The sequence below is a fragment of the Spermophilus citellus genome (genome assembly GCF_964194105.1).
Source record: "Spermophilus citellus genome assembly, chromosome: 6".
In the NCBI taxonomy this organism is placed as follows: Eukaryota; Metazoa; Chordata; class Mammalia; order Rodentia; family Sciuridae; genus Spermophilus; species Spermophilus citellus.
The window spans coordinates 30,849,297-30,993,475 of NC_138187.1; the positions used below are offsets into that span (position 1 = coordinate 30,849,297).

The 144,179-nt window shown below is 41.4% G+C and overlaps 2 protein-coding genes, 1 long non-coding RNA gene and 2 pseudogenes across 6 annotated transcripts; 2 read left to right on the forward strand and 3 right to left on the reverse strand.

Annotated features, from left to right (window-relative positions):
- Positions 1 to 27,643: 27,643 nt before the first annotated feature.
- On the reverse strand, positions 27,644 to 34,706 carry AZGP1 (alpha-2-glycoprotein 1, zinc-binding; the record flags this gene model as incomplete). Its single annotated transcript, XM_081296832.1, has 4 exons — positions 27,644 to 29,236; positions 30,109 to 30,384; positions 31,836 to 32,096; positions 34,631 to 34,706. The coding sequence occupies 4 exons, from the start codon at positions 34,704 to 34,706 to the stop codon at positions 28,914 to 28,916; spliced, it is 936 nt and encodes a 311-aa protein (XP_081152958.1). The 3' UTR covers positions 27,644 to 28,913.
- LOC308650659 lies at positions 31,952 to 33,677 on the forward strand. Its single transcript, XR_014022376.1, has 3 exons — positions 31,952 to 32,080; positions 32,451 to 32,537; positions 33,529 to 33,677. It is a non-coding gene; the product is annotated as an uncharacterized lncRNA (long non-coding RNA).
- A 13,145-nt stretch (positions 34,707 to 47,851) lies between the features above and the next one.
- GJC3 (gap junction protein gamma 3) lies at positions 47,852 to 86,574 on the forward strand. Of its 2 annotated transcripts, XM_081299890.1 has the most exons (3): positions 47,855 to 47,929; positions 78,684 to 78,722; positions 85,241 to 86,574. In XM_081299890.1, exon 3 carries the CDS (start codon positions 85,242 to 85,244, stop codon positions 86,052 to 86,054), a length of 813 nt encoding a protein of 270 aa, XP_081156016.1. In that variant the 5' UTR covers positions 47,855 to 47,929; positions 78,684 to 78,722; position 85,241; the 3' UTR covers positions 86,055 to 86,574. The 2 variants fall into 2 exon arrangements, with proteins under 2 accessions (XP_081156017.1, XP_081156016.1); XM_081299891.1 differs by lacking the exon at positions 78,684 to 78,722 and having other exon boundaries at positions 47,852 to 47,929.
- On the reverse strand, positions 58,929 to 59,520 carry LOC308652067 (coiled-coil-helix-coiled-coil-helix domain-containing protein 2-like; annotated as a pseudogene). Its single transcript has one exon. The product of its transcript is annotated as a coiled-coil-helix-coiled-coil-helix domain-containing protein 2-like (transcript).
- A 1,481-nt stretch (positions 86,575 to 88,055) lies between the features above and the next one.
- LOC308652218 (serine/threonine-protein kinase 24-like) lies at positions 88,056 to 89,692 on the reverse strand (annotated as a pseudogene). The gene has a single exon. The product of its transcript is annotated as a serine/threonine-protein kinase 24-like (transcript).
- Positions 89,693 to 144,179: the final 54,487 nt, after the last annotated feature.

The window sequence follows — 144,179 nt, forward strand, 5'->3', positions numbered from 1 at the left end:
AGACAGCTTCCAAGAGCCCCACATTGACCTGTGAATGGATTGAAAGACCCCAGCCCCATAACCTGAGGCCTTGTTGCAAAAGTAAAAGTATGCAATAAACAGGCACAAGTACCGGATGAGCTTACCATATAACCGGTTGAGAGAGAGCACTGCACCCGTATCTCAGGACATGCTTGAGCTAACAGGAACAGATAAGCAGGAACAGAAAGAATGGAATGTAGCCCTGTAGGTTTTCCGAGAACATATAGTGAAAAGCAAGTTTACCCTAATGCTGGATTCAAAAGAACCAATGAGATACCTGTTAGTGTGCTAGGCGGGAAACAGCTCCCCTCACCCTATAAAAGAACTGTACCCCAAAGCCCGGTGTGCCAGTACACCAAAGCTTCGGCTGAGGTTTTGCTGTGCACCTGCAGGCGCCTGTGTATTAATAAACTTGCCTCTTGCTTTTGCAGCCAGTGTGACCCGTAGTTCTCTTTTGGACGGGGGATTTGAGGGTCTGAGGGTCTTTCAGGATAGCCCAGACATTTGAGGAAAACCCACATTTCTTGGGTGGATGTGGTGAGTTCGAGGATTTGGGGCTCACCAGGGAAAATGACAGGGTCATGGTCACAATGTGGCAGTATCACACAATGAGATTTTTTGTTTTGGGTGCTAAGGATTGAACTCAGGGGAGCCACATCCTCAGCCCTTTTTATTTTTAGACAAGTTTTTGCTTAGTTGCTTAGGGCCTTGCTAAGTTGCTGAGGCTGGCTTTGAGCCTCCTGCCTCAGCCTCCGGAGCCCCTGGGATTACAGGTGTTTGCCACCATCCTGGCACACAAACTTTATGGGGCAAGGTTCTGACAGGAGCACAAAGAAGAAGACATCATCTCAGCAGGAGACCTTACAGGGACCCTGAAGGGGAGGAGGACACGGAAATACTCAGGGTAGAAGGGATCAGAGAGGGTGCTTAGGTGTAGGGGACATCACTCAGCAGCAAGGCAGGGAGGGGAGGCTCTGGGTCAGACAGTTCTGCAGCACAATAGGTGGGGGTTTTATAGCCCTGGGGGTTTATCTTATCTATGGCTGGCAGATGTTGGATGTATTTTTGCAGGGTATGCAAAGCTGGCAGGCTCTAAATGTCTAAACATATGCTTATTCAGGATATATTTAAGGCAACTGAATGTGTAAGAAGTTGAGCTCAGCACCGGGTGGTGGGCTTTGGGCTAAGTTTGCAACACACTGTGAAAAAAAAACCACAACAACTGGGGGGGGGGGGCATAGTTGGGTGGTTTACATAACACTGGCCACAAGGGGAGGAAGGCAGGGAAACCAGGACTGTGCAAGGAGCAGAAGAAAACACTTAGCAAAACCCATTGCAGTTAGTGAATGTCCTTTGAGATCGGAGAAGAAACTGCAGAATTATCCATAGAAGGAACATTTAGAAAACAAAATGAATGTATTGGAAATAGAAAAATACGAGAGCAAAAGTAAAAAAAAAAAAAATAGAGGAAAGGGTTAAGGAAACATCATAGCAAATAGAAGAAAAAGGTAAAGAGATTAACATTGTGAATGAAAACCATAAGGAAATGAGAGCATCAACTCAGGAGAGGACATTAGAACTGAAGGAATTTCAGAGAAAACTCAGAAAATGATGTAGTAGTAGGGGTGGGGCTGGAAGTGTAGCTCAGTGGTAGTGTTTGGTGTTTGCCTGATTAGCATTGTTACTGTGGGAGTAGGATAGTTATCACCACAGTGATAACTGATATGTGTGAAATTAGGGGTTCAATCTCCAACACCCCAAACTGAAAATTTCTCAAAAATAAAAGATACCTAAAGTCCACTGAATGCCCTCCTAAAATAAATGGGAAAGAAACAACAAATAAACAACAAAAAAAGAACTCAGTCAATATGAAAGTTTAGAACGCAAAGATTTCCAGGAATAACAAAGAGGTCTCACATAAAAGGCTAAGCATCAGAGAGCTGTTGGACTTCTTAATAGCAATATTGGAAGTCTGGAGGCAAAATTCCACATGACGATAATTTCCAAACTCCAATTTTATACCAAATGAAAAACACAGTTGTGAGGGAAGCAAAGAAGATATTTTCAGATATGCTCAGTTTCAAAATATTGGCTCCACAGGCACTGTTTCAGGAAGCTTATCGAAAATTATGTTCCACCAAAAGAGGTGTACTCAAGGCAAGCACAGAGATGAGATTCAGAAGCAAAAGGTCAACAGTGGGCAGGATCAAGAAACTTCCCTGGATGTTGTATGATACTGCTAGAATATTATTTGAGTGTGTTACTGACGGATCATGTATTGGAAACTTAATCTCCAGATGCAGTAGGGTTGAGAGGTGGGGCCTAATAAGAGGTGAACAAATTAGCATTGTTACTGTGGGAGTAGGATAGTTATCACCACAGTGGCTTTGTCTTGTTCTCACTCTCTCTTGCCCTTCTGCCTTCTGCCACGTAATGATGCAGCACAAAGGCCCTAGTCAGATGGAAGCATCATGCTCATGGACTTCCAAGCCTCCAGAACCAAATAAATCTCTCCTTTTTAAATATATTACTCAGTCTCAGGTATTTTGTTATAGCAGCAGAAAATGTAAGACAGTTCCCCACATTTCAGCTGCAGAACCATGTAGTTAGGACCAGACTGTAATTATAGGTTTGCTCCCATGAAAAGGACCTTTTACTGATGTGAGTGAGATGGAGGTAAAAGTGATGACTGTGGACAGAGCATATTCATAAACTGAATGTTTTATAACTTTTGGCCAAAAGGAAATTGGAAAACAAGTGTGTATGAATCACTTCATTCTTGTAAATTAATTTGCCACGTAAATGGAGTAAAAACTATCAGGGTAGTCTGAAATAAGGTTTGAGAAATAAAGGCTAAGCCCCAAGGACAGGATAGAGTTTGTTTTTATTTTTAAACAGGCTTTGAACATTTCAAAGTAAACATTTGTTTTAAACCATGTTTTTTAAAAAACGGGGTTGTGGCTCAGCGGTAGAGCGCTTGCCTCACACATGTGAGACCCTGGGTTTGATCCTCAGCGCCACATAAAAATAAATAAGTGAAATAAAGGTGTTGTGTCCAACTACAACTAAAAAAATAAAATATTAAAAAAAGTTGTTTTTTAAAAAAATGACTTAGTGTTTTCCAAGGATAGCATTTTATCAAGTTCAGACTTCTTGAGTTGGAAATTACTATAAATTTTAAAATTCACAGATTATTACAATGAGTGACATGAAAGAAGGATTTTTTTCCCCCTGAGGCACTAGAGAAGGAACCCAGGGCCTTGTGCATGCTCAACACTCACTCTATCACTAAGCTACATCCCTAGCCCCAGGATTCACTTTTTTTTTTTTTTTTTTGAGAGAGAGAGAGAGAGAGAGAGAGAATTTTTTAATATTTATTTATTTTTCAGTTTTTCAGTAGACACAACAACTTTATTTTTATTTTATGTGGTGTTGAGGATTGAACCCAGCGCCCCGCGCATGCCAGGTGAGCGCGTTACCGCTTGAGCCACATCCCCAGCCCCAGGATTCACTTTTATTTGGGCAAATTATCTGAGTATATGAGGATTCTGTTTACTTTTTCTTTAGAAAGTAATGTACAGGGCTGGGATTGTGGCTCAGTGGGTTTGATCCTCAGCACCCCATAAAAAAAATAAAATAAAGGTATTGTGTCCATCTACAACTAAAAAAAAATATTAAACAAAAAAGAAATGTATGGTGAGAACATTTGTGTTATGAGGTTGCGGGGGCACATTGTATGTAGGATGTCTGTATTGTTGATGGGGTCAGTAAAAAGGCGTTAACCATACACCTGCAGGAAGATGGCATACATTTTAGAAAAATTTCTATGCAAAATGGAGAAAAGCATTATGTTTCAAAACATTAGCAATGGCCGATAAATACAGGATGGAAGAAAAATTGTTTTACAACCATAGAACACAAGGAGACTAAAATGCAAACATGTATGGTTATCTCTGATTTACAATAGTATTAAGCACAGAAGAAAAGAGTAAAACCAAAGTCTGGAAACACTTTTTTTATTTTTTATTTTTTTTTTTTAATTTTGGATCTAGGATTTGAAGAGCAGAAGATCACTGAGGAGACTGTGCAGTGGGGATTCCATGTGAGGCATTGTTTCAAGTGATCAAGATCACTTGATCACTTGAAACAATGGGTAGCACCCATGTAATTTCCTCTTTTCTTTTCTTTTTTTGTAAAAAATATTTATTTTTTAGTTTTCGGTGGGCACAACATCTTTATTTTATTTTTATGTGGTGCTAAGAATCGAACCCAGTGCCTACGCATGCTAGGCGAGTGCGCTACCACTTGAGCCACATCCCCAGCCCCTTTCTCTTTTATTGATGCATTTATATTCCTGGATTATTGTTGCTCCAATCTACCACATGACTATTGTGATTTTCCTCCTCCTTTTTATTTACTTACTTATTTATTTTTATGGGTGCATCGTAATCATACATAATAGTTGGGTTCATTGTGACAGATTCATACATGCACATAATTTAATCAATTCCATTTCCCAGTGCCTCCCCTTGCCCTCCAATCCTCCCTCTCTCTGATTACCTCCTTCAACTATACTGGTTTTCCCTCTCTTTCAGGAGATCCATTTTTTTTTTTCTTAAACTTTTCCTCCCTAGCTCTCACATATGAAAGAGAACACTGGAAAACAAGTGTGTATGAATCACACTTGACTCTCTGAATCTGGTTTATTATGCTTAAAATGATGTTCTCCATCATTTTGTGATATATATATATATATAATATATATATATATATATATATTATAAATATATATTCTCCATTTGTTTATCCATTTTGTGATATATATTCACTTGTTATACACACACACACACACACACACACACGCACATATTACAATTTCTTTATCCATTGATAAGTTGATGAACACCTAGGCTGGTTCTATAACTTGTCTATTGTGAATTGTGATGCAAGAAATAGTAGGGGTATGCATGCATCACTATCGTATGCTGGCTTTAGTTCTTTTTGAAAAATACTGAGGAATGGTATAGCTGGGTCACATGATGATTCCATTTCTAGTCTTTTGAGGATACTTCCTACTGATTTCCAGATTATTGTCATTTTAAAATTCATAAATACGGGGGATGAGAGGGAAAGGGAGAGTCAGATTCCTAAGACAAGTGATGAAAGAGACTTGTGGCAGGGATATAAAGCGGGTTATACATACCTGTGTGGAAGGGAACCTGGGATGGATTAACAGAATAGTGAGCAGTATGGGAAACAAGTACACGATTTCTTTGATGGATGTAGGAAAAAAATGGTAATGAAGAGATGCCAGGCCAGGCATTCCTACAGGTCTCAACTTCTGGTTGCCAGTCAGAACCTTCAGGAGTGGTAAATTGTGAGGTGGTCAGGGAAAATGGAGAGAGAAGGTGGCAGGGAGCAGCTGGCCATTATACTTACAGAATGTTTGTAAATTGGTACCAGTAACTTGAGGACCACTGCAGTGCATATAATTAAATCTCACTCACACTATCCCATCCCCATCCCCTGGGCCTTTTCTTTTTTCTTTTTTCTTTTCTTTTTTTTTTTTTTTTGTACCAGGGATCAAACCCAGGCCTTGCACATGCCAGGCAAGTGTTCTACCATTGGGCTACATCCCCAGCCTTTTAATATTTTATTTTGACATAGAGTCTCACTAGGTTACCAATGCTGAATTCAAACTTGTGATCCTCTTGCCTTAGCCCCTTGAGTCACAGGTGTGCACCACACTACCCAGTTCCCTTCAGTTTTTGATAACTGCGTTTCTGCTACAGGAACAAGATTTTTTATGGACATATCCTCTCTTGAGAAATTAAGAAAACAAAAGGTAGCTTGAGGGGTGATAAAAGGACCCAAAGAAAACAATCCTAGATATGATTTATTTAGCCAGAATATCTGTTTGTGGAGTGTGAATGAGCTTGTGTACACCTGGTCAACAGGTAAAGTCCTGTTGTTTCATGGAGAGGTTTTCTCAACATGTTCATGTTTTGTGCCACTAACAGCACCTTGAAAACAAAGGTCATGGGCGAAGAAGAATCCAGCAAGCTTTGGGGCAATTCAGCACTGTACAGTTTTACCTTTCCTCATGTTAATTCAGATGGCCATGTGCATTACCTTGGAAAGGTTTATTGCACAACTACCCAAAATTGCAATAAACAATTTTGTGTATTTGCTCATGTCTCCTGAGTAGATGCAACCTTTCCACACAGTCCTACCACCAAGCTCCTTCCTCCTATTTTTCTCTTTATGGTAGATTTCATTATATTGAGTATTCCTTTATTTATTAGGAATTCAGTGTCTTTGTAACTGCTAACATTTTAATCATAATTATTGTTGTTTTTCTTGAAGTTCTGGTTACAAAAATTTTGAGTAGTTGGTGCCAACCCTATCAGTCTTAGTATTATTTTGAGTGCTGGGGCAGAGAAAAGCACTACCCAGGGAAGATGAGTTAAATACTTGTTTATAAGGGGGAAGAAAAAAAAAAGAAAAGACCTATGGGATCCTCTCTTGCATCTCTTCCTCCAGAAGAATCCAATGACACAAAAGAAAGGAAGAAAGAGAAAATAATTTCTTTCGAAGAAGGGGAAAACATGGTAGAGGTTCTATAAATGGAGATGATTTTGGTTGTCTCAGTGATTCTCAGAACATTTTCTTTAGGCCTTGAGCTCATAATATGAGTCTTGGGTCTGTGGGTGGGCATAAATTCCAAAATCACAGAAAAATATGTCACCAACAGCAACTTTGCATAGAGGATTACAAAAGCATATTTTTCTTTAACAAGTACATAATTATCATGCTTGATTGCACCCCACTAAAAATGCTACATGCTACAAATATAGTAAGAGAAGGTACATAGATACCCCATTCAAATTTTGGGTAGACTGAATGGGTTAATGTTTCCATACACATCTTTCCTATAACCTAGAATTCTTCTCTTCCTCTTCCCACATTGCCCACTGGACACAAAAAAGAGGCTTTATGGTAGGAGGGGAGTCTGCCTCAATGTTATTAATAGTCAAAGCCATGATAGTTATCACTAGTAGTACTTGTCATGCACTGTGGCGGCCGCTTTCAAGTATTAACTTCATTCATTCCTATTAAAGGAACTATTATCCTTTTCCCTTTAGAAACAAGGAATTTGAGGGCCAGAAAGTTAAATAAATCGGCCAACAAATGGCACTTAGTTCTCATTCTGCTTGTTTTCTATCTCTACAAAACCCAGAGATATTTTTATTTAGCGGCTTGGTTATTTTTTGCAGAAGGGATTTAATAGTCTCTAGCGCAGGGATTTGCGGTCACACATGCTTTAATCTTTACTGTTCTTGGACGGCAGAGCATTTCTGCAGATCCACTCTTGCCGCTCCTTGAAATCTATCTCCGAGCGTATTAAGAACACGCCTCAGAACTTTCACTGGAGTGTCTCCTGGGAAAGGGAGGAACCCTGGCACTTCATTTCCTCTCTGCCTAGCTCGATGCTGGGGTTATAAGGTGCACACTGAAGAATGAAAAGCACACAAAGCCGAGGATCCAGGGTGCGGTTTCCACTTCCACAACCCAGACGTTTTGCAAGGTCGTTTTCAAACGGAGCTTCCACGGACAGCAGCGGGGATGGCCTGAATTCCGCAGCCACGCTGGCTCCAAGGACGTTGGAAAGGAGGGGTTGAACAGTTGACCCTCCATGCCTTTAATCTTCCCCGCCGGCTGGGGAAACAAAGGAAGGGCGAGGCAAGAAATATGGGGCTGAAGGAAATATGGCGCCCGGGCCCCACAGGGAGAAGTGCGCTGGGTGTTTGCGGGTGGACTCCCAAAGTTGGGAGCCGCGCAGCGGGATCGAGAACCTGTCTGACCCCCTCAGGCCGCCGTAGCCGCTGACAAACAAAGACCGGAAGTAGGGTCGGCGGCCTCAGCTGAGGAGTCTTTTCTAGGACCTCGGAGGTTCTGCATCTCGATGGTTCCCTAGGTTCAAGGACTCCAACTCCCCAGGTGTGTGTGTCCCACCCCAGGAGCAGAAAAATGGATCAAAAGAAAACGGAATTAAACAGCTCACGTGTGTATAAAGAACGCCACTTAAAATGTATCTAGGTCTAAGTTTCAGTTAACTGGTTGGAGCACGAGTGATTATCATGCTGCTCCTGGAAGAAGACAAGGAAACAGGCTTGGAGCAATTTCTCCCTTGCTCAGGGTCTCTCAGTGACACAGCTGGGCCAGAATCTAGGACTGTGCCACATGGCCTGTACCTTTCCATTGCCCAGGCTGTCTGTCATCAGAAATGAACACTAATAAAAATCTAAGCTAATGCTTTCAAAATGTTCAAAGCTGACAAAATGGATTGTGAAAGAATTCAGAGACCTCGAACACAGGTCCAGTAGGGTGGTTAGTATAACAAAGCAAAACGAAGCAACAAAAATGACAGGTGTTGGTGAGGATATGTGCTGGCTCGGATCCCCCCTGGCCCCCGGGGCTTGGTGCCGGCCCTGGTTTCTTGTTGTGCACGTCAAAGAGGCCAGCTCCCAAGGCCTTGAAAGATTTGTGGTGTCTGTTTTCATATTCAGCCTATAACAGTCATGTGGGAACGTCCTGACCTGCTTGGGTCTGATAAGGTTCCTGGTTGAAGGCTTAGTATGAGTCGACAAGGACCACCTGCCCCCCTCCGTCCTTGCTTCTGCCTACCAGTAACTTTCCATTCTGTCTGAAAGAAATATATAAGTATGAGCTGAGATAATAAAGTCAGAGATTCCCCCTGGATGAAGAACCTTGGTGCCTGTGAATTCTTTTAACCCCGACGACTCCCGCCGGACTCGGTCCATTTTTTCCGGACGCGGCATATTGGAGGTTCCTACCGAGAAAGCGGAGGTAAGTGGTCGGGGCTCCCTCCACGAAGAGGGAGGATTAATAGCCTTCGTAAAGAGAAGGGGAAAAATAGCCTTCGTAAAGAGAAGGGGAAAAATAGCCTTCGTAAAGAGAAGGGGAAAAATAGCCTTCGTAAAGAGAAGGGGAAAAATAGCCTTCGTAAAGAGAAGGGGAAAAATAGCCTTCGTAAAGAGAAGGGGAAAAATAGCCTTCGTAAAGAGAAGGGGAAAAATAGCCTTCGTAAAGAGAAGGGGAAAATAGCCTTCGTAAAGAGAAGGGGAAAAGAAGCCTTCGTAAAGAGAAGGGGGAAAAATTGAAACTTAAACTAGGAACAGGTAGCTACCATGGGTAACTCAGCAGCCAAAGTTCGTCTGGCCAACGAACTCAGAGAGCTGTTGAACACACAGGGAACCAAAATAAAAACAAAAACTGTAACCAAATTTGTTGAAGTTATTGCCCAGGCATGTCCTTGGTTTCTGACAGGGGGATTTCTTAATAACAATGATTGGGATCAGGTCAGATGTGATTTACAAAGATTGTTGAGGGATCAAGGTCCGGAAAGTATTCCAATCGCCACTTTCTCTTTATGGAGACTGGTTAAAGATGCTTTGTTAATAGATAAAATAAAGATTAAGGAACAGCTTGCAGAATGTGAACAGGTCCTTGACCAGGTCCAGGAAGAGCAAATGGCAGAGTCCTTACCCCTTTCCCATTATTCTTTCATATCTCCTTCTTCATTCTTAGATCCACCCTAGCTGCTCTCAACCCTGCCTTCTCATCTTCCCCCTCCCTAATAGGCCCACAGAAAAGTCTTAACTGACCTTCTCCAGAATATTCACCATGGCTTATTTTAGGATTTTCAACAAAAGAATCTCTACAAAAAAGTTCAATGTGGATAAATTTCCTATTTTCATATTGCCCTGTTTTATTTGGCTACTGTCTGAAAAATTAGCACTCCAGGCGCTGGACACTCCCTTACTAGTTTTTCACAAAAATATGTAAACAAGGCCTCTGGCCTTGAGCTGGGCTTCACAGTGCTGAGTACATTTCTAAGATAAGGGAGTTACTAACTGGGCTCCATGGTAACAGCTGGCAGGAGGAGAAACTAGAAAGGGAGATAGAGGAACTGGAGGGTCGAATGAAGAAGCCAAGATTTAAAGCACCTATGGCCCCAATCCCTGTTGCGCTCCCTCCTTACAACCCCAATTGAGACAAGGACAACCCCAGAAGGCGGGGGGCAAGGGTATTCAGTGGCAGCCTAAGACGGCCCAAACTTTTCCAGTAATTGAAAACCTGGATGCCTATGGACAGCCGGCCAGAGTGTATGTTTCTTTAGCCTTTAAGGATATTAAACAACTAAAGGAGGCAGTTACTAATTACAGACTCCATGCCCCCTTCACATTGACTCTCTTCAAGTCTTTCTCTGCCAATCAGCTGACACCTAGTGACTGGCAACAGCTTTGTAGGGCTGTATTGTTCGGAGGGGATTTTTTTTGTTGTGGGAAAGTGAAAATCAAGAGAGGTGTCGCGAGCTAGCCCGAGTCAATCAGGACGCCGGCTTCCCACGGCGTAACCTTGAAATGTTAACAGGCTCGGGACAATATGCTATCATAAATCAACAAATTAATTATGATCCTGGGGTCTATGCTCAGATAGCTACAGCAGCCGTTCGGGCTTGGAAGGCTCTACCTATTTCAAATGCTGACACAAAAATTTCAAAAATTGTTCAAAGACCCTCTGAGCCTTATTCTGACTTCATAGCCCGATTGATGCAGATAGAAAGAAATGAAATTGTCCCGAGGGGGATAGGCGGGGTCGGGAAGGCATGCCTGGCCCCTGTCCCCAATGTGACAAGGGAAATCATTGGAGCAGCGAGTGTCCTTCCAAGTTTGTTGCTCAGGGACGCCCATTGCAGCCGGGAAACGGGAACAGGGGCCCACCCCGGGCCCCGAAAGCCAGAGTGTACGGGGCGATACAGAGACAAAACAAGCTGCTACCGCAGTAAGATCTTGGCCAGGCAGGGAAAAATGCAGACAAAATCAAACAAAATGTAATCGGCTAGGAAAACTTGGGGAACTTTTGCCTCCAAAATGAACAGCGGACTCCATGTTGTTTGCATCACCATGGTAACCATGGGCTGCCTGGCTGGAAGAGCGGCTTCCTGGTCCCACCTCCCACACTTTTGGGGCTACCGATTGGTTCTTCCACAGTCACTCAGACAGGACTTCTAGTCCCACCTTCCAGCCACTAACCTGTACTGCTGTGTTTCAGATTTCTACCGGAGCTGCTCAGAGCCTGTATTTTTAAAAGATGCCTACCTGTAAATGCTAACGAAAGATATCTTTTTCAGACAAAATTTAATTCTACAGGTTTCTATGTTACAGTCCTAAATTTAAGCTAGTTCTAAGTTAAATAACCTGACTTTTTCTTTATAGTTGTGTTACTAAATAATGTTCTATTGATGAGAGATATCAAATATGCTTCTTTATATTTTACCTTTAATTTTGGAGGTTATGAGGATGCATTTGCTTGCCACAGGAACAAGCCGGCAAAGTTCCTGTGATGACCAAAAAATCCTTATTTTCATTGCTAACTATAAAAATAAAAATGTATACTCAAGGATCTTATTTCAGTTACATCAAGTGACGTCACATAAAAGAGTGCACTCCTAGTTAAAAATAAATTAAAATGGATCCAAATATTTTAAGACCACGTGGTTACATAAAGTTAATACAATTATAAGTTAAGTTCTTATTCTTAATATATATTTTTTAGATATTTAAATAACCTATATTTGTTAATCCATAAATTAATTAACACATGCCTAATTGATTAGTTAATATATATTTGCCTAATTGTTTTTCTTCAACAGGAAACCCATAATTTATGTTTTATATCTACATTTATCAGATACTCTGCCTTTTCAGTTACAGATATTTGAGATAAATGTGTTTACTATAAATTTGCTTTTAAGTGAAAATACAATCAAGTAGTTTCTAATTCTCAAGGTTACTGTTTAAACTTATAAGATGATAAATTATTATAATTATTTCTACAAAATATCTAAGGGTTTTAACCATACTTTCATTGATATTCCTTATCAAAGTATAATAATTTGTTTATAGATTCTAAGGTTTTCAGAAATTGTTCCTAAGTATATTTTTTTTTAAGAAAAAGGTGCTTCAACAAAGAAAAAGCACACATGGATCCTAAAAAGAAGAAAGAAATCATCTTTGGGTAAAACAAGGTCTTTATATTCATTTTCCTAAGGGAAAAAAAAAAAAAAAAAAAAAAAAAAAAAAAAAAAAGAGAGAGAGAGATTTTTATATTGTTATCTAAACAGATGATGTAAAAAGTTAGAACAATTAAAAAAGAGATTTATATATACTAAACTGACTATAATTAATTTAAGGGTATTTCAGGTTATTTTCCTAATTTAACTATACTAATGTGAACAAAAATTTTGTCCATATTTTGACATGACAAACACCTATTAAAATGTAAGTTTATTTCTTTAAAGAAAGATCCTTATTGCCTAATAATTCTTACTGTTTAAGATAAAGATTAATTTTGGTAAATAAATTCACATTGTTGATTAAATATTAAGTATATTGAACTACTAACTTAAACCCCTGTATGACCTTTTGAGAGGAGACCCCTCACCCACCTCCCTGTAAAAACCTACTCCAAAAGCCTTGAAGGCACTCAGGTTAATAAAAACAGCCCCACAAAAGATACAGGTTACCCAGATAGATTATTCTATACCCCTATCATTTATAATCCTGCCATCAAAATTAACTCCTACTGGAGTGTTTTGGCAAACAGGTCCCATCTATTGGGTCCATCTACCCACTTCTAACTCTCGGGTGACAACTCCCTTTTATGAACTAGTGATAAATCTGATCTGGAAAGCCAAATATTTGGGTGATGCACTGTTTGGAAAAACTTCTGACATTCTCATTCAGCCTTATACCCAGGATATGACTTTAAAATTACAACAAGAACATGATCTTTGGTGTCTTTTTCTCTGTAATTTCAAAGGTCAAATTGATAATCACTTTCCCCGACATAAACTTCTAGAAGGCCTTAAAAAATGTCCTATTATTTTTCCTAGAATTATTAAAGGAGAGCCTATCCCGGGAGCTCAAACTGTTTATACAGACGGAGCAAAAGGGGGATTTGCTGTTGTTTTTGATGGATCTCAAGTAATTCGACACCCTGTTCCTAAACTGTCTGCCCAAAGATCAAAAGTTGAGGCTCTAATTATGGCCCTTAAACTTTACAATTCCACCCCACTTAATATGTATACTGATAGTCTCTATGTTGCCAATTTAGCCTTAGTTATTGAAACAGCCCCTTATATTGGCAGGCAATCTACTATCATGGAACAATTACAAACGGTTCAGCTTCTTGTTTGGGCTAGACGAGATCCTTTATTCATTGGACATATCCGAGGACATTCAGAGCTTCCTGGGCCTCTGGCGGAAGGCAATGCTAAAGCAGATGCCGCCACTCACAATATGGGACCGCTTTTCGGTCTCCTCCTTATAGTTGCTGTAGGCCCCTGCCTTGTCAAGAGAATGACACAATTTATTAAAGATCAAATTAACATTCTGACTTCTAAGCCAATACAGGTTCATTATCAACGCCTACAAACCAAGGATGATCTTGCTGAAGTTTGTCTCCGACCGATTCGAAGATGATTTTTCTACAATGATCCTGCTTCATGCCTTCCTCCTTTTACCCCCTTTTCCTTCTTTATTTTTGTTATTCCTCTCCTCTGACTCTATGCCTTGTCGAACCGGAACCAATTAGAGACCCAATAATGACTGGCTGGATCGCTACCACTAAATGCCTTGGTAATAACGAGCTGATCTTGTAGTACCCAGAGACGGGCAACTTTCACGCTTGCACTGCAACCTAAGACAGGGGAATGGGGCCTCCCCAGAGACGGGTAAGCACTGTAAGGGCAGTGAACGACCTAAGACAGGGGCTACTTGATTCCCTTTGGCGTGCAACAAACAAAAGAGGGGGAACTGCTGGCTCGGATCCCCCCTGGCCCCCGGGGCTTGGTGCCGGCCCTGGTTTCTTGTTGTGCACGTCAAAGAGGCCAGCTCCCAAGGCCTTGAAAGATTTGTGGTGTCTGTTTTCATATTCAGCCTATAACAGTCATGTGGGAACGTCCTGACCTGCTTGGGTCTGATAAGGTTCCTGGTTGAAGGCTTAGTATGAGTCGACAAGGACCACCTGCCCCCCTCCGTCCTTGCTTCTGCCTACCAGTAACTTTCCATTCTGTCTGAAAGAAATATATAAGTATGAGCTGAGATAATAAAGTCAGAGATTCCCCCTGGATGAAGAACCTTGGTGCCTGTGAATTCTTTTAACCCCGACGACTCCCGCCGGACTCGGTCCATTTTTTCCGGACGCGGCAGATATGGACTATTTGGAACCCTCGTATATTGCTATGAAATCCCTGTGTAAATCAGTATGGTGCTTCAAAAAAAAAAAAAAGTTGAAAATAGAGTTACCTCGTGATTCTCTAGTTCCACTTCTGGGCATAAGCATCAAAGAATTGAAAATGAGGACTTGAACAGATATTTATATACCCTTATTTATAGCAGCACTCTTCACAATAGTCAAAGATGGAAGCAAACCAAGTGTTCACCAACTGAGAATGGATAAACAAAATGTGGTCTATATATTTAGCCTTAAAAGGAAGGTCACCTGCCCCGAGCTGCAACATGGATGAACTTGGAGGACCTTATGCTGACTGAAACAAGCCACTTGTAAAAAGACAGACTGAATGATTTCACTTACATGTGTACCTAGAATAGACAAATTCTCTGGACAAAGTAAAATGGTGGTTACCGGAGGCTGGGGAGAGTAAGGAGTGGAGAGTTAATGTCACAATCAGGGCAATGGCTCTTTCTAGGAGGGAATATAATTGCTAGGGGAAGAAGGATTAGATATGACTCCCTGACTTGGTGAACACAGCCTTCATTATGGAAAAGCAGTGGTGAACACTTAGGTAATGCTCACAATGTACATCTATGGAGATGCAGCAATAATTCTGAGGTCCAGAATTTGGTTTTACTCTAAGAGTCATATTTAGTTTAAAATTTTAATCCTGCTCTTTCCAACAGGGTGTTAGCCAGTTGATGGCACCTGAAGTATGCAATTCAAGTGGAGATGTGTCTTAATGTAAAACATACCCTGTATTTTGAAGACTTAGTGCTTAAAAAGTATAATATATCATTAATAATTTAAAAATATTGATTATGGTTGCAGAGCAAGGCCATTTGTGGACCAAAGCAACTGTGGGTGTCCTTGAGTCACAAATTATAATAGCAGACATGAGTTTATTAGAAGAGATAGGAAAGGGGAAAAATGGAAAAAGGGAACACTCTCAAGGGAGAAAGTGGGTCCTCTCAGTGAAGAGAGGGATGGCACATCCCTTCTGCCCTCCTGTTTTATTGGGAGTCCCAGTGAATTTTCTAGAGCTCTGCCCAGGTCCACCTCTTGATTTTTGACTGCTAGCAGGATTGCATCAAACTTCCAACTCCCTATGGGGGAAGATTTTGCCTCTGTAATGACATGCTAAAGATCTAAGGCAACTCTGAGTCAGCTTGTCCCAATCTGACCAGTTCTAATTGGAACTTGTTCTTACAGATTTTATAGTTGAGGGGTTTTGCTTCTGATTATCCTGTCTCCTTGAGTCCTGGAATCTAGTCTGTGTAAAGGTCACAAAAGTCCCCTCTCTTCAGGGTAATGCGTGTTCTTTTAGTGTGTAGGGCAGAGTCTTTTGGGGCTTGCATTCCTGCAGATAACAGGTTGTTTGCTGAGGAATGTAGCATATCCTACTGACTTAAGTCAGGCAGAACCAGAGTGGCCTCAGGCAAATTGCTCTTGAAGTTAAATAAAACATGAAAGTTAATTTCACTTGTTTCTACTCTTTAAAATATGGCTACTAGAAAATTTAAAAAATCATGTATTTGCATTCTATTTCTTTGAGATCACATCATCTTAGTTGTTTTGGTTCTTATCATGGGCTAATCAGACTGACAATCAGCAGACACAAGGAACCCTGCACACTTATTGATGCCAGACAGTATATGTACAGTATCATTTTTGACTTATAAAACATCCTTAGGGCTGGGGTTGTGGCTTAGTGGTAGCGCACTTGCCTAGCATGCGTGACGCACTGGGTTTGATTCTCAGCACCACATACAAATAAATTAAAAAAAATAAAGGTCCATCAACAACTACAAAATATTAAAAAAATCCTTAGAAGGTAAATAGTAATATGACTACCCAGTTTTACATGTGAGGAAACCGAGGCACATGAGCTTGATAAATAACTTGCCTATGTTCACACAGGGACAGGAAAAGCCAGGTGCAGCTCTGGAGTTGACTAATTATAGACTAGTTTGGGCTTTTAGTCACTACATCAAAACTTTCAGACAGGTTTTCAGGAATCAAAGCCACAGAGCCTTGTTTGGAAACTAGAACACCAGTTTCATTACTTTTGCAGTTCTGGGGCTTAAACCCAGGGGCTTGTGTCTGTTAGACAATGGATCTACCACTGAGCTAAAACCCCAGTCCCTGGTTTTATTAGATATTCCCTAGAGAATGTTTCCTAGCAAATGAAGGTCCTTTGTTAAATTGGGAGTTCTAGTCAGAAAACTAAATTCAAGCTGGAAATTTTGCTTAGTTAGAAATGGACTTTTGAGACTGAGGAAGTAGCTGACTTAAAGGTTTATTTTATACCAGAGTACTTTAGAAGTTGATCCCTCATGTTCCCACATGTTGGGACTTTGTAAAGCTGCGTTAGTTTGTAAAAGTATTTGGGTCTTGTAGCCAACTCTGGACTAATCCATGTGCTGTTGTCATATAGATTTGGCTGTTAACATTTTTCCTCATCCCAATAAAGGCACTGTATTACTTTGAGTCCTATGAGAAGGAGAGAGCAGTGCAAGAGATGTATTGGGGGAAATGTCTGTGAAGGGAGCCAGGGTAAGTATAGTAGGAGCCAGAGGCTGACTTGCAGCTCTTCTGGGTGCAGAAGAGAGCAAGAGCCTGAGGATTCAGTTAGGGGCAGTCAATGTGGGACCCAGGCCAAGACTGCCCATGCAGGGTCCTGTAGAAAGGAAGGGGCCCTGGTCCCCACCATGCTCAGTCATGCTGGGGGCAACTGAGACAGGGAGGTGTAGGTCCCCCAGATGCTGCAGGGGAGGCTTTCTCTCACCAGGTCCTTACCACAAACCAAGGAGAGAGGTCTCTGATGGAACCAACCTTGTAAATACCTTCATCTTAGACTTGGAGTCTCCAAAATTGTGAGAAAGTAAATTTCTGATGTTAGAGCTTTTAAGTCTGTTTAATGTGGCAGTGCTTTGCTTTGGCAGCCCTAGAAAACTAGTACAAATGTGCAGAACATCTTCTTTTATTCCTTTAGCTACCCTAAAGAACAGAAATTGAGAAGGAGGCTCCAGCTGACACCTGTATCCTCTGGCCCTGGGTTGGGGGGAGGAGGTTGTGGAAGGGACCTCTGGAACCCAGAAGCCTCCTTTATAAGAGGTTCCTAATGTAGTGGCATTCTTCCCCTCAAAATATGAGTCTGTGGTGAGGACCTGGTTCCTGATGTAGTGGAATTTAACAAATACTAGAAGAGTTTCCAAAGACTTTTTTTTGGGGGCAAGTAGACAAGAGTTCCTTGTCTGGCAGTAGCAACACTGTACATTTTCTGGAAGAATATATCAACATCACCAACCCAAATAGGTGGCACTTGAGGCATGTGCAGTAATTTTGACTTTTCCCTCCATATAATAGACAAGCCATCTATCGGCCTGGCCTGGCCTCTCCCAGATCTCATTCATTCATCATTAGTTCTTTAATCTGAGAAGATGTTAGTCAAAGGGTATGAAGTTTTATTTAGATGGGATAAATAAATTCTGGAGATTCATTGCACAGCATGGTAGCTATAGTTAATAAATTGTATACTTGAAAATTGCTAAGAGAGTAGATTTTACATGTTCTCCTCACAGGTTATTAAAGCATCTAGAAGCTCCAGGAATCCTCTGGCAGGATACATAGTTCCATCTTGTGGCAATGATATGCAAGTGCACCCGAGCCTACCCTCAAGGTAGAAATCTGTTATCTGAATCCTGAAAGAGTCTGAGAAGGAAATCTGACATTGACCTGCACTGAGTGGTTTAAGATCTGCTCAGAAAGGTTGGATGCTAAAGGACTCAGAGAAATCGACTGCTCCCAGAGCAGGTGCTGTGAGTCTAGGGGGTACCTTACAGACAGCTTGGGAGAAATAGCTTGTGGACAGATGGATTTTAAAGCCTTAGCTTAAGAGGCAGCTCAGATTGGGATCTATACTGAGGAGTCATCTGCAGGAATGTGGAGATAGAAGCTCAGGGAGAGAAAGGGGGAAGGAGGGGAAGAGGGGGAGAAGAGAGTGTGAAACAGTTGGAGGAACACCAGCATTTAGGGAGTGGGAACAGGAAAATAATGGGATGCTGATTAAGGTGCAGACCTGGGGGAAGAGCAATAAATATCCTGAAACCCAAGAGAGGAGGGTTTCATCAGTGGAGTGATCAGGGATCTGTCAAATGCCAGCGTGCCTTTGGTAGAGCAATTTGGGTAGTGGGCTTAGGGAGCTGAGAAGTGGGTAGGGGAAAGAAAGGAGATCAAATAAATGAGTGAGGATGGTGCTTGAAGCCGGCATGGTGGTGCATGCCTGTAATCCCAGTGGCTCAGGAGGATTGTGAGTTCAAAGCCAGCCTCAGCCACTTAGTGAGGACCTACGCAACTCAATGAAACCCTGTCTCAATATAAAATATGAAAAAACAAGGGCTGAGGGGGCTGTAGCTGTGACTCAGTGGTAGCGCATTTGCCTGGCATGTCTGAGGCACTGGGTTTGATTCTCAGCACTGCATATAAATGGATACAATAAAGGTCTATCAACAACTAAAAAAATATTTAAAATATTTTTTTAAAAGAAGTGAGGATGTAGATCAGTTGTTAAGTGTCCCTACATGTAATTCCCAATACAAAAAAAAAAAAAGAGGCTTATTTGCAGGCTGTTAATGGAAGAGGTGTGAGATAGGACACCTCTCTTAGGATGGGAGGAACAAGCACATTGACATGAGGGGACCAGGGCTGAAGAAACTGAGATGAGAACAAGTGTGGCAGAGTAGCAAAAAGATGAGCAAACTTTGGGCACTTACTATATGCCAGGCACTGTTCTAAGATATATCTATATCTATCTGTGTAGTTTATTTGATATCAGTGTTGGGGATTGAACCCAGGGCCTTGTGAATGCCAGATAATACCATTGAGCTACCTTAGCTCTCTGAAATGCACTTTGTTATTATTTTTTTCCTTTTTATTAGTGCATGAAGTAAACATAAAAGTGGGATTCATTGCTACATATTCATACATGCACACAATCTAACTGTATAATTTCGTCAGTTTCATTCCTGGTCACCTACGGAATATTAACTCATTGAATCACATGATAATTCTATGAAGGAGGAAGTTTCACAGATGAGGAAACTGAGGAAAAGGGATCTTAACTCACTTGTTAAGATCAAAACTGGAAGCCCTGAAACTATGGTTCAAATCCAGCCCATCCCACTTGAGAACCCTCAGCCTAAATTAGCTATCAGAGGCTTCCAGAGTCCCTTTTTAACAGTTGTGTGATTTCTCTGCAGCAGAGCTCAGCAGGCACCACAGGACATCAGGGCTATCATGCAACTGAAGGAGAGGGCCAGGGGATGAGTGCATTATAAGAATGAGAAGTTCAATGCAAAGTGCACTCAATTCCTCAGTCACAGTACACTTGGCCCTCAGCGTATGGCCGAGGTCATGTTATCCTGATCTGGCTGGGGAGCTTCCCCGACCTTTGTTGCTACTGTAATTCACTCTTCTGTGAATTGCCTGTTCATAATACATGCCTGTTTCCCTTTGCTTTTCTTATTAACTTGTAGGAATTTTGAAATACATATGGGTAGCAAATCTTTTATTAGTTGTATGTATCACAAAATTTCCAAATTCTTCTTGGATCTCTACCCTCCAGGGCTGCTGGTGTTCCACTACTCAGCCTCCTGACACCTCTGCAGTCTTAACCTGGTCTCTTTAACTTATGTCTTACCCTTTCCCATCACTTCACCCTGATCCTGGAGCCTGGCCCCAAGCTCTCTTCTTTCAGCTAACATCTCCCTCTATTCTTTCTCTGATCCTAGCTGATGTGAGCTGACCTTGCTGTATATCCCAGCCACCTGTATTCCCCTTATCAAGTGAATTATCTCATCTTGCAGCCTTTTACAGCAATAGATTCTTTCTTTCATTGTGTCCCCTCTTAGTACTTTTTTTGGTTACCTGGACCCTTATTCTTTTCTTGTTTATTTTCTGGAGAATTACTCTCTTTGTGAGAGGTTTTAGTTGGACCATCAGCCCCTTTGGCAGCCACAGAGAGAATGATGCAAATAAGGCTGATTGATCAGTCTCTCTTCCAGGACTTTGAATCCTGAGTTCAGTGACTGTTAGGAACAGCAAACAAACATGGTTGGAGCTGATTTATCTGAATGTCCTCCTTGGTGATGAGGCTACTTCATGATTCCTGGTGGCTGGATACTCACTGTCGCCCCTTCCAAGATGCGTTCTTTTCGGGGGTCAAGGAGTGGGGAGCTGGGATTAAGTTAGCCAGTGACGGTCTGCTTCTTGCTACTAAAGAATGTCACTGGACATAGCTCTGCAAGATCACAAGTGTTGCATACACAGGACTGTGTCCTTCTCACTGACCATTGTCTTCTTAGCCTGGGCCTCATACCAGGTAAGTTTGAAGTACCATGAAAGTCTTATTCAGGAAGAAATAAAAAAAGAAATGAAAGTGAGCAATTATGATCACAATGCGTTTATATAGGCTGATCTGCAATATCAAAATACAGATATTCAGAACTTAATTCTCCATTCCTCAGGATCCTTAAGAAAACACACTTTCATCCTGAAAATCTTAATGTTAAGTTCGGGACCTCCAAAAGACCACCAGAGATCGATGTAAGCAGCAAAGAGACGTTTATTGAGAGCTAGCTCTGTCCTCCACTCACAGAGCAACTGGTGATGCTGAGAGGCCCCGAGCCCATGGTTTGCAGAAGTTTTATACACTCATTGGGGAAGGCAGGGACTTCACATACATCATAGCATCTCTTAGCAAATCATCACACACCATGGGAAAATCATAAAACAACTCTAAAATATGATTAGCACATTCACTGGCGGGAACAAGTTGGGTAGGGGTGATTGGTTAGTATAAGAGGGGGATTCATTTGGACTGATTGGTTTAAGCCACGAGGAGTGTACGGGCAAAACTACATGGTTTCCCGACATGTTTTCAGCCACCATAAACTACTGGGAGGGTCATCTGGCATCCCAGGTATTTTCCCTGTCTCATGGTGATTGGTGGTTGCTAGGGGGTTGCTATGGGTCCTCACCTAGCCTAACTGAGTCAGGGACACCTGGCTCCACAGATCTCTCCTGTTATTTGTAGATAAACAACTCAGCAGAGTGGGTATGTGCCTAGGAGTGCTCTGTGGGTTTTTCCAAGGACAAGGGTCACACCCCCTTCCTTGGACAGGCTTTGCTCTGAGGTAGAGGCTGGTTTCTCAAAAATGGAGTCACATCAAGTTTCTTATTTTCTTATGGCAGCCTGAGCAATCTACTATAGGATGTAAGAGAACAACAGGAGCTGAAAGTTAAACCAGAGTTTGAGATGAAGCTAGATTCTCTACTTCACCAACTTCTTTCTGGGTTCTGCAAATTTGAAGAATAAAATCCATGGACAATAGTGGAAGGGAGGAGCAATGGAGTAGGATTGATTTAAGCCAGAAGAAAAGCAAGAACTCCTGCAAGGTGAGAGGGGGAGTGATAGCAAGTTTTGCACCTAAATGTACTAGTCTAAGGGCTTATATAGCTTCTAGGTAGGGGCACTGATCAAAATCCATGCTAAATAGGTACTGGAAAAGTTTTAAGACTACTGGTTAAAATCCATGTTAAACAGGTATTGAAATGTACCAAGCGTCTTGGCTTGGCCCACCTGTGAACTTCTAACTGGCTGTGTCACTTTGCCCTTGAGTTTGAACTTTCCCATAATTTTCATTTGAGTCTACACTCACTTCCATCTCCCCACACCAGGACAAAGGAGTTGGCTGGTATGTTGGAATGTTTCTACAGGTTAACCTCATGATCTTTAAATTTTGAAAAAACCTTAACTAGGGATCCATTACATTAAAAAAGCCTTAATTGGGACCCATTAACTATACCATCTTATTCAAAAGGATATGAACAAGTTATCAAAACCTCCGAAGATCACTGATCCTCCAAAGCCTGAGAGTCACAGTTTGGAGGTTTTATAACTCATAGTGAAGCCAGAGAGAAGGGTAGTGATAGGCACCTTCATCATCACAGTCTCTGAGGCTGCTCACCCAGATCCACTCACCCAGCAGGAAGAGCATCTACTAGAAGGTGATATATGGAGCAGAGCCTGATCTTCTCCTATAAACAGCCAGGAGTGCAACATGAAGATATGAATGACGTGGGAGAATAATTGTAAAAAGGAAAACCAGAGGGTTTTTGAGTTGTCCTGCTTGCCAGTGGGGCCCAGGGCTCAGAATGGGAGGAGGAACCGCTATCTATAGAGCTCTCCTGCTGAGGGGCCTAGTAATCCAGTATGTAATCTGGTCCAGTATGGTCTCTGAATATTTCAGTGAAACACCAGCTGCAAGGGTGCTGAGGTCTGAGAAATGATTCAAGGAAAGGGAGAAGCCATCGTGATTTCACCAGGAGTCAGACGCCTTACCTGGAAAAGTCCCAACCCAGGTGAGAGGAGTCAGCCTGCATTTTTTGCTTTCCGGCCACAAGAGGGCGCCTTGGGAGCTGCCACACCGTGTCTAGAGGGCTCCCCCACCCCCACCCAGGCCTGGCTAATGAGATGGGTATGAACAGAGGATCTGTAGGTGGGTCAGGCGGACTAAGTAGAGGAAGTGAAACATGGGGCCTAACTGGAAATTTAGCATACGACCGTGGATACAGGGCAAGAAGTAGATCTGAGCTGTAAGAGAGCAAAGAAGGGTATGGAGAAAGGAATATCACTGATTGGATTGCAGGCTGGTCCTGGGCCTGGCTACTCTGGGAATCCAGGCAGTGATTGACAGCACTGAAAGTACCCTCTGACCTTTGTATTTGCAGTTATGCATCTGTCAATTCAACCTATTGTGGATCGGAAATACTTGGAACCAAAACTGTCTTTACTGAACACATACAGATCTTTCCCCCTTATCCTTATCCCCCAAACAATGTAGTATAACAATTACTTTGATAGCATTTGTAACTCTTCCTCAGGTGAGACACAGGGAGTTGCTTTTTCTTATAGCAGACTGAGGATTCAGAATGTTCCAGTCTATCTGAAGCCACTTGGACCTTGGGTCCCCATTGACTGGGTGATGGCTGTAGAAGGCGAGTGCTGCGACCAGCGAGGCCAATCAAGCAGGTTCCAAGAAGGGCTATGGGGGATTAGAAAAATAAAGACTCACCGATGCAGGTTTTGAAGATAAAATAGCTGGGATCAGGTGGAGTGCTGATGGAGAAGCAGATCTAAAGAGTTACTCCAGCAATCTTTATTTATATGTGTCTCATTATCAGGTTAAAGACTATGCAGGCATTATTTTTCATACTCAGAAAGTTAGAGGGCTAGAAACATTTATGTAGCTTTTCCACAGTTGTATTTTACAGTAGCAATGTGTAATGTTAGGAGCTTTGTGTAGCTCTCGAGAAAGTCCATTGTTTAAAGTTACCGTTAAGCAGCAGCTTTGGAAATAGTGGAGCTGGTGAAACTTTGTGGTTGCCTAACAGGAGAGTTCCTCTATTCCCAGGAACTATGTGCCTGAGATCAAGGTCCAGGTTGATAAGACTCTGCCTCAGAGCCTCCTCATGAAGGGCATTGCCATAGCAGCTAGGCATCCTGCATCCTTGCATAGGAACATTCCCAGGCGCTAGGCTTGCCACAGCCATGAGGTCATCCGAGACCCCAGTCTCAGACACTGCTCTCCCATCCTCTGTCACCACTCTCCCCAGCGAGGACAGGGATGATGGTGGAAGTAGATTGGATGGGACTCCTGATGGAGTGGGCATGGTGGGTAAGGAAAAAGAGAGCTGAGAAATTAGTTCTGGTTCCCAGGAGAAGTGTGGACTGAAGATCTAACTTTGGGACTCTTCAGCAGATTGATGGGTTTTAAATTCATGAGAATGGATGAAAATCCTAGGAGAGGGTATATACAGAAGCAGGGAGAAGGTCCATGCATTACCCAGGAAAGGCCAACCTGTTACCAAAACCAACACTCCCTATTTCAGAGGCTTAATAATTTGAATTCCTTACCAAGACCTACAAGGCCCTGCATGATCTGGCTTCTGCTGGCCCTTTCAGAACCATCTCTGTTTGCTCTCCTCTTGTTCATGATGTTCCAGCCTGACTGGTCTCTACAGTGTTTCTCAAACACTCCAAGATTTTTTATATCCTAGGGCCTTGACATTTGCTGTGCTCTCTGCCCAGGATGCTCACCCCAGATCTTCCCATGACTTCTTCCTGTTCATCTCTTAGATGTGAATTCAATATCATCTCCTTAGAAAGGCCACTTCCTCCCTCCATTCCCAATCACCTTTTGCCTTGCCACCTAGTTTTATGTTTCCATAGCATTTTATTTATTGGCTTGCATACTGATGGCCAGGACCTCTCCTCTTGAATATAAATTCCATGAAATCAGGCACATGTTAAGTCTCATTCGCTAGTCATATTACTAGAACAGAGATGAGGCACATGATAAATACTCACTAAATACTTATTGAATCTATGAAAAGAAGAAGAACGGAGGGGTCCAACTGTGAGATGCTGCAAAGAGCTTGAACAAGATTAGAGTAGAAATGGGTAAATGACTTTGGCAGTGAGAGTATGGAGTGCCTAGGTGACCTTGGAAAGGACAATTTCTCTCTTATATTTTTAAGACATGGAGTCTCTCTGGGAGAGAAAAGGGAAATACTCGGGAATCATATTGGCTAAATTAGATTTTAATATAGTATGTATGTATGAATATGTAACAACAAATTCCACCATCTTGGAAAACTGTCATGCACCAATTAAAATAATGGGGGGAAAAGGACATGGAGTCTCTTTATGTTGTACAGGCTGATCCCAAATTCCTGGGCTCAAGGGATCCTCCTGCCTCACACTCTTGAATAGCTGAGATTACAGACATGCTGAAAGAGCAATTTTAGTGGAAATAATGATTGCTTTACTGGTGTGGTTGGAGAATGGATGGGAAGTGATGACATGGAGGCAGTGGGCATGGTCAGCTCTTTTGATGAATTTTTCTGTGAAGCAAAAAAAGAAATGGAGGGAAAACTGGAGGGAAGGTGCTGCTATGGGAAGTTTTGCTTTATTTAAAATGGGAGAGACTATAACATGGTTATATTCTAGCAATGTTGGAGAGAGACAGGAGAACCAGGTCAATAAGGTCTTTGAGTAGGAGAAAGAGGATGAGGTCCAGAGCACATGGGGAAGGATAGTTCTTCTATAGGAGGAAAGACATTTCCCCTGGTGAAATAAGTGCAGGGAAGAGAAGATGGGTACCTATACCATTGGGATCTTGGTTTCAGTGATGGGAATGGGGGTGTTTAGTTTGATGTCCATTTTTTTCTCAATGAAGTGCTAGAGTCTCTTCTTTCTTCTGTATTTGGGTTCAAAACTTTGCTCTACTATAAGGGGCTTGTCGACACAGATTTGCCCTGAACCAGTGCTTTTCCTAGAACATATTCTTGTGGGAACAGTTTATTCCCTCTGTGTGAATGTGTAATCTTATTAATAAACACCAAATCATTTATGAGAAAATTCTACTGGCACAGTGAGCTTTGCGAGCGGTTTTACACTTGGGGGTGGCTTCGGGTGTACCCAGTGGGAATTCTAGTCCTTTTACCCACTCTGTCCAAAGACCAGTGATTCTGAGCTCTTATTTTATGGCTAGTTTTATGTTCAGGATGAAATCAGTTACATCAAGGGCAATTGCTGAATTTTCAAAATAAATTAATTTTAAATCATCTTCCTTTAGAAAGAAAATTGGGCCACACATCTCCTTAAAAAGGTTGGTGGAAACAATGAGATGTTTGTTGAGTGGTGTGAGGATGGCCTTAGGCCTGAACCTAAGCAACTCCATTTTAAAAACTCCAGTTTGAAACCTGCAGTCTCACCAGGCGTGCCTAACGGAGCCCTCCAATGTGGCCCTCGGGCACAAACAAGTCACTTCTCCCCACTCTGATAAACTCATAGTGAAGCCTCTGGCAGGCTGTCCTCCAAGATAAGAGGGAAAAGTACCTGATAAGAGAGAGAGAGGTGAAAAGATCAGGGTGGGGACCATCAGACCAGATGCTTTAACCCCAGAGTAAATGATGTCACTGAGAAATCTGGTGGCAGCTGATAAGGATTGAAAGGTGCGGGGTGTGTGTGTGTGTGTGTGTGTGTGTGTGTGTGTGTGTGTGTGTGAACCCCCCCCCCCCCCCGAATTTGGTATAAGTAATAGAGCAAATGAATTGACATTAGCCAGCCCACACTGATGCTCTCACGCTGGAGAGCCTGATGAGGACCTGGACTGACATCCCAACTCTTCTCATCGTTTGCCTGATCCTCTGCATCTTCCTCACCTCTCTCAAACTCTACAGCCACATCTTGACCCTGGTGAGAGCTGCAACTTCTCCCTACCACCCTCTCCTTAACATCAGCTCCACCCCAGGAGAAGCCTGCCTGGGTTTCTAATCTGATCACTGTGGTCTGAGTGTGCATCTGCTGGACTCAGAGCCTAAGGCTTGAGATGTTTGATTTGACACTTTTTAAAAAATACTTATTTTTTAGTTTTTTAGGTGAACACAATATCTTTATTTTACGTTTATGTGGTGCTGAGGATCGAACCCAGTGCCTCGTGCATGCTAGGCAAGCGCTCTACCACTGAGCCACAATCCCAGCCCCTTGATTTGACACTTGAGCTTAACATGCAGGGGGAATGTCTATCATGAGCCTGTCATGCTTAAGTGTGTTGGCAGTGCTTAGAATTAATCTAGAATTGTTTGCTGTGAATTGATTCTATCACAGTGCCTAGCATTAAGGGTTGTCAGTTTCTTGATTAAGAACCTATAGAGTGAAATTGTATTGAGCGATTTCAGTGAATAAAACATTGACTAGAGGAGAAGCATGTAGAAATTATTTCTCCCCCTGGACTGCATAAGTCACACCCGTTGCCCATCATGACAAGTGGGCACACAGTGACCCGTGTTTGGTTTCCAGGACTCCTCTCTCCTCTTGGTGTGCCCAGTCCATGCCCATGGACTGCTCCCAGGTCATTTTCCTTGGCAGGCCCTGTGACCCTCCCCTCTCAGCAGTCTCACATCCAACTGGTTAGGAGCATTCTTTTGATACCTATGAAATCTGACTCCCTCCAGGAAGTTTTCCCTGAGTTTCTGAATGTCTCTGTGTCCCTCTCCCCCTCCACCTGGATGCTTGGCCAAGACTTGTTTATTGAGGCTTCCTTCTCCTTGTCCACCCCTTCATCTCTTCCTGTCATAGGTTGGATCAGATCCTACATTCCAGTCTTCCTTAGCCCCTCCTACTTATGTTGATTTTGGTTTCCTCTTTGATTCACAATGTTTATCCTATTACTTTTTATTTGTACAAAGTCTTATCATATTTTGAAGGATCAATGGCTGTATTTTTCTCTCTATTTTGATTTTCTTCCATGCAACTCTCTACTGTTCAAATGGGGCTCTTTCTTTCCTCTGGTTTCTTGTAGACTAAGGAAATAATTTCTCAGGGTTTTTTTTTTTTTTTTTTGGCTATGCTGGGGATTGAACCCAGGGCCTGTGCGTGGGAGGCAAGCACTCTACCAGCTGAGCTATGTCCCCAGCCCAATTTCTCAGTTTTTGATATTCAAATTGAACCCAAAGTATTAAAACAAAAACAAAAACAAAACCGGAAATGTAATCTTTAAATTCAGATTTTCAAGAAAGAGAAGCCTCTTGACTCAGAATTTGGAAGGCCGCTTCTGACTACTTTATAGCTGGGAGGACTGAATTTGGAGTAATCCAGAGTGGGAGGCTGAGGGCATGTTATAAAGAGAGTTAGTTCTTTCCATGTAGGAAAGAAGAACACAACCATGGTAGGTAAGGCTTAGTAGAAAGGTCAGCTGTGAGGGTTCTGCTCTACCCTTGGGCATTAATCCTGCGGATGGCAGAGGTGACTCAATTGAAAAAACACACTCAGATGGACTTGGAGGGAGTCCAAGAACATCAAGGCTGATTCCTGCTTCCTTGGGAGTGCGCCTGGAGAGGGGAAGCCTCTTAAATAAGCTCTGGCTGCGTGTGGTTCAGGGCCAACGTATATGGGAAAGGTTTTGTTGCTGAAGTGGAGGACCATGTCTCACAGGGAGCAAGGAAAACAGGTACAGAAGTGTTGGGTTTTACAGATTTCAAGGCTTGACAGCCAATGAGGTCATGGCCTCATCTGTGGATGTCAGCAGTGGATGCTAGAACAAGGTCCACAGGACTGGGTGGTCTAAGCCATGCTGGAGACATCCCAAGATCCATATGCCCAAGGGTGAACCATTATTTCAGTTGGGTACCAAGAATTTCAGATGAATCAAATGCTTGGGGAAAGGGAAGAATGAATGATTCAGTCAACTCACATTTTTATAGCCAGTTTACAGTTTGAAAACATCTTTCTCTGCTGGGCCAGGCAAGGCGAGTATTGTGGGTGAGGTTTTAAAGACTGGACCATGGATTGTTTAGGAGGTGACAGTCAGAGTGAGCTCAGTGGCAAGTCTCCTGTCTCCAAATCCACTATCTGGATTTGCACTGCCTTTTGCACTGTTTTCCTGGGACCTTGTTGGTGACATTGACGATGATTTCTAAAGTTCAACTCTCTTATGTGACTACTGAGGAGTCCCCAATTTACCTTCAGCCCTGGCTTTCTGCCTTCCATTCCATGGCACTGTGAGGGGCTGAGCCAGCCCACTGTGCTCCACAAGGCAGAGGTAAGGGGCTCTGTCCTCAGGGGGGACTCCCACCACCACCCAGGACTGGTAAGTACCATTTCCACTGGGAAGAATCTCTCCCCCTGCTTTAGTTTCCTGCACCTTGCCGGCCCGAGTCCAGCGCAAACCGATTCTTTGTGGGTAGAAGTCATAAGCCAGGCACTTGAGTGTTCTGTTTCTTCCCGGGGCCACATGGCTGGTGACTGACACAGAGGGAGGATCTGTGGAGGGACAGGAGATGGACACTGAGGGCTTGAGGTAGACTTTTCCCTTGTCATGTCCCTTCCATCCCCAAACCCTCAGATGTCGCTATCAGCAGATCTTTAAGCTGTGCGCCCACCTCCCCTAAGAAATCTTTAAGAAGATCAGGGAAGATTGAGGCTCTCTTTTGGGTCATGGAATGTCTACTCTGTTACCCTTCTTCCCACCCGACTGTGTATTGACTTATGATAGCAGCAATTTGTGAATTCCCTATATGTTTCCCTGGTGTGCCCAAATCTCAGTGGGGTTTGTAGCTCCTTTCTTCTCTAGTCTCGACCTAGCTCCTTGGCTCTTCCTGTGTCTCTGTCTATCAGACTCCTCTCTGCTCTGTTGCGCTCTTCTCTCTCCCTACCTCTCCAATCAAAGCCTCAGTTTGTGGCACTTAGTTCTGTTCACACTTGCTTGTCCTTCCAAGCTGGACATCTCTCCACAAACAAGAGGCATCAGGAGTAGAAAAAAAATGTTTATGGGATTTGAACTCTGAAATATGGAATTTGAAACCTGATTCTGTCTGTTATGGCTAGTATTAACTTAGCCTCTTTGAACCCCAATTTCTTCATCTGTGAAATAGGGGGTTATTTAGAGAAGGTTACCATCAAGACAGTGGTTTTCCTGGCTCCTCCAACTTGAAATTTGGATAAATGTTGGTTTTGGATCTCACCTCTTCTCTTCCCAGGGAAGGAATGAATTCTAGGAAGTGAAAAGTGGGGGACCAAAGGATTCCCAGGGGTGGATGGAAGCAGCCTGAGATGACCCCTGAGCTCACAGCCTGAGATCATCTTGGTCTTTCTCAGCTCATTACTGGGAGTACGTCCCAGGAAGTTCCGAGTACCTTGTTGGTCCAGGTGAGTCCTGCTGTGGTTCAGGTACCTCTGCAGTATCTCAGGGCACTCCTGCTCCAGGTATGCCTTGGCCCGCTGCACATAGACCTTTTCTGCTTCCCACTTCTTCTTGGTGTTCAGGGCTGCTGGGTCCAAGGGGACCCAGGCTGGGATTTCTTTGTTGAATTCAATGAAGTCCTGTCCATCATAGGCATACCTCCAGAACGCCCCACTGCTTCTATTATTCTGGATCTCACAGCCGAACATTCCCTGAAAGGTGTGAGACCCTGAAGCCTCCCCCAAACCCACAGGGAGCCAATCAGCCTGGTATGAAATCCAGCTGAATGACTCTCATTCCTGCACACTTTGCAACCAAATAGGAAGAAAACTTTTGGATCTCTCCTTTCCTCTCAGTTCTAGGTGGAGTTCATCTGCCCAAATAAGAAAACATAATTTGATCCCTTTTCCCCTCTTTTCCAGTGGTTGGCATCTCTTTTTCTGAGTTTTTAAAGCCTCAACCCCTTTGTGCACAATGACTCTCAGAAACTGACCTTCTTAGGGAACGTTCAGTCTGAATAGCTCTGAGAGTGCAAATCCCAGATCTCTCCTCACCACACTGGCCTGTTCATGAGATTGAGCCTTATCTCTCTATGCTTTTCATATCTCTGAAATGGCAATGACAGCAGTGCTATTTTAGGAGGTTATTGAAAGTGAGATGTATTGATATCTGGGCCTGGCACATAATAAGTGCCCAATAAAAAGTTAGCCACCATCACCTTCTAATATTGTGCTCATATTTTTCTCTTTTCTTATAATTACTTACTTCAACATTTCTATTACAGTCTTCCGGTGTCCTTCCTGCTCCTATTTGGGACACACCAGCCCAGGTCATTTTCCTTACCAAGACTTTCCATGCTAAATCCTTCAGATTTATACTTAACTCTTGCCTCCTTTTGAAAACCTTCAGATTTCAGGTGGCTTCTTGGAGATTTTTTTTTAAACTCAGAAGCCCAGTCTTGATATCCTGTCTTATATAATTATCTGACATCTGCAGTTTATCAAGTCTGATTGATTGCCTTGGTGGGTAGACTGTGTGGTTTTTATCCTGACCCTATCACGTAACTCATGAAACTCAACATTCATGAAACTCTAACAGTCTGTGGTTTTGAACCCAGCACTTTCTGAGCTTTCAGTATGGATGATGAGTTTGTTGTGCTCGGTATTTTCTCTCTTTTCATTTAACATACTTCAGTTGAGCAAATAGTATTGGCTACACCTCGTCCTAGGCCCTGGGGCTGCAGGGGAGAGCAAAACACATGCTGCCTCCTTCATGGAATTGATGTAGGTAAGTTTTCCAGAACCTCATGGAGGCAGGTCTCAATTCTCCAGATAATTAAAAAGCTTGCTCACTGTCAAGCAGTGACTGATGGAAGAATGTACCACGTGAACTCAGCTCAGACTGACTCCAAGGTTACTCACCATCCACTCAACATCCCTGAACAGGGGTGAACCTCACTTCCTGTGTGAGCTGAGGCCTGGAGTAAGGATGGGAGGCCATATGGAAGGAGGACACTATGGGAGGGGGCATTAGGTCCAGATGTGTCTATGTATTTCAATTTGTGCCTCCTGCTCCACCTTTGGGGGAGGGACTATCTTCAACCTGTTGGCCCCTTTCCACTCACACTTATAGGGCTGCCTCTTGAGCTAAGACCCTCCCCGTGGTCTGCATTTCACTGACCTCTGCTGTCCTTGTGGTAGTCCATGATGTCTTTCAGGGTCACCAGGAAGATTTCCTCCCGGGCCTTCTGAAGTTGGCTCTCCTTCTCCCAGTCCTCCATTCCTTCTACTTGGCTCCATGGTCCCAGGGGCTCTGCTTTCCTGCCCTCACTATCGTAGTGGAAGAAGGCCTGGTCATTGAGGAAGGCAGTGGCCTGAAACCTTGGGAGGCCTTTACTAGGCCTGGACACCCCAGTGTAGAGAAAGGTCAGAGAATAAGGACCTGAAAAAGATGAGAAGACTCAGAGGGGTGGGGTCCATGCATGGGGAGACCTACTGTGCACCAGAAGAGAAGACCTGTCCCTGAGGCCTCTGTCCCTGAGGCCTCTTCCCAGCTCTCTCGGCCCTGCTGTCAGCCTCACACTACTGGAAGTTTGAGCAAGCTCAGCTCTCATTCTGGGACTGACTTTTCATATGTCTTCGCTACATTGTTCCTCTGCTTGGCATGTGAGATATTTCTCAACCTTCTTGTGGGTATATTGGGACCATGTGGCTGAGTTCTGGCAAAAGAGAAAAATGAGGTAACCTCATTCTTTTGGTCCTATGAGCTGGCTTGCACTTTCTCTCTTTCCTTTAGGCAATGACTATGGAGACCAACCAGCCTGGACCCCTGAGTCACCTTATGGAGGAGAGGAAAGTGGCCTGATATGCACTGAACTTGATGGTAACCTGACAAATACATATAGTTAGAAAATATGGGAAGGAGAATTTACTAGAAAATCCAAGAAATGACCCAGGATGGGTCAGTACAGGGCAAGACTTCAATCAGTCTCAGAATTCTGAGGGATGTACCTGCATTTTGATACCAGGCAGCAACTCAAAGAGGGGGACATTTCCATAATGAATTCCATAATTGGTTCATGAGATAGTTCACGTGGATTTTAATAATGTTGGGGGCATATGGCAGATTCCTAATTAGTTTATAATAAACATGGTTAACATTTAAATCAGTTGTGGAGGTTAAACCTCAGTGGAGACCCCAGAAAAGTAGAGTGACTGCCATGTCTACCCAGGAAAGCCACCAACATCAGCTTGCAGGTGTAGAAAGCACCACTACGGTGTTGAATATAACAGAGAGGGGTAGGGCAGCCCAGGATTTGGGGACTCACCTGTCATAGCAGTGTGCACAAGATGCTAGACTTGGAACCTTGGGATTTAATGTCTGCCCTTCTGGGTTTGGTCTTCTTTTGGGCCAATAGCTCCTTTCTACTCTCCTATCCCTCCCATTTGGAGTGGGAATATATACCCTGTCTGCCCCATAATTGTATATCATAAGTAGTAACTTGTTTTGATTTTATGGGTTCAAAGCTTCAAGGAGTTTGCCTTGAGTCTCAGTTGAGACTTTGAATTTTGAATTAATGCTGGATGAGTTAAGACTTTGGGACTTCTAGGGATGAATGGTTACATATTTTACAATATGAGAAAGACATGAACTCTTGGGAGTTAGGGATGGAAAGTTAAGAAGAGAGAGAAAAACTAGACATAATCTGTATTCCCTTTTCTTTTGCTTTGTGATGCTTTGTGTTGCCTCAGACTCCGCCAACAAGAAGGTCACTCTCAGATTAGGCCCCTTAGAACCATCTACCTCCAGAACCATGAGCCAAAATAAATCCTTTTTCTTTATAAAGTTAACCACCTCTGCTGTTTCATTACAGTAATGAAAAAGATGACTAAGTACATCAGTAGACCCTGAGTAAAGCAGATTATTCTCCATAATGTGGGAAGGTCTCATCCAACTGGTTGAAGGCCTCAAGAGAAAAGACTGACTCCTCCCTCTCCACCAAAGAACAAAGAATCTAGTCTCTGGACTATGTTTGGATTCAAGACTACAATGTTAACTCTTTCCTGAGTCCCCAACCTGCTGGCTTGTTCTGCAGATTTTAGGATAAGCCAGACCCTACAACTGTGTACCCCATTCTTTAACATAAAATTCTTTTCCCCATTAAAAAATCTATTTATCTATCTATCTATGTATCTGTCATTTATCTATTACCCATCCATCCCTCCATCCTATTGTGTCTCTCTGATTAATCTGGATTTTGGTATAGAATGTGCTTAACATTCTAAACATGATTGTTATAAAACAAACATAAAAAAAACCTTATTTGACAATTTGTGACTGCAAGGAATTTTAAACTTGCACAGGTTAAAAGCCCATAGCTCATCTCTCTTCATCCTGGACCCTTGATGCCATGAATAGCCTCATTCCCTGTTGTAGCATTGACTCTGGATTTCCCTGAGTGTCCCCACCTGTCCTCCATCCCAGCCCCTTGCCTTCTAGGCTCATGGTTGGGTGAGGACCTGGGTTTCCTTTAGCTAACTGCCTTCTTGCTTGCCCCTGGGGAGCCCCCCGCCCCAACCCCGTCTCTCTCTCTCTCTCCTCTCTCTTTGAGTCAGGCAGGTGTGCCTATTCACTGGAAGGAAGGAAGGAACAAGATTAGAAGCAGCTCTCTCTGTGTGGGTTTCTGCCTCATTCTGCCATTTAATCCCAGGAAAGTCACTTTGCCTTTTCTATGTCTTAGTTTTTTTACTTAGGTTTTAGATTCAAAATCTTTACAGTCTTAATGAGCAGGAGTCCAGAGGCCCCTTGAATGTTTCTAGAAGTGTGAGCTGAGTTAGTTGATGGTCTTGAACACCCATGACTATGACATGCCTGGGAATCCCAGCCACAGGGGATCCTTCTCCCTGCCATTCTGTCTTGTTCTTTGCCTTCCCACCATTCTTCTCCAGCACCTATCCCTTGCTTTCCCCACTCACCAGCTTGGGTCTCCTGGGGGACTGCATGACCCAGAAGGAGCGGCAGAGACAGCAGAACAGGTACCATTGTTACCATTGTGTCTGGCTGGAAGGTTCTGGACAGGAGACAGCTCTTTCCTTGGGTCCTGGCACCATGCCCAGGGGAGGTGAATTCACAGGCCAATGAGGGAGCCAGGATGGGTTCCTCCCCAAACAATGTGAAAAAAGGATTCATGAACCGGCTTGGCAGTGTGGTCAGGAGGTCTATAGACAGACTCTGCAAACAGAGTGGAGAGAGCTGATCTCAGGACTCTGAATTCCTTGGGTGAAAGAATGGGTGGGCTAGAGGTGTGGGTGAAGAGTGGCAGACGTCTGGGATGTGTGTCTATGGTGACACAACTGCCCTGGGGTCATTGGGGGGGATTGGGGTGTTGTGGGACCATACTTCACCCCTCTCCTCTGGAAAAATTCTTTATATGTCAGAGCCTGGGTAAATCCCAACTAGTGAAACCAAGGGGACACCTAAACTGACCCTCTAGTGTCACCTGCTTTTAGTTGACTTTAAAAAACCACTAATTTTGGAAGTCACTAGCTGAGCAATATATTATTCATCTCTCACCAGGTTTGCTATAGTTGACACCTCTGACATGTGGGTCATGATGGTAACATAGATTAGGTTATTTTACAGGGACTTGGAAAACCACTGACTTTTCAGTTGGGTTTGCACAAGTGTTTGATGCGTGACCTTTTGATGGCAGAAGGCTGAAAACTCCGCCTTGGAATCATGTGTTGTCATTTTGGTAACACTAGTCCCGTGAAGAGCGATAAACATTTGACTGCGCATGTGCAGACCCTGATTGCTTCACCTCCAAAAACCTTTCTTTGCACCTAAAACATCCTACTTTCTTACTCCATAGATATCCCCAAATCCTACCTGACAGGAGGCAGATTTGATATGTGGGGTTCGCCCTCCGCACTCATTTTGCTTGTGAATAAACTCTGTTTGCAAAACTCGTTCGCATTGATGGCATGCTGTGTGGGGACTGGGTGGTGGCGGGGGTGATGCAAACTTGGCCTGATTTGGCACCACAAGGGGACAACCATTATTCTCTCGCACACTGCTCCCAACCAGAGCGTCATCTTGAGGACGTATCCACCTCTTTCCCTTTCCATGCCTGGGACATCCCGACCTTCCATCATGGAAGCAGAAACAGCCAGAAATAGGCGTGCACGTGGCTTAGGCTCAGCAAGCACTTGCTTCTGTCCTGCCCGTTGAGTCAGGAGTCAGGGAACCGAAGCGGGCACAGTGGACATCCCTTCCTAATGGGTCTCGACAGTGACCCTGCTCCTGTGAGCTCCCCAGCAGTGGTGGCTGAGGTGGAGCCGACGTCCAGTGCTTGACGGTACCGGCGGTCAAAACTGTGGCATCTGCCGCCCCCTGCTGGCAGCTGCCGTGCATTCGTGAAGTGATTTTGAGTGTGTTGCTTCTGCTTAATTCTGAGCCTGGGTTCTCCAGCACTTCTGTGGACTCTGAACGCTAATCAACCTACAAATATTCTGCTTAAAGTCAGAACTCAGTTCTGTTTCTAGCAACGGTTGATCCTGACAGATACAGAAATTTGTACCAGGATTATTTTCAGGCCACAGTCTCTCAGGCAGCTGGAGGACTGGGAATCTGAGATTGGTTATAGGGGCCATACTGGGGCTGAAGGAAGTGAAAAAAACGAAAGACTTGGGGAAGTTTTGCTGGCCTAGTATGCAGTGGTGGCTAAAACTGTGGACTGAGTTCTCTCTTGTGGTGGACAGGAGCAACTGTCATTGAAGGCAACATTTGAACTCCCTGGGGGGTGATACTACAGGACAGTATGAAGGACATGAGGAATCCAAGGAGTGAAGGATGGGAGTTTGAGCCATAAAGTGGCAGGAAACAGAGTAAAAGAATAAACCCCAAAGCTGAAATTATTAGCCGCGTGCGTTAGCACATGCCTTTAATCCAGCAATTTGGGAGGCTGAGGCAGGAGGATTACAAGTTTGAGGGCAGCCTCAGCAACTTAGCAAGACTGTAAGCAATTTAGCAAGAACCTATCTCAAAATAAAAATTAAAAAGATCTGGGATTGTGGCTTAGTGGTAGATTGCCCCAGCTTCCTTCCTTCTTTCTTTCTTTCTTTCTTTCTTTCTTTCTTTCTTTCTTTCTTTCTTTCTTTCTTTCTTTCTATAATTATCTATTCAAACTACAGTCTGAAAATCAGGCCTTTTCTATGACAGTGCAGAGATAATATGTCTTTTGCAGTTGCACATACAAAACAGATGAAAAACTCTACAAATTCCTACTTATTAAAGTATAATAACAAAAAATAGGTTTTGTAACCTAAGTACCCAAATCTAATAAATCTAATAACAAAATGTGATCTAGACATGTGATCTGGAGTGGCTCTGGGAAAGACCTCCTGGGGGGTGTCCTGGGTGAGCAGGACATTGGACAGAGGTAGAGTTTCTGTTGGCAGAGAGGGGGCACACGTCATTAGGACAGGTACAGTGTCTGTCAAATTCTTTTCTCTGTCCCTCGAGCTTGGTAGAAAGAAGGTAATCAATATACACACCAGTAGATCAATGGGTAAATGGGCAAAGACTTAAAGAGCGGCAACAGACATATTTGAGGGTCACTGAGACCATGCTGGTGGGAAAAAAACAAGCTTATGAAGATGATTGAGGGGTTGGGTAGATGGGGAAATTGCAATCAGATTCCTAAGATTTCCTCAGGGCAGTGAATGTCCCCACCACCCAGTGAATGAGGAATATTCCATGACGTCTTTTCCCTCACGGCCTTTGTTCTCCGGCTGCCCCATTTCTATAGGTCAGTAGCTCTTAATCTCCTTGCCAGTCGTTCTCAAGATAATTTTTATGTATAAAACAAAATATACTCGATACAGAGGAAGCCAATTAAACGGTAACCAGGTCTTTCCATGAAACTCTGGACTGATGGGCTCTTTGCAGAGGGGTCCCCAAATACAAAATGACATATTATTCTAAAATGACCAAGGAATTATTGAATAAGGAGATAATTTGTGGCAACGAAACTCTCTTGGCTTGGGGCATCCTCTGATTGCACTTGAAGTTGATTCCACCCGCAGGAGAATCTTTGTTGGTGGCACTTTGTTGGGTGGGTAGGGAGTGACCCACATTTGGTTTTCTGGACCCCTCTATCCTCTTGGTGTGCCCAGTCAAGCCCACGGTCTACTTTCATTTTACTTGCCTCATCAGACCCTTATGACCCTCCCCCCGTCAGCAATCTCACACCCAACTGGTTAGGAGCATTCTTTTTTTCTGGGGGGGGGGGGTACCAGGGATTGAACCCAGGGCACTCGGCCACTGAGCCACATCCCCAGCCCTATTTTGTATTTAAATTTTTTTCTGTAGTTGTAGATGGACAGGATGCCTTTATTTTATTTGTTTATTTTTATGTGGTGCTGAGGATCGAACCTCATGCCTCACGCATGCTAGGCAAGTGCTGTACCACTGAGCCACAGTCCCAGCCTCCACCATGCGGCCAGTGCAATGGTTTCATTAATGAGGTTCTTGGCATAAAAGTTAGCTAGCAGAGATCGAAATAAAACACACAGACTCAGTTACCTTATTTCTATTGCCAGGTCCCAGACTGCTCCCCTCTCTGGTTCCCACCTCTAACCGCCCGGCAGGGCAGCAAGGATTACTCAGGGCTAGCAGGAGAGAGAGAGAGAGGGCACGCCAGGGAGTAGCCTTTTATTGGAGAACAAGAGATTCAGGGGAGAATTCCATCCAATGAAGGTTGAGGGGGGGCCGCACTCTAAGGTCAGGGTCAGTGATTGGGCCCCCGGGGTCAGTGGTCAGTCACACCCCCACACGGACGGGTTCTCTCATCAGGAGAGGGCCGGGAAAGCTCCGACACAGCCAGAGTGCCTCAGACCCAGACCAGGAGTCGCCCAGTCACGTGTCAGGATGGCTCCCCACACCAGCCCTATTTTGTGTTTTATTAGAGACGGGGTCTCACTGAGTTGCTTAGTGCCTCACCATTGCTGAGACTGGCTTTGAACTCGCGATCCTCCTGTATCAGCCTCCAGAGCCGCTGGGATTACAGGTGTGCGGCACTATGCCTGCAGGAGCAATCTTTTGACCTCTTCTTGGAAAGCTGTCCCACCCCCATTTTATTTTATTATTATTTTGTCCCTTTTTAATTGGTACATCATAGTTGTATATAATGGTGGGATTTGTTACTTATTTGTACGTTCACAATACAAAGCCATAATTTGGCCAATATCACTCCTCAGCATTTCCCTAACCTTTCTCTTCCCTCCCCTGTCCCTTTTCTTTCCTCTACTCTACTGATCTCCCTTTGATTTTCATGAGATCTTCACCCCTCCCACAACTCCTACCACCTTTCTTTTCTTTCTCCTCTGTAGCTTCCACTAGGAGAGAAAACATACAACCCTTGACCTCCCTAGTTTGGCTTATTTTACTTAACATAATGTTCTCAAGTTCCATCCATTTTCCTGCAAATGATAGAATTTTATTCTTCTTTATGGCTGAATAAAACTCTATTGTGTGGCTGGGGGTTGTGGTTCAGAGGTAAAGCGCTTGCCTAGCATGTGTGAGGCACTGGGTTCCATTCTTAGCACCACATAAAAATAAAATAAAGTGTCCCCCCTCCTCCTCCCATCTACAACTAAAAATAAATTAATAAAAAAAACTTCATTGTGTATATATGCCACATTTTCTTTGTCCGTTTATCCATTGATGGACATTTAGGCTGATTCCATAGTTTGGCTATTGTGAATTGTGTTACTGTAAACATGGGTGTGCATGTATCATAAGGAGTGGTATAGCTGGGTCATATGGTGTTTCCATGCCTAGTCTTTTAAGGAACTTCCACACCAATTTCCACCCCAATGTCACCACAGCGTAAAAGTGCTGCTTCTCCTTGTCCTCTCTGGCATTTATTATTATTTGTGTCCTTGAGGACTTGGCAAGCTGTCTAAACTGTCACACCTCCTTTGTAATCCGATTCCCTCCAGGAAGTTTTCTCTGGGTTTCTGAGTGGTTCTGTGAGCCCGCCCCCCACTCCCAGACACTTGGTCTTCTGAGGTTTCCTCATCTTTTGCCACTTTGTCCCTCTCTCCTGTTAGAGGTGGGGCTGGATTTCACATTCCCTTCTCCTTAGACCTGGCCTGTTTGGTTCCCTCAATGATCTGAATTTTTCATTCTGTTATGTGCTATCCTTTATTTGTTCAAAGTATCAGGAGTTGCTTTGAAATATCACTGGTTGGGTTATTTCCTTCTGAGTTCTTGGTTTTTCTTTCCTAAGTCAATTGAATAGCCCTGCCAAAGGCAGCATTTATACACATTGCCCATCTGATACTGTGTAAGAAAAAAGTACTAATATGAACAAGAAGCAAAAAGATCACGGGGCTTATCTGGGCCAACTTCTCACTGAAACAACTTGGAATAAGGACAGAATCAGAACTAAGCCCCTTCTCTTGGTCTCAGGAGTCAGCTGACAATGTCTTTCTCAATCCCCACGCTTATGCTAAAGTTGGGCTTTTGTGAATGCTCTCAGTGGGTTCAGTAGGATTCTGAAAGACACCATTCTAAGCCTCTACGCCTTCCTCTTTCCACAGGGTCATCTACCCTCGTAGGTTCCCTCCTTCAAGGTTCCTTGGTCCATGTCTTCCTCCATGCTGATGAGTAGAACACACATACACACACACACACACACACACAAACAAACGAACAAACAGTGAGCCCTTAGTCCAGTGGCAGGAGATCCCTGAGCAGCTCCTCAGGACGCTCCTGCTCCAGGCAGGCCTCAGCTTGCTTCCCTTAGATGCTCTCTCCCTCCGGCTTCTGCTTGGGGTCCAAGGCTTCTGGGTCCAAGAGGACTCAGGCTGGGATTTTTTGTTGTTGTTGAATTTTCTGTTTTCTCCTACTTTCTATTTCTCTTGCTTTTTTTTTTTTTATTGTAGTCTCTGTTACATTTCCTAAACTATATATTTTTAACCCTTTTACTATAGAGTTTTAAAAACTCTGCTGTCATATGTTTAATTTCTAAGAGCATTCTCTAAATTTTAGTTGGTCTTTTTTTTTTTTTTTCCTCTTTTGGCAGTACTGAGGATTGAATCTAGGACCTCATGCATGCTAGGCAAGAATTCCACCACTGAGTTACATCCCCAGCTCTTAGTCTTTTAAAATTGTGTTCTCCCTGACTGAGCTTTGTTTCTGGCTACTTAGCTAATTTTTTTCCCCCTCCACTCTTAGGTCTATACTTTCTTGTCCGAGGCCTATTTCTGATGTCTGTTAATCCTCAGGTGTCTGCTCATGTTTAGAGTGAGGAGGGGGAGGCAGAAAAGAGCTGCTTTGGGGATTTAAGTGTATGCAGGAACTTGAGTTAATAAACACGTTTAGCTGCTTGCTCATTTAGGAGGGGATCTTCAGTGTCTTTATCTTTAGGTCCTCTCCATTGGGGTTGATAAAATTCCCCAGAGAAAAACAGGACATATTAGGACATAGAATAACCCACTGCTGGCTTAACTCTGGCTCCAGCCCTTGTTTTTTTTTTTTTTTTTTTGGTGCTGGGGATTGAACCCAGGGCCTTAGGCATGCAAGGCAAGCACTCTACCAACTGAGCTACACCCCAGGCCCTGGCTCCAGCCCTTGATGGACCATCTGGGGCTTTCCAGGGCCAGCAAGGAGGGAAGATCCTCCTGTTCCTTAACCTTCCTATTGTCTATGGCTTCATTCATCTCAAAAGCCCAGCTAGGGACTTCAGTGTGCTTCTTTCCCTCCTGTCACAGAGCTGGGGTTGGCAGAGCTGGGGTTGGTGTGGATGGTGGTCACTGCCACTGTCCCTCCCACCCTCATGCTTTAGGTCCAAAGCAGCACTTGAAGTTCTGCCCCCTGCCCCCAATACACAAAATAGCCTATAACCCTGAACTTGTCCTGTGTTCCATGTCTATCAGAGTTATCAAAGATCAGTGTGGATCACTTGGATGCAATCCTGCTCCAATCAACAAGAACAGTCAATTCATAAACTGCACTTCATCCCTCTGGACAACTGATCACTCAGCACAAAAATAGATGTGGGAGGGACCAGGGAGGATGCTGATGCAGGGAGAGGCATCTGCCATGGACCTTGGGATCTGTGTTCTTGTTGGGTCTGTCAAGAATGCAGGGCCCTATTAGACCAGAGACCCTGCACCTAAGATCATTGTACTGTCATGTGTAACTAATTAAAACAAATTAAAAAAAAAAAAAAGAAAATCTAAAAAAAAAAAAAACCCAGAAAAAAAAAGAAAAAATAGGCCCAAATCCGCATCATGTCCGCTTAGGACCTGACTTTCTTTTTCTCTCTTTCTTTCTTTCTTTTTAATATTTTTTAGTTGCCAATGGACCTTTATTTTATTTATTTATATGTGGTGCTGAGAATCAAACCCAGTGCCTTACACATGCTAGGCAAGCACTCTACCACTGAGCCACAACCCCAGCCCAGGACCTGACTTTCTTAACAAATCTCCTAAAGCAAGAGAAGTAAAATCAAGAATCAACAAAGGGGATGGAATCAAACTAAAAAGCTTCTTCATAGTAAAGGAAACAATCAAGAATGTGAAGAGAGAGCCTACAGAATGGGAGAAAATCTTTGCCACCTGCACCTCAGAGCATTAATCTCTAGGATATATAAAAACTCGAAAAAGTTGACACCAACAAAACAAATAACCCAGTTATTAAATGGGCAAAGGAACTAAACAGGAATTTCACAGAAGAAGAAATATGATCGGTCAACAAATATATGAATACATGTTCAACATCTCTAGTAATTAGAGAAATGCAAAATAAAACTACACTGAGATTTCATCTTACTCCAGTCTGAATGGCAATTATCAAGAATACAAATAACGATAAATGTTGGCAAGGATGTGGGGAAAAAGGTCTACTCATACATTGCTGATGGGACTGTGAATTGGTGAAACCTCTGTGGAAAGCAGTATGGATATTCTTCTGAAAACTTGGAATGGAACCACCATTTGACCCAGTTATCTCACTCCCTGGTTTATACTCAAAGAACTTAAAATCAACATACTACAGTGACACGGCCACATCAATGTTTATAGTAGCTCGATTTACAATAGCTAAACTATGGAACCAGCTTACATGCCCTTCAACAGATGAACGGATAATGAAAATGTGTATATATACACAATGGAATACTACTCAGCAATAAAGAGAAATGAAATTATGGCTTTGCAGGCAAATGGATGGAACTGAAGACTATCATGCTAAGTAAAATAAGCCAATCCCCCCAAACCAAAGGCTGAATGTTCTCTCTGATATGAGGATGCTAACTCACAATAAGGGGGTGGTAGGGAAAAATAGAATTTTGGATTAGACAAAGGGGAATGAAGGTAAGGGAGGGGGAATGGGAATAAGAAAGAGAGTAGAATGGATCAGACACACCTCTCCTATGTGCAAATACGATTACACAACCAATGTAATTCTACATCATGTACAACCAGTATGAGAAGTTATAGTTCATATATGTATAATATATCAAAATACATTCTACTGACCTGTATAACGAATAAGAACAAATTAAAAAAAGAATGCAAAGCCCTGTTTAATCTTCCTCTAGGCCATTTCTCAGGGTGTTTGCAGTGAGGTACTGTTTCACTTTGGAAAAAGAGCAGGCTTGCTTTTAGTTCACTACAATGACATGCGTTCCTCAGGGTCAGTGTTTCTTGCCCACAACCAAGTCCACCTGGGCTGCTCAGAGTCACCATCTGTTACTTAGGAGCACAGAGGACTCTCACCAGCAGATGCTTATACTCTGGCTGCTCCATGATCTGCTGTCTCCCACGCAGGCTCTCCTGTCTTCCGCCAGCATCCAGAAAACGGCAACGGACTAATCCACTGGTTTGCAAATAGGGTTAAATTCTAGACCTGGGCAAGCACCTGTCCCAGGGGAGGATCTCATCTCCTCTCCTGGCTGCATTGGGGTTCCAGCTCTGTATGCTGATTCAACCAACCCACCGGAGATGTGGGATGGGGTTAGAAGATAGGGTTAGAATTAGGTTGGAGCAACAACAGCCTCTAGCTTGAGCGTACTTGCACTGTTTCCAGAAACCCGGTTCACCACTTGCGGGGCTAAAGGTCAGAACCATCAGGCCTTCGTTTTTGGACTCCTGAAACTTTGCTGGGGACACCAGAGCCAAATTTAATCCCTTGATGATTGGGCCAGAGCCAAGGAACAACGATATAAAAGTGGTCGCTAGGTGGCGGCCGATCACCGCGGGACCGGGATGGACCGGTCTCTAGTGGCTCGGGTCTTGGATTTCCAGTCCTGCTGGACGCTCGCCGCGGTGCCTGGACTCCCGCCCTCTCCTACGGGATTTCGATTCTGGAGGTGGGAGATTGGCGGCATCCACACTGGGTGACCTCAGAAGCCTCCGGGGGTGATGGTGTGCAGGATTTACGCATTCTGATTTCACGCCTTAGATAAACCTTGGGCAAGTTGCAGAACCTTTCCCAGCCCGGTATCTTCAGCTGTGCCCAACGGTGCTCAAGCTCAGTTTTTGCTTTCCGGATCTGGATCATACCTGTTCACAGCCTGTGTGTCTACAGAGCATCATCGCGGTGTCCCCTGCTCCCCCAGCGGGGTCTCAGAGGTCCGAGGTCCCCAGTGCGCAGAGTCTGAGAGCGCAGCTGGGCTCCCCGGTGCCTCAGGAAGAAGGAGCGGCTCCCTAATCCTGCACCTCGCTTACCCCTTGGATCCCTGAAGTGGTTCTTGTTAGAAAATGGGTCTTTCAGAATCTCTGTGGGATTGATCTTCAAGCCTACAGTTTAACTTCCAGGGAACTGGGCTTCATCTAAGGGTTCATCGCCTAGTATAGTGATTGCAAAGGTTTTCTCCCTAATGATTGCAAAGGACTTCTCCTCTATCCTGCTTTTATCATCCATGTCCTGATTCTTTTCTTTTGGTACTGGGAATTGAACTCGGGGCACTCAATCACTGAGCCACATCCCTAGCTAGACCTTTTTTTCTTTTTGTATTTTATTTAGAGACAGAGTCTCACTGAGTTGCTCAGCGCCTAGCCCTTGCTGAGGCTGGCTTTGAACTTGAAATCCTCCTGCCTCAGCCTCCTGAGCCACTGGGATTACAGGCATGCACCACCTCGCCCAGCGGTGTCCTGATTCTTGATGTCTCTATCTTCTCCATCCTTTTTCAACAATTTATCATCCCTTTCCCCTTCCTGAACTCCCACTTTCTGGGATCAGTGCAACCCTTATTAGGACTTCAATCTCCTTCTGGTTATTTGAAATCCTCTTAACTAGGATTTTACCTGGTAGAGTGAGAATTATTAGCAAATTCACATTTCACAGGGAAGCAGTGCTTGGCCTTGACTCTCACCTCTACCACTATCTGCTAAGTTTGTGACCTTAAGAAAATGACTTAATTTCTATGTTTCAATTTCCTCATCACTAAAAATGGACATTATAATAATAGTGTTATCCTGGAGGTTTTTTTGGGGGGGAGGGGAATGAGAATTCAGTGGTCCATAATACTTACTCAATAAATACCATCTACTAGAAATACCTAGTGTGCATCTCTTCTGTTACTCATGACTTCTGCCCACAAGTTTTCTGTTCCAATGTCTCCTAGGATCCTCTCTGTCTTAGTAACCTCTATTTAGAAAATAGTCCAGGCTTTTTTTTTTTCCCCTAAGTTTTCTTTCTGAAGTCAGAGTCTCTAAATTCTGTGCATGTCTACTGTTGCCTTTGGTGGTTCTTCTCCTCCTCCTCCTCCTCCTCCTTCTTCTTCTGGTACTGGGGATTGAACTCAGGGACACTCGACCACTGAGCCACATCCCCAGCCCTATTTTGTATTTTATTTAGAGACAGGGTCTCACTGAGTTGCTTAGCGCCTGGCAGTTGCTGAGGCTGGCTTTGAACTTGCGATTCTCCTGTCTCAACCTCCCAAGCCACTGGGATTATAGGCATGGGCCACGGCGCCTGGCACCTTTGATTCTTTTTGTTTCAGAAAAATTCCAGTCCCAGGGTATAAGAACCAGCTGTCAAATGCAAAAGATGTGAGACTGAAGAAGGAGGTAGACAGTGGATTGCACAAAGTGCAATTTATTGGGGACTTCTGAGCAGAACTTGTCTTGGGCAGTGTGAGACAGGTAGACTCCTGTACCCAAAGGCAGGAGAAGGGGTTTATATGCTAAGCTAGTCAAAGATGGGCAATCAGAATGTACCTGGCCTTTCTCAAAAGCTCTTAACATAGGCTGGGGTTGGGGCTCAGTGGTACAGCGCTTGCCTAGCACATGTGAGGCACTGGGTTTGATCCTCAGCACCACAGACAAAAATAAATAAAATAACATTGTTATGTCCATCTACAACTAAAAGCATTTTTTTTAAAAAAAGTTATTAATATGTCCAAGGTAAGTTTAGAACAAGAGGCCAGAACAAGGGGCCAGAACACAATGTTTGATGACTTTGTTTGTTCTATAAGGTTAGGGTGTGTGCCAGAGTCACCTGGTGGGCAAGATGGTGGTTACAATAAAAAAGACTATTGTCATGTCAAGTGGGATCTCTACATCTGTTTGAGGCTCTGATATTTTCTTCCTGCCAACACTCTTTTTCACCCCCACTTGGGAGCTGCCCCAAGAGCTTGCAAAATCTACAAACCTCAGTCCACTGACCTTCTCTGCCTTTGGAAGAGTTTTTTGATGTTTTTCAAATTCACTGTGAAAAATTCCTTCATGGTTTTCTGGACTTAGCTGTCTTCCTATCCTCCATCCTCACCAGCTGGGTTTGGGGTCCCAGGGGCTCAGCATTCTGCCTTTATCACCAAACAGAAAGAAGGCCTGGCTGTTGTGGGTGGGCAGTGGTCTAAAACTTAGGGAGGCTTTCACAGAGCCAGGACTGTCTATTGTGGTCACAGATTAAGGATCTGTGAAAGTGGAGAGAACTTTGAGGTGTGGGGTCAGCTGGGGAGTCCCACTACTGGGCAGAAGGGAACGGTCTGGTCATTGAGGTCAACAGCTGCCTATTCCTTTCCGGCATTCAGCTTTTTCCTCCTGTTGACCTCCCAGCACTGAAGGAGGCAGACAGAGGATTGCCTTTAGGCCAGAAAATGTGGGAAGGAGAACTTACTAGAAAATTTGGGTAATGAGCCAGAAGGGATCAGCATGAAATAAAACCAAAATACTCCCTCTGCACTCTGGTTTTTTGAGTTGAACTTGTTGCTAAATTGAATCTTTGCTACAGTGGTGACAAATGCTGACTCTTTGTAAATATTGCACATTTAAAACCCGCACATTCTTAAGCCATCGTTTGAATATAGTTTTGTTTCCCTCCAGATTTCCTTGTGATGGTTGGCCCTGGACTAGATTGGATCTCTTCTCTTTATGTCCCGCCGTGTCCCAGGTATTTAGTTCTATGGGGAGCTGTTTTCTTGCTGTTTCTGATGATTTTCTTCTGCTGACCCCTCCTAGAGCCTTCTTCCAATGGGAAAGAGGGAGGGAAGGAAGAAGAAAGATCCCTCCTCCCTTTGTTCTTGGGGTGCAGAGATACTGAACTGCTGTCCTTCTTTCTACTCCCTTCCTTTGGGTGTGCTTGCTCTCTGGGTACCCAGCGGCTCCAGATCCTGGCACACATCATCAACATATGGCCGTGGGAGGAGGCCCGTCTCATCTGGTGGGAAGAGAAGGGACAAGGAGAGCATTGTTGGTGGAATGAAGAAGTGGAATGAGAACTCCTTCTAACCGTGGGGGCTTCTTTCTTGGCACCAATCCTCAGAAAGTTATTGTGAAAGAGAAGTTTGTCTTGGTGCTTTAGGGTCCTGACAGCAGCTTAGAAATCATTAGGCAGAACCTCCTGCCCCCAATCCCAGGACCAACCTTGGCCTCCTCCCCTGATACCCACACTGACCCAGACTATGGACATTTATAAATGGAGCCATTGAGGAATCAGGAGAATTTCATGCAACTTTGAAAAATGTCCCTGTGCACTGGGCCCTGTCCATCTCCCCACTTTCTGCCCCCATTGCAGACATTTAGATAAGGACTTTGGTCACTCTGGCTGGACCATCTGTATAGCACTGAACGGTGGGGGTCATAGCTCTCAAGAATATGATTCCAAGCCTTGAGCAGAAATGTGCTGACCACACCTGACTCAGTGACTCCTCCCTGAGAAGCTGTTTAGCAGAGGGAGAGAATTACGGCTCCAGACTCCAGAACCATCATTGGTTCTGACCCTGCCTCTTCCACTTACCATCTTACTGGCCTTTGCAGGTGAGCTCAACCTCTCCATACCTTTGTTTCCTCATTCACCTATAACATAATGATGCCACTAATACCTACTTTCTAGGATCATAATGAGGGTCGAATTGTAACAGGAACTTAGAATGGCTTTGCTCAAAGCAGTGACTCTTAGGCCTGAAGGTACCCTGTGGGTATCCAAAGTGTAGGATAACGCTTGGTATCTCTGACTTCATTTTGTATCTGTCTCCTTGATCACCTTAAACTTTGGGCCAGGTTCCCACTCAGTTCTGCACATAAGTATGGTAATCATTTAAGGAGTGTTTATGTGGAAATTAATAATACAATGCTGGGCATGGTGTCACACATCTGTAATCCCAGTGGCTTTGGAGGCTGAAGCAGGAGGTTCATAAGTTCAAAGCCAACCTCAGCAATTTAGCAAAGTGCTAAGCAACTCAGTGAGATCCTGTCTCTAAATAAAATACAAAATAGGGTGGGGATGTGGCTCAGTGGTTGAGAGCCCCTGAATTCAATCTTCAGTACCCCCTCCCCACCAAATCCCCAAATAATACAGATTTTTATTTTTATTTTTTTGGTACTAGGGATTGTATTCAGGGGGTACTTAACCATTGAGATACATCTCTGTTTTTGTATTTTATTTAGAGACAGGGTCTCACTGAGCTGCTTAGGGCCTCGATAAGTTGCTGAGCCTGTCTTTGAACTCGTGATCCTCCTGTCTCAGCCTCCTCAGTTGCTGGGATCACAGGTGTGTGCCACCATGCCCGGCTATAATACAGGTTTATTATACTTGGATTTACCCACACTACCTCAGGTCTCTTGATGTGTGAAGTCAAATTTTCAGGGAAATTTGTAGCATCCTGTTTTAGGTTCCTGGAATGGTACCTGAAAGTCTTGGGTCCTTGTCCTTCACCTCCAGGAGCAAACTTCTCACGGGAACTGAATTGCCCCTTCCAGGATCACAGGTAAACATCCTGAGCAACAAGTGGATATCGCCCCCTCAGATGTTAAGGAGTTCTCTGCAGCCACTGGCAGAAAGAGAACTGAGAGAATCATCAACCAGACCACAGTTTGACCAAGACTACCTAATTATGCAGACCTCTCCCCCCCCCGCACCTTAATTCATCCTCTACTTAAACCTAAAGCTCCTGTTGGCACCCCAAAGACAGAGCTGGGATGCTAGGTCTCCCTTTGCCTTCCCAATATGGCCATATAGATTAAAGTTTTCTTTCCTGTTTTTCACTGATTTTTTTCTACTTTTTTTTTTTGTAGTGAGTGTCTGGACCTGGCCTCAGGTCTCTGGCCTAGGATTCTGGTAACAAAATGAGTTAGAATTGGACAAATGCTTAGAAAAGTATCTGGCACATTTTATCGAGTCTTCTTTTTTGCTCTTTCCTGGAGGAGTTTTATTATAATAGACCGCTTCAGTAGGCAGTGTTCATTCTCTGAGTGGGACCAAATGTTTGGATTCAGATCTCTGACAGACGGTCGGAGAGGTATTTGGAAACAGGGACTAGGAATTGAGGGTCCCCTGCTGCCGGCTGAGCCATGTGGGAAGACTCATAGTGTGTTGAGCTTGCCTCTATGCCCTGATTTTAATGAGAGAGAGGAGTTTTAAATGCTCTCTGCCCTCCTCCAGTCTGTACCCACTCTTTGCCCTTGCATAACTTTATAGAAGAATGAGGACAATGATCTAGTGCTATATGTGCTCTAGGAGTCCAGAAGACGCCCAGTCCTGAGTCAGCTATAGGGGAGGAGGAAAGACCCCAGGGTTAAGTCAGGAGATTTGCTGTGCAACTTTGGGAAGGACACTTCACTCCTCTGGGTCTTATATTTCTCTCCCCCTCTCTTTCCTTCTTTGCCTTTTATAGTGCAAAAGAACACACATAGAGGAAGCGATATAAAATTTAAACCTATCACTTAGCAAGTAAGTGTAATGCAAACACTTGTGTAAACAGGGCTCAGATTGAGGAACAGAACATGTTAAAGGAAAAAAAAATCAATGACACTTGTTAAAGCATTGTAAAGAAGATTTCATTCAAGAAGGGGCACTATTGCAATAGGTCCATATGATAGAATTTTGCTGTGGGGAGGAGAGATTGAGAACTTCAAATGCAGTATAGGCCAATGATTATTCATAGCTAAGAGGCAAGGTGGGGGTCAATGGATGGAAAATGACTAAGAGGAGATAGCAAGTATTTCCTAAACCCACCTAAAGGAGTCTCGCTGAAGGCCTTGGAGATTAGGCATCATCCTGGGGTTGGAGGATGGAGCCCGATCAGATAGGAAGAGTTGAGAATTCTTGCTAAACTCATTTATCCAGGCTCCTAAACTCTATTTTATAAGAAAGTGTACATAAGAACCTAGGAGAAGGTTCAGGAGCCTAACAAAAAGTTTGGATAAACCAGGTGCTGTGGTGCTTGCCTGTAATCCCAGCAGCTGGGGAGGCTGAGGCAGGAGGATTGTGAGCTCAAGGCCAGCCTTAGCTATGTAGTGAAGCCCTAAGAAACTCAATGAGATCCTATCTCTAAATAAAGTACAAAAAAGGGCTGGGGATTGCGGCTCAGTGGCTAAGTGCCCCTGAGTACAATCCCTTGTGCCCAAAAAACCAAACAAAATAAAAAAAGTTTGTATAAGTGAAGATCTTTGTCAAATATTTCCAGTTTTACAAAAGTCTTGAGTCCTCTCTTCATTGCCTCCTCTCCCTTTCTGTAGACGTAGCCACTCCTGGTGTTTTATGGTATGACAATTCTTGCTTTATTTGGGGTGTAGCACCTTTGTGGGGAAGAAAACATAACCCAGGAGAAAGGTGTGAAATTTAAGAAGCAACATTGAGGAAATAAGCCAGTAAATATTTCAGTAAGTCTAAATAAGAATGGAGTTAACTATTCCATCCGCAATGCAGAGAGTGGACTAGAGGCAAGCAAATCCAGAGACAGGGACACTAGGATGATGATCCAGTAATTCTGCCTGAAACTAAGTCAAGTGCTGAATTCAAGGCATAGAATTGGCACAGTAGGTAGATGGATAATATTAGTCAGGATGGGGAGGTTGTCAAGGTTGTCAGCCCGGTTTGGGGTTGGGATTGTGAGAAGCATTCTCACCTGTCCAAGGCCAAAGAAAGGACTGAGCATACAAGGCAGAGCAAAAAGCCAGATTTACTTTAATGATAGCTTTGCAAGATCAGTTGCCTAATGGTCAGGGATTCCCATTTGGGTATAATCAGTGTTTTATTCCTTAGAGGACAAGATTCCCTTCCCTGGTTTCTGACTGGCTGAGGACTATGGGGTACATAGTCTTCACCTAGGTTTTATTGACCCTTATTGGCTGTTCTTTTGTGGAGGGAAAGTCCCTTGAATTGAGTGCCTTTTGTGGTACACAGTGTCTCTTTGTTGGTCAGGTGGGGCTTTCTTCTCACCTGTTTGTCAAGGGGCTGTGAATCTTCACACTCTGATATTAACTGTCACTTTTCACTCTGCTTTCCAGCTGCCTTTATAACATCTCAAATCATTTCACATTTAAAGCTATATACTGTATTCTGAAAATGGACCTTAGACTTTCTATTTCTCACAGGAGACAGGGTGAATTGTGGACTTAGTAATTAGGAGATGGAATATGTAGGGGCTGGGGCTGTAGCTCAGTGGTAGAGTGCTTGCTTAGCACGTGTGAAATACTGGGTTTGATCCTCAGCACCACATAAACATAAATAAAATAAAGCTTAAAAATAATATGGAATATGTAAACAGAGGGCTTTAATTTTCTTAAGAGTGTGAAATTACAATAGGCTTATCTTTAAAAGCTTTTGTAAGGCTGGTGATCTGAATAATGTGGAAGCTAACAATATAGTGGTATTTAGAGATTTGTCATCTGTACCAGATTACTTGCTCAAATCCCAACTTTTCAACTCTTGAATAAGTCACTCTATATTCTTCATTTCTCTTCTCTGTAAAAGGAGATAACCTTACATCATAGGGGTGCTATGAGGGGTGATTGAACACCCACACAGAACTTAGAAGATCCATTATTTTCTTTTGTAGTACTAGGGATATAGCATTCCACTCCTGAGCTCCATTTCCAGACCTTTTTATTTATTTGAGACAGAGTCTCACTCAGTTGACTGGCTGCCCTTGAACATGTTAACCTCCTGCCTCCACTTTCCAAGTGGCTTGATGAATATCCATTATTTTAAAGCTCCAAATTACATTAGTGAAACTGGGTATTACATAGAAACACTTGGGATTTCAAGATGCAATGCTTAGGAAGTTCAACATCATATATTGCAAAGTGACTTGCTGGTCTGAGATGCAATGTTTCAAAAACAAAAACAAAAAACAACAACAAATATTAATGTTATGCCATTCTTAAGCCCTATACCCATGTCAAAGTTGCATAAAATTATATGGTTGTCTTAAATTATAGGGAGAGGGAATTGACTTTGGAGAGTGAATATTTTTTGGAAAGGTGTGTTGTGAGTTCTCCAAAGATGAAGGGGTGAAAAAGCTACACTTCAAATCTCAGGTCTAATTTGTCTACTGATTCCTGCCAGATAAATAAAAAAGAAGAGTGTTACAGTTTATATATGGGATGTCCCCAAAAGTTAATGTGTGAGACAATGCAAGAATTTTAAGAGTTGAAATGATTAGGTTATGAGAGGTGTAACCTAGTTGGTGGATTAATCCATTGATATGGATTAACTGGGCAGTGACTTCAGGCAGGTAGGCTGTAGCTAGAGGAAGTGGTCACCGGGGGCATGCTTTTGGCGTTTATATTTTGACCCTGGTGAGTAGAGCTCTGTCTGCTTCCTGGTTTTTCTGTCCTGAGCTGCTTTCCTCTGCCATGTTCTTGTGTTATGATGTTCTGCTTCATCTTTGACTCAAAGCTATGGAGTCAGCTGACCATGGACTGAATCTCTGAAACCATGAACCAAAATAAACTTTTCTTCCTCAAAGTTGCTCTCTTCAGGTGTTTTTTTGTCACAGTGACAAAAAGCTAAGACACTAAAAGATAGGAGAACAAGCAGGTGAATGGAAGGTGATATGGCCCCATTGGAATTGACCTTCTGCCCAGGTAAAAGAGTGTGATACCAGTAATTTTGCTAATAATTTATCCCAAACAAACTGAAAGTAAGGCATAAAATTAATAGAAAAATAATTTGAATATGTGAACTCAGAAAATTTTATTCCCATGGCCCTTCTTAAAAAAAAAGTTAGAGCATAAAATTCAGCTAATCATAACACAAGGAACTGGTTGTCAAATAATACAGTAGAAACCAGAGAAAATGGGAAGATAATGGTTGCAGTAGAGAATGTAGTATACATTTTGTCAAAAATTTGTTACAACTATAACAACTGCATGGGAGAAGGAGAGGGGAGATGATGGGTGAGGTAACACTTGCAAATCAAGGAGTGAACTGTAAGCAGATACTACAGTTGAATCGGGAGTAAAGAAGATGAGATCATTACTTAGAGAGACTGTTTACAGAAAGAGAAGGTATTCTGTGTGAAGTTCAGGTTAGAAGATAACTACTAGATGAAATACAGACCTCCTAAAATGCCTGGCATGGTGCTGCATGCCTGTATTCCCAGTGACTTGGGATCGCAAGTTCAAGGCAGCCTCAGCAATTTAGTGAGGCCTTAAGCAACTTAGGGACACCCTGTTTCAAAATAATAATAATAAAAAGGGCTGGGGATATGTATCAGTGGTTAAATGCCTCTGGGTTCAATTTTCTGTAAGAAAACAAAAGCAAGAAAAAATACAGACCTTTTAAATTTTCAGAAAAGACATACCTGAAACAATGAACACATAGACCACATGGTAAAGGAGTTTCAAAAACTATAGAAATGGGACAAATACAATAAAATAATGAAAAGCCTTGTCAAATAAAAGAAAAATGTATTCATATTAGATATACAAAGCAAAACTCAGCCTTGTGTTCAACATAAAAAGTGTCTCAAAAAGGTTGAAAATTAGGGCCAGGGATGTAGCTCAGCATTAGAGCACTTGCCTGGTGGGTATGAGACCCTAGGTTTAATTTGCAGCACTGGAAGCACGTGCATGTGCACACCCTCACGCGATACACAAAAGTTTTATCAAGCAAAAGAAAAATCACAATTAAGTGGGTGTTAGGCTCATAATATCAAACTAAATTGTACTTAATAAGGTAAAGAAGAACAACTCTATAAAGTGTTCAATTTATATTGAATAGATTTATTGTAATTGTAGGGAGTCTGACAGTGGAAATGTTCAGGGAAGCATTCCCCTGGTGAGCAAACTCCCTGGGGGGTAACAGGCACCCTGTTTCCCACCCTTAGAATGCCTTGCAATCTCTCTTAGGATCTAGTAACATAGCGAGTATATGTACAATGCCTAGCTGGTATGGCAATGCCCTGAGAAGCCTCTATGTAAGAGCCTCATCAAGCCTCGACCTTGATTGCTGGCGTATGGCTCCTGGGAATAAAGGGACTTTCTTGCTTGATAACTACAATGTTTCACCAAGCTCCAGTGCTCCTGGAGCTGCCCACCTAACAGTAACTTCAGACCATGGACTTTCTTGAGAACTGCGCAAAGCTCCTAACATTGCATATTGTAACTCTGAAATGTAACTGCAAAATAAGCAACCTTACTGATACTCTAGACAATAATGTGGTTATGATACTAATGACCTAACGTAAACATAACTGTTAGGACAAGGAGCCCCTCTGCCACCTTCCCTGCCTTTGTACCTTGTATCTGTCTCATTATTATTATTTTTTTTTACAACAAGACACTTTATAAAGTATGCAACTTACAATGAATAGATTTATTGTAATGATGCAAAAAGTAACAATATATATTATATGTATATAATATATATGCAGGAGATAGATAGAGAGATAGGAGTATATTAATAAAAGAAGACTAGTAATTTAGTCTTGTTTTGTCCAACTGGAATTTTTAGTCTTCTGTTTTTCCTACTGTTTTTGTTCAGAGGTCAATTATTGAAGGAAAAGCTATAAAATATTTGTTTCCTGTTGGTTTTATGTATTCCCTGTTGATTTTATGTATACTTGTGTACATCTGTGTATTATATGTTGTATCTACATATATTAGGTACATGGTATCAAAATCTGTTTATAGATAAATGAGTACTCATAAATTTAATAAAAATATCAAATAATTTTTAGTTTACACGACTTAAACATTTTAAAAAAGGTTCAATTTAAATTGGTTAAACATGGGGGCTGAGGCTGTAGCTCAGTGGCAGAGCACTTGCCTAGCATTTGTGAGGCACTGAATTTGATCCTTAGCACCACACAAAAATAAACAAATAAAGGCATTCTGTCCATCTACAACTAAAAAAAATAAAAAAAGTTACTTAAACAGATAAGAGTTTGAGATTGCTTTGTTTCTGTGTCTTAACTAAAAACAAAGTTACTAAAAGTTAAAATTCTAACATATAATTCTATGTGCAAAAAGTGCAAAAAAAGTTTCAGTTGTGTAAATAACATAAAGTATTTCATCTTATTAAGATGGAATAATTAGACCAATATCATTCTAAATGAAGAAAAATTGAAAGTGTTCCCTCTAAAAACTAGAACAAGACAGGGATGCCCCTTTTCACCACTTCTATTTAACCTAGTTCTTGAAACACTGGCCAGAGCAATTAGACAGATGAAAGAATTAAAGGGATACAGATAGGAAAAGAAGAACTCAAATCATCACTATTTGCCGATGATATGATTCTATACCTAGAAAACCCCCCAAAATTCCATCAGAAATCTTCTAGAACTAATAAATGAATTCAGCAAATTAGCAGGATATAAAATCAACATCCACAAATCAAAGGTATTTCTGTACATCATTGACAAATCCTCAGAAAGAGAATCAAGGAAAACCCACCCCATTTACAATAGCCTAAAAAAATACTTGGGAATAAACTTAATGAAAGAGGTGAAAGACCTCTACAATGAAAAGTACAGAATGCTAAAGAAAGAAAGAAGATCTTGGAAGATGGAAAGATCTATTTTGTTATTGAATAGGCAGAATTAATATTGTCAAAATGACCATACTACCAAAAGCATTTTACAGATTCAATGCAATCCCAATAAAAATCTCAATGACATTCCTCATAAATATAGAAAAAGCAATCATGAAATTCATCTGGAAAAATAAGAGACCCAGAATAGCTAAAGCAATCCTTATCAAGAAGAATGAAGCAGGAGGCATCACTATACCAGACCTTAAACTATACTACAGAACAATAGTAACAAAACCAGCATGGTATTGGCACCAAAATAGACCAGTAGGCCAATGGTACAGAATAGAGGACACAGAGACAAACCAACATAATCACAGTTATCTTGTATTAGACAAAGGCACCAAAAACGTATATTGGAGAAAAGATTGTGTCTTCAACAAATGGTGCTGGGAAAACTGGAAATCTACATGTAACAAAATGAAATTAAACCTCTATCTCCCACCATGCACAAAACTCAACTCAATGTGGATCAAGGACTTAGGAATTAAACCAGAGACTTTGTGCCTAATGGAAGAAAAAGTAGGCCCAAATCTTCATCATTTTGGATTAGGCCCCAACTTTCTTAACAAGACTCCTATAATGCAAGAATTAAACCAAGAATCAATATGTAGGATGGATTCAAACTAAAAAGCTTCTTCTAGGCAAAAGAAATAATCAGTAAGGTGAATAGAGAACCTACAGAATGGGAGCAAATCTTTAGAATGAGCACATCAGAGCACCATTATCTAGGATATATAAAGCACTCAAAAGCTAAACACCAAAAAAACAAAAAACAAAACCCAAAAACCCACAAATAACCCAATTAATAAATGGGTACTGAAAAATTGTGCGGCCAATATAGAAAGCAGTATGGAGAGTCCTTGAAAACTTGGAATGGAACCACCATTTGACCCAGCTATCCCACTCCTTGGTCTATACCCAGGGACACAGCCACACCAATGTTTATAGCAGCACAATTTACAACAGCTGAATTGTGGAACCAACCCAGATGCCCTTCAGTATAGATAGGGAAACTTTGGTATATATACACAGTGGAATATTACTCAGCATTAAAAGATAATGAAATCATGGCATTTGCAGATAAATGTATGGGTTTAGAGAATATAATGCTAAATGAAGTAAGCCAATCCCCCAAAACCAAAGGTTGAATGTTTTCTTTGATATGAGGATGCTGATTCATAATGGCAATGGGGGGGGTGGAGCATGGGAGGAATGGAGGCACTTTAGATAGGGCAAAGGGGAGGGAGGGGTAAGGAGGGAGGATGGGGGTAGAAAAGATGGTGGAATAAATTAGACATCATTACCCTAAGTACATGTTTGAAGACATGAATGGTGTGAAAATACTTTGTGTAAACCAGTGACTTGAAAAAATTGTACTCTATTTATATGTAACAGGAAATGAATTGCATTCTGCCATCATATATAACAAATTAGAATAAATAAGTAATTTAATTAAAAATATAATGGAGTAATTAGAAAAATTCAGAAATTTCTTGAAGATTGTTTATGAATGTAAATTTTAAGAAAGGGTCAGCATTAGGAAAGAGATATAAGAAAGTTCTCAGTATGGAAATATAAAAAAGTTAGAAGGGAAAGGAAATGTTTCTGGATAAGGAAGTCTTTTGTATGGTAAAGTGAACAAATTGTAGCATGTCTAAGTAAGTTACACAAGGTTTGTGAAGGGTAAATCTCAAGAGGTTTGTGTGTGATTAAATTGGCTATAATTAGCACAATCAGTTGAAGTTATTTAAGGTTTTTTTCCTGAGGTCAAATATTAATGTATTGATATAAACCAGAATTTAATTCTAAATATGTTCAAGTAACAAGGGTTCCTCAAAACATTTATCTGCTTTTATCTATCAGGATAATTTCTTGTATCTGTTAGGCTTCACTATTTAGGGGAACTAATCTTAAAGGGATTAAGGTTTATACAACTCTGGTTAAACAAACAACTGTCATTTTAGATTATTACACTACTCTACGGATTCTAAAAAATTCTTATAAGTTAAACTTGATTAATACAAGGACATTCATGTAATTGGAATGCTGTTACTAGCTTTTGTATATTATATGTATTCATGTCCTTCAAGGATACAAATCTTTAAAATATAAGGTTTAGGAGAACACTTTACCAAGCTGATGTTTTCCAAACTAAAGTTTTTCATAGCAGTAGTCTCTTTCAGACTTATATAAAAATACCAAATTTAGTTGGAAATTTATGTGATTTAATATTTTGAAATTGGATAAAAATAACCTGCTATCAGTAACTTATATACAATATTTTGTGTTGCTCTTTACACTGGGGTGGGAACTTGAATGCAGTTTTGGCAGGTAACAAGGTGAGTATGATTTATTTAAAGGTTGACAATATGGGATATGAAAACATTTTGCCACTTTTCCACAAAAGAGATTCAAAGCTGTCTTAGCTTGTTTAATTCAGTTTCAGATGTAATTTTAATTATGTTAACTGATATTTATATAGACTCAGGAAATGGTATATGAAAACTTTATACAAATAATATTTGAGAAAGAGGTAATGGTCAGTTTCAGAAATAAAACATCTTACCTAAGATTTATCAAGAGGCCACCTCACTTGAGTTAAGACTCTGCCTCTCACCCTATTCTATGTTAGGATAACCACTCAAGTTCATTTGAAGTTATGTTTAAAAGACAGATTTTAACTGATGTGATTCTGCAATCTGTATACGGGGTAAAAATGGGAGTTCATAACCCACTTGAATCAAAGTGTGAAATATGATATATCAAGAACTATGTAATGTTTTGAACAACCAACAATAAAAAAAAAGAAAAAAAGACAGATTTTATTTTTGATATAAGGATTAATGTGATCTTAAAATAAACAAGGAATATAATATTTAAGTAAATGTTGGGGATTAAAAAATATGTTTCTTGGTTCATAGCTATTATAAAAACTAAATTTTTTTGTGATTTAAAATAAAATATTTAATTGCACATTTGTGACTTGAGTTCATCTATGAGGTAGGAAACCTCCTTCTTACTCCCAATCCCAGTTACAATCTGTCATCATGGTCCAGCTGTCTGTAAGGGGATGGGGTGGGTGCAGGGTTAGGACCCAGGAGCCATCTCAGAGCTGGCCAATGAGTCTGCACCAACATGTTCAGGGGAGAGAGCTCAGACCATGGTTGTATTTGCACTGTTTCAGGGCCTCATTGAAGCCCTCACACAGGGACAGGTCGCTCCGAGTGGTTGAGCAGTCCAGAAATTGCTTGATCTCATAGGAGCAGGACCCCATCTGTAGTGGAGCAGCACTGGTAGGGGCCTGCTGGGCAGCAGGCTGGGAAGGCTCTGAGCTTCCTCCACTGAAGGCTCCAGTCAGGGCACTGCCCATGACATGTCCCATGGCAGAGCCCATGGCTACCCCAGTGGCAGTGGATGCCATCTGTGCCATGAGACCCACCTGGCCCTAGGGGGCAGGAATCAGGGCAGCTGCTGAGGGCGGTGGGTGTGCAGGTGGATGGGCAGAAGGTGCCGCTGGGTGACTGGCTGGCCGGGCGGCCACGCTTCGGCTCCCGCGTGGCATGGTGGTTGTGGTGGGACTTGGATGAGCTGAGTCCCTAAATATGTTTTTAACTCTTGTTAATTTCATTTTGTATTTTTCATGTAAACTTTATGACTCTTGTCTGTCAGGGCTTTACAGAAGTACAACTTCTAATACAATAACCTGAATTAGTTTGAAATAATGAGCCATCACCTATAGGCTAGACAAAATATAAGGCTGACTTCCAGCATAATAGGGACCCCAATTAAATGGAAGGGGTAAACAACTGTAAATATAGACATTAGGGGCTGGGGTTGTGGCTCAGAGGTAGAGTGCTCGCCTAGCATGAATAGGGCACTGCGTTCAATCCTCAGCACCACATAAATATACAATAAAAATATTGTGTCAACCTATAACTAAAAAATAAATATTTAAAAAATTATAGACATTAAATTCAGAACACAGTACTCCTACTTTAAGACTGGTGCAACTGGCCTGCTAGATGATTAAACCCCAAATATGGAGACTAACAATAAGAAAATGAAAGAGCCAAGGAAAATAACCAATATTTGGCTCCTGCCCTCTGAGATCAACTTGGGCCCAGGGAATGATAGGGACTTCCCTAAGAGCTTTATAACTCTGGGCCACATGACCTCCAAATCAGGGGAATCAACAGGATCCTAGAGGACAGGAAGCCAATCAGTGCACATTCTGCACAGAGAAGGGCCATTTGAGAAGGGAATATCCCTGATGCTTCTGAGGGAAGCCACATAGGGTCAGCAAGACCATATTCTAGAAGATGGCACTAGACAAGCTAAGAGGCTTCTCACAAGTTCCCAAAAGTGATCCCCTGAGGATTCTCAGCTTATTCTTAACAGTAGATAGGGACAAGGCCAATATTGACCAACCTTTGTTTTGAACATCTGTCAGGAGAGTTATAACCAAAGCCCAGCTGTGCATGGGCCAGTGTTTGTGGCTAAGGTGGTACAACTTGTGGCAAAGGAGTTAAAGATCATCTGGAAGCTACAACTAAGCAAAGCATATCTGGAAGCCCACTTGCGGCAGTCTGGCTGGGCACAATTCAGGAGCCACTTGTCAAAAGAAACTAACTTTATTTTTAGAACTACAAACGCCAAACAAAACAGCTCCTCAGGAAAAAACCCTCAGAGCCCAACTGCCACCACCGGCTTCCCCAAGCCTCTCACCCCCACACAAACCTCACCACCTCCCACAATCCTCCTGATCTTGAGGCTGATTGGCTGGGTCGTGTGGGCGGAGCCAAAGAAGTCCCCTAATGAGCAGCTCCGTGGAGGAGCCAATCAGCTAGATGTTGCTGGGGCCACTGTGAGCCAATCATCAGCTGGCAGTCTGAAGGGTGGGGAAACAGCCCAATGAACATCACTGCAGAGGAGCCAATCAGCTAGATGTTGCTGGGGCCGCTGTGACCCAATCATCAGCCGGCAGCTGGAAGTTTGCTGGCAGCTGGAAGTTTGCTGGGGCCCATTTGGCTGTGGCTCTCAACATCTCCCCCTCTCTGTTTAAACAACAAGCATGTGGCTTAGGGACCGTGCCTGCCTTAGGTTGTCCAATACTACATATGGTCCTTACCCGTCTTCGGATGAGCTGACCTCAGGGCATCAGCCTCCTGTCTTAGGTTGGTACCATTGTAATTGGATCTTTCCCGCCATTGACTACCGGTCCAGTATACAGCCACACCTGTGGAGAGGTCTTTGTCATGACAAGCAGAAGGGAGGAAGATACACCAAGCCAATTGACGGCTCTTGTTGGAAAAATTGTACAACCGATGACATCATCAGTAAAAATACTCCAACACTACCACAAGTCGCTGCACCAACAGATAGTTCACAATGCATAGAAGTGAGTTCACAATGCATACAAGTGACACATAGTTTAGGCAAGTTCTGCAAGCAGTTCAGTGATGGCTATTGTAGAAACTGTAGATTAGTTTTATCTTTGTCTTCACTGGCACTGGGATGAAGATAGAATTCTAGCAATAATGGCTAAAGAAAAAATTATGTAACATTCCAGAAGGCACTAAAAGAAAACAATTTTCTTAACAATTTACATTATCTTGAAGAGAAAAGAAAACAATTTTCTTAACAATTTACATTATCTTGAAGAAAATTATTAAATATAATGAAAAGGAAAGGTGAAAGTAAACAAACAGATCTGTTAACCCTCTTTTTTGTTTACATATTAAAACAATTCTTAACAGTTATTTACCCAATTTAAATTAAACCATTTAAATCACGTGAATAAAAAAAAAAATATTTGGATCCATTTTTTCATGAGCGCTCATCATATATGATATATGGACATACGTACATTCAAACATATAACACAAAACACAAGTGTGCACACATAATATAATACATACAACACATAACATAATAGTAAAGGCCTTATAACTTTTTACAGGTGAAATCTCCATTGCAATGTTTAAAAACTCTATAGTCAAAAAAAAAAATAGAACTGATCAGCAAAACATTAACCTAGGTCTGTATGAGCTCAAAAAACAAAATAGAACTTCATGATATGGGAAAGGGCAATAATAAAATAGATATTGAAAAAAGCATCCTGGTTCTGTCGCAGATGTAAGGATAGCCAAATTGGAGTTTTGGATATCAGCTGTTATGGATTTGAGCCAAATCATCTTCTTTTTGGTCTGTAGAAATCGCTTTAGTTAATCTCTCTGGAATCCAAATCAGCTGCTGTTCTCCCTGTGGAAATACACAAACAGGCCCCCGACTCCAGACAATCACTGGGTCAGGACTTTAGTTAATCTCTCCGGAATCCAAATCGGCTGCTGTTCTTCCTGTGGAAACACACAAACAGACCCCCGACTCCAGACAATTACTGGGTCAGGACCTTTCCATTGTCCTGTTAGAATATCTTTCCAAAGTATCTTGGGCTTATGTACATTTTTTGGACACATATGCCTTTCTGCAGCACTAAGTCCTGATGAATCCAAATTTAAAAAGTTTAGAGTAAAAGGGTTATTTTAAGTTTATCTTTGGGGAATATATACCCCTTCCCAATTCCGTCTTTTTGCTTTAATAAGTACATTTTAATAGTTTGATGAGCTCTTTCAACTATGCCTTGTCCCTGTGAATTGTATGGGATTCCTGTTATATGAGTAATGCCAAATGATGAGCAAAATTGTTTAAAAGAGGTAGAAGTATAACCAGGGGCATTATCTGTTTTTAACTGTTTTGGAATGCCCACAGTGGCAAAATTTTGTAAGCAATGAGCTATAACATCTTTATTTTTTTCTCCGGCATGAAGGGAGCCCATCAAAAATCCAGAAGAAGTATCAACTGTAACATGCAAATATTTTAATTTTCTAAATTCTGGCAAGTGTGTGACATCCATCTGCCAAATATGGTTAGGTATCAATCCTCTAGGATTGACTCCAAGATTAACTTGTGGTAAAAAGGTCACACAATTTTGACATTGTTTTATTATTTGTCTAGCTTGTTCCTTAGTTATTTTAAAATGCTTTTGTAAAGTATTAGCATTGACATAGAACCTTTTATGAAAATTTATAGCTTCTTCTAGTGTAGAGAAAATATGTATGTCATGTGTAGTTTTATCTGCTAAATCATTGCCCAAACTAAGGGCTCCAGGCAATCCTGTATGTGCCCTGATATGTCCTATAAAGAATGGATCTTTTCTGTCCCAGATTAAACTTTGTATAGTGGAAAACAAAGAGAAAACAGTAGAAGAAGGGGAAATCCTACCAGCATCTTCAAGGGATACTATAGCATTAACTATATACTGACTATCAGAAAATAAATTAAATACAGAATCTTTAAACATCACAAAAGCTTGTAATACTGCATTAAGCTCTACGTTTTGAGCTGATTGTTTGGGTACTAAAAATGTAAAAGTTTGATCAGGTGTAACTATTGCTGCTGTACCATTATTTGACCCATCAGTGAATATATTTGGAGCATTCATGATAGGGGTTTTTCTTGTCATTTTTGGAAAAATTACAGGATGCAATGACCAAAAAGACAATAAAGGATTAGATGGTAAGTGGTTATCAAATGAAACATTAGATTTGCACATGATTATTGCCCAAGTATTTAACTCATTAGCTAATTCATCAATTTGATTCATAGTATATGGAGTAATAATTTTATTGGGAGAAATTCCAAATACTCCCTTTGCTGTTTTTATTCCTTTGAGTATGAACTGTCCTACAGCCTCAGGATACCTAGTAAGAATAGTGTTAGGAGAATAAGATAAATGTATCCATAATAATGGACCTTCTTCCCAAAATACTCCTGTAGGAATATTTTTTGTTAGTAGTACAATAAATAATAAAGGCAAACTTATATCAATTCTATCCAAATGCATATTTTCCATATATGTTTCAATGATTTTTAATGCCTTTCTTGTTTCAGGCGTTAACATTTGGGGTGAATTTGGATCTGATCGACCTTTTAGGATATCAAATAAAGGTCCCAATTCTCCTGTTGGAATACCTAGATAAGGCCTTATCCAATTTATGTCTCCTAATAACTTTTGAAAGTCATTAAGTGATTTGAGTTGATCTACTCATATTTGAATTTTTGGTGGACGGACCATGGTTGAGGATAATAGAACTCCTAAATAATTAATTGGAAAATTTAATTGTACTTTATCTATTGCTATCTCTAGATTATAATTTTTTAATAAATTTGTAAGTGTGGCATAACATTCTAGCAATGTGTTTTTAGTTTGTGTGCTAATAATACATCATCCATATAGTGAAATATTTGTAGTTCAGGATTTTGATTTCTAAGTGGCTGGATTGCTTTGTTAACATAAATTTGACACATAGTTGGGCTGTTAGCCATCCCTTGAGGGAGTACTTTCCATTCATATCTCTGATCAGGACCTTCATGATTCAGTGCAGGGATAGTAAATGCAAAACGTGGACTATCCTCAGGATGAATTGGAATTGAAAAAAAAAACAATCTTTAATATCTATAACTAAAACATACCAAGTTTTTGGCAAAGCAGACAATTGAGGAATCCCCGATTGAGCAGGTCCCATAATGACCATTTCATTATTAATGGCTCTTAAATCTTGCAATAATCTCCATTTACCAGATTTCTTTTTGATGACAAAAATGGGAGTATTATGGGGAGATACAGAAGGTTGTATATGTCCTTCCGCTAATTGTTGTTTGACCAGATCATGCGATACTTGTATCTTTTCTTTAGTCAAGGGCCACTGAGGAACCCATACTGGTCTTTCTGATTTCCATGTAATTTTTATTGTCTCAGTGGCCCTTTGTGAAAATCCAACCCATGTCTGTCTGTTCCTTGATCTATTTGTATTGGTGCTGCTATACCTTGTTTTTGTTTTTCTAATCTTTTTCCTTTCCTAAAACCTTGTCTAGCCATAATAGTGGGTGCATTTTGATTGATATTATTTGTTAATGTCAAACCTAATTGATCTAAGACATCTTGTCCCCATAAATTTACAGGAAGATGATCCAATACATATGGCTATATAGTTCCTTCACATCCTTCAAGATCCTTCCAATCTAATACCATTGCGCTTCTATCGGGATTAGTTGCCACTCCTAGGCCTCGAAGTGTTTGAGTGGCTTGTTGTAATGGCCAATGTTTTGGCCATTCTTGACGAGAGATGATGCTAAGGTCTGCACCTGTATCCAGTAGCCCATTAAATTCATGTCCTTGAATATTTAGTTTTAGCATGGGGCGAGAATCTAAATTTAAAGAAAGCATAGCCCAATCTACACCTGTGGAGCCTAATCCCTTGGAACCTCTTTCTACAGCATGACTGGAAAATTTATCATGTAGGCTTGGTATTATTAGTAACTGTGCTATTCTATCTCCTGGTGAAATTACTGATATACCCTTTGGAGAACTGGCTATAATTTTTATTTCACCTTCATAATCGGGATCAATTGCCCCAGGACTTATCAAAAGTCCTTTTAGAGTAGAAGTGCTGCGTCCCAATAATAAGCCTACTGTTCCTTTGGGAAGAGGTCCTTTTACCCCTGTGGGAATGATTTGAACTCCCATCTCTGGAGTTAGTACTGATCTGGCGGAGGCGCAGATGTCCAACCCTGCGCTCCCTCTGGTTTGTCTGATGAGGGATCTGATGGACAATGTGTCCTGGTCACTACCCTAATGGGGTTGCTGGATTCCTCCAGTGCTCTGTATATTTGTGGTTTGAGGCCCCGGAGCATTGGGGCCCCCTGTCCATTTTTTGGCAACGGAGCCCGATGCCTTTCTCCACGATATTGTGGATAAACACTTGGTCCTTGTTCGTTTTTTGATAATGGAGTACCCTCTATAGTGGTTTGAGAATGGCATTCATTAGCCCAATGTAATGGAGTACCCTCTATGGTGGTTTGAGAATGGCATTCATTAGCCCAATGTCTCCCTCTACCGCATCGTGGGCAAATACCCGGTATTCTACTCCTTTGATACCTAGTTTTGTTAAACCCTCCTCCTATGGGGCAATTCCTTTTAAAAATGTCCTGTTTGTTGACAATTGTAGCATGTTCTTGGCCTGGCATATAAAGCCTGTTTTACTGCAGCTGCCACAATTTGCCCTTGTTCATTATTGTCTCTGGCATCTAAATCCTGTTTTACTGCAGCTGCCATGACTTGCTCTTGTTCATTAATGTCTCTATATAATTTAATATATGTGTTTAAATCTTCCTGTTTCCATGGTCTAATGATATCTCTGCACCAACGATTCGCTTGGTCATAAGCCAGTTGTTTTATTAATGGCATTGCTTGTTCTGTATTCCCAAAAACTCTGGTAGCTGTTTGAATAAGCCTATCTACAAATTCAGCATAAGGTTCATTAGCTCCTTGTATTATCTTAGATAATTGACCTTGTAAACCTCCATGTCCTTGTAAAGTCTTCCATGCCTTAACTGCATCTACAGCAATTTGTAAATGTACACCAGGATCATATGCAATTTGTTGCTGCCAATCCTCATAAGGTCACTTTCCTAACAACATATCTAGATTTCTCTGAGGATAACCAGCTGCTGCATTTCGCCTAGCCGTCTCCTTGCAAAATTCCTCATTGGCAACCTTCCATAACAGGTATTGTCCTCCATTTAGCACAGCTTTACAAATATTAGCCCAATCTGCTGGTGTCATGTTTAAGTTGGTAATGGATTTGACCAAGCTTACAGTGAAGGGTGCTTGAGGACCATAGGTTGTTACAGCCTCTTTTAGCTCCTTCACTGTTTTGAAATTTAAACCCTGGTAAATTCGCTGCCCTCCTACCCCAAATACAGGGCATACTTGAGATCCTGTCTCAGGATCCCAACTATCAACTGTGGGGGTTGGGAGCCTCCTAGCATATGGAGGTGGTGCTGTTGATTGGACACTTATGCCCTCTGGTGATAGAATGCTGTTAGTAGCAGTCTCCTGTAGAGGTGGTGCTGTTGGTTGGACACTTACGCTCTCTGATAGAAAGGTGTAATTAGCAGTCTCCTGTTGTAACTTTTCCCCTGATGACTTTTTCTGCTCTAAACTTCCTTCCTCTGTCTCACTAGCTCGAAAGACCTTCTCTTTTACTTGAATCTTTTCCTCTTTCTGACTAACTTGAGAGACCTTCTCTTTTACTTGAATCAATATGTCTTCTCCTTCCTCTACCTTTGTCTGAACTGAAGGCTTTGGACTAAGCAAACCAGATACGAACGTCCACAATGGCAATATGCCAACTGGCAGAGTCCCTGGGTTGTTCTTTTCTATTCTTTTTAAATCTTCACCATGATGGTCCCATTGTGATATATCTAACAACTCCTCCTTAAAAAGCCATGGGCTACATTTTTGTATTATATCAACGTATGCCCTGACTGCTCTTGATTTTACTGGGAAGCCTCCTTCCTCTAATAATTTACTTAACAGTCTTTCGGTTTGTTTTTTTACTAATTTCTGATCCCGTATTTCTACTATAATACAACCCAACAAGATGATGCCAAACAAAACCGAGACAGAATGCAATAAAAATGGAACCACACAAAATCATTATATCAGCCTTTCTATCCTCCTGAAATGTGTATCCGTCCTTTCTCCCTATCTGTTCCTCAGACGCAAATAGTTTTTCCTCAGATGTGAGCGGTTTTTCTTCCGTCTCATTCATCTCCAGGGACAGGCAAGTTAAAACAAAAATGAAGCAAAACAAAAGAGGAAACTTAGAATGGCTATCCATCCTCTCACCCTGCCCTCAGGGGCGAGCAGTTTACTTACCCTCAGTCGCTCCCCATGGGAGCCACCAAATGCCGCAGTCTGGCTGGGCACAATTCAGGAGCCACTTGTCAAAAGAAACTAACTTTATTTTTAGAACTACAAATGCCAAACAAAACAGCTCCTCAGGAAAAAACCCTCAGAGCCCAACTGCCACCACCTGCTTCCCCAAGCCTCTCACCCCCACACAAACCTCACCACCTCCCACAATCCTCCTGATCTTGAGGCTGATTGTCTGGGTCGTGTGGGCGGAGCCAAAGAAGTCCCCTAATGAGCAGCTCCGTGGAGGAGCCAATCAGCTAGATGTTGCTGGGGCCGCTGTGAACCAATCATCAGCTGGCAGTCTGAAGGGTGGGGAAACAGCCCAATGAACATCACCGCAGAGGAGCCAATCAGCTAGATGTTGCTGGGGCCGCTGTGACCCAATCATCAGCCAGCAGCTGGAAGTTTGCTGGCCTCTGGAAGTTTGCTGGGGCCCCTTTGGCTGTGGCTCTCAACACCCACCTACACTGGATCAAATATTGCCAAATGCTTTGTTAATTACTAGGTCTAGCCCTATTAGACAGACAGAATTCTCCTATCATGAGATTCCTCATGGGTGTCCTCTTCCCATTATAAGAGGTATTGAGACCTAAAAATTAAACAATGTTACGCCTACCACTTTAAACTAGGAGATGCTATTTAGGTAAAAGAATGAAATGTCCAACCCCTAAAGCCTCTTTGGAGGGGTCGATTCACTGTCATTTTATCTATCCCTACTCCAGTGAACATGGCCAAGTGGCTTCTTAGATTCATCACAGCAGGGTAAAACCAGCCTCATATGATTGGGAGTACATTCCTGATTCAGCTGCACCATGAAAGTTGAACATCCAAAATAAACAAGGGCAGCCCAGAGGCCCCGAGGACAATAGCCCTACTTTGGTCACTCTGGGAGTCGACTATGCATGGCAGAAGCTTGAGGAACCAACTGCTAACTGAGATAAATGGACTGCTCTTATTTTCTGTATTGGTCTATTTACTGTGATGCTCCTTTTGGCACTTCCGTTCTGTCCCTGCATCCTTAACATACTGATGTTACCGCTGTTGACCGGTGACGAGTCCTTGCTTCCCCGATGTTGAAGAATAACACCAAAGAAGCACGCCGAGGCAAGGTCAGAGTAGAAATTAGAAGTTTATTAGAGGACAGAGGAAAAGACTTCTCCCGGAGGAAGAAGGGGACCCAAGAGGTGGAATCCAGTTGGCGGGCAAATGTGTTCCCCTTTTTATAGGTTTGGTGATGGAATGTAGGTGGGAGGGGTTGGGACACAGGTGGGCCAAAGAAGTCATCTGGGCAGGAAGGACTTCATTATCATTTCTTTGGGATGCGGTATCTTTAAGTTTGTTGGGGGCTGTTCATTAACACTTCTTTGAGGTGGACTTTGGCCTAGGTTTTTTTCAGGACTTCATTAACATTCCATTGTCCTGTGTTTTCCCTGAGTCATTCCCAGCATGGCCTCCATTTTAGATTTCACTCGGTATTAGACCCGATTTACCTAACTACACTGACTACCTAACTTTAAATCTGGCTTCATTTTCCCCTCTAATTTGGGGAACTCCTTACTGCTGTAAGGAAAGGGGGCGAAGACCGTTCTGGCTTCTTCAGGCTGATAAAAGGGGCGATGTTGGGGCAAGCAGTTTGGAGTCCCCTTTTAAAAATCGGGTCTATCGAGTGGTCCATGATAGAAGTCCGATTGAGAAGTAATAGGCTGGAGGGCCATTTGAGCGATGGGCAGTCTATAAGAGAAACAAGAATTCATTAATATTGGAACCATATTGATGCAGCAATAAATACCACAGCACAGGAATATGCCAATAAGTATGATACCAAAGACAGAGACTAACAATGTTTTCCACCAGGAAGTACCGGAGAACCAGGAGCTAAGATATGGTTCCCATGACAAAGTTGGTGAGGACATGGCTTTTATCTGTGTATGTAAATTTTTAAGGATATTTGTCACATTGCCAGAATTGTCAGGGATGTAAACACAACATTCAGTTTTAATAATAGCACAAGTACCACCTTGGGCTGCAGTGAGGACATTTAAAGCCATTCGATTTTGTAAGATGGCCTTCCTCATAAGTGTTATTTCAGTATTAAGGAGAGAGATACTTTCCTCAACATCATGGAGGGCAGTTTGAGTATAATTGTTTAAAGTCTCCACATGCCACATTACATCTTCTAAACCAATTTGTGGGATAAACAAAGAAGCTAGATGATCATACCAACAAAACACAGATCGTCCCTATCTGTGTTTGAGATTGAGGAGGTTTGCTGGCTGTGTTATATTTGGGGTCCATCTCCCCTGCATCCAGGGGTACCCAATTGTACACCTTCCTATCCAGCCTGGGGGAAGCCAGGGCCATAGGTTAGTTCCACATATCCATTGAGTCCCATTGGGTGCTGGCCAAATAGTTTTGGGTCTAGAAAGCCAATTTGTTCCAAACCAATCATTGGCTTGTAAAACTATAATTTTTTGACATTGTGACTCTGGGGTTCATCCTAATTCTCGAGTAGCATTAGGCCATGTGTCATAAGTATGGTTTCGCTGTTCCCAACAGAGTGGGGCCTTTTGGTTTAAATGCCCAATAGTGGGAGTGAGCCATAAATCTCCGTCCCGAATTTGATAATAACCATCTTTGTACCTGTGACATATTGATGGTGCAGGTAGTGGGAGGAGAGAATTAGATGGGCCTATATGGGATTTAACAGTAGTGGACGTCTGAAGGTTGGTCTGGTTTAAAGTGAAAATCTTTCCATGACCAGGTTGTGATAAAGTTTCATTTATAGGCCATAAATTAACATCTGCACGAGAGGCGTTTTGTAAATAGGGTCTTTCTTTCTTTTGTTGTAACATTAAGGATTGTAAATTTATCCAGTCCTTTCCTTGTAATGGGGATACCCACCAAGGTAGTCCAGAAGTGCTGGAAAGGGGTAATAGTCCACATATCCAGTAATTATCTTTCTGTAACCTAATAGCATACTGTTGAGCCCACATTAGAAAAGAGTTAGCTTTAGTTGGTCTGTTTATGGTAACAAGGAGAAAGAGAAGGAAAAGTTTACATATCACCATTTTCTCTGCGGAAGAGATATTTTAGGTCCTCTACTGGAGTGCAGGAGTATCGTTCCTCAGTTTCTTGGGAAGAAGAAGTCTCTTTGGGTATCGGCTCAGGATGGCAGGCCTTAATCCGAGAGTGGTGGATCTAATTCTCTTGTCTCAGCACCTTTACTGCAGAAGGGGTGGATAAGATTACAGAAAAAGGTCCTTTCCAAATAGGGCCTAAGTTTGGAGAGTTTGAAGGGATGGTCTTAATCATGACTAGATCTCCAGGCTCATATAGAGGTGGAGAAGTACCTGGCTCAGACATAGGATATTTGTGAATTTCAGCTTGAAATTTGGCCAATTTTGTGATATGAGTTACTAGATCTGCAGTTTCTTGGTCTTTAAGAATATCATTTCTTAGGAATGGCCTCCCGTATAGGAGCTCAAATGGGCTGAGCCCTAATGTCTTTGGGGTGTTCCTAATTCTGAGCAGTGCTAAAGGAAGCACCTTAGGCCATGGGTAGTGGGTTTCTTGAGTGAGTTTTCTTAGATGTCTTTTTAAAATATCATTAGTTTTTTCTACCTTTCCTAAGGATTGAGGTCTCCAAGCACAATGGAGATGGTATTTAATGCCTAAGGCTTTTGATATTCCCTGAGTGACAGCTGCCTTAAATGCTGCTCCATTGTCGCTCTGTAGACTTCGAGGCAACCCAAATCGTGGGATTATTTCCTGTAATAATGCCTTGATTACCTCTCTTGCTTGTTCAGTTCGGGAGGGGTAGGCTTCAGTCCACCCAGTAAAAGTATCTACCATAACTAATAAATATTGGAATCCATTACTCTTAGGCATATGAGTAAAATCAAGTTGCCAGTCTTCCCCAGGGAATTGTCCCGTTCTTTGTAATCCTGGGGGCTTTTGAGTAGAATTATGTGGATTATTTCTTTGGCATGTGCCACAGGCTTTGACTATTTGGTGAATAGTTTTTGAAAGATCCTTTCCTTCAAATATCTCTCGGGTTAATTTGAGAGTATTTTCTTTTCCTAAGTGGAAAGATTGATGTAAGGTATGTAAAATCTTCCCCTGGGAATTAGCAGGTAAATAAAGTTTGTCATCTTCCATTTGAATCCACCCAGAGGGTAAAAGAATACCTCCCTTAGATAGTGCCTTGTTAGTTTCCTCCTGGGTGTATTGAGGTCTTATCTCTGGGGGAGGACCTGTCCATATCAAAGGGGCTAAGGTAGTTATCTGTGAATTACCCTTAGTAGCCTCCTTGGCTTGTTGGTCTGCTAGTCTGTTCCCTTCTGCTATTTCATCTATTCCTTTTTGATGTCCTTGGCAATGAATTACTGCTACCTCTTTGGGTAAATGGACAGCCTCTAGCAGTCTTAAGATTTGCTCATAGTTCCTTATAGATGTTCCCCCAGTAGTTTGAAATCCTCTTTCCTTCCAAATTGCTGCATGTGCATGCAAGATTAGGTAGGCGTATTTGGAGTCAGTATAAATATTAATTCTCTGTTGTTTCCCTATTTCTAATGCTCTTGTTAGGGCTATCAATTCGGCTAGTTGAGAGCTTGTGCCTGGGGGCAAAGATTGTGCCTCTATGGTGTCATGTAAAGTTATCACAGCATATCCAGCTTTGCGTTCTCCTTGTTCCATGAAGGAACTCCCATCTGTGAACATGGTGAGGTCAGGATTGGATAGGGGAAGGTTTTGAAGGTCCTTTCTAGCTGAGTAGTTTATAGACAGGACTTGTTGGCAGTCATGTTCAGGATTTCCCTCTAATTTCTCTGGGAGGAAGGTAGCTGGGTTTAAACTAGAACAAGTCCTTATTTGAGTTACAGGTCCTTCTAAAAGTAAGGTTTGATATTTTAGAAGGCGATTGTCTGAGAGCCATAGTTCACCTTTTGTATTTAAAATTCCTGAGAGATCATGGGAGGTGTAAACAACAAGGTCTCTTCCCAGGGTGATTTTAATTGTCTCAGGAACTAGCAAGGCCACAGCTGCTATTACCCTCAAACAATGAGGCCATCCTCGGGACACAAGATCAAGCTCCTTACTGAGATAAGCTACTGGCTGTTGAGTTGGTCCCTTCTTCTGTGTAACCACTCCTAGGGTTATTCCTCCTCTCTCAGTAACAAATAGGTTGAATTTTTGTTCAGTGGGTAAGCTGAGGGCAGGGGCTTGGAGTAAGGCCCTTTTTAATGCCTTGAAGGCTTTAATCTGTTCTGGTTCCCATATGAGGGAAGTTGTTCCTTGATGTAGTGTTTCTTTGAGGAGGCTATAGAGAGGTTTTGCTATTTCCCCATATCTAGGGATCCAAAGCCTACAGTATCCAGTTATCCCTAGAAAGCCTCTAAGTTGTCTTATGGTCTGAGGTAGAGGATATTGTCCTATGGGGGTTATTCTTTCTGGTCCTAGCTTGCGAGTTCCTTGAGACAGCTGTAATCCTAAATATTGAACTTGTTTTTGGCACAATTGAGCTTTTTTCTTTGAGACTTTATAACCTTTATCAGCTAAGAAGTTTAAAAGTTCTTTAGTAGCCTCTTGACATTCCCTTTTAGTGGAGGCACACAAAAGTATATCATCTACATATTGCAGGACAGTCAGAGATGTCTTATCTCTAAACTCTGTTAAATCCTTAGCTAGGGTTTGGCCAAACAGATGGGGACTGTCTCTAAACCCTTGGGGTAATACAGTCCAAGTTAGTTGAGATCCACTATCTGGCTCTTCAAAGGCAAACAGATATTGTGATTGGGAGTCTAAGGGTATACAAAAAAAGGCATCTTTTAAATCTAACACTGTGAACCAGGCAGCAGTTGCTGGAATCTCGGATAACAGAGTGTATGGATTAGGAACCATAGGGTGGAGAGGAACAACTGCTTCATTAATTATTCTCAGGTCCTGAACTAGTCTCCATTCCCCATTGGGTTTTTGAATTCCTAAAATGGGTGTGTTACATGGGCTATTGCAGGGCACTAAAAGTTCCTGTCTTTTGAGGTTCTGAATGATCTTCAATAAACCCTTTTTTGCCTCTGGGCGTAGGGGATATTGTCTCTGATGTGGAAAGACAGAAGGGTCCTTTAAGACTATTTTGATTGGAACTGCACTTTTCGCCCTTCCAATTTTGCCTTCAGTAGCCCACACTTCAGGGTTTATATCACATTCTAATAAAGGCAGACATAATGGTCCTCTTGGTCTTAAATTCATTGTAACTGATGCTTGAAGATTTGAAAGTATGTCTCTCCCCAATAAAGGGGTAGGACATTCTGGGACTATCAGAAATGCATGAGAAAACATCACCCCGTCCCATTCACAACTCAGTGGGGGAGTAAGCCTTCTGGTAATAGGCCGTCCAGACACCCCTTGTATGGTTACAGTATTAGAGGAAAGAGGTCCAGGATAGGAGGTGAGTACAGAATAACTGGCGCCAGTATCTAAAAGGAAGTTGACCTTTTGGTTCCCTACGAAGAAGCGTACCCGGGGCTCACATGCGGTGATAGGAGTCACGGGAGCCAAGGTTGAGCTTGGGCCCCGTCAGGCCTGTGTAGAGGGGTCTGACTTCAAGGACTTACGCCCCTGAGGACAGTCACTCTTCCAGTGATTGCCTTGACATTTAGGGCAGGGCTGTGGAGGCGGTCGCTTGGCTTTTGGGCAATCCCGTTTGAAATGTCCTTCTTCTCCACATTGGAAACAAGTCCCTTTCGTGGATTGAGGAGCATTTCGTCCTCCTGCACCCTGGGAGCTTACTCCTCTGAGAGCAAATACCAGCGTTTCAGTTCTTTTTCTGTCTCTAAGTTCTTTCTCCTTTTTTTCCTCTATATCTCTATTATAGAAAACCGAAGTAGCAATTCGGAGGATGTTATCTAAAGATTGATCAGGGCCATATGCCAATTTTTGTAATTTCCTCCGGATGTCTGGGGCTGACTGGGTGATAAATTTGTCTTTTAAAAGTAGTTGGCCCTCTGTGGATTCAGGATCCACGGTGGTGTGTTTTCTCATTGCCTCTCTGAGTTTCTCCATGAAAACAGCAGGGCTTTCCTGGGGGCCCTGAATAATTTCTGAAATTTTAGAATAGTTAATGGGCTTTTGCTTGATTCTCCTAAGGGCTTCAAGGATCAATACTTGAAAATGGCTAATTTTCCAAGCAACTTGCTCATCATTTGGGTCCCACTCAGGATCATTTCTGGGAACTGACTGTGCTCCAGTTGGGTAATTAGGCTTGCTTTTAGTCTGTTCTGCTGGGGAAGGAGCAAGGTGTAGTTCATCCCCAAATTTCTCAGCTGCTCTTAGAGTTGCTTCTTTCTCATTGAAAGTTAAGGTCTGGTTGAGTAATAGCATAATATCTTTCCAGGCAAGGTCAAATACCTGGCATAGGTTTCGAAATACCTCAATATATCTATCTGGGTCCTCTGAAAATCTCCCCAAATCAGCTTTTATCTGCCTTAAGTCTTGAAGGGAGAAGGGGGTATGTACTTTGATTGGCCCAAATTCTCCTCCTGGCATCTCCTGGAGAGGTAATACATTTGGTTTGTCTGTTGGGGCAGATGCAGGGGGGCCAGGATATGGAGGACAGGAAGGCTGTTGTTGCGCATCAACAGCTGATGGGGATTTGGTGGGTTCTCCTGATTCTTTTTCCTCAGTAGGTGAGTCCCCAAGACTTTCTCTCTTCATGGCAGATACCATGGCTAAGTCTACTTTACATTGTGGACATAATTTGCATAATTTAGGATTTTCCCTTAGAGCAAAGAAAGCCTGAACATATGGCACCTCACATCATTTCCCTTCCTTTTTGCAAAATTTATCAAGTTGTAAAATAGTATTAAAATTGATACTTCCCTCTGGCGGCCAGGTTTCTCCGTCAGGGAGTTTGTATTGAGGCCAGGCCTGGCGGCAGAAGAAAATGAGGCGCTTTTTCTTGAGCGTTTGAGGGTCAAATTTATCCCAATTTTTTAATACGCAGGTAAGTGGCGTACCTGACGTATTAGAGAGTGAGGTTCCCATCTGAGTGGAGAGAGAAAAAAACAGAACTCAGGCGCCCGCGCCGGAGAAAACTGTTGATCTCCCTAAGCTTGAGCCTCCTAAACGGTCCAGAAAACTCGTCTCTCATCTTGCTTTGCTAAGGGGTTTCTGGTCCCCTTTAGCAAAGTGTTAGGGTCTCAGTTTGCCCTGTGCCAGAGACCCGGGGAGGATTCAGACTTAAGGGCCTTACTGCTTATCCTCCCGGCCACTAAAACCCATTGAAAAAGAAAATCGTGCACTTTTTGTTGCCTTTGCTCTGTAGACTAGCAGGTTACCGGAGGAGTTGATTCTAAAAACGCTTCTCTTAGCAGCTTAAGGAACACAGCACATTTTAAACATTGGGCGGTAAAACAGACTATTGAAAGTTACCTATGCACCTTAGGGAACCTGGGCAGATCTTACTAATTATCCCATGCCTTTTTCTCAGTCCTACAGCCCGAATTGCTAACGTTTCTGACCTGCGAAGGAAGGGGAACATCCAGGAGGGATTGGATGTGGGGTTGGGAGTGTTGCATGGCCCATACGGAGACAAATGTGATTGGGGCTTTCCCTCAGTGCCATTCATCTACCGATCATCCTAGATACCCCTGAGGGTTGTCGGGAGGGGGCTCAAGAGAAAGGAACCTTTGGAAATGTCTGAGGGTAGCCCAGACCGGAATTCCGCAGTTGTTCCAAACTCTTTCCTCCACCTCCATGCATCCGAGGCAGATCGGGATTCGGGACACTGTGTACTCACGCCAATTGCTCTCCGGGCCCAGACAGAAAAGTTGGAAGTGGCTTCGGCAGAACCCAACATGCCTGCTCTGTATTGAACAGGTGATTGAGAGCTGCCTAGGCCGGGAAACCTCTCATCTGAGTCTTGTAGAGTGGCGGCTGCACTAATTGCGTTTAAGTAGCCGTTGGGTGCCCACCTTACCCTCCAGAAAGAAAGAGAAAGATGCACCTCAAACAGATATGGGGTGCGTAGAGAGGTGCTTACCTCGGTGTAGAATCTCGGTAATGGGACCTCCAATATATGTTACCGCTGTTGACCGGTGACGAGTCCTTGCTTCCCCGATGTTGAAGAATAACACCAAAGAAGCACGCCGAGGCAAGGTCAGAGTAGAAATTAGAAGTTTATTAGAGGACAGAGGAAAAGACTTCTCCCGGAGGAAGAAGGGGACCCAAGAGGTGGAATCCAGTTGGCGGGCAAATGTGTTCCCCTTTTTATAGGTTTGGTGATGGAATGTAGGTGGGAGGGGTTGGGACACAGGTGGGCCAAAGAAGTCATCTGGGCAGGAAGGACTTCATTATCATTTCTTTGGGATGCGGTATCTTTAAGTTTGTTGGGGGCTGTTCATTAACACTTCTTTGAGGTGGACTTTGGCCTAGGTTTTTTTCAGGACTTCATTAACATTCCATTGTCCTGTGTTTTCCCTGAGTCATTCCCAGCATGGCCTCCATTTTAGATTTCACTCGGTATTAGACCCGATTTACCTAACTACACTGACTACCTAACTTTAAATCTGGCTTCACTGACTCAACTTGTCTCCCCCCACCTGTAGGCCATGAACTTCCAAATGGTCCTCCAGAGTTACCAGCAGCTTAGTCTAGAGGATACGGACAAAGATGATGTCCCTTAAAAAGGTTAAGAGGCCATCAAATTGAGGAATGAGATGGCAAAACCAGACCTGGTTGTAAAGTAAAATTTTAAACTCAGTTCTCCTTTCCTTCTGAGAGGCTTTCTTCAGGAAACCTAATTAACCATGGGTCCCTACCTTTTGGGCTGTAAGCAACTGTCTCTGACTTCAACCTTTTGAAATGTAAACACCCCTGTGTGAGGCTTTCAAGGCTAGAGATTTAACAGGTGCCTGTGAAAAGGGCCATTTCATCTTCAGTCATGTAGATTAGGAATTTTTTAAAAAGAAAAATCCACCCTCAATGATAGGATGGGTCCAAGATGAGGCCAAATAACCTATAAATGTTGTGAGAAACTGGATCACAGCCCGGAATTTGGAGTTTGTTTTCCTCTGGGCCTGCTGGCATAAAATAAAGTTTGGAGTTCTTCTGTCTGAGTGCTGCCTGTTCCTCTCGATGGGTCTGTTTCCAACAACAAAGAAGCAGCCTAGAAACAGTCCCTCACTCCCCGTTGGGCAGCCTCCAGAGTTACTTTCCTAACTGGCCATCCGCTTGCCCAGCTTTGCCCCTTCCCATGGAGGGAATTCTGGCTAGCAATGGAGGCAGGAATGGCCATGTCACAATTCTCTTCGGACATGGTGGAGAAGGGCTGGGCTTTCTAGGTTGCTGGGGGGAACATGGAGCAGATGCCTATCATACTAAGAGGGGAGTCTGTGTTATTTCTCTCAGTCAAGAGGAGAGGACATCTGGAAGTCACCATGAATTCTAGGAGGAAGAAATGCAGCAAACCACACACAGACACACACACACACACACACACACACACACACACACACACACATGCACTCACACACACTCTTCTGTGGGTGAACTTATGCTTCAATACTTGGGGCAGGAGAGCAGGGGGTTTAGTAGATATTCAAACCCTTGGTAATGCTCTCTTTTGCTGTCTGCAAGGCCCCACCACAGAAATATGTGGAGGCTTCCCTTTCAGGGTCTGAGAATCCCTGTTTCTGTTCTCTTAGAGAGCACACCCCTCGCCTTCAACAACAGACAGTCATTCTCGGGAGCTCATGCTTTAACAGCAGGGCTGTGCCTGCTCCTTCAGCTGCAATTCTTTCACTTTGCATTGAAGATGCCAGGAATGACAAGGGGAGGGGGGAGAAGTGGGTGGTGCCAGGAGGCAGGGCCAAGGGGAGAGCCAGGACCCTGCAGAGCTTCAGCCTGAGGATTCTTCTCTCTGCTTCTTTCCCCAGAGACTGGTGCTTCTGCTCAGAGCTGCCTAGTGAGTGCAGGTGAGTGCATGGGTGAAGAGCTGCCAGGCTGGCACAGGGCCTGCCAGTAGTAGTGGTGGCGGGAGGCTGCTGGTCTCTAGACACGTTTCTCTAGCTCTGACCACACAAATCACCAGGGGATATTATTGATCCAGATATGATCTAGAAGTTGGATATGTGCTAGGAAATGATGCATTCTTCCTGATGCTGGTGTTGATGCTTCATGGCCATACTAGAATATGAATAGAATAGATGACTAGAGGCATCTGGTGTGTTTTTCCGGAAAGCTGTGAGATGGGAGCAATGAGCCTGGGTGAGCATTGACAGGTTCTTCCCTTGTTGGTGGACATTCCCTCCCTTACTCCTAAACTCCCTGGGATGGTTCTGCCACCAGTGGAATCCCCCCTACCACCACCAAAAGAAAAAAGAAAGGAAGGAAGGAAGGAAGGAAGGAAGGAAGGAAGGAAGGAAGGAAGGAAGGAAGGAAGGAAGGAAGGACACAAGATGCTTAGAAAAATTATTTCCAAAATCATGATGGAATTTGAAGAATTTGTTTTAGCTATTTGAAAATCTGCTCAAAGTCTGGGCTTTCTTTGCTTTCCCAACTCTTGAACTCAAGGTGATGCTTCACTAAAATCTGGACAGGGCTCAGATTCTGCCAATTCCCAAACTTATTTGCAAACGATTCCTCTATATTTGGTTGTCTGGCATGGTCCTAGGGTGGGTACAAGAAAGAGAGAGGTCATGGGGAAGGAAATCAGAGATACAGACTGTGGGAAGTGCTTGAATTCCTGACCTTGGACCCTGTTAGGCATGCCCCTTATTACATTTCAGGTCTGCTGGGAGTGCATTTAAATGGGTGCTGGTGTTTTGGAAATCATGCTCAGCAAGAGACCAAACACGGGAGGGCTGCAGAACTTGGATTTATTTATGCAGAGGATCTAGATGAGTGCTTTTAAAGTTCTGGGCCCTGAGCTGCAGTTACATGGAGCTTTTATAGGAAATTTGACATCATTTCTTAACCATTACAACTTAGTGGGTTTGAATTCTTGGTCTGTGTGATGGAAGACCAGGCACAGGGAATTTATAATAAGTAGTTCAAAGGTGTAGAAGAAAGACAGTAAAACACATGCCTGTGTTATCACCAAGTGGCCTTTACCACGGGCAGCAGTAACTCAAGATGACTTGACTTCATCTCCCCAAGAGCTATATTTCCAAGAACTAAGCCTCTGAGGTTCTAGTTTAAACAGCAGTTAATTGGCATAGAAACCTACACTTTATACTAGCAATTAAGTATTGTAGCTACATTCCTACAGAATTCAGAAAGTTACAAAGTATAAGAATAAAGGACTCTTTTCACAGGCACCTGTTGAATTTCTGGCCCGTGGAAAGCAGGAGTGTTTATATTTCAAGAGGGAATCCTCAGACTCCTGGAGACAGTTATTTACAATCCAATAGAGAGGGACCCAGGGTTGACTAGGTTCCCTGAAGACAGGTTGACAGAGGGGAGGAGGGGGAAATTAACTTTTTACCCAAGCATTGCTTCTTCATCATAATATTCATCTTTCTTTTAAACATTTATTTATTCATTTTTTACATACATGACAATAGTGGAATGCATTACACTCATTATTACCCATTTACAGCACAATTTTTTTGTAACTCTGTATATAAAGTATGTTCACGCCAAATTATGCCATTATACATGTACTCTTTTTTTTTCTTTTTGCATTACAATTCTTTTTTTTTAAAGATTCATTCCTTAGATGTTTATTGATTTATTCATTTACATACGTGCTGAGAATTGAACCCAGTGCCTCACATACGTTAGGCAAGTGCTCTACCACTAAGCCACAACTCCAGCTGCATTACAATTCTTAATACACATATATACCACAATTTATCATATCTCTGTTTATACATAAGGTATGTTGACACCAAAATAGTATTCATCTTATAATCAGGTCTGGTATCCCTGATATATTGGGCTTGCATTTTGAAATAAGATGAGGCTGAGACCAAAATTTGAGAATTTTCTGAGTTACTATTCAGTCTGATAACTCTCCAAGAGAGCCAGGGCAGATAATCTCAGATCCCTGGAGCTGTCTCCTCAACTCCAGGGACCCTGTAGCTTATGAGGTGGGATGGGGGCATCCTCACAAAAGGGACTGATTGGGGGGAGATTTGTATCCAACCTGGAAGGTGGACTGAGTATCCTGGTCCCCCAAATGGAAGGCCAGAAAAGCTCTTTGAGAAGGTCTTTGAAATGTCTACAGACATACTACTTTACAGAGTTGTTCACAGAGGCCAAGAGTGGAGAAATGATAGGCCAGTGCTACCCTGTAACAGCACTTCTTAACCAGGGGCATGAAATTGCCCCCAGGACATTTAGTGGTGTCTGGGGACCTTTTTGGTTGGAAAGAGTATGCTGCTGGTGTTTAGTGGGTGGACACCAAGCACGCTGCTAAACATCTTCCACTGTGCAGAGAGGCAAATAGAATTATTGGGTTCCAACTAGTGCCAAGGTTGAGTGACCTAGCACCAGCTTTGGAACTAGATGTTCCTTTTGGTCTTCTGTGGAGCTCAAGTTCAACTCAAACAAAACAGTCAAACATTTATGGAGGAATGACTTTTTTTCAGGTACTTTACTAAGTGCTTCTCTTGCAGTAAGTCAGCTGCAAGTTGAGTATCCCTTATCTGAAATGCATGGGATCAGAAGTGTTTTGAATTCTGGATTAAAAAAAACATTTTAGAATATTTGCATAGACATAGTGAAGTATCATGAGCCTGAGAATCAAGTCTAAACACAAAATTCATTTGTTTTATACATACTCACACAGCCCTGAAGATAATTTTATATAATATTTTTAGAGCACTTGCCTTTTGTCTGTGATGCACGTGTCCGATAAAGTCAGGTATGAAATTTTCTTCTTGTGACATTATGATGGTGCTCGAAATGTTTTGGATTTTGGAGCATTTTAGAGTTTTAGGTTAGACTTGTAGTGATTTTATTATTATCTTGATTTTCAGAATTAAAAAAGATATTGTTCCTATATTTACTTACTTTTTGTTACATTCATTATTCATTTTCTTCTACTCAATTCTAAAAGAGTTTCCCAAGTCTGTTTTCCAGTGTCCCAATTTGATTTTCCTGCAAATATCGTATATTGCCTTCAAGTTTTAATTGCGCTATGATTCTTGTCCTATTCTATTTGCAGTATTTTTGATTAATTTTTCTCATTTATTTATTTCTCATGAGTATATGCATTTAAAAAATCCATTTATTCTCTCTCTCTCTCTCTCTTAACCAGGGATTGCATCCAGGAACATTTTACCACTGAGCTACATTCCCAGCCCTTTTTATGAGCTACATTTCCAGCCCTTTTTATTTTTTATTTTAAGACAGGGTATTGCTAAGTTGCTTAGGGCCTAAGTTGCTGAGGCTGGCCTCAAACTTGCAATCCTCTTGCCTCTGCCTCCCGAGATGCTGGGATTTCAGGTGTGTGCCACTTCACCTGATTCTATTCTCATTTTTTGAGGAGTTTTGGAAAGAAATATTTTTAATATTACATCTTTAATTATGAGACCAACTTTATATCTTCTTAGAGATTAAAAATGAAGCCTTCTAAAAATCTTACCCATTTTAAGAGAAAAATCTCAGTAACCCAATATACTTCTAATATAGCCATCATAAGTTTAATAGTCTATGATGGAGGTAGAAGTATAGAGCCTGAAGGAAGGCAGAGATTCAAACTCTGACTCCCTGTGGCTGAAAACACATTTGTGTCCCATCTGGTAGACATATTTATCTGGTCAATCTAAGACCCTTGGAATGATCCCTTGGGAGCATCTCAGTCCATCCCTTCTGCCTAAGCTTTGGCATGTGCTTTGTCCTTATATACAGTTTATAATACTCATGCTCATTTAAAGTTGTTTTGTGATTATTACTGGGTATTATAATCTGGAAACTGGTATGAAACAAATTAGATATGTCTCATTTACTGCCATGTTAACTTAGAAATCCAGGTAATTGATATTAGAGTTAAAGGGAGATAGCTAAGCATATTCAAAGCCAGAGAGGGAACAGGAAGTAAGAGATCTGAATTACAGGGAAGATAATTTGGGGATCAAATCTTTAAAGAATCAGGAAAGTAGAGACCTAGTAAATAGATTTGGGAGAATAACATTGGGCAAGTGTAGGGCCATCTCTGTCTAAGATGTCATTTATCTTAGTAGTAAGCTGTAGTAACTGTGGAATTTCACTTGAGAGTTTCTATTTCCTCTGTGGAATAGAAAGTTTGTATGATGTCTTAGTCTGTTCAGGCTGCTATATCAAAATGGCTTTATATAATGTATAAACATCAGAAATGTACTTCTCCAAGTTCTAGAGGTTGGGAAGTCGAAGGTCAGGGTCTTAGCAGATATAGCATCTGGTGAGGGCCTGATCTTCACAGAGGGTGCCTTCTTTGTGTCCTCCATGATGGAAGGGTGGAAAGAAAAGCTCTCTCAAGCTTCTTTTATAAACGCACTAATCCCACAAGAACAAAGCCTTTATGACCTAAAGGTTCCATTTCTGATTGCTGTCACATTTGGTACTGGGATCCAACATACGAATTTGGGGAGGATACCACTATTCAGATCATAGCACATTGTCTTCTGGCAGTGAGAAGAACCAGGTTTGTAAAGATTTGGGTTAAATGGAAATTGTTGTAAACAGCTTCTGGGCATTGAGAAAATCTACTGGTTAGGGCAGAGATCAATATGGCAAACTTGGGTTTGAAGCATGATGGTATTTTGGTCATGGAACTTAATGCATTTCTGAAACTTGTCCATCAACATGAGGGAGATACATACCCAAAGACCAATGGCAAAGGAGAGTAAAAAAAATTGAATTTCTGTGTTCTCATTTCTGGTGTTGGCCCCAAATCCCCGTGGCCTTTAATCATGGCAGATTCTCCTGGGTTACCTTCAAATCATTCTCTTGTTTCTATTTTGGAAGGTTCAAAGAGCATCAGACTAAACTAAGCCTTGAAATTCAATCTGTTTATTTAATCCCATCTCTATCAATCTCCTTAAATAGTCCCCCTCTAGTCTTGCTACCAGGATGGGAGTAGAGATCATTCCAGTACACCTGTGAGCACCCAGGGGCACAGCACCAGAGAAAAGCAGACGGCAAGAGAATGCACGTACCCTCCCAGTGTCAGCACTGATATGGTTAAGATGATGTTGTTAGTGGCACCAGACCTGGTAGAAAAGCTCCCAAAAGTGAGAAATAAAAGTGCACCCAGGTTTCTTACTATTAGTCTTTGGGAAATGGAGAGAGGGAAGGAGGAAAAGAAGGACATGGATATTCTCAAACTGCCAGTTCTCCATTCCAGGAATACAGAAATGGGAATCAGGAGAGGGAGAGAGGGAAAGGGAGAGGGAGAGGGAGAGGAAGATGGAGAGGGAGAGGGAGATGGAGAAGGAGAGGGAGAGGGAGAGGGAGAAGTTCAGTAAATCAGACAAAGGTGAACAAAGGGAAGGGAGGGGTATAGAAATAGGAAAGACAGTAGACGGCTCTGATTTCTGATCAATTCTTGTATACACATAACCCAAACTCCCTTAATATCAAGATTATTCAACACACAGACACATACTTGGGAAGATTACGGAGAATTCAGGTGTTTATGCCTCGTTGACTATTGACTGTCAAGAGAAGGAGATGGAGAGGGAGAGGGAGAGGAAGAGGGAAAAGGAGAGGGAGAGGGAGAGACAGATGCACACACACACACATACACACCTAAACACTTTCCTTTTTTAATATTTATTTTTTAGTTGTAGTTGGATGCTATACCTTTATTTTATTTATTTTTATGTGGTGCTGAGGATGAACTCAGGGCCTCGCACATGCTGGGCGAATGCTCTACCGCTGAGCCACAACCCCAGCTCCCCTACACACATTCTTTACTGTATCATTATCTTACATGGATGATTCCGTTAGTTAAATAAGGGCAGAATCTTGATATTTGCTATAGTTTGCATGAATATTCTCCCAAAAGTCCATATATAAAGACTTGGCTCTCTGGGTGACTGTATTGGGTGGTGCTTTGAGAGGTGGGGCCTATGGGAATTTTTTAGGTCATTGAAGAGATGCTCATGAAAGGGGTTGTGGGACCCCATCCATTCCCACCCTCTCCTTGGATTGCATATGTGAGCATTTTGCTCCAACATGTAGTCTCTGCCATTTCCACCCAATACATGAAGTGAGGTATTCAATGGATGACTTTCAACAAACCTGTGCTATTCTGTTTGCACTTTGAAGCTCCAAAACTGTAAGCTAAATGAGCCCTTTCTCTTTATAGAGTTAATTACCTCAGGTGCTGTGTTGTAGGTATGCAAAGCTGACTAATGCTATATTTGATTGACCAGACTTTGGAGAGGATCAGAAAGGCTTTTCAGATCCTCTAGTTAGCAGTGACAAGGTCAAGAGTGACAAGCTCCCTCTAAAGGGCAATGAGCAACACCTTCACTGATCATCCTCCTCTGTTCCATTACAGGATGTGTGGCAGGTTCCTGAGGCAGCTGTTGGCTGAGGAGAGCCAGCATTCCACCCCTGTGGGACGCCTCCTGCTTCCTGTTCTCCTGGGAGTCCGTCTTGTGCTGCTGGCTGCCAGTGGGCCTGGGATCTATGGTGATGATCAGAGAGAATTTGTGTGTCACACTCAGCAACCAGGCTGCAAGGTGGCCTGCTACGATGCCTTCCACCCACTCTCTCCGCTGCGCTTCTGGGCCTTCCAAGTCATCTTGTTGGCTGTGCCCAGTGTCCTCTATATGGGCTTCACCCTTTATCATGTGATTGAGCACTGGGAAGAATCAGAAAAGGTGATGAAGAAGGAAGAGATCCTGACCCACAAAGGGGACAGCAGCAGAAGGGTCTCTGCGGCTAGAAACCTCAAGCTTCTCTGGGTCTATGTGGCACAGCTGGGTGCTCGGCTGGTTCTTGAAGCGGCATCCCTGGGGGGACAGTACCTTTTGTATGGGTTCAACATTCCCAGCTCCATTTCATGTCGCCAAGAGCCTTGCATTGGCAGTGTAACCTGTAATCTGTCCCGCCCCTCTGAGAAGACCATCTTCCTAAAGACCATGTTTGGGTTCACTGGCCTCTGTCTCTTGGTTACTCTTTTGGAGCTGGTGCTTCTGGGTTTGGGGAGATGGTGGATGATCCTGAAGCACAAATCTTCCTCCTCAACTTCAGAGAGTACTACAAGATACAAGGAACCAACTGGCAACTTCCCAGTGGTGGAAACAAAAGAGCAGTTTCTAGAAGCAGGTGAGAAGGACCCTAAAGACCCTCTCACTTCCTGTCCCTGATGTCTCCGTCTACCTGGGGGCAAATCCTTCACCCTTCTGGGAAGTACAACTTCCATATGTTCCAAGTAGATAACCAGTTTTCAGGCAGATGAGTTATGACCACTGCCCCCAAGCCTATCCCCCAGTGCCCATCCCCATCAATTGGACAATTGCGCCCATGGACCAGGATGCGAGTACCAGTCCCTTCTACTGCCTGCCCTTCAATTTTCCTACTTAGGAAATGTCTCAGCTTCTGCTGGATCTCTACAGTTATAAAGGCACTTGGCTTGCCTGAAGGAAACCCTATGATTGGATCTTCTTTGAAGCATTCAGTTAGTGGGGATTCACATCCATGACAAGTTAGAGGCTCTCGAAGGATATCAAAGGACCACATTGGCCCAGGCTATTGAAAACATTACTTTAAAGAATTCCTGACTCTGTCTTCTTCCCACAATTACCTGGTGTCAGCATCACAATTTTCCGGGGTTTGGTTCAAACATCAGCCAGAAAAAGCTTCCTTAAACCACAGACTTCTCTTGCCATCCTCAATAAATACTGATGACTATTATTGGCATTCCTGTTGCTGCTCTTTCCTGTGTCAGTTACTCCACTTATTTTTTTTCTGTTCCATATTCTGTGCTCCTTCCTAGCTTCAAAGACCTATCATCTGTGAATGCCACCCAGCCCTGCAGCATATGTCATAGTTAGAAACTTTGGCCTTCCAAGTATATACATAACCCAAACTCCCTTAATATCAAGATTATTCAACACACAGACACATACTTGGGAAGACTACTGAGAATTCAGGTGTTTATGGCTCGTTGACCACTGACCATTGATGGCTCTGATTTCGTGTGTGTGTGTGTGTGTGTGTGTGTGTGTGTATTCTTTATAGTTTTTTTGTTTTTTAAAATTATTTTTAATTTTCTTTAGTGAATATATATATATTTATATACTATTATATATATTAGTTGTAGATGGACACAATACCTTTATTTTTTAATTTGTTTTTATCTGGTGCTAAGGATCAAACCCAGTGCCTCACACATGCTAGGCAAGTGCTCTACCACTGAGCCATAACAAGCTTCTATTTTCTTCATTTTTATTTTATTTTTAAAATTTATTTTATATTTTTTAAGTGTGTTACAAAATTTATTGGTGTAAGCATCCAGACACTTCCAGATGGGAAAGATGATGATATGCAGATTCCGCTATGAGGTGCAACAGAAAATCGTGTGGGCAGGACAGTAGGCCTGGTGCAGGACTCCAAACAAAGGTTAGACAAGAGCACTTCCTCTGGGAAACTCAGAATAATAATTTAAAGCTTCATGAGGCAAGATATGTCTCGATTTAAAACACTAAGAAATAGTACCATCGATGAAAAAGGAAATCAATTTCTAAGTGTACCAAAAGGGGTGAAGGACAAACAAGAGGGACATTTGCATCTGTCGAGGTACAAATGGGAGTGTTCCATCGATTGGCGTTAATTATTATTAATGGCAAACCCTGCAAATACAAAATAAAACCCAAATCACTGGTCACATGATTCAAAATTTACATGTAATAAAGGCAAGGCAATAGACTCAAGTATGGCCTGTCAAATATTTACTCCACGGACCTTATCTACAGAAGCACTTGGCCAATTTGTACACAGTGATTCCTTATGCACGCCAAAGGGGTTTCTGTAAAAATGACGCTATATACAGTCTGTACACAGATCCACCAGCGATTCTCCATCTCTGGGGGGAGTTATCGACTTAAATAAAGCAGGATACCTGAGGTTTCATGTCTTTAGTTGCCTTATCACAATCCCAAATATACACTTCAGGGGTTTTGTTTTCAAAGACATTTTCCTTGAATATGTGCACTATGGTTAAAATTAAAAACAATAAAAAAATAAAATAATTGCTTGAAGGAGCTGGCCCTCCCCACCCCATGCAAGAGACTTCATCAGGCTGTGGCACAGGGAGGGCTGAGTGTGTCCCTGGACGGCTGGGCCTTGGGGGTGGCCCTCTGTGGCGCCTCCAGCAGAGCCGGCAAAGGTTCTCCTTTCAAAAGGAGGATGCAAAAGAAAGGAGGAAAAACAAAACCCCAGAGGCCAAAGGGTTTCAGTGGGACAAAGTTCCTCCACCACTTAGAGAATATCTCTGCAGCCACTGCACCAGCTGGGCCACCATGGTGTCGCAGATCCTGGAGCAGGCCTCTTCTGCCAGGTAGATGGCCCCTCGCAGCTCCTCTATGGACCCCAGGTTCCCTCCACATGCTTGGCTCTTCTCCTTCAGCTCCGCAAGCAGAGGAGAAATAATTGTTGATAAACACTGAGAGAAAGGCCTCTTGGGGATGTCTTTCATCTTGTTTCTCTCCAAATCCGACGGCTGAAGAGCTCCGTTCTCAAGATTCTTGGGATCTTTCTCTCGGATTGTGAAGATCCAGTCCCTGGAGTCACTACCTCCAGATGCCTGGCCATCTGTTTCCGAGTCGGAGTCCTCAGAGCTGGAATCGTCCTGGCTCTGCTCGGCCTTCCACCGCTTGTACCTGTCGATGAGCTCCATCAGTAGGATGTCTTCTTTGCATTGCGCATTATGAATTTGTGCTTCAGCAGCTCCTTAGCAGTGGGTCTAAAGCTCGGCTCCTTGTTCAGACAGGCCTCCACGAACTCCTTGAGGGGTTTGCTGTAGTTCCCTTCCAGTGTCGGGGGTGTTGTTCTTTGGAATCAGGAATAAAACCTTCATGGGATGCAGCTCGGAATGGGGGGGCTCCCCTTTTGCCAGTTCTATAGCTGTTATACCCAGTGACCAGATGTCTGCCTTCCAGTCGTAAGCTGACTGACTGTTTAATGACCTCGGGCGCCATCCAGAAGGGGGTGCCCACGAAGGTGTTCCGCTTTATCTGGGTATCTGTCAGCTGGCCCGCCACTCTGAAGTCGGCCAGCTTCACCTATCTATGCTCCACAGCAGAACACTGGCGGCTTTGATGTCTCTGTGGATTTTCTTCTCTGAATGAAGATCATCAAGTCCTTTCAGAATTTCTCTTAATATGGTGGCAATCTGAGTTTCATCTAAAGGGCCAGGTTCTAATAGATCCAGGGCAGAGCCTCCGCCAAGGTATTCCATTATTATCCACAATTTAGTATCCTTCAAGTAGGATCCATAATATTTGGTTATATAGGGACTGACACTGACTCAGCACTGATTTCTTGTTGAATGTCCTCTATCTCATCTTCGGCTTCTTCCAGATCAATGATTTTTATGGCAACCACTTTCTGAGTCCGATTGTCAATGCCTTTGAACACCGCACCAAAACAGCCCTTTCCAATTTTCTCCAATTTTGTAAAAAGCTTTTCTGGGTCTGCTTTTAGGTTCTGCATGGCCGGCAGGCCCGACTGCACCGGGGAGTGGGCCATGGCGCTCAGGACGGCCACTTCCTGGCACTGGACAGCCGGACCTTGGTGATCCGCGGGGGCGACCAGACCCGCGGGCCGCGCGGGAGCCCGAGGCCACCGCAGCCCCGGCGGGTCCCGGCCGGCCGGGTCTCAGCGGCGGACGGCGGGCCGTGTCTGCGTGCATGGAGCCGGGAGGGGCTGCGCGGGGCGCGGGGCCTAGCGCGAGCTGCTGCTGTTGCTACTGCTGCGCCGCCACGATGCTCGGCTGCAGCAGGGAGGCCTGGGTCGGCTCGCGCTGGCCGCCTGGAGCCGGAGTCTATTTTCTTCATTTTTAAATGGATTCTTCTTAATTATACATGCTAGTAGAATCCACTTTCATAAAATTATACAAGCATGGAATATATATTTTTCTAATTAGGACCCCATTCTTTCTGGCAAAAGACTTAAAATCAGCATACTACAAGTGACACAGCTACATTAATGTTTATAGCAGCACAATTCATAACAGATGAAGAAATTTTGGTATATATACATCATGGAATATTACTCAGCCATTAAAGAAGAACAACTTTCTGACATTTGCAAGTAAATGGATGGATCTGGAGACTATCATGCTAACTGAAATACGCCAATCCCCCCAAATCAAAGGTTGAATATTTTTTGTGGATATGTGGAAGCTAAGTCACAATAAAGGAATGGGGAGGGGAAGAAGAGAAGTTCAGTAAATCAGACAAAGGTGAACAAAGGGAAGGGAGGGGTATAGGAATAGGAAAGACAGTAGATGGCCCTGATTTCTGCTCAATTCTTGTTCTTCACTTGGTGCACTGCATGGGATCACAGTTTCCAGGGCAGCAACAACTCAAATGCAGGACCATAACCCTCAATATCACTGAGCGAAGGTGATAGAGATTTACTGCTGGATTGGGAACTACCAACCAGGGAGGTTTACAAAACAGGGCGATTCAGTAGATCCTTTAAATCTAAGTATCAGGTTTCTTGACTCTTTCCTTATTTCTGTTGGAGAATGCTTCCCTCCACCATCTTTTTGCAGAGTTCTCTTTCTCTGTAGTTCCTTCTCACCCATAAAAGTCCCATTATATATAGTTACTGTTTCTTAAGTTATCCCCAAGTATGTCAGATGATCAATAGATCATCTGGTAACAACTAGAAAAAAACTTTTCTTCCTGTTACAAAAGTGTTTCATGAGAATCCTTTATCTGCTATAGCCAGAGCTCGGACATGGGGACCAAGGAACAAAACCCAAATGCCATCATTATTCTTCCTTATCCTACTCCTTTAAAAATAGCTTTATTGAGATACAATCCACAAACCATGTAATTTATCCATTTAAAGTATACAATTAAATGGATTTCAGTATAGACACAGAGTTGTATATTCATAAACACAATTTTAGAATATTTTTTCAATTGAAAGATGCTTATCCCCCAACCTCTAAATGTAAATAACCACTCAGCTATGGCTTCTGTGGATTTTTCTACCCTGGGCTTTTCATATAAATGAAATCAAGCAAAATGTGGTCTTTTGCATCTTGACTTCTTTCACTTAGCACAATGTTTTCTTTCTTTTCTTCTTCTTTCTTTTGGTACTGGGAATTGAACCCAGGGACACTTTACCATTAAGCCACATCCCCAGCCCTTTTGTTTTTTACTTTGAGACAGGGTCTCACTGAGTTGATTAGGGCCTCCCTAAGTTGCTGAGGCTGGCCTTAAATTCGTGATCCTCCTGCCTCAGCCTCCCAAGCTGCTGGGATTACAGGTGTGTGCCACTGTGCCTGGCAGCATATGTTTTCAGGGTTCATTCATGTTGTAGCATGTTTCAGCACTTTATTTCTCTGTATGGTTGATTATTCCATTATTACCATACCAAATATTTTGTTTATCTGAATATTTCTGTTGTTTCCATTTTGGGGGGTATTATGAATGCTATTTCTATAAATGTTTGCATATCACCTTTTTTTTTTTGGTAAACATGCTTTTGATTCTCTTGAGTAAATACTTAGGAGTAGAATTGCTGGGGTATATGATGACTCTGTGTGACTTTTAGAGAAACTGTCAAACTTACTTCCAGAACAGCTGCATTATTTTTACATATCTACCAGCCCTGTGTAAAGGTCTCATCCTAGCCACATTCTCACCAACACTTGTAATTTTTAAAAATATTTTTATTTTTTAGTTGTAGATGGACACAATATTTTTATTTTATTTTTATGTGGTACTGAGGATTGAACCCAGGGCCTCACACATGCTAGGTGAGCGATCCAGCACTGAGCCACAATCCCTGCCCCAACACTTGTCATTTTTTTATGTGTCTGTGTTTTAAAGCAAAATTCTAGCCATCCAAATGGATATAAAGTGTCATCTCATTGTTTTGATTTGCACTTCCCTAATGGCTAATGATGTTAAACATTTTTACACTTGCTATTGACCACTTGTATATTTTCTTTAGAGAAATATTGGCTCAAATCCTTTGCAAATGTTAAATTTGAATTATTTGTGGTTTTGTTGTTATAATCTAAGAGCTCTTTACATATTATGGATATTAGATATTTATTAGAAACATTATTTCCAAGCATTTTCTCCCACTCTATGGGTTGTATTTTACTTTCTTGATAGTGTTCATTAATGCACAAAAGTTTTAATTTGGGGGCTGGGGATATAGCTTAGTTGGTAGCGTGCTTGCCTTGCATGCACAAGGCCCTGGGCTCAATCCCCAGCACCACAAAAAATAAAGTTTTAAATTTTGATGAAATCCACTTATTCATTTTTTTCTTTTGTTCTTTGTGATTTTTGCTGCATATTTAAGTAGACATTATTTAATCCAAAGCTGTGAAAATTCACATCTGTGCTACCATCTAAGGGTTTTACAGTTTTAACTTTTACATTTATGTCTCTGATTTTGACTTGATTTTTATAGCAGAACAAAGACAAAGATGACCTTGCATTTCTTATTGGAAACAATGTAAGAGAGAAAATTCTTTAAAATACTGAAAGAAAGCACTTTTAACCTAGAGTTCTATAACTTTCAGAAAAACCTTTCAAAAAAAAAAAAAGGTTAAATAAAGAAGTTTTCAGGTATAGGAAAGCTGAAAAATTTTATCTATAGTAGGTCAACTCTTCAAGAAGTGTTAATGAAAGTTCCTTAGGCAGAAGAACATGACACCAGATGAAGATCTCTTTCTGCACAAAGGAATATAAAAGCACCAGAAATGGTAATGAATGAATATATCTGCTGTTATTTAAATCTCTCTAAAAAGTAATTTTGATGATAGATGTATGTATTATATTTCTGATTCACAGGGTGTACAGATATTTGGCCAAAAATTATTCTAGTTGTTTCAGTGAGGATGCTTTTGGATGAGATTAAATTTAAATTGGTAGCCTTTAGTAAAGCCAATTGCCCTTTCTAATGAGGGTGGGCCTCATGCAATCAGTTGACAATCTGAATAGAAAACAAATAACCTTTCCCTGGAGCAGGAGGGAATTCTATAGCATTGAACTTCATCAGCCATCTTGGCTCTTCCTGCCTGATGGCGTTTGAACTTGAACATCAGCTTTTTCTGGGTCTTGAGGCTGCCATCCCACATGGCGGATTTGAATTGGCAGCTATCATAATCATGTGAGTTAATTACTTATAATAAATCTCACACACCCACACATTTATGCATATGTGTATATACACAGACGTCCTATTGGTTCTGTTTCTTTGGAGAACCACAACAGGAAAGTAATTGACTATTTTACAAAACAAAACCAGCATATTGTGGAGTTTGTAATGTATTTAAAGGTGAAATACATGACAAAAATTGACACCTTTATCACTAGGAAATGAACTTTATCTCTGGTACTATACTTTGCTCTGAAATCTGTTGATATAATATAGTCATTCTAGATTTCTTTAGTATTGACATCTTATATCATTTTAATTCTTTTACTTTAAACATATATGGGTCTTCATATAAAATGATCATAGTTGGGACTTTCTTTTTAAGATGATATAACCAAACTCTCTGCCTTTGGTTTAGGGTAACTCAGATCATTTATGTTTAATGTGATCATTAATACAGTGAGATTGGTGTCTATTATCTTGCTATTTGCATTTTGTTGTATTTCTTTCTTTTCCCACCTTCTTTTTGATAAATCAAGATTTTAAAATCATTCCACTTTATTTCCTTGTTAATTTATTATTTACAATGGTTTTATTTTAGTGTTGCTTTAAGGGTCACAGCATATACTGATAAACCCAGCCTGATTCCCTCTTAAAATTGGGAGCCACTTGCCACAAAGGCATGAAAAGCTAATTTCGGCTTTACTATAAATTACTGAGAATTCTAAACTTGCTTGGAATGCCTGCCCGTGCCTTGAACTCACCCATGCCTGGCTTTCCCTAACTAGATAACAACCCTCTCTGAGGCTCTAATGACCTTCATAAATTCTGATGTCGGGGCCAACAAAATTATAAACTAGCCTTTGTGTTATGCTCTTCAGAGTTTTGTTATCTGTAAGTTCTCAAACCCCCCCTTTGTGTAACTTTCTGGGCTATAAAACTGCGCTTCTAGAAAGTTGCGGGGCTGTCTTTTGTTCCCATAGTTTTTGTTGGGAGAGGCAGCACAGCCAGTCGAAATAATAAGTTTGCTTTAATTTGATTTTAATTGGAGTGGGTGGTCTTTTCTTTGCATCCAGGTCTAACAATACCTTTATCAGTCTACCATCAAGTGATATTATACAACTTCACAACTAAGAAATATGTAATAGTATATTGCTATTTTCCCCCCCATCTCAATCTTCATGCTATTGTCTGGATAAAGGAATCCTCAGAATACCATAAAGATTTCAACACTAACCACCTGTTCTGGGGGGAAAAAAAAGACATTTTCACTTCAGGGTAACATTACTGGTAATTGGAGAGCAGAGAAAGCTTGAAGATTTCTGTGGGAGTATGTTAGGAGGACATCTTGGAGGTTAAAAAATATCTACCTCCTCATGTGGAAATCTGGGATAATCATTGGAATTCAGTTGGCCCTCAGTCTCTAGCAAGTCTCCCTGTCATCCCTCCAGAGGGAGATACAACTCTTCACTGGGTGGGATTTACCTAGCTCATGAGGTATTGTACAATAGCACTGTGGACAGAGTACACCTGACATTTTTTTCTTCTCCTTTTGTCTCACACCTCTGGCTGTATTCTTTGTCTGAGTCCTCTAACATCTTTAGTTACGCCATTAATGACTCATGGGAAATAAAGCTATTCTTCTTTTGAATGAAAATTCTCTCCTTGAACTCTGGCTTAGAGACACACATTCCTTGGCTCCCTTTCCCCCTTCATTTGTGTCCTGGGTAGTCCATCAGTACTGTCCATTCAGATTCCAATTTCATGTTCCGTTTAGCTCCTGTATAAGATGCACACAAACAAATATGGTAGCCCTCATTGGTCACTTTTCTAGTGGCCACTCAAACACTTCTTTCTCCTCTGGATCCTCCTAATTGAACTATTTAATATTCACCCTCACTGTGCTTCAGAAGATGCAGTCTCATTTAAGGAATTTACGGCCAGTGGAGCTAGGACAGAAAATTTTCCAAGGTGCATCTAAGTCATATTCAAATATTAAAAATATTTTATATTAATTATATTTAAATATGAATATTTTGAATATTAAAAAGAGCTTTTAAAAACATTTTTACCATTTCTGATGTTAGCAGCTATATTGGAACTGAGAACACAGGGACAGTGGACTTGGTTAAAGATTTCCCTAAGCTTTGTTTTGGCAGTTCTAAGAAATGATTACACTTTCCTATCAGGACTTCTTCCAGTACCCACATTGTTAATTTCTTATCATTGGGAAACTCATCAATACTTTTTCCCATTCTTCCTGTGGGCTGTTGCAAGGTTGATTGATTCTTCTACAAATCCTTAGTCTGATATCAAGTGGAGCCGAAAAACAAATTTTATTTTTTCATCCCTTGGCTTCCTTTTAAATCACTGGTGGCAACAGTTCCAAATCTTTCCTCTACAATTGGGAAGAAGTTAAACTTTCACTTGAGGGGGGAAAAAACCACATTCATATCCTCACCTCATATTATTCAGTCCTTTTCCTCTTTTTTTTTGTGGGTCTTGATGTTGACCCTCCTCTGCTCATTAGGTATGGATGGGATTCAAATGTCCGTAATTAATAATAATAACGAATAATAATGAAACAACAGACTGAAACACTGAACCCCTTTGATGCTTTTGACATACAAAACATAATTGAGAAGAAACTTTCATGGTAGATTTTCAATTTTACTTAGGGACTTCTGCGAGATTTTTCTATGTTAATGTGTGATATGACTCATTAGGAGTGTTGGCAGCAATTCAGCATCTTTCACCACAGAAGCCATTGTTCTTGGCACAGTGATTAGGACTTCCTAGAAGGAAATTTGGCCATCCCTACTTATCCTCCACTTTCTGAGCCCCACGTGGACCTTCTAGGATCTCAACTCCTCAGATCCACAGTGAGAGCCAGACTGCATCACCCTGGCCCTCTCAGGTCATGGGTATCCTCCTCCACCGGAAGGTGCTCTCTGCCAGGTGCCAAAGAGGGTAGAGGGGCATCTTGAGGTGAGGAAGACAGACAGGCCCATCCCTTAGACAGTCTTTTGACGGGTGGGTCGGAACTAAACTCAGTGCACTCTGGAGACCTGGTGGTTCCTAGAAGGGGAGACCGGAAGAGCCATCCCGATGGATCTGGTGAAGGAACGGATGTGCAGTCTGGGCGGCTGGGAGCGCCCAAGTGTCTCTTCTGGAGGGTGAGGCTTTTCCCTGGCGTTGTTAATCTTCAGCCCGAGGTTAAGGCTGTGTTAGCTAGGTTTTTATTTTTTTATTTTTAAAATGCACATTTTCCCATTATTTATTTGTGCTTTAAAAACCAGTTACTGGGCTGGGGTTGTAGCTCAGGGAGAGCAGGTGAGGCCCTGGGTTGGATTCTCAGCACCACATTAAAAAAAAAAAGTCACAAAGTTTAGCACACGCCTAAGGGGTTGAGAAAGCAGCTAGGAGAATGCATTTGGGGGCAGGGGCCGGAGCCAAGCGACGCCTGGTGGCAAAAGTGTGTTTGTGTGTGAGATGTGTGTCCACTTGAATTATTTGTAATGCTTCTGAGCGGAAGACTTCCTTTCTCCTCCATTTGTTTAATTACTTATGCACAAATAAGCTCATGGAGATTTATTTTATCTTTTGGGTTGCAATCCAGCATCACATTACTTATCTTTTGGTCAAATTATTCCAGCTTTGTTCATTAGGAATCCTTCATATTAGCTCCTGTGTCCTTCCAATTGTATTTCCATTGTGTTAGGTCCATTTGGTGTATTGTGTTCAAGTATTCTGTTTCCATATGGATTTTCTATCTACATGATTAATCTGTTATGAATTAATGGCTCCTACTGTTATTGTGTTGCTGATGATATCTTCCTTCAGATCTGTCAGTGTTTGCCTTAAATTAGGTAGAGTGATGTTGGTTGCATACCTTTTTTTTCTTGGGGTTCTGGGGATTGAACTCAGGGACACTTGACCACTGAGCCACATCCCAAGCCCTATTTTGTATTTTATTTAGAGACAGGGTCTCACTGAGTAGCTTATTGCCTTTCCATTGCTGAGGCTGGCTATAAACTGGTGATTCTCCTGTATCAGCCTCCCTAGTGGTTGGGATTACAGGTGTGTCCCACTGCAACCAGTTTGCATACCTATTTTTAATCATTACATTTTCCTATTGAATTGACCCTTTAATCATTATATAATGACATTTTTTGTCTCTAATGCCAGTTTTGACTTACCTATTTGTCTTACATAAGTATAACCTCACCATGTTTTCTTTCAGTTACTGTTTGCATGGAATATCTTTTTCTTTTCCTTTACTTTCAGCCTATGTGTGACCTGAAACCTGAAGAGAATCTCATGAAGACAGCATATAGTTGTATTTTGTTCTCTTAAATCAATTCAGCCACTCTAGGTCTTTTGATCATTAATTTCATTGCATGTAAAGTGATTGGTGATAAGTAAAGGATTACTATTACCATTTTAAAATTGTCTTATGTCATTATTTTTAGTTCTTTTATTTCTCTCTTTGTAGATGTTTTCTACAAAGTTTTGATGACTTCTCTTTTGTAGTGACATATTTTGATTGTTTTCTCTTCATTTTTTTTGTATTTATTTGTATGGTTTATATCTGCAATGACCCCAAAGACTCATGTATTGAAGGCTTGGTCCCAAGCTGATGGTGCTATTAGGAGGTGATGGGTACTTAGGAGGTGGAGCCTGGCTGGAGGAAGTAGATCATTGGGGGTATAGAGGTACATGGGGACACAGGCCCTTTCTTCCCTCTCTTTCTGCTTCCTGTCTTCCATGAGGTGAGCATATTTCCTGTGTCATTTACTCACCACCATGATGTTCATTCTTTGCACATACCCAAAGCAATGGGACCATGGATAGTGACCTCTTAAAATGTGAGCCAAAATAAATGTATTCATCTTAAGTTGTTTATTTTGGGTGTTTTGTCACAGCAATGAAGCTGGATAACACAGGAAATTGGTTTTCAATAGTGGGGTAATAGTTGTGATTATACCTGATACTGTGGTTCAGAAGCCTCTGGAATTAATTTTGGAAGACTTTTCAAAAGTTCTGGAATTGTAGAGTAGTGAAGCTCTAGAATGCTGGAAGTGAAGCTTAATGGGCAGTTCTGGTGAGGACTCAGAAGATCAGACTTCTATAGAAATGCAGAGAGTAAAGAATTTGCTAATGAGGTTGCAGATAGAAATGAGGACTTGACTAGGAACTGAACTTTAGGCCATTTATGCTATATCCTAGAAAAAGAACTTGTCTACGTTTTGTCCATACCCTGAGACTTTGTGTGAGGCTGAGTTTAAAGTTTAAAGGATTAGTTAATCTGGTGGAGGAAATTTCAAGGCAACACAGCATTTAGTCTTTTGCATGGGTATTACTCCTTTTAGCCAGATTTATATTGAGCACAAAATGCAGAGTGGAAAGATTTGAAAGTTTTTCATTTGGCCAGAAAATGGTATGAAAAGTTGTGGTCAACGAGGGTGTGGTTGCTGAAGAGATTAATACCATTTGAATGAAGCCAAGTACAGTGTATCAGGACAATAAGAAAGACAGCTTGAGGGATCTCAGAAGTCAGAAAGAACCCGCTCTCCATAGCAGACTGAAAGGGTATACAAGTGTAAACTCAGATCAAAGACTTTTGTTTGAGAAGAAAACCTTGGGACACCCTGCTCTTGCAGGGCCCCCTAAGAATTTTTTTCCCAAAAGATTTCCTTTCCCATGTTCAGGTGATGGGTACTTAGGAGGTGGAGCCTGACTGGAGGAAGTAGATCATTGGGGATATAGAGGTACATGGGGACACAGGCCCCCTCTTCCCTGAAGAGGCTTTTTCAGTCAAGGTTAGAACAGGCCACAGTGATAAAGTTCAAGCTGCCAGCAGACTTTGGCATTGTTCATGAGGTGCCATTTTTTTTGGGACAGTCATGAAGAATGAAAGTGTTCTGGGGTTGGGGATTCTTCCACCAAGATCTCAAGAACAACCAACGTGTGTGACAGAATTGGAGTTCCTTGAAGAACAACCAACGTGTGTGACAGAATTGGAGTTCCTTTAAGCAGCCTGTGAGTGAGCAATGTGTGAAGTTGTGAGAATGAATCCAGAGTGGCAGTGGAGACTTCAGGAAATCAGGGATGCAAGAAATATGGAATGTCTGCCAAGGAAAGCCACAGGTAATGAACAGAGAGTGGCAGTGTGGGCTGCAGCAAGCAAGGCTGCAGGGGCAGGCCTGTCAAGTCTGTTGGAGCTCACATCACACCACTGTGTGTCCCAGCTGTTGGAAATGGAGCTATAGGTTTTATATTTTGTCCTATTGGGTTTTGGTCAAACCCTTCCTTTGTATATCCCCATTCCTCACTTTAGAAATTGGAATATTTCTCCTGTGTCATTATGCCTTGGAATTATGAAACATTTAAAAAAATATATAAGGAGCGGAGGAAGGAAGATGGCGGTGAAGGGAGTGCATCACCCCAGTGTGCCGCGTCACTGTGCGGGAGAAAGACGAGGTGAAACAGCTGAAGGCTATATTGTTGGGAATTTCCAGTGAAATTGAGGTGCTCCAGAATCTAGTGGACGGATTTCCATTGTGTGAGGTTCGGTTGTGGGGGCTCGGTCGCGGGCGATTTCTCCAAACGGAGGGTCGCATTGCCTGATCTGCGGACCGCCCCGCAGCTGGAGTCTGCGGCGCGCGCTGGGAAGCGGCGAGGTGCCAGAGCGGGAGTGCAGCGATGCGGATTCTGGGGGATCCTGCCAGTGGTGCAATGGCCGTGCTTAGTGCTGAGTTCCGGCTTTGAGACAGAGGAGAGAAGCGGTCCAGTTCGGTTCTCGACACCGGTCAGACCACGGAGGAGGACAGCAGCCGCCATCTTGGAGAGCTGATGTAATCATCCCTGTTTTCTACTGATCTCAGCTCATTCAGCTACGGAACAGGTGATTTCAGGCTGGTATTTGCCTGCATCTCGCAGACAGATTGCTCAGGCTCGGGGCTGGAGAACCTGTGGAGAATACTCCTTGGGGCTTGCTCCTGGCAAGGCGTGCGCCGGGCTCTGAGTGGCTGGATTCTGGTTCCCCGGGCTGCTTTGGCCCAGGGCTGGGGAACCTGCGGAGACTGCGTGTTGAGGCCAGCTCCAAGTGGAGCGTGCGCTGAGCTCGGGGCGGCTGGGCCCTGACTCCTGGAACAGTTTTGGCCCGGGGCTGGGGAACCCGCGGGGGTCGCTCCTTGGAGCCTGCTCCTAGCGGAGCGTGGCTGGGATCAGAGAGGCTGGGTTCTGGCTCCCAAAGCTGCTTTGGCCCAGGGCTGGGGAACCTGCGGTGACTGTTTCTCGGTTTGGGTCCTGCTGGGTGCTGTGGGGGCCAGGGGGGCAGAGTGGAGCTGCCGCCTGCGCCCAGAGCAGGCCAAGTGACCCGCCGGCGTGGTATCACGTCACCCCAACTGCAGCTGGGGCCGAAGAGAGTAGCCGCCCACGCCTAGAACAGGACCAGCGACCCGACGGCGCGGTAGCCAAGTCACCCCATTTGGAGTAGGGGCTGTGCAGAGCCACCGTCTGAGCCTGCAAGGTAGGGAGACCTGTGACCCACTGGCAGGATAGGCCCAGTAGCCTGCCAGCGTGGTGGACAAGTAGCACCTAGGCAGTCACGTCACACTGGTTGGAGTGGGGGTGGAGCAGAGCCGATGCCCGTGTCCGGAAAAGGCCCAGCGACCCGTTGGAGAGGCAGTCAGGTACCCCCACTGGGAGTGGGGGCTGAGCAGAACTGCTGCCCGAGCCCGCAAGGTAGGCAGACCTGCGACCCACCGGCGGAACAGGCCTAGAGGCCTGCCAGCGTGGTAGACATGTCACACCAATTGGAGTAGGGGCTGAGCAGAGCCGCCGCCCACATCCGGATCAGGACCAACGACCCGAGGGCATGGTAGTTACGTCACCACAATTGGAGTGCGGGCAGAGCAGAGCTGTCACCCGCGCCCGCAGGGTGGGCAGACCTGCGACCGACCTGCGACCGACCATCGTGGTAGACAGATCACCCTAATTAGAGGAGGAGCACAGCCACTACCTGCCCTGCAAGGGAGATTTCCCAACTATACAAGAGCAATATAAATAAATAGGGGGAAAATTTCAAAAACACAACAGTTTCATCAAGCAGAAAGAAACGTGAGCAGTATGAAAAGACAAGGAAAGAAAGGACCACAAGCAATGCAGGTCAACTCAACATTAGAAGAGGTAATAGCTGCAACAGATGGAATGTCAGATAAACAGTTCAGGATATACATGCTTCAGATGATCTGGAGTCTCAAGGAAGACATGAGACAGCAAAATCAGACAATGAAAGATCACATTGACAAGGAACTACATAAACAAATCCAGGAAGTAAAAGATCAATTTCACAGGGAGATAGAGGTAATAAAAAACAAACAAATAGAAATCCTAGAAATGCAGGAAGCAATAAACCAACTTAAAAACTCAATTGAGAATACTACCAGCAGAGTAGATCACTTAGAAGATAGAACATCAGACAATGAAGACAAAGTATTTCAACTTGAAAAGAACATAGACAGCTCAGCAAGTCTGCTAAGAAACCATGAGCAGAACATCCAAGAGATATGGGATAACATTAAAAGACCAAACTTAAGAGTCATTGGGATACAGGAAGGCACAGAGCTCCAAACCAAAGGAATAAACAATCTATTCAATGAAATAATATGAGAAAACTTCCCAGACTTGAAGAATGAAACAGAATCCCAAATCCTAGAAGCCTACAGGATGCCGAATGTGCAAAATCATAAGAGATCCACACCTAGACACATTATAATGAAGATGTCCAACATACAGAATAAGGAGAGAATTTTAAAAGCTACAAGAGAAAGGAAGCAGATTACATTTAGGGGTAAACCAATCAGGATAACAGCTGATCTCTCAACACAGACTCTGAAAGCTAGAAGATCCTGGAATAACATATTTCAAACACTGAAAGAAAATGGGTTCCAACCAAGAATCGTGTATCCAGCGAAATTAAGCTTCAGGATGGAAGATGAAATTAAAACCTTCCATGATAAACAAAAGTTAAAAGAATTCGCAGCTAGAAAACCATCTCTTCAAAAAATCCTCAGCAAAACATTACAGGAAGAGGAAATGGAAAATAACATTGAAAACCAACAGTGGGAGGTAGGACAGTAAAGGGGGGAAAGTAATCAAAGAGGAAAACAAATCAGGTTTAGTAACATTAATAAACAAATATGGCTAGAAGAACAAACCACATCTCAATAATAACCCTAAATGTTAATGGCTTAAACTCACCAATTAAGAGACACAGGCTAGTTGAATGGATCACAAAACAAGACCCAACAATATGCTGCCTACAGGAGACGCATTTGATAGGAAAAGATATACATAGACTGAAGGTGAAAGGTTGGGAAAAATCATACCACTCATATGGACTGCGGAAACAAGCAGGAGTGTCCATACTCATATCAAATAAAATAGATTTCAAGCCAAAGTTAATCAAAAGGAATAAAGAGGGACACTACATACTGCTCAAGGGAACCATACACCAACAAGACATAACAATCATAAATATATATGCCCCAAACAATGGTGCAGCTATGTTCGTCAAGCAAACTCTTCTCAAGTTCAAGAGTCTAATAGACCACCATACAATAATCATGGGAGACTTCAACACACCTCTCTCACCACTGGACAGATCTTCCAAACAAAAGTTAAATAAGGAAACTATAGAACTCAATAATACAATTAACAACCTAGACTTAATTGACATATTTAGAATATACCACCCAACATCAAGCAGTTACACTTTTTTCTCAGCAGCACATGGATCCTTCTCAAAAATAGATCATATATTATGTCACTTAGACAATATAAAGGAGTAGAGATAATACCATGCATCTTATCTGATCATAATGGAATGAAACTGAAAATCAACGATAAAAGAAGGAAGGAAAAATCATGCATCACTTGGAGAATGAACAATAGGTTACTGAATGATAAATGGGTTTTAGAAGACATCAAGGAGGAAATTAAAAACTTCTTAGAGTTAAATGAAAACACAGACACAACATATCGGAATCTATGGGACACATTGAAAGCAGTTCTAAGAGGAAAATTCATTGCTTGGAGTTCATTCCTTAAAAAAAGAAAAAACCAACAAATAAATGATCTCATACTTCATCTCAAAATCCTAGAAAAAGAAGAGCAAAACAACAGCAAAAGAAGTAGAAGGCAAGAAACAATTAAAATCAGAGCTGAAATTAATGAAATCAAAACAAAAGAAACAATTGAAAAAATTGACAAAACTAAAAGTTGGTTCTTTGAAAAAATAAATAAAATCGACAGACCCTTAGCCATGCTAATGAAGAGAAGAAGAGAGAGAACCCAAATTACTAGCATACAGGATGAAAAAGGCAATATCAAAACAGACACTTCAGAAATACAGAAGATAATCAGAAATTATTTTGAATCCTTATACTCCAATAAAATAGAAGATAGTGAAGGCATCGATAAATTTCTTAAGTCATATGATCTGCCCAGATTGAGTCAGGAGGATATAGACAGCCTAAACAACCAATAACAATAGAGGAAATAGAAGAAACCATCAATAGACTACCAACTAAGAAAAGCCCAGGACCGGATGGGTATATAGCAGAGTTTTACAAAACCTTTAAAGAGGAACTAACACCAATACTTTTCAAGCTATTTCAGGAAATAGAAAAAGAGGGAGAACTTCCAAATACATTCTACGAGGCCAACATCACCCTGATTCCTAAACCAGACAAAGACACTTCAAAGAAAGAAAACTACAGACCAATATCTCTGATGAACCTAGATGCAAAAATCCTCAATAAAATTCTGGCGAATCGGATTAAAAAAATATCAAAAAAATTATACACCATGATCAAGTAGGATTCATCCCTGGGATGCAAGGCTGGTTCAATATACGGAAATCAATAAATGTTATTCACCACATCAATAGACTTAAAGATAAGAACCATATGATCATCTCGATAGATGCACAAAAAGCATTCGACAAAGTACAGCATCCCTTTATGTTCAAAACTCTAGAAAAATTAGGGATAACAGGATCATACCTCAACATTGTAAAAGCAATCTATGATAAGCCACAGGCCAGCATCATTCTGAATGGAGAAAAATTGAAGGCATTCCCTCTAAGATCTGGTACAAGACAGGGATGCCCTCTCTCACCACTTCTGTTCAACATAGTCCTCGAAACACTGGCCAGAGCAATTAGGCAGACGAAAGAAATTAAAGGCATAAAAATTGGAAAAGAAGAACTTAAATTATCACTATTTGCAGATGACATGATTCTATACCTAGCAGACCAAAAAGGGTCTACAAAGAAACTATTAGAGCTAATAAATGAATTCAGCAAAGTGGCAGGATATAAAATCAACACGCATAAATCAAATGCATTCCTGTATATCAGCGACAAATCCTCTGAAATGGAAATGAGGACAACTACTCCATTCACAATATCCCCCCCAAAAATAAAATACTTGGGAATCAACCTAACAAAAAGGTGAAAGACTTATACAATGAAAACTACAGAACCCTAAAGAGAGATATAGAAGAAGACCTCAGAAGATGGAAAAATATACCCTGTTCATGGATAGGCAGAACTAACATCATCAAAATGACGATATTACCAAAAGTTTTCTATAAGTTCAATGCAATGCCAATCAAAATCCCAACAGCATTTCTTGTAGAAATAAATAAAACAATCATGAAATTCATATGTAATAATAAAAGACCCAGAATAGCAAAAACAATGCTAAGCAGGAACTGTGAATCAGGCGGTATAGCGATACCAGACTTCAAACTATACTACAGAGCAATAGTAACAAAAACAGCATGGTACTGGTACCAAAACAGGCGGGTGGACCAATGGTACAGAATAGAGGACACAGTAACCAATCCACAAAACTACAACTATCTTTTATTTGATAAAGGGGCTAAAAGCATGCAATGGAGGAAGGATAGCATCTTCAACAAATGGTGCTGGGAAAACTGGAAATCCATTTGCATCAAAATGAAACTGAATCCCTTTCTCTCGCCATGCACAAAAGTTAACTCAAAATGGATCAAGGAGCTTGATATTAAATCAGAGACATGGCGTCTGATAGAAGAAAAAGTTGGCTATGATCTACATACTGTGGGGTTGGGCTCCAAATTCCTCAATAGGACACCCATAGCGCAAGAGTTAATAACTAGAATCAACAAATGGGACTTACTCAAACTAAAAAGTTTTTTCTCAGCAAAAGAAACAATAAGAGAGATAAACAGGGAGCCTACATCCTGGGAACAAATCTTTACTCCACACACTTCAGATAGAGCCCTAATATCCAGAGTATACAAAGAACTCAAAAAATTAGACAATAAGATAACAAATAACCCAATCAACAAATGGGCCAAGGACCTGAACAGACACTTCTCAGAGGAGGACATACAATCAATCAACAAGTACATGAAAAAATGCTCACCATCGCTAGCAGTCAGAGAAATGCAAATCAAAACCACCCTAAGATACCATCTCACTCCAGTAAGATTGGCAGCTATTATGAAGTTCAACAACAACAAGTGTTGGAGAGGATGCGGGGAAAAGGGTACACTTGTTCATTGTTGGTGGGACTGCAAATTGGTGCAGCCAATTTGGAAAGCAGTATGGAGATTTCTTGGAAAGCTGGGAATGGAACCACCATTTGACCCAGGTATTCCCCTTCTTGGTCTATTCCCTAAAGACTTAATAAAAGCATGCTACAGGGACACTGCTACATCTATGTTCATAGCAGCACAATTCACGATAGCAAGATTGTGGAACCAACCTAGATGCCCTTCAATAGATGAATGGATTAAAAAAATGTGGCATTTATACACAATGGAGTATTACTCTGCATTAAAAAATGACAAAATCATAGAATTTGGAGGGAAATGGATGGCATTAGAGCAGATTATGCTAAGTGAAGCTAGCCAATCCTTAAAAAACAAATGCCAAATAACTTCTTTGATATAAGGGGAGTAACCAAGGACAGGGTAGGGACAAAGAGCTTGAGCAGAAGATTAACATTAAACAGGGATGAGAGGTGGGAGGGAAAGGGAGTGAGAAGGGAAATCGCATGGAAATGGAAGGTGTTCCTCAGGGTTATACAAAATTACATATAAGAGGAAAGGAGGGGTAAGAGAAGAATAATACAAGTGGAAGAAATGATTTACAGTAGAGGGGGTAGAGAGAGAAAAGGGGAGGGGAGGGGAGGGGAAGGGGGATAGTAGAGAATAGGATAGACAGCAGAATACATCAGACACTAGAATGGCAATATGTAAATCAATGGACGTGTAACTGATGTGATTCTGCAATCTGTATATGGGGTAAAAATGGGAGTTCATAACCCACTTGAATCAAACTGTTAAATATGGTATATTAAGAACTATGTAATGTTTTGAACGACCAACAATAAAAATAAATAAATAAATAAATAAATAAAATAAAAAAATATTTTTTAGATATAGATGGACCGCATGCTAGGCAAGCACTCCACCACTGAGCAACAACTGCAGCCCCCATATAATATTTTAAAAATTATATATATATATATATTTTAATGGACCTTTATTTTGTTTATTTATATGCAGTGGTGAGAATCGAATCCAGTACAGGCAAGTGGGCTATGGCCCGGTAAAAATTTGTCTTGAATCTCAGAGGAGAATTTGCATAGATATTTGAGCAATGTTGAAACTATTGAATCTCTTGGGACTCTTGGAAATGGACTAAATTTATTTTGCATCATAAGATGCATGTGAGCCTTTGGGCCCCAGAAGTAGAATGTTGTAGTTTGGATATGGAATGTCTCACAAAGGCATATATGTTGAAGGTTTAGTCACTAGCTGGTGGTACTCTTGGGATATGGTGGAAATTTTAGGAGGTATGGCCTAGTTGGAGTTAATAGGTCATTGAAGATGTGACCTTGAAGGATACATTTGGACCCTGGCTGTGTCTATTCTCTCTCTTTCTGTTTCCTGACTGCTATGAGGTGAGCAGTTTGCCTCTGTCAAGTGCTCCCTGCCATTGTGTTCTGCCTTGATACAGGCCCAAAGCAGTGGGATTAAGCAACTCTGAACTGAAACCTCTGAAACTGTGATCCTCCCCCACATCTTTTCCCCTTAAAGTTTATCACAGGAACAGAAAGCTGACATAATGATAAGACTAATGCCATGTGGGTGGAGTGATTGGATTAATGTCATCATCACAGGATTGAGTTGATTACAAAAAGATTTAGTTTGGCTTTCCTTTTTTCCACTTTTCTCTCTTACTCTCACTCTCTTTGTCTCTCTTCTTCATTCCACCATGGGGTGTTTGCAGCCAGAAGACCCTCATCAGATTCTGGTCCCTCTGTCTTAGACTTCTCAACATCCAGCACTATGAGCACAATAGATTCCCATATTATTATAAATTTATCCAGTCGGTGGCATTCTCTTTTTTTTTATTTTTTTTTATTGGTTGTTCACAACATTACAAAGCTCTTGACATATCATATTTCATACATTAGATTGAAGTGGGTTATGAACCCCCAATTTTACCCCAAATGCAGATTGCAGAATCACGTCGGTTACACATCCATAATTTTACATACTGCCCTTTTAGTAATTGTTGTATTCTGCTACCTTTCCTATCCCCTACTATCCCCCCTCCCCTCCCCTCCCTTTTTCTCTCTCTACCCCATCTACTGTAATTCATTTCTCTCCTTGTTTATTTTCCCATTCCCTTCCCAACCTCTTATATGTAATTTTGTATAGCAATGAGGGTCTCCCTTCATTTCCATGCAATTTTCCTCATCTCTCCCTTTCCCTCCCATCTCATGTCACTGATTAATGTTACTCTTTTCTTCCTACTCTTCCTCCCTGCTCTGTTCATATTTGCTCTCATTATATCAAAGAAGACATTTGGCATTTGTTTTTTAGGGATTGGCTAGCTTCACTGAGCATAATCTGCTCTAGTGCCATCCATTTCCCTGCAAATTCTATGATTTTGTCATTTTTTATTGCTGCATGGTACTCCATTGTGTATAGATGCCACGTTTTTTTTATCCATTCATCTACTGAGGGGCATCTGGGTTGGTTCCACAGTCTAGCAATTGTGAATTGTGCTGCTATGAACATCGATGTGGCAGTATCCCTGTAGCATGCTCTTTTAAGGTCTTCAGGGAATAGTCCGAGAAGGGCAATAGCAGGGTCAAATGGTGGTTCCATTCCCAGCTTTCCCAGGAATCTCCAAACTGCTTTCCAAATTGGCCGCACCAATTTGCAGTCCCACCAGCAATGTACAAGTGTACCCTTTTCTCCACATCCTCGCCAGCACTTGTTGTTGTTTGACTTCATAGTGGCTGCCAATCTTACTGGAGTGAGATGGTATCTTAGGGTGGTTTTGATTTGCATTTCTCTGACTGCCAGAGATGGAGAGCATTTTTTCATGTACTTGTTGATTGATTGTATATCCTCCTCTGAGAAGTGTCTGTTCAGGTCCTTGGCCCATTTGTTGATTGGGTTATTTGTTATCTTATTGTCTAATTTTTTGAGTTCTTTGTATACTCTGGATATTAGGGCTCTATCTGAAGTGTGAGGAGTAAAAATTTGTTCCCAGGATGTAGGCTCTCTATTTACCTCTCTTATTGTTTCTTTTGCTGAGAAAAAACTTTTAAGTTTAATTAAGTCCCATTTGTTGATTCTAGTTGTTAACTCTTGTGCTATGGGTGTCCTATTAAGGAATTTGGAGCCCGACCCCACAATCTGTAGATCGGAGCCAACTTTATCTTCTATCAGATGCAGAGTTTCTGATTTGATATTAAGCTCCTTGATCCATTTTGAGTTCACTTTTGTGCATGGTGAGAGAAAGGGATTCAGTTTCATTTTGTTGCATATGGATTTCCAGTTTTCCCAACACCATTTGTTGAAGATGCTATCCTTCCTCCATTGCATGCTTATAGCCCCTTTTTCAAATATAAGATAGTTGTAACTTTGTGGATTAGTCTCTGTATCCTCTATTTTATACCATTGGTCCACCCGCCTGTTTTGGTACCAGTACCATGCTGTTTTTGTCACTATTGCTCTGTAATATAGTTTGAAATCTGGTATCGCTATACCGCCTGATTCACACTTTCTGCTTAGAATTGCTTTTGCTATTCTGGGTTTTTAATTTTTCCATATGAATTTCATGATTGCTTTATCTATTTCTACAAGAAATGCCTTTGGGATTTTGATTGGCATTGCATTAAATCTATAGAGATCTTTTGGTAATATCGCCATTTTGATGATGTTAGTTCTGCCTATCCATGTACAGGGTATATTTTTCCATCTTCTAAGATCTTCTTCTACTTCTCTCTTTAGGGTTCTGTAGTTTTCATTGTATAAATCTTTCACCTCTTTTGTTAGGTTGATTTCCAAGTATTTTATTTTTTTTGAGGATATTGTGAATGGAGTGTTTTCCCTCATTTCCATTTCAGAAGTTTTGTTGCTGATATACAGAAATGCCTTTGATTTATGCGTGTTGATTTTATATCCTGCCACTTTGCTGAATTCATTTATTAGTTCTAGTAGTTTCTTTGTAGACCCTTTTGGGTCTTCTAGGTATAGAATCATGTCATCTGCAAATAGTGATAATTTAAGTTCTTCTTTTCCAATTTTTATGCCTTTAATTTCTTTCGTCTGCCTAATTGCTCTGGCCAGTGTTTCGAGAACTATATTGAATAGAAGTGGAGATAGAGGGCATCCCTGTCTTGTTTCGGATTTTAGAGGGAATGCCTTCAACTTTTGTCCATTCAGAATGATGCTAGCCTGAGGCTTAGCATAGATAGCTTTTACAATGTCAAGGTAAGTTCCTGTTATCCCTAGTTTTTCTAATGTTTTGAACATAAAGGCATGCTGTACTTTGTCGAATGCTTTCTCTGCATCTATCGAGATGATCATATGGTTCTTGTCTTTAAGTCTATTGATGTGGTGAATAACATTTATTGATTTCCCTATGTTGAACCATCCTTGCATCCCAGGGATGAATCCTACTTGATCATGGTGCACAATTTTTTTGATGTGTTTTTGTATTCGATTCGCCAGAATTTTATTGAGGATTTTTGCATCTAGGTTCATTAGAGATATTGGTCTGTAGTTTTCTTTCTTTGAGGTGTCTTTGTCTCGGAATCAGGGTGATGTTGGCCTCATAGAATGAATTTGGAAGAGCTCCCTCTTTTTCTATTTCCTGAAATAACTTGAAAAGTATTGGTATTAATTCTTCTTTAAAGGTTTTGTAAAACTCTGCTGTATACCCATCCGGTCCTGGGCTTTTCTTGGTTGGTAGTCTTTTGATGGCTTCTTCAATTTCATCCATTGATATTGGTCTGTTCAGATTGTGTGTATCCTCCTGACTCAGTCTGGGCAAATCATATGACTTAAGAAATTTATCGATGTCTTCACTATTCTCTATTTTATTGGAATATAGGTTTTCAAAATAATTTCTAATTGTCTTCTGTATTTCTGTAGCATCTGTTGTGATATTGCCTTTTTCATCCCGTATGTTAGTAATTTGAGTTCTCTCTCTTCTTCTCTTCGTTAGCATGGCTAAAGGTCTGTCGATCTTATTTATTTTTTCGAAGAACCAACTTTTAGTTTTGTTAATTTTTTCAATAGTTTCTTTTGTTTCAATTTCATTAATTTCTGCTCTGATTTTAATTATTTCTTGCCTTCTGCTACATTTGCTGTTGTTTTGCTCTTCCTTTTCTAGGGCTTTGAGTTGGAGTGTGAGCTCATTTATTTGTTGGTTTCTTCTTTTTTTGAGGAATGACCACCAGGCGATGAACTTTCCTCTTAAAACTGCTTTCATTGTGTCCCATAGATTCCGATATGTTGTGTCTGTATTTTCGTTTATCTCTAATAATTTTTTGATTTCCTCCTTTATGTCTTCTGTAACCCATTGATTATTCAGTAGCATATTGTTCATTTTCCATGTGATGTAGGATTTTTCCTTCCTTCTTTTATCATTGATTTCCAGTTTCATTCCATTATGATCAGATTAAATGCATGGTATTATCTCCACCCCTTTATATTTACTGAGGGTTGCCCTATGGCATAATATATGGTCTATTTTTGAGAAGGATCCATGTGCTGCTGAGAAAAAAGTATATCCATTTGATGATGGTATATATATTCTATATAAGTCAGTTAAGTCTAGGTTGTTGATTGTGGTATTGAGTTCTATAGTTTCTTTATTTAACTTTTGTTTGGAGGATCTGTCCAATGGTGAGAGAGGTGTGTTGAAGTCTCCCATAATTATTGTGTTGTGGTCTATTTGATTCTTGAATTTGAGGAGAATTTGTTTTATGAATGTCGCAGCACCATTATTTGGTGCGTAAATATTGATAATTGTTATGTCTTGTTGGTGAATTGTTCCTTTTAACAGTATATAATGACCTTCTTTATCCCTTTTGATTAACTTAGTCTTGAAGTCGATTTTATTCGATGAGGATGGCCACTCCTGCTTGCTTGCGAGGACCGTGTGCGTGGTATATTTTTTCCCATCCTTTCACCTTCAGCCTGTGTATGTCTTTTCCAATCAGATGTGTCTCCTGGAGGCAGCATATTGTTGGATTTGTTTTTTTAATCCATGATACCAGCCTATGTCGCTTTATTGGAGAGTTTAAGCCATTAACATTCAGAGTTACTATTGATATGTGGTTTGAACTTCCATCCATGTCTGATTGTTTATCCTTTTTTTAAAAAAATTTTGTTTGTTTCTCCATGATTGTCTTTCCCCTCGCCCTCTGTCTTTACTGAGGCACTTCCCACTGATGGTTTTGGTTATTGTTTTTCATTTCTTCCTCGTGTAGTGTTTTGCTCAAAATGCTTTGCAATGCAGGTTTTCTGGCTGCAAATTCTTTTAACTTTTGTTTATCATGAAAGATTTTTATTTCGTTGTCATACCTGAAGCTTAATTTTGCTGGATACAGAATTCTTGGTTGGCATCCATTGTCTTTCAGTGTTTGAAATACATTGTTCCATGACCTTCTTGCTTTCAGTGTCTGTGATGAAAAATCCGTGGTTAACCGTATTGGTTTACCCCTAAATGTAATCTGTCTCCTTTCTCTTGTAGCTTTTAATATTTTCTCTTTGTTCTGTATATTGGATATCTTCATAACAATGTGTCTTGGCGTTGGTCTACTGTGATTTTGTGTGCTCGGTGTCCTGTATGCATCTTCAATTTGTATATCTGTTTCCTTTTTTATTTCTGGAAAGTTTTCTGTAATTATTTCATTCAGCAGGCTTCTCATTCCCTTGGTTTGAATCTCTGTACCTTCTTCTATCCCGATGACTCGTAAGTTTGGTTTCTTCATGTTATCCCATAACTCTTGGATGTTTTTCTCGTGATTTTTTACCAGCCTTTCTGAGTTGGCTAGACTCTTTTCAAGATGGTATATTTTGTCTTCATTATCTGACGTTCTGGTTTCTACTTGCTCCACTCTGTTAGTGATACTCTCAATTGAGTTTTTAATTTGGTTTATCATTTCCTTCATTTCTAGAATTATTGTTTGATTATTTTTTATAATCTCTATCTCCTGATAAAGATGCTTTACTTCTTCTTTTATCTGTTTATGAAATGCATTCTCAATGTGTTCTTTCGCTGCTTGAATTTGCTGTCTTGTATCCTCTTTAAGGTTCCATTCCATCTGTCTTAGGTGTTCCTTGAGTTCTTTATATGACCATTTTTTCTGATGACTCTAGGTCCTCCTGAATATTTAGGCTGTCCTGCATTGTTTGTACTCCTTTTCTTCCTTGTTTTTTGAAGCTGATCATGTTGCTTCTTGTTCTGTTTGACTGCTGAGTTACTGTTTACTCCTATGGATTAATTTGATGCTTGGGAGGAAAGGTATTTGAAGGGAAGGGAAGAAGTCTCTAAAGAGAATGAGAGTAGGCAGGTAGAATTCAAGGAAAAAAGGGGGGATAAGAAAAATGAAAAGACTAAAGAAGAAAAAGAATAGGAACTAAAAAAGAAAAAAAATTAAAAAATAAAATAATAATAATAATTAAAAAAAATTTAAATTAAAATTAGTAGGAAAAAAAATTAAAAAAAATATTTTGTAAAAAAAAATTTAAAAATTAATAAAGCAAGAGAGAAAAAAATGAAAATGAAAGAAAAACCCAAATCAAAAAAAAAGAGAAAAGAAAAAGAAAAGAAAAAGAGAAAGAAAAAAAATTAAAAAAAAAAAACCTAATAAATGCCGTCTTAGAGTTTGATTAACTTCTCTTCCAGTAGATGGCGCTGTGCCCACCAGGTCAAGTTTTCCTGTCAATACGCGGGAACCAATCACTGTGCATCAGCTCCTCCCAGACTGGGCGAGTCTCCAATCCTGAGTGTCTAGGGGCTCCTCTTGTGTCTACTCTCTTCCCACATTTTCTCTAGCCAGGCCCCTCTCACCACAATACTGGCTACATGCCAAGTCTGCTGCTCCCGGGAGCCCTGTTTTCATGAACGACTGGGCACACTCTTCCAGTTTGCCATTCCCTCAGACCCTAAGTTTGTAGAGTTTGGGGCTGAGAATCCTGAGCGGATTTTACTTGCCCTCCGTTATCCACTTCCCCGTAGCTGGTGCAAGAGACCTCAGCAGTCAGCCCTGGTGGGAGTGGTAATTCCGCTCCGCGGGTCCCGCACCACCACTGATTCCCTCGGGCTGGCTGTAGCACTCACGGGAGAGCTGGGAGGGGCCCTTACGGGAGAGCTGGGAGGGGCCCTTAAGGTTTTCCCGATGTGTGGAGAGGCAAGGCTATGGGATCACACACCTGTTTCCACGAAGTTATCTCCTCCGCAGCAGTTTGATGATGTTGTTTCCCTTTGCAGGGCGACCAATTCAATGGGTGGGTCCTTCTCTCCCAAGCCCCGTTTCAAACCTGTGGCCACTACTTATGAAGGCTCGGTAGGCATTTACCTTTGTATGATGAGAAGGGCCGACCAGTTGTTTCAGCCGGATGAATTAATGCCGAGTCATAGCTGTTTGTCTGTGGGAAGCAGGTGACCGGGAGTTTGAATTCAGTGGGTCAGAGCTCAGTGTGTGTTCTCGGATCACTTGGATTTTAAATTGTCACTCATCTTATCAGCTGTTTCATATAATTCGGTAGCTCATTCGCGCGGTGAAGAGTCTGCTCTATGGTGCTCCGCGGGAGGTGGCGGCGGCTGCGGCGGCGGCAGCAGCGGCCTTCGGGACCCCCGGGGAGGGGGTGCGGGCTGGGGGAGGGGAGGCGGCGCCTCAGGGCCGCGCGGTCCGGGTGCCGGACACGCAGGAGAGTGGGCGGGGTGGGGGAAAGAAATTGAGATCTAAATTTAGAGACTGAGCTTGGGAGGAGAGACAGCTGGGGAGAAAGAAGCGAGGTGGAGAGGTGGAGAGGGGAAGAAGATGGGGCCGATAGAGCCGTGCAGCTGGGGCTGCAGCCTTACTGCTCGCGCTGAAGTCGTGATGGACTCCCTTCACCTTGGCTGGATTAGTGGCGGATTCACTCCACCTAGGCCCCTTTCTTGACACGGTGCTGGGTTTTTGTCGACAGATCTCCTTTAATGATCTTTACCTCATCTTTTCAGACGCGGCGGCGTGGGGCACAGAGCGGCTTACTCACTTCCCACCGCCATCTTCACATCGGTTTCTCCGACGGCCGACCGAAAACCCCGGCTGCTTGAGGCCAGGCAACTGGGCTTCTCAGAGCCACTTGACCGAGGGGAGTAGGAAAGCTGAAGTCGTCCTTGCCTCTGTTTGCTTTCTCCCCAACAACCGATAGATTTTTTTTTAAAAAATATTTTTATTAGTTATGGATGGACCTTTATTTATTTGCTTACATGTAGTGCTGAGAATTGAACCCAGTGCCTCACACATGCCAGGCAAGTGCTCTACCACTGAGCCACAATCCCAGCCCATGGATAGATGTTTCTTCAAATTAGTGGATCTGTCTTAACTTTCCTATGTACACAGATGAATACACCACAATGAATCTCCACATCATGTACATCCTCAGGACTGGGATTCTAATCAGAATAAGATGTACTCCATTTTTGTATAAATATGTCAAAATATACTCTCCTGTCATGTACACCTAAAAAGAACAAATAAAAAAGTAACTAACATTGCTCAGTACTAGTAACCAATAGGAAGATACAAATCAAAACCACATGAGATGTGATCTTGAATCCACAACAATGTCTAAAATTAGAGGTGGAAACAGAAAGTCTTAAAAAAGATGTGAAGTAATTGGAACGCTCATACATTTTTGGTGAGAAAGCAAAATGGTACAAGTATTATAGAAACAATTTTTGGTGATTCTTTATTAAGTGACACACAGAATTATTGCATAAGCCAGAAATTTCACTCCTGAGTATACACCAGAAGAAATTGAAAACTAGAGTTCACAAACAAGTTTCACACTGTTATTCATAATAGCGCTATTCACAATGGCCAAAAGGTGGAAATCACCCAAATGTCCATCAACTGATGAATGTATAACCAAATTGTGATGATATATATATGACCAAATAATATTTCATTTTGTGTGTGTATTTTTATATATGTATATGTATTTATATATATTTATGTGTGTGTGTGTGTGTGTGTGTGTGTGTGTGTATATATATATATATATATATATATATATATATATATACACACACACACAAAATCAAAATGAAATATTATTTGGTCATAAAATCTGAGGTACTGATATATATTTCACTTGAAAACAAAATGCTAATTGATAGCCATTTACATCACAAAAGACTACATATTATATGACTCTATTTTTATAATGTGTCCCAAATATGCAAAGCTAAAGAGACAGAAAAATAGAGTAGTGTTTGTGTAGGGTAAAGGATTTTGGAAGCTGAAGTTAAAAGATAATTAGCTTTCTGAGTTTTGACAATTGTGATGGCTGCATGTATCATTTAACAAACTGAAAATTATGGAATTTTAGATTTTAAGGGGGTGAATTATATAGTAAGTAAATGATATCTTAACAAAGTTGTTATTTAAAAGAGAAAAAGAAATGCTAGTCCACATACTAATTATAAGAAAAAGTGGATGAAGGACATCTAAATCTCTGATGCTCTTCACTTTTATTATCACAAAGGAATCTTGTGAATTGTTGAGGGAATCAACATTAACTTTGTCTCTGGCTGTAGCTGGCCCTGTGGTCATGCCCCTGCCAGCCCCTCTTCCACTCAATGTGAATGAAGATAGTGTGGCATCCTTCCTTTGTGTACCAGGATGTGCTAATGATCATGCTGTTTTACTCTCCTTCTGCTACATGTGCAGCAAGAAGTAGGACCAGCACTGTCAGAATCATCTGTTGATCAAGTGGCTAGTGCTTTCTCCCATCACGTGCCATGAGGCAGCTGTCCTTGTGCCAGGGGCGTCAGGGATACTAGGGTGAGTGAGCCTCATCTCTGAGCTCAAAGAGGAGAGAGGGAGAGAGAGAGAGAGAGAGAGAGAGAGAGGAGAGAGGAGAGAGAGAGAGAGAGAGAGAGAGAGAGAGAGAGAGAGAGAGAATAAGTGAACAAATTACAGCAGCCAGTGAAGTGTGGATGATTAAGGGGGGGGGGTTCAAAGATGGTGGGCCAGAGGGAGGCAGAATTCTGCGTTGCTTAGTGACCTGGGGTTCAAGTTGTGAGAATATGGCTTCTTTGCCAGCAATATTCCTGCCCCATGCAGGAAGCGCCTTGCCTGTCCAGGGCTCCAGGGCTCCAGGCCTCAGAATCAGAATAAGTCTCCCAACTACCAGTCCACACAGGACTACTGGATACCTGAGTGAGACCATCAATTGCAGTGGCAGCAGCACCTGCAAAGAACTTTTGGCCACCCACTTGAGCAGAAATCACAGATGCTGATTCCATGGAGGACACCTGGACGTCCCATGAGTAAGAATTCAGTCTGCCACCCCTCTTTGGACCCCCATCTACCAATGTGGGGAATCCCCTGGTCACTGCCATCTTGGGACCCTGCAGCAATGACATAATCCCCTATGCACAGTGCCTGCCAGCACCCAGGAACTTCACAGGCTCTGAAGTCAGCTGACATTGCCAGCCACAGAGCTTGCTGCTGAACTCATCATCCAACATGATTGCCAGACTCCCTCCACCAGAACAGACACCCCACCGCTGAAAGCAGGAGCCTCCATCTTGGGTCACCTTTATCACCATCTTCCTGGTACTCAGTTTCTAACTCCCCACTCTCCCCAGCCACTGCTAACTCTGCACAATGACACCCTGGTTACTTTCACCATCCTGAGGGCAGAGATACCAGCTAACAACAGAGGACCCCACCTATTGGATGAGAAGGGAAGCAGGAAAGATACTGATAAATAACCGAAATAAGCCCTATGTCTTTCTTCAATCTCTCTCTCTCTCTCTCTCTCTCTCTCTCTCTCTCTCTCTCTTTCCCTCTCCTTCTCCTTTCTCCCCACCCTCACATCCCCAACATACATGAAACCAAATACTTTCCATGAATTAAGATTTTGAGGTCTGGGATGTCTGAATAGTATATTACATTATGTTGTACATTCTTTAAATACTACTTTATTTTTTAAAATTTTAAAATATTTTTTCTTTTTTCCAACCAAGTTCTTCTATTTTAACATTTTTTACTTTTCTTGATATATCTGTGTGTTTGTTTTATGTACTCTACTGTCTTCCCAGTTAATTGTCTACCCAAAGGTACTTCCTATCCTTCCTCCTTCTACTAATTTCCCTCTTTAGATTTCTCTTTCACACTTCCTAAGGTATAACAACTCTATATCCTCACTTCCTACCTCCTCACCATACCATCCTATTTCTCACCCCAGGTTCCTTGTCTACCATCAGAATCTGTAAATCCTTTTACAAACTTACTGAGTATATTGTAGATAATAATTAAATTCACCATTTTTGTACATTGTGAACAAACTGTAAACATCTTATTAGCAAACATTTGTTTTTTTAGAGTGTATATTTGTTTATATTGGGATCTGATAACATTGTCCTTCACTTCAAAGAAGAGGTATTGGGTTCCTACAGGGGCACAATAAGCCTGTAGGGTAAAATAGGTACCTTCAAGATACACAGTGCTAGAAGGAAAGACACACAAGCAATATGGAAAGACAAAGGAAGAAAGTGCCTCAAACAAATCAAGATACTGCATTATTAGAATCCATAATAACAGAAGATACCACAGAGAAGGAGTTCAGGATGTACATAATTAAAATGTTCTGTGAACTAAGAGATGATATAAGAGCAAATACAGGCAGCAAAAGATCATTTTGAAAAAGAGCTACATCAACAAATAGAGGAAGCAAAGGATACTTCAATAGGGAGATAGAGAAAACCAGACAGAAATCTTGCAATGAAAACAAACAATAAACCAAATTAAAAGTTCAATTGAAAGCATCACCAACAGATTAGACCACTTGGAAGACAGGACCTCAGACAATGAAGACAAAATATATAATCTTGAAAAGAATGGGCTGGGGATGTGGCTCAAGTGGTAGCGTGCTCGCCTGGCATGCGTGCGGCCCGGGTTCGATCCTCAGCATCACATACCAACAAAGATGTTGTGTCCGCTGAGAACTAAAAAATAATAAATATTAAAAAAATTCTCTCTCTCTCTCCTCTCTCACTCCCTCTTAAAAAAAAAAGAAAAGAATGAAGACCACACAATGAAAATGATAAGAAACCATGAGCAGAACATATAAGAAATATGGGATAGCATAAAAAGACCAAATTTAAGAGTTATTGGGATAGAGGAAGGAATGGATTTCCAACCCAAAGGTATGAGCAATCTGTTCAATGAAATTTTCAAACATGAAGAATGAATTGGAAAACCAAATTCAAGAGGTTTACAGTTTCCAAATGTACAAAATTATAACAGATCCGCACCAAGGCACATTATAATGAAAATGCCTAATATACAGAATAAGGAGAGAATATTAAAAGTCATGAGATAAAGGAATCAGATAACATATAGGTGGAAACTGATTATAATATGTGCAGAGTTTTCAACCCAGACCCTGAAAGTTAGAAGGTCCTGGAGCAACATATATCAAGCTGTGAAAGAAAATGGATGCCAACTAAGAATCTTATATCCAGCAAAACTAAGCTTTAGATTTGATGATGAAAATAAAACCTTCCATGATAAATAGAAGTTAAAAGATTTTACAATTTGAAAGTCTCTACTACAGAACATCCTTGGCAAAATATTCCATGAAGAGGAATTGAAAAACAACAATAAAAATCAGAAAAGGGAGGTAGTATCCTAAAGGAAAAACTAATCAAAGGAGAAACCAAGTCAAGTTAAATACCAAAAATAAACAAAAATGGCTAGAAACACAAATTATGTCTCAATAATAACCCTGAATGTTAATGGCCTAAACTCACTAATCAAAAGACATAGATAGACTGGCAGATTGGATTAAAAAAGACTCAATTATATGCTGCCTCTAAGAGATTCATCTCATTGGAAAAGCCATCCACAGACTGAAGGGGAAAAGTTGGGAAAAGTCATACCTGTCACATGCACTGTGGGAGCAAGCAGAGGTTTCCATCCTCATATCAAATAAAGTAGACTTCAAGCCAAAGTTAATCAAAAGGGATAAAGATGGACATTACATACTGCTCAAGGGAACCATACACCAAAAGACATAACAATCATAAATATATATGCCCCAAACAACGGTGCAGCTATGTTCATCAAACAAATTCTTCTCAAGTTCAAGAGTCAAATAGGCCACAACATAATAATTTTGGGTGACTTTAACACACCTCTTTCATCACTAGATAGATCTTCCAAACAAAAGCTGAACAAAGAAACTCTAGAACTCAATAATACAATCAATAACTTGGACTTAACTGACATATATAGAACATTTTAATCTTTATCAAGAGAATATACTTTCTTCTCAACAGCACATGGATTCTTCTCTAAAATAGACCATATAATATGCCACAAAGCAACTCTTAGAAAACATAAAAAAGTGGAGATACTACCCTGCATTCTATCAGATTATAATGGAATGAAATTAGAAATCAATGATAAAATAAGAAATAAAATCCACTCCAACACCTGGAAACTAAACAATATGCTATCAAATGAACAATGTGTTACAGAAGACATCTGGAGGAGATTAGAAAGTTTTTAGAGGTGAATGAGAAACAGACATAACATATAAAAATCTCTGGGACACTATGAAAGCAGTTCTAAGAGGAAAGTTCATTGCATGGAGTTCATTCCTTAAGAGAAGAAAAAGTCAACAAATAAGTGACTTAATACAACATCTCAAAGCCCTAGAAAAAGAAGCACAAATCAACACCAAAAGCAGCAGAAGACAGGATATAATTAAAATCAGAGCTGAAATAAATGAAATTGAAACAAAATAAACAATTGAAAAAATTGACAGAACAAAAAGTTGGTTCTTTGAAAAAACAAATAAAATTGACAGACCCTTAGCCATGCTAATGAAGAGAAGGGGAGAGAAAACTCAAATCACTAACATACATGATGAAAAGGAAATATCAAACAGACACTACAGAAATACAGAAGATAATTAGAAATTATTTTGAAAATATGTACTCTAATAAAATAGAAAATATCAAAGGCACCAATAAATTTCTAGAGTCATATAATTTGCCCAAATTAAATCAGGATGATATACAGAATTTAAAGTGATCATTTTGAAGTGATAAAATAGCAGATACCATCAAAAGTCTACCAACCAAGAAATGCCCAAGAATGGATGGATACACATCCAAGTTCTACAAGACCTTAACTAATGCCAATACTCTAAAATTTAGGAAATAGAAAAAGAGCACTTACAAACTCATTCTATGAGGCCAATATCACTCTGATAACAAAACCAGGCAAAGACACATAAAAAAAACCACTTCAGACCAATATCTCTAATGAATATAGATGCAAAAATTTTCAATAAAATTCTGGAAAATTGAATACAAAAACATATCAAAAAGATACTGTACCATGATCAAGTAGGGTTCATTCCAGGGATGCAAGGTTGGTTCAACATACAGAAATCAATAAATATATTTCATCACGTCAATAGACTTAAAGATAAGAACCATATGATCATCTCAACAGATGAAGAAAAAGCATTTGACAAAATACAGCACTGCTTCATGTTCAAAATACTAGAAACACTAGGGATAACAGGAACATATCTCAATGTTGTAAAAGCTATCTATGCTAAGCCCTAGGCCAACATGATTCTAAATGGAGAAAAATTGGAAGCATTCCCTCTAAAAACTGGAACAAGACAGGGATGCCCTCTTTCACCACTTCTATTTAACATAGTTCTTGAAATACTTGCCAGAGCAATTAGGAAGATGAAATAGCTTAAAGGGTTTAATTTTATTTTGTTGCATATGGATTTCCAGTTCTCCCAGCTCCATCTGTTGAAGAGGTTATCTTTTCTCCAATGCATGTTTTTGGCACCTTTGTTGTCTAATGTAAGATAATTGTAATTTTGTGGGTTAGTCTCTGTGTTGTCTATTCTGTACCATTAGTCTACCAGTCTGTTTTGGTGCCAATACCATGCTGTTTTTGTTACTATCACTCTGTAGTATAGTTTAAGGTCTGGAATAGTGATGCTACCTGCTTCACTCTTCCTGCTAAGGATTGCTTTAGCTATTCTGATTTCATGATTACTTTTTCTATTTCTATGAAGAATGCCATTGTGATTTTGAGTGGAATTGCATTAAATATGTATAGCACTTTTGGTGGTATGGTCATTTTGATAATATTAATTCGGCCTATCCAAGAGCAAGGTAGATATTTCTATCTTCCAAGGTCTTCTTTGATTTCTTTCTTTAGGGTTCTGTAGTTTTTATTGTATAGATCTTTTACCTCTTTCATTAAGTTGATTCCCAAGTATCTTATTTTTTTGAAGTTATTGTAAATGGGTAGTTTTATTTCTCAGAGGATTTGTCACTGATATATCGAAATGCCTCTGATTTATGGGTGTTGATTTTATATCCTGCTACTCTGCTGAATTCATTTACTAGTTCTAGAAGATTTCTGGTGGAGCTTTTTTGGTCTTCTAGGTATATATCTTCAGCATATAGTGCTAATTAAGTTCTTCCTTTTCTATACATATCCCTTTAATTTCTTTTGTCTAATTGCTCTGGCCAGTATTTCAAGAACTATGTTGAATAGAAGTGGTGAAAGAAGACATCTGTGTCTTGTTCCAGTTTTAAGAGGGAATGCATTTAATTTTTCTTCATTTAGGATGATGTTAGCTTGAGGCTTAGCATAGATAGCTTTTAAGATGTTGAGATATGTTCCTGTTATCCCTAGTTTTTCTAGTGTTTTAATATGAAACGGTGCTGTATTTTGTCAAATGCTTTTTCTGCACCTATTGAGATGATATTAAAATCATGTGATTTTAATTCTCGAGTCTATTGATGTGTTGATTATATTTATTGACTTCCATATGTTGAATGAACCTTTCTTCCCTGGGATGAATCCCACTTGATCATGGTGCATGATCTTTTTGATATGTTTTTGTATTCGATTTGCCAGAATTTTATTGAGAATTTTTGCATCTATGTTCATTAGAAATATTGGTATCTTTGCCTAGTTTTGGGATCAGGGTGATATTGGCTTCAGAGAATGAGTTTGGAAGTGCTGCAAGGACAGTCTTTCTAAAGTTGGTGCTGGAACAACTGGACAATCTCAGGTCAACAAAATGAGACAACAAAACTGAACCTTATCTTGTTTAACAATGAACATAACATAGATCATAGATTTAAATGCAAAGCATAAAAGTCTACAACTTTTAGAAGAGAAACAAGAAAAACAGAAGTCAGAAGAATTTTTAGATATTATGCCAAAACCACAAAGAAATATTAATATATTAGCCTCCTCCAAATAAAACAATATTTGCTTTTATGAAGACCCTGTTAAGAGGAAAAGACAAGATACACATAAGGACTCTAAAAGACTAGTAAGACAGAGCCTCAGGGAACACTTTGTCTGTACTAAGATGATAGTTACATGAATGTATCCACGGTAGCAAATTTGTAGACATACATAGGCACACATGCATGAGGCACATAAAAAATGGTGAAATCTAAATACGTTCTGTGAATTGTATCAATGTCAATTTCTGGTTACTATAGTAAGAGGAATAGACTATATTCATAGATAAGCAATGTGCTATGTAAAACATAACTGTTGGAATGCAGGAGAAATGATATATGAAACCTCCCTGTACATTTTGTGGAGCAATTCTCTGTGAAGGTATAATCATTTTAAGACAGCTTACAGCTGGTCTGTGAAATCAAACCATCACTGTTTTGATCATCTCTGGATCTGCAATAACCAACATAGACTGTGGATCATCACACAACCTGTAATGGGAAAGAAGAGTTGATTAAACATAATAATCCAGATTCTGCAGTTAGAGTGACCCCTAGGAATCCAGACTGATGTTCCATAACCCATATGCCTAATTGTACAATGTGCTCTTTCCCTTCGACCACATGCCCTTTACGATCCATGCCAGTTAGGCAGGATTCTGTAGCCAGCCCTGCAGTTCTTGAGGACTTGATGAGAGAAGATGAAGAGGTAGGAAGAGGCAAAGCTTTCTCCCACTTGCTTATAGCATACAAGAACTACAATTATACCTCTGGACCTGCTTTCACCAAACAGCATTAAGGAAACAGCTGCTGAAATTAGCAGAATTCACTCTACCAGATCCGGAAGTACATAAGCCCATGGTGAACACAGTAGTTTAAATGTACTGGACATCCATTCTTCATAGTCAATAGAATGATGTTGGCAAATAAATCCCTGTATACACTTCTGCTGAAAACACCTGACAATTAAAAACAAATTAACCACCATCCCAAGACATTTCACTTGTAGATAAAGTTAAAATAAAACAGAGGACAAATCATTTCCCAATCTGTTTATCTCTGTCTCTCATCTTTTCTTTCAAATGCACATGATAAACCCCAAACTTACATAAAGGTGTTTGACTTTTAATCAAAGTGACTATCTTAAAAGGAGATAAAGCCATGCATGGTGCATAAATTAGAAGGGTTTGAAGTAATGCCTCCTATGCATTATTAAATGTTTTGTAAGGAAGGAAAATTGGAAAAGGGAGGATTGACTGGGCACTGGATAAAAGGTGCGACCAGGAGTTTCTGGGTCTTCATAGACTGAGAAAAGTCAGGAGTGTGGCGTTTTTGGCTTTGAGTCCTGACACCAGGTGACACATGGGACCCTTGGCAGAAGTAGGAGCCTCCAAAAGCTTTATGATAATTAGTCGCCAGTAGTACATCTGGACTGGCATTGTCCTCATGCAGTGGGTGCCTTATGCCAACAAGTCTACCTAAGGAAACTTTCCAGAATACTCACTCCCACATTTTCCTATATTTTCATGACATTGGGTTCATATTTCCAAAAATCCTGGGAAAAGGAAAAAAAAAAGAAATTATATTGTTATTTTGACCATATTGAGTTCTGATTCTAGTAGGTTCCAATCCCTTGGCATCACTTATTGTCCAATGCTGACAGCTGGAGAGAAGCTCCTATTCTAAGACATCTGAAGGTAAAGGAGAGAAAATAGAGGGGATATTTGAAAAGGGAGTTTATAGTGTATCTTGAATTTTCTTGAAGTATTGTACATATTGAAGGAATGAATATATATATATATATATATATATATATATATATATATATATATATATATATATATATCTTTAGAGAGAGAGAGAGAGAGAGAGAGAGAGAGAGAGAGAGAGACAGAAAGAGACAGAGACAAGGCCTTGCCATATTTTCTATGTCGCTCAGGCTGTCCTTGAATTTGTTATTCTCTTGCCTCAGCCTTCAGAGTAGTTGGGACTGCAGGTGTTTGCCACTGTTTGGCTAGTTGTCTTTTAATATGAATATGAAGCAACTCTGGGTTTCTGTAGCATTATTGTGTGAGTTTTTTTGTTTCTGAAATCCTGCCAACCTTTAAATTCTTTCCTCCACATGAATGTGAGAAAACTAAAACTGAGGGAAAGTGAGTGAGTTTCCCAGGGATATTCACAATGACACTTCACTTTTTTTCCATATATTTTTCATTTATCTTATGAATTTCCTAGAATACTGGTAAAATTAGGAAGTTAAAGGCAACAGTGAATTTAATTTTATAAAGTTTATGTGATTGATAGAATTTGCAGGGAAATGGATGGCACTAGAGCAGATTATGCTTAGTGAAGCTAGCCAATCCCTAAAAAACAAATACCAAATGTCTTCTTTGATATAATGAGAGCAACTATGAACAGAGCAGGGAGGAAGAGTAGGAAGAAAAGAGTAACATTAAACAGAGACATGAGATGGGAGGGAAAGGGAGAGAAAAGGGAAATTGCATGGAAATGAAGGGAGACCCTCATTGCTATACAAAATTACATATAAGAGGTTGTGAGGGGAATGGGAAAATAAACAAGGAGAGAAATGAATTACAGTAGATGAGGTAGAGAGAGAAGATGGGAGGGGAGGGGAGGGGGGGATAGTAGGGGATAGTAAAGGTAGCAGAATACAACAATTACTAATAGGGCATTATGTAAAATTGTGGATGTGTAACCGACGTGATTCTGCAATCTGAATTTGGGGTAAAATTGGGGGTTCATAACCCACTTCAATCTAATGTATGAAATATGATATGTCAAGAGCTTTGTAATGTTGTGAACAACCAATAAAAAAAATAATAAAATTACATGAAGCCAAAAAAAAAAGTTTATGTGATTGTTTTAGTTCATCTTTTCACTGCTATGACCAAAAGACCTGAAAAGAACAATGTAGAGAAGGTAAAATTTATTTGGCTCACTGTTTCAGAGGTCTCATTTTGAAGATGGTTTATTATTTTGTTCTGGTCTACAATATGGCAGAACAACATGGCAGAAAACTGTGATGGAAGAAAGCAGCTCAGGGCACAGCACCAGGAAGCAGAGTGAGAACCCCACTCACCAAGGACAAAATATAAGCTCCAAAGGCAGGACCCAGTGACCCACCTCCTCCAACCACACCCTACCTGCTAACAGTTATAACAGTTAATGCACTGATCAAGTTAAAGCTCTCATAAGCTAATCACTTCATTTCTGAATTTTCTTGCATTGTCTCATACATGAGCTTTAAAACATAACAATGGTCCTCAAACATGTTGTCGAGTGAGAACAAATGAGTGATGAATGACAAAATGGAATCACCTTCAAGTTTTCTAGCTCAGTGTAGAAAAGAAGGGGAAATGCCACCAATACACACAGGAGTCAGCAAATTAAATACTTGCTCTAAGTTTTTTGCTATGACACTTAAAAACAAATCTTCCTGTTACTAAGTTTCAGGGATGATATTTTCATGCTGAAAAGGGAGTCCCCAATAATGTGGATCTTAGCTCCTATCTAGTAAGTAGTTGATTGGGAAAATATGAAAAGGAAATGATTGCTCTTACAGAGGAAACAGAAGTATAGAACTCTCAGGTGGATGTTAGGTCTCAGAATTATAGAATTAGAATCTGATTTAAAAAAAAGCCTCAGATTTTTGGGAGAGGAAATCTGAGCATAGAGCAGCTTTTCTTCTGATTTTGTGAAATAGATCTCATGAAGTTCTCTTCAGGAGTCAGCCCCTGAGTCAAATACCTAACTGGGTTAACCACAAAGGCTTGGTTAAAATTCACATTCCTTATGGAACATGTTACATTCAACTCTGTGAACTTATATTTTAATAATTTTAAAAATAATCCAATTTCTGCTGATTTTATATAAGTGATTCTGCCTTTGTTGAAAAACAAAACTCATCTTGTGGACCAATGGTACAAAATAGAAGACACAGAGACAAACCCATGTAAATACAGTTGTCTCATACTAGAAAAAGGCACCAAACCATACATTGGAGGAAAGATAGCCTCTTCAACAAATGGTGCTTGGAGAACTGGAAATCCACATGTAACAAAATGAAATTAAATCTCTATCTCCAACCATGCACAAAACTCGACTCAAAGTGGATCAAGAACCTAGGAATTAGTCCAGAGACCCTGCACCTAATAGAGGAAAAAGTAGGTCCAAATCTTCATCATGTTGGATTAAGCCCCAACTTCCTTAACAAGACTCCTAAAGCACAAGAAATAAAATCAAGGATTAATAAATGGGATGGTCTCAAAGTAAATAGCTTCTTCTCAGCAAAAGAATCAATGAGGTGAACAGACAGCCTATATTTTGTGAGGAAATTTTTTGCCACACACACATCAGATAGAGCACTAATCTCTAGGATATATAAAAAACTCAAAACACTTAACATCAACAAACAAACAAAGAAACAAACAAACAACCCAATCAATAAATGGGCTAAGGAGCTGAACAGACACTTCTCAGAAGACAATATATAGTAGATCAACAAATATATGAAAAAATGTTTAACATCTCTAGTAATGAGAGAAATCCAAATCAAAACTACTCTAAGATTTCATCTCATGACAGTCAATATGGCAGTTATCAAGAATACAGACAACAATAAATGTTGACAAGGATATAGGGGAAAATGCACATCATACATTGCTGGTGGGAGTACAAACTAGTACAACCAATCAAGAAAGCAGTATGGAGATTCCTTAGAAAACCTGGAATGGAACCACCATTAGACTCAGATATCCCACTCCTCGACCTCTACCCAAAGGACTTAAAATCAACATACTATAGTAACGCAGCCACATCAATGTTCATAGCAATTCAATTCACAATAACTAAATTTTGGAAGCAACCTAGATGCCTTTCAATAGATGAATTGATAAAGAAACTGTGGTATATATACAAATGGAATATTACTTAGCATTAAAAGAATAAAATCATGGTATTTGCAGGCAATTGGATGGAGTTAGAGAATATCATGCTAAGTGGAGTAAGCCAATGCCCAAAATCCAAAGGTTGAATGTTCTCTCTGATTAGTGGATGCTGATCCAAGACAGGGAGGGGGGAGGCATGGGAAAAATGGAGAAACTTTGATTGGGCAAAGGATAGGCAGGGTTGGCAGGGTGTGGGAGGGCAGGAAAGATGGTGGAATGAGATTGGCACCATTACCCTAGATACATGTAAGACTGCACATAGGGTGTGATGCTACATTTTGTACAGTCAGAGAAATGAAAAGTTATGCTACAATTGTATACAATGAACCAAAATACAATTTTGGCCATATATACCTAATTGAAATAAATAAATAAAAGAAAGTAAATATATACAAATTATCAAACCATGAATACCTGGGGTGCTTAATAAACTGAAGTTTCAAAGATATCAATGAGGATTTTTTTTAAAAAGCTACTCATGAGGTCTTGGTAAGAACAGGAATGTTTTAATGTAATTGACATGTACTCTTTCACAGACTTTTTTTTTTGTTCTCCAATACTAAGTACAATATAATCTTCCATTGTGCACCAGACAAATTAAACCTCTCCTTTACGACATGTTCAAAGTCTGAAGAAGACCATGAGCATCAAATGTGGATATACCAGAGGTCTGAGTAGTTCCACTGAGGCTTTTGAAGAGTTGACAACAGAGCCCCAGGGAAAACCTGGCCATACTCAGGTTGGGGCCTGCACACTATTTCAGAAAGAAAAAAAAACCTGGGAATTTCCTCCTGAAAAAGAGCATTTTTACTAATGGCATTAAACTGGCATTTGCACTCAGAAAAAAAGAGGGAGCTCAACAATGGAGGAAATTTGGGCAAAGGATAGGCAGGGTGGGCAGGGTGTGGGAGGGCAGGAAAGATGGTGGAATGAGATCGACATCATTACCCTAGATACCCTAGATACAACAATCACCTTGCAGTAGTGCAAAAAGTTCCAAAGAGAGGCAGAGGTGTTGGCCCAGGAATTCTCATCTTTTTAAATAGCCCCTGTGAAGATGTTCTGTATCTATAAAGTGAAAGAGAAACCCAGATCACCATGACTGTCCTTCTAGAGATAAGGGACTAGCGAGTCTCTGAGAAACTGGACCAGGCAGTGAGGGAGATAACATGTAGGTGACACATAATAATGAAAACTCCATCAGCACATTCTCTCCTTTCCAACTCCAGTTAGAGAACACCCCCTCCCGACCCCCAAAGCACAATAATTAGCTAAAAGAAGTTTAGTCTTCATGGCCCAAATTCTTGGGTTCATACTTTATAAACATTCCCATGAGTGAGTGCTCCTGAGACGTCCAGGCTGGTGTTCTGCCAGGGCATTTTATTTGCTATGCCTCTTTGGTATGTTGACCCTTCTTTAATGTAGAGATTCCTAGTCTAGGTAAAAAAAAAAGTGTGTGTGTGGGGGAAGGACCGATGTTTTGACATTATTTTGATGATGAGATTTTGGGTAACCAAGTCCACTCAATTACAGAGAGTCCACTGAGAGAATATGGTGACATTTTTTTTCCTTGCAATTTGTTCACAAAGTTTTATGCTTTTTCTTCTCTCTGTGGTTCAGCATCCAGCACTACTTTAAATCTGACTTCACATGGGCACTTGGAAGCAGTCATAGTATTCTTATTTTTATTGAATGAAAAATGTCACATTTTAAAAAATGAGGCTTCCATTGGTCCAACACAAATGTGATCTTTTGAGTGACACCCAAGTCTGTTGTCAGACAATCAGGTTGACTTGAGCTGTAAGGAAGGCTGATTTCCCTTACATCCTTTAAGTGCTACTTTGAGGAATGAATGACTGAAAAATCATCTCCAGACCATTCCTCTGATTGTGTGTTCCTCCAAATGGCAGCACAAAGCCAGACATGCTCATGTTCACCAAAGTGGTCAATCACCAAGCAATTTGTTTATTGCCTCCATAATGAGTATTTAGAGCAGAGGATACCATACATTAACTCTCTTTGTAAGAAAATCCACAAAGGCTAGTGCCCCCTTGGGCTGAATAGTCAGCAACTCAGATGTGTCAAGTTGAATAGCCCCATTCCTGGGTATTCTGGATCCTAAAACCCCTGCCCTACCCCAGCATTACTCAAAGATGAGAGACTAGGAAAAGAAGAAAAGGTGAAGAAGAGATTTCTGCCAGCTGCTTTAATCATGGAACATCTAGTTCTGTACAGGTGGCCCCATAGTGGCAGAGAAGGAAAGCGTGGCAAGTATAAATTGCTCAATATCCCTGCAATTCCATTTAGCTACATGGAAGTGTACCTTCCAAAGTTCAGGTACAGTCCTGTTGACACAGCAGAAAATATGCGACATAAAATAGGAACCCATGATGAGTTCCAAACAGTTGCAATAAAAACTTGATGCTACTTCTTTAGAAGAGAATGTTGAAGGCAGTATAGGTTTCCACCATGCGACCAGCGCACTGGTTTCATTAAAGAGGTTCTTGGCATAAAAGTTAACTAGTGAGATCAAATAAACACACAGACTCAGTTACCTTTTTCTATGACCAGGTCCCAGACGGCTCTCCCTCTGAACTCACACCTCGAACCACCCGGTAGGGCAGCAGGGTTTACTCAGGGCTAGCAGGAGAGAGAGAGAGCACGCCAGGGAGTGGCCTTTTATTGGGGAACAAGAAATTCAGGGGAGAATTCCATCCAATGAAGGTTGAGGGGGGACCACACTCCAAGGTCAGGGTCAGTGATTGGGCCCCCGGGGTCAGTGGTCAGTCACACCCCCACACGGACAGGCTCTCACACCAGGAGAGGGTTGGGAAAGCTCCGACACAGTTTAGCCGGAGTGTCTCAGACCCAAACCGGGAGTTGCCCAGTCACATGTGAGAATGGCTCCCCACAATAGGTTTCATACACTTCTGTACAAATCATGCAACTAAATACAAGAAAATTAAGCTTCATCAATTTATTAGAAAATGTCATTAGAGAGAGGATTATGTTGCCACAAAACCCTGAATTAATACCTTTACTTTCAGAGAATTGAAACTAAATCTACATTTTCCTTTTTCATGCTATTGTGATTCCCTACTCTTAAGATTGAAATTCAGACAGAAGTCCAATATAACCTGCTTGGAATCTCTCCTATACACACATCAAAGTAATCTCTCTCCCTCTACTTCAAAATATTATGATCTCATTATTAAGAGCAATTTCCTACTAGATGATATTTATTCATGTTTTCATACTGGAGTATAGAGAAAAAAATTGTAAAGTCAAATTGGCTTTGGGGTGTTTTTCAGGCTGCTTACAGATTTCATATTGGGGGAAATACCTCTCTTTACTGATGCTAATCAATACAAAGCAAAAGAATAAGACTTCTTAAAATTTCTGTCAGGTATCCTCCGCTCTAAATACTCATCATTTGGAAAGAAACAGTATTGTGTATTACAGGGTGGAAGAATTGAGTTTTAGGAGGGAGGGGAGTGCCAGGAGTGGTTCACAAAAAACAGGAAATTGTGCAGTTAGCCTCCTGGGGAGTCTCAGGTGTAATTGGTTCATTGTATAAATAGTTCTGGGGGCAGGAGGAGTCAGGAATCACTACATGCACAGGAGCTATTCCTTTTACATTTGTTTTGCAGAAGACAGAAAACCCAGAGGATAAAGGCAAAACCCAAGCAAACTGGTTATCCCCGAAATCCCCAAAGCTTGAAAGGGTGAAGTTTCCACTATACATGGTAATAACTTATTCATTAACTGTATATGTTTAATTCTGGTTCATTACTCTAAGTGAAAACTCAGAGCCAATAAGATCATCCCCAGGAACAAACCTCACCTCCAATCCTTCTACCCACAGGAATATGGATTTGGGGGTGGGGAGGAGCTCAAGCAGTCTGCCTAAGATGAAGTGTTTATAGCAATTTCAATGACATCATCTCTTTGATCTTCCAAACATAAGGGAAACAGGAACCTGATTAGGCCCCCAACTCCAGGGTTCCAGAGGAGAGGAGGCTAGACAGCAATTAAGAGTGAAATTCAGACAGAAGTCCACACAGGTTGTATCGGACTTCTGTCTGAATTTCACTCTTAATTGCTGTCTAGCCTCCTCTCCTCTGGAGTTGGGGGCCTAATCAGGTTGGTGCTTCTAATGTTGCTCCTCATAGGTAGAGGAGCATAAGGCTGATAGCTAGGAGGACTCAGCTCTCTATGGAAGAATTTGGGATCAGATCCATCACCACTTTTCTTCAGCAGGTCTGTCTTCTGAATTTTCCTTTCAGCTCTGGGGGCTGCCATTTGGAGAACTGTGCCTGCAGAGCATCCCTTCTGTGCCAAGCCATGCAAGGCCAGTTTATGTGCTGGGAAATGAGGTGGGGCAAGAGTTTCAGCCAGAGAAAAGGCCACTCTCTCCATTTCCTGAAATTGGAGGGTCAGGTGCCCTCTTTGCAGTTGGCAAAGAATCATGTACTTTGACCTTTTATAATAGGAACTTCAAGAAGCTACCTTTGGTAAATGCAGTGACTCTGAAGTCCAGAGCTGTTCAATGGGTAACTAAAAGCAGGATAAAGCTTGGTGTTCTGCCTTCATTGGGTATCATTTACTAACTTGACATTTTTGACTGCTCAGCTCTGCACATAGACATGTTAATCATTTAAGGAGTGCTCATCTAAAAACTGGAAATACCACATTTATTAACCCAAATTTACCTAATCTATCTGATACCCCCTTGAAAACTGAGGCAAGATGGAGGGAACATTTGATTGTCAGCTTTTATAGTACCTTGTTTCAGAGACCTGGTGTGGTATCTAGAAGTTTTCAGTCATTGTTCAATTCCTTCCAGGAATGACAGAGCATTATAGACAGATCACCATGAGGAGACTCTTCCCTCAACAGGAGCAATCATTTAATGGGACCTACACTGCCCCTTCTAGCATTTCAGGTCTGGTAGATGAACATACTGTGCAGTAAGTTAAATTTACCCACTTGGTGATAAGTTAAATTTCCCCACAAGTGATAAGGACTTCTCAGGAGCCACCTCAGAGTGCTAGAACTGAGATAATGATCCATCAGACTACAGTTTGGCCAAGAATACTTAAAAATACATACCTCTTCCCCACCTCCCCAATTCTTCTTTTATTTAAACCTTCAGGTCATGTCAGCACCTTGAAGACATGTATTCCAATTGTGGCTGGTATTAAAGTTCTTTTCTTGCTTTTCACAATTACCACTTGGCTTTGTTTTTTGGGGTGAGTGGCCAGACCTGGATTTTGTACCTGGCCTGGAACTCCTGTAATACTTTTAGTTCATATATTGTGGGAAATCAATAAATCACTGTGTAATTGGTAATGCCATAGGTTATTTGATATAATGAGAAACTGAAGCGAAGCCACTAGCATTAAATCTCCTTATGTGTCTCTGCAAAATAGCTGTTGTTAAAAACAGACTTTCATCAAAACAAAATGTTTCATCAAACATTCTTAAATCTTTGCCCACACAGTTTCATCTGCCTAGTATAATTTTGTGCCTCATAAAAGATTCCTGCTTAGCCTCCAAAACACATATCCTATAGCACCTATTTGGTAGAGTCTTTCCTTATTTATCTTGAACAGTAGGACAATTTATATTTTGCCTGTAATCCCCAAGACTCTGGAGGCTGAGGCAGGAGGATTGCAAATTTAAAACCAGTCTCAGAAACTCAGTGAGGTCCTAAGCAACTTAGCTAGACCCTATCTCAAAATAAATCATAAAAGGGAAGAATAATAGAATGAATCACACATTATTACTCTATGCATATGATTACACAGTCCGTGTATCTCTACATAGTGTACAACCAGTAGATTCATTCTACTATCCTTCTTACCTCCTATCTCTTCCCCTCCTTTCACTCCCTTCTGCCTAATCCAAAGTAATTCTATTCTTCCCTAACCTCAGACCTTTATTGTGAATTAGCATTCGCATATCAGAGAAAACATTTGGCCTTTGGTTTTTCTGGGATTGGCTTAGCACAATATTTTCCAGCTCCCTTCATTTACTGAAAAATGTCATAATTTTATTCCCTTAGGCTGAGTAATATTCTATTGTGTATATATAACACATTTTCTTTATCCATTCATCTGTTGAAGGGCACCAAGTTGGTTCACTGTTTAGCTATAAATCTCTGCTCTAAGTACTTGGTTAAGTAGAAACTCAGCCCCAGATATCATGATGATTTGAGAGAGGCACACATAAACAGGCCATTGCAGGATGCCAAATAAAGTAATCATAGTGGAATGAGAAACAGCATCCTATCAATCCTGAATGGTGGAGCTTCTTTCTTGCCACGGGATGGTCCATCCCCTTGTTCTTCGTCAGCACAAATGACATCTCTTTGAGAAGCCCGTTCTGACTTTCACTGGCAAGTATATTGCTCATGGTGTTGGTTTATGTTTTACACTGAAAAATGAGAGGTCATAATCTTAAATATTCAAAAAGAAAAAAGAAAGAAATGAAAGAAAAGAGAAAGATGATCTGTGTAACTCAGCTCTCAAATGCCCTTTCTTCAAAGTAGGGATTATCTTCATCTTGCCAGTTTTGGTGGCAGGCAGTATCTAAGCTTTGTGGCTGGGAGAGGGAATGGCCAAATCTTCTGGCCTTTGTGTTTTTTTTTAATTTATTATTTTTATTTTTTTATTGGTTGTTCAAAACATTACATAGTTCTTGATATATCATATTTCACACTTTGATTCAAGTGGGTTATGAACTCCCATTTTTACCCCGTATACAGATTGCAGAGTCACATCAGTTACACTTCCACTGATTTACATATTGACATACTCATGTCTGTTGTATTCTGCTGCCTTTCCTATCCTCTACTATCCCCCCTCCCCTCCCCTCCCCTCCCCTCTTCTATCTCTACCCCCTCTACTGTAATTCATTTCTCCCCCTTGCATTATTTTTCCCTTTCCCCTCACTTCCTCTTGTATGTAATTTTGTATAACCCTAAGGGTCTCCTTCCATTTCCAAGCAATTTCCCTTCTCTCTCCCTGTCCCTCCCACCTCTCATCCCTGTTTAATGTTAGTCATCTTCTCATGCTCTTCTTCCCTACTCTGTTCTTAGTTACTCTCCTTATATCAGAGAAGACATTTGGCATTTGTTTTTTAGAGATTGGCTAGCTTCACTTAGCATAATCTGCTCTAATGCCATCCATTTCCCTCCAAATTCTATAATTTTGTCATTTTTTTTAAAGAGAGAGAGAGAGGAGAGAGAGAAAGAGAGAGAGAGAGAATTTTTAATATTTTTTTTATTTATTTTTTTACTTCTCGGCGGACACAACATCTTTGTTGGTATGTGGTGCTGAGGATCGAACCCGGGCCGCACGCATGCCAGGCGAGCGCGCTACCGCTTGAGCCACATCCCCAGCCCCTAATTTTGTCATTTTTTAATGCAGAGTAATACTCCATTGTGTATAAATGCCATATTTTTTTTTATCCATTCGTCTATTGAAGGGCATCTAGGTTGCTTCCACAGTCTTGCTATTGTGAATTGTGCTGCTATGAACATCGATGTAGCAGTGTCCCTGTAGCATGCTGTTTTTAGGTCTTTAGGGAATAGACCCAGAAGGGGAATAGCTGGATCAAATGGTGGTTCCATTCCCAGCTTTCCAAGAAATCTCCATACTGCTTTCCAAATTGGTTGCACCAATTTGCAGTCCCACCAACAATGTACAAGTGTACCCTTTTCCCCACATCCTCACCAGCACTTGTTGTTGTTTGACTTCATAATGGCTGCCAATCTTACTGGAGTGAGATGATATCTTAGGGTGGTTTTGATTTGCATTTCTCTGACTGCTAGCGATGGTGAGCATTTTTTCATGTACTTGTTGATTGATTGTATGTCCTCCTCTGAGAAGTGTCTGTTTAGGTCCTTGGCCCATTTGTTGATTGGGTTATTTGTTATCTTATTGTCTAATTTTTTGAGTTCTTTATATACTCTGGATATTAGGGCTCTATCTGAAGTGTGAGGAGTAAAGATTTGTACCCATGATGTAGGCTCCCTATTTACCTCTCTTATTGTTTCTTTTGCTGAGAAAAAACTTTTTAGTTTGAGCAAGTCCCATTTGTTGATTCTAGATATTAATTCTTGTGCTATGGGTGTCCTATTGAGGAATTTGGAGCCCGACCCCACAGTGTGTAGGTCGTAGCCAACTTTTTCTTCTATCAGATGCCTTGTCTCTGGTTTGATATCAAGCTCCTTGATCCATTTTGAGTTAACTTTTGTGCATGGCAAGAGAAAGGGATTCAGTTTCATTTTGTTGCATATGGATTTCCAGTTTTCCCAGCACCATTTGTTGAAGATGCTATCCTTCCTCGATTGCATGCTTTTAGCCCCTTTATCAAATATAAGAAAGTTGTAGTTTTGTGGGTTGGTTTCTGTGTCCTCTATTCTGTACCATTGGTCCACCCGCCTGTTTTGGTACCAATACCATGCTGTTTTTGTCACTATTGCTCTGTAGTATAGTTTGAAGTCTGGTATCGCTATACCGCCTGATTCACACTTCCTGCTTAGCATTGTTTTTGCTATTCTGGGTCTTTTATTTTTCCATATGAATTTCATGATTGCTTTCTCTATTTCTACAAGAAATGCCATTGGGATTTTGATTGGGATTGCATTAAACCTATAGAGAACTTTTGGTAATATCGCCATTTTGATGATGTTAGTTCTGCCTATCCATGAACAGGGTATATTTTTCCATCTTCTAAGATCTTCTTCAATTTCTCTCTTTAGGGTTCTGTAGTTTTCATTGTATAAGTCTTTTACTCTTTTGTTAGGTTGATTCCCAAGTATTTTATTGTTTTTGAGGATATTGTGAATGGAGTGGTTGTCCTCATTTCCATTTCAGAGGGTTTGTCACTGATATACAGGAATGCCTTTGATTTATGCGTGTTGATTTTATATCCTGCCACTTTGCTGAATTCATTTATTAGCTCTAATAGTTTCTTCGTAGACCCTTTTGGGTCTGCTAGGTATAGAATCATGTCATCTGCAAATAGTGATAATTTAAGTTCTTCTTTTCCTATTTTTATGCCTTTAATTTCTTTCATCTGTCTAATTGCTCTGGCCAGTGTTTTGAGAACTATGTTGAACAGAAGTGGTGAGAGAGGGCATCCCTGTCTTGTTCCAGATTTTAGAGGGAATGCCTTCAATTTTTCTCCATTCAGAATGATGCTAGCCTGGGGCTTAGCGTAGATTGCTTTTACAATGTTGAGGTATGTTTCTGTTATCCCTATTTTTTCGAGAGTTTTGAACAAAAAGGGATGCTGTAGTTTGTCGAATGCTTTTTCCGCATCTATCGAGATGATCATATGGTTCTTATTTTTAAGTCTATTGATGTGGTGGATAACATTTATTGATTTCCGTATATTGAACCAGCCTTGCATCCCAGGGATGAATCCTACTTGATCATGGTGTACAATTTTTTTGATATGATTTTGTATCCGATTCGCCAGAATTTTATTGAGGATTTTTGCGTCTAGGTTCATTAGAGATATAGGTCTGTAGTTTTCTTTCTTTGAAGTATCTTTGTCTGGTTTAGGAATCAGTGTGATGTTGGCCTCATAGAATGAATTTGGAAGTTCTCCCTCTTTTTCTATTTCCTGAAATAGCTTGAAAAGTATTGGTATTAGTTCCTCTTTAAAGGTTTTGTAAAACTCTGCTGTATACCCATCCGGTCCTGGGCTTTTCTTAGTTGGTAATCTTTTGATGGTTTCTTCTATTTCCTCAATTGATATTGGTCTGTTTAGGTTGTCTATATCCTCCTGTCTCAATCTGGGCAGATCATATGACTTAAGAAATTTATCGATGCCTTCACTATCTTCTATTTTATTGGAGTATAAGGATTCAAAATAATTTCTGATTATCTTCTGTATTTCTGAAGTGTCTGTTGTGATATTGCCTTATTCATCCTGTATGCTAGTAATTTGAGTTCTCTCTCTTCTTCTCTTCATTAGCATGGCTAAGGGTCTGTCGATCTTATTTATTTTTTCAAAGAACAAACTTTTAGTTTTATCAATTTTTTCAATTGTTTCTTTTGTTTCAATTTCATTAATTTCAGCTCTGATTTTAATTATTTCTTGCCTTCTACTTCTTTTGCTGTTATTTTGCTCTTCTTTTTCTAGGATTTTGAGATGAAGTATGAGATCATTTATTTGTTGGTTTTTTCTTTTTTTAAGGAATGAACTCCATGCAATGAATTTTCCTCTTAGAACTGCTTTCAATGTGTCCCATAGATTCCGATATGTTGTGTCTGTGTTTTCATTTATCTCTAAGAATTTTTTAATTTACTCCTTAATGTCTGCTATAACCCATTGATCATTCAGTAACCTGTTGTTCATTCTCCAAGTGATACATGATTTTTCCTTCCTTCTTTTATCATTGATTTTCAGTTTCATTCCATTATGGTCAGATAAGATGCATGGTATTATCTCTACTCCTTTATATTGTCTAAGAGTTGCCCTGTGACATAATATATGATCTATTTTTGAGAAGGATCCATGTGCTGCTGAGAAAAAAGTGTAACTGCTTGATGTTGGGTGGTATATTCTATATATGTCAATTAAGTCTAGGTTGTTAATTGTGTTATTGAGTTCTATAGTTTCCTTATTCAACTTTTGTTTGGAAGATCTGTCCAGTGGTGAGAGAGGTGTGTTGAAGTCTCCCATGATTTATTGTATGGTGGTCTATTAGACTCTTGAACTTGAGAAGAGTTTGTTTGATGAACATAGCTGCACCATTGTTTGGGGCATATATATTTATGATTGTTATGTCTTGTTGGTGTATGGTTCCCTTGAGCAGTATGTAGTGTCCCTCTTTATCCCTTTTGATTAACTTTGGCTTGAAATCTATTTTATTTGATATGAGTATGGATACTCCTGCTTGTTTCCGCAGTCCATATGAGTGGTATGATTTTTCCCAACCTTTCACCTTCAGTCTATGTATGTCTTTTCCTATCAAATGCGTCTCCTGTAGGCAGCATATTGTTGAGTCATGTTTTGTGATCCATTCTACTAGCCTGTGTCTCTTAATTGGTGAGTTTAAGCCATTAATATTTAGGGTTATTATTGAGATATGGGTTATCCTTCCAGCCATATTTGTTTATTTATGTTACTGAATATGGTTTGTTTTCCTCTTTGATTATTTTCCCCCCTTTACTGTCCTACCTCCCACTGTTGGTTTTCATTGTTATTTTCCATTTCCTCTTCCTGTAATGTTTTGCTGAGGATTTTTTTGAGAGATGGTTTTCTAGCTGCAAATTCTTTTAACTTTTGTTTATCGTGGAAGGTTTTAATTTCATCTTCCATCTTGAAGCTCAATTTTGCTGGATACACAATTCTCAGTTGGAACCCATTTTCTTTCAGTGTTTGAAATATGTTATTCCAGGATCTTCTAGCTTTCAAATTCTGTGTTGAGAGATCAGCTGTTATCCTGATTGGTTTACCCCTAAATGTAATCTGCTTCCTTTGTCTTGTAGCTTTTAAAATTCTCTCCTTATTCTGTATGTTGGGCATCTTCATTATAATGTGTCTAGGTGTGGATCTCTTATGATTATGCACATTCAGCATCCTGTAGGCTTCTAGGATTTGGGATTCTGTCTCATTCTTCAAGTCTGGGAAGTTTTCTCATATTATTTCATTGAATAGATTGTTTATTCCTTTGGTATGGACCTCCATGCCTTCCTGTATCCCAATGACTCTTAAGTTTGGTCTCTTTATGTTATCCCATATCTCTTGGATGTTCTGCTCATGGTTTCTTAACTGTCTTGCTGAGCTGTCTATGTTCTTTTCAAGTTGAAATACTTTGTCTTTATTGTCTGATGTTCTATCTTCTAAGTGTTCTACTCTGCTGGTAGTATTCTCAATTGAGTTTTTAAGTTGGTTTATTGCTTCCTGCCTTTCTAGGATTTCTGTTTGTTTGTTTTTTATAACCTCCATCTCCCTGTATAGTTGATCTTTTGCTTCCTGGATTTGTTTATGTATTTCATTGTTGAAGAGATCTTTCATTGTCTGATTTTGCTGTCTAATGTCTTCTTTGAGACTCCAGATCATCTGAAGCATGTATCTCCTGAATTCTTTATCTGACATTCCATCTGCTGCAGATATTACCTCTTCTAACATTGAGTTGACCTGCATTGCTTGTGGTCCTTTCTTTCCTTGTCTCTTCATACTGTTCGCGTTTCTTTCTGCTTACTGAGACTGTTGTGTTGTTGGATTTTCCCCCTATATATTTGTATTACTCTTGTATAGTTGCAACGTCTCCCGTGCAGGCGCGGGCAGGGGCTCTGCTCCTCCTCCAATTGGGGCACTGTGCCTACCACATCGGCAGGCCGCTGGGCCTGTTCTGTTGGTTGGTAGCAGGTGCGCCTACCTTGCAGGCACGTGGGGCGGCTCTGCCACTCCCAGGTTGCTGGGCCTGACCTGTTGGTGGGTTGCAGGTCCGGCTACCTTGCAGGCGCGGGGAGAGGGCGCACACCTATTTGTATTTAGACAGTTACGCGAAATGGAGAATGTAATGCTTGGGATGAAAGTTGGGGGAAGGGGAAGGTAGGTGCTCTTGAAAAGAAAGAAGGAGAGGGGGATAGATAGCATAGAGGAGAATGGAAAGAGCAGTAAAACTTGGAAGGGGAGAGAGAGAGGGAAAAGGGAGAGAAAAAATTAAAATGAAATAGGAAATAAAATTAGGTCTTAGAGATCCATTTTCTTCTCTTCCCGTAGGCAAAGCTGTGCCCTCCGGGCTGAGTTTTGCCCTCAATGTGTCAACAGCAATCCCTGTAAGGCGGTTCCTGGGAGTCTCTCAATCCTGTTGGTCCAGAGCCGTTTCACTCCTATGGCCCCTCCTCCCCTTCCTCCTGCCAGCCAGCCAGGTCCTGCTCACTGGAGGCAGTTCCCCAAGGATTTGGTTACACTTTCATCCCCACCGAGTGCTCTATTTCCCTAACTACTGAGCACTCTCGCTGTCATTCATCTAAGCCCCAGTGCTGTGGAGCTGTAGTCTGGGAGTCAACTGTTTAATTTTTCCGGACCCCTTTGGTGGGCACACCTTCGGAATCTGGCAGTTAAGACCATTGGTGTCGCTGCTGGTGGTAATAGGAGTTGGGGGTCGAGGATCCCCTCTACTTCCCTCAGCCCCTACAGTCACAACCACACTGCTGGCGGTAGGAGGAGTTGGGGGTCTGGAGTGTCCTCTGTTTTCCTCCGCCCCCACCGTCACACCCTCTCAGTTCCCGGTTGGGGGATTTGGGGGTGGGGATTCTTCTCTGCTTCCCTCTGCCCCTACAGTCACGCCCTTGTCACTGGCAGTAGGGGGAGTTTGGGGTCGAGAGTCCTTTGGCCCTTACGGTCACGCCCACGGAGAGATTTTGAAGTTTCCCGGTTGTTTGTATGTGGTGTGGGTGGGAGTCACACACCTGCTAAAGTAGATTCCGCTGGGAAGGAATCTCTTTGGCCGAACTTTGGTGACTTCCCTTCTCTGCTATGGCGGGCCCCTGGCTCCTTGCCGGAGTGTCCGAAGGGAGGGGTGGAACTGGCTTGTCTCTGGTCTGACACAATCTCTGGTTTTAGTTCCCAGTTCGCTATTTCGTAAAGGGTTGGTTAGATTCCCTTCACGCTGTCTGGGGGGGTGGGAGCCGTTCGCCGGGTGGGCGGGGCTGTTAGTAGAGCCGGGAGGGCACGGGCTATCTGGTGGGCCAGGCGGGGACACTTCTCGCTGCGCCGGGCCGCCGGGGGCTGCCTGTAGAGCCGGGCAGCTGCGGCCGCGTGGCTAAGATCCAGGCGGGTGGAGTGGCCGTTTGCTGAGCGAGAGCGGGGCCTCCCGGGACGGCGAGATGGCGGGTGCCGTCTGCGGGTTCGGGCGGGCTGCGCCGCTTGGGGCTGCCGGCCGCTTTCTGAAGCGGCTGGTGGCTGCGGGACTGGACCTCCGCACCCGTGTGGCAGGCCAAGATCCAGTTGTCTGGGACAAACTGACACTTCTAATAAACCTACCAATTCCCAGCAGGTCCCCTCTTCACGGAATTTTGCTAGAAGTTCCTCAGTAGGTAGACTGCCGCTGTTCCAATGGGTCTTTCTGATCCCGTTAATGTGGAGACATTGGAATCGCTGCTTCCTCGCCGGCAGCCATGTTGGATCCCCCTGGCCTTTGTGTTTGTGTTGGTGAGGAGAGTGTCAGGCCTAGGGACATTTCCTCTTGGCACTGAATGAAGTATGAACCTTACCCCAGTATCACTGCAGGGTGACTGGGCTGCATGCCTGCTGTGTTTAGGATCTGAGCCATGCATTACACATAAGCCAGGCAGAACCTTGGCCTTCATGAAGTTTAACCTTTCCTGGGGGAAAGAGACACTAAACAGCAACAACAAAAATTTCACTCATACAGATTTTGAATTACAAATTGGGATAAATTCTGTGAAGTAAAAGAATCCTTTACTGAATCTTGCAGCAGGATTTGATTCATTCATCCTTTCTTTTCCTCAAATCACTCCTCCTTTGAAAAATATAAAAACAACAGAATCAATGGGACTGGAGGAATGGAAAGTGTGAGGCATTGGGTGTGCCTGGACCTCTTTCCTCATGTGGGAGAAATTGACCTAAGAAGTCCAAAAGCCTTGTTATCTCAATCACAAGACCCACTCAGCATTGCCTGCCTATCTCAAGCTTGGCATGAAACACACCCCTTCCTCATTATTCTAATTATCTTGTATATTATAGTCCCCAAATTTCTCCAGTTCAAGGAGAAACTAAGAGATCCTATGGTCAGGATGCATAAAAGGTGGAATAAACTGGAACTGAAAGATGACATACCTGCCACAGATGTCCTGAGCTGTAAAAATCTAGAGAGGTCTCTCAACTGGGAGTGCAAAAAAGAAAAAAAAGGCACCACATACAGGAATCAATAACTCAGAAAAGAATAGCTAGCATTTATTTACTTATCTATATTTTTTATTTGGTCTTTTTAGATATACATGACAGTAGAGTGTGTTTTGACATTACACATACATGGAGTGTAACTTTTTAATTAGAATAACATTCTTGTGTTTGTACATGATGTGGAGTTTCATTGGTCTTGTATTCATATATGAACATAGAAGGTGATATTCAATTAATTCTACTGTCTTTCCTAGTGTGTGTTTTTTTGTTCTAAGAACTTCATTAACTGGCACAATCCATCCAACAACTCTATGAGATTTGTGTGGTTATAGTCATTATTTTACGAATGAGTAAACTAAGTCCCACAAGTTTAACTCACCCCCCCCCATGGTTACCTAGATAATTACTACCAGAGCCACTGTTCTAATTTAAATCATCTAACTCTAGAGCCCAGGGTCTTAACCTTGCAACCTGGGCTCAGTCTCACCTACTGCCACACAGGATGACTTAAGGGACTGGAATGTGGCCCAGATCTTCTGAAAGTGTTGTACCAGAGCTCTGTCTCCTACAAAGGCACAAGTTGAAGATACCATTTTAGCTCTGTGTGAAACATCCTATCTCCCCTCCTCACTCTGGAAGAGGAAACCTTATGAAGATTTTGAGGTTAAGAGTAAAAAGACTTCATCATGGCTGCTTACTTCCTACTCCATCCCTGAGCCTTTCTTCTTTTGGAAATAACCAATAAGGGAACAGAGTACCCGATAGTTTAGAAAGCTCATTTACATCTCTTTTAATGATAGATCCTATTTGTACTCTGTGAGACAACTAGTGTTGGGTTGTTTTAATTCCCCTGTTATAGCTGTGAAACCAACACTGATTAAGAAAATTGCTGAGGCAATTTAATCCTGAAGTGGGGCCCTGGAGCCAGAACTTGTGATTCCAAATTGTGCTGAAGGTGCAAGGGATCCTCTAAAAAACCTGGTTCATGTGTCAGCCTCACATGGGTTAAATATTTCTTTCCACACCTCCCAGAATTCTCCCAACATAGTTATGAAATGGAGCAGAACTGCTTGTGAATACAAATTCACGGACAGCCTTTAGTTTATTACTGGAGTCAGCAGACAGTCAGAGGTAGAAAGAGTTCAGTCATTTTATAATCAGAATCATTTTGATAGGCAGGAAAGCAGGAAGAAAATGAGGACAAAGCCAATAAATCAAAGAGAAATCAGAATTCATGAAAGAGAAAATGAGTAAGGAGAAGATGAGCATCATGGGGTCATGTTGAAAAGGACTGCAAAGCCTGCACGCTCTCCCCTCCACATGTGACAGTGAGCTTCTAACTTGCTTGATGGGACTGTAGGCTG

Coding starts and splice junctions, on each gene's coding strand:
- GJC3 (XM_081299891.1), top strand. CDS start 85,242: ATGTGTGGCAGGTTCCTGAGGCAGCTGTTGGCTGAGGAGAGCCAGCAT.